A 128,282-nucleotide genomic window follows, 5' to 3' on the forward strand; every position below is an offset into this window, starting at 1 on the left:
GACTCAGTACTGGTACCCCTGCACATTGACGCAGTACTGGTACCCCTGCACATTGACGCAGTACTGGTACCCCTGCACATTGACTCAGTACTGGTACCCCTGCACATTGACTCAGTACTGGTACCCCTGCACATTGACTCAGTACTGGTACCCCTGCACATTGACTCAGTACTGGTACCCCTGCACATTGACTCAGTACTGGTACCCTGCACATTGACTCAGTACTGGTACCCCTGCACATTGACTCAGTACTGTTACCCCTGCACATTGACTCAGTACTGGGACCCCTGCACATTGACTCAGTACTGGGACCCCTGCACATTGACTCAGTACTGGTACCCCTGCACATTGACGCAGTACTGGTACCCCTGCACATTGATGCAGTACTGGTACCCCTGCACATTGACTCAGTACTGGTACCCCTGCACATTGACTCAGTACTGGTACCCCTGCATATTGACTCAGTACTGGTACCCCTGCACATTGACTCAGTACTGGTACCCCTGCACATTGACTCAGTACTGGTACCCCTGCACATTGACTCAGTACTGGTACCCCTGCACATTGACTCAGTCCTGGTACCCCTGCACATTGACTCAATACTGGTACCCCTGCACATTGACTCAGTACTGGTACCCCCTGCACATTGACTCAGTACTGGTACCCCTGCACATTGACTCAGTACTGGTACCCCTACACATTGACTCAGTACTGGTACCCCTGCACATTGACTCAGTACTGGTACCCCTGCACATTGACTCAGTACTGGTACCCCTGCACATTGACTCAGTACTGGTACCCCTGCACATTGACTCAGTACTGGTACCCCTACACATTGACTCAGTACTGGTACCCCCTGCACATTGACTCAGTACTGGTACCCCCTGCACATTGACTCAGTACTGGTACCCCCTGCACATTGACTCAGTACTGGTACCCCCTGCACATTGACTCAGTACTGGTACCCCTGCACATTGACTCAGTACTGATACCCCTGCACATTGACTCAGTACTGGGACCCCTGCACATTGACTCAGTAGTGGTACCCCTGCACATTGACTCAGTACTGGGACCCCTGCACATTGACTCAGTAGTGGTACCCCTGCACATTGACGCAGTACTGGTACCCCTGCACATTGACTCAGTACTGGTACCCCTGCACATTGACTCAGTACTGGTACCCCTGCACATTGACTCAGTACTGGTACCCCTGCACATTGACTCAGTACTGGTACCCCTGCACATTGACTCAGTACTGGGACCCCTGCACATTGACGCAGTAGTGGTACCCCTGCACATTGACGCAGTACTGGTACCCCTGCACATTGACGCAGTACTGGTACCCCTGCACATTGACTCAGTACTGGTACCCCTGCACATTGACTCAGTACTGGTACCCCTGCACATTGACTCAGTACTGGTACCCCTGCACATTGACTCAGTACTGGTACCCCTGCACATTGACTCAGTACTGGTACCCCTGCACATTGACTCAGTACTGGTACCCTGCACATTGACTCAGTACTGGTACCCCTGCACATTGACTCAGTACTGGTACCCCTGCACATTGACTCAGTACTGGTACCCCCTGCACATTGACTCAGTACTGGTACCCCCTGCACATTGACTCAGTACTGGTACCCCTGCACATTGACTCAGTACTGGTACCCCTGCACATTGACTCAGTACTGGTACCCCCTGCACATTGACTCAGTACTGGTACCCCTGCACATTGACTCAGTACTGGTACCCCTGCACATTGACTCAGTACTGGTACCCCTGCACATTGACTCAGTACTGGTACCCCTGCACATTGACTCAGTACTGGTACCCCTGCACATTGACTCAGTACTGGTACCCCTGCACATTGACTCAGTACTGGTACCCCTGCACATTGACTCAGTACTGGTACCCCTGCACATTGACTCAGTACTGGTACCCCTGCACATTGACTCAGTACTGGTACCCCTGCACATTGACTCAGTAGTGGTACCCCTGCACATTGACTCAGTAGTGGTACCCCTGCACATTGACTCAGTACTGGTACCCCTTGTATATTGCCTCATTACTACCTGGTACTCCTACACTTCTCACCACTTTCCTTCCATTGAAAATTAATAGGAAGCGGCGTTTCAAAGCGCTGTGCCCCCCCCCGCCCCCCAGTGTACATGGGTCGAACTCTTGTTCTCTGTGGCCGAAGGGAACAAGACGTTTAAATAGGTTATCCCTCGGAAGGCTGCTTGTCCAGACGGCATCGCTAGCCAAGTCCTCAGAGCAGCTGGCTGGAGTATGTACAAACATATTCAATCTCTCCCTATCCCAGTCTGCTGTCCCCACATGCTTCAAGATGACCACCATTGTTCCAGTTTCCAAGAAAGCTAAGGTGACTGAACTAAATGACTATCGCCCCGTAGCACTCACTTCTGTCATCATGAAGTGCTTTGAGAGGCTAGTTAAGGATCATATCACATCCGCCTTACCTGACACCCTCGACCCACTTCAGTTTGCTTACCGCCCCAACAGATCCAAGGATTACGTAATCGCACTGCGCACTGCCCTATCCCACCTGGACAAGAGGAATATCTATGTAAGAATGCTGTTCATCGACTACAGCTCAGCATTCAATACCATAGTGCCCTCCAAGCGCATCACTAAGATCGGGGCCCTGGGTCTGAACCGCGACCTTTGCAACTGGGTCCTGGACTTCCTGACGGGCCGCCCCCAGGTGGTGAAGGTAGACAACACCTCCACTACACTGATCCTCAACACAGGGGTCCCACAAGGGTGGGTGCTCAGTCCCCTCCTGTGCTCCCTGTTCACCCATGAATGGGTGGCCACGTACGTCTCCAACTCAATCATCAAGTTTGCAGACGATACAACAGTAGTAGGCTTGAATACCAGCAATGACGAGACAGCCTACAGGGAGGAGGTGAGGGCCGTGGAAGTGTGGTGCCAGGAAAACAACCTCTCCTTCAACGACAACAAAATGAAGGAGCTGATCGTGGACTTCAGGAGACAGCAGAGAGAGCACCACCCCATCCACATCGATGGTGCCGCAGTGGAGAAGGTGAAAAGCTCCTCAGTGTGCACATCACTGACAACCTGAATTGGTCCATCCACACAGACAGTGTGATGAAGAAGGACCAACAGCGTCTCTTCAACCTCAGGACGCTGAATAAATTTGGCTTGGCCCCTAATACCCTCACAAACTTCTACAGATGCACCATTGAGAGCATCCTGTCAAGACTGTTGGTGAAGCTGGTTGAGAGAATGCCAAGTGTGCAGAGCTGTCGTCAAGGCAAAGGGTGGCTACTTTGAAGAATCTCAAATAGAAAATATATTTGGATTTGTTTATCCCTTTTTGGGTTACTACATGATTCCATATGTGTTATTTCATAGTTTTGATGTCTTCACTATTATTCTACAATGTAGAAAATAGTAAAAATAAAAACCCTTGAATGAGTAGGTGTTCTCAAACCTTTGACCGGTAGTGTATATATACAGTAGTGTATACAGTAGTATATACATATACACTACCAGTCAATAGTTTGGACAAATAATAGCCATGCTGGTTAAGTGTGTTACTTCAGTCTTTTGCCCTGCCCATTCACCCTCTGAATGACATACATACATAATCCAAGTCTCAAGGCTTAAAAATCCTTCTTCAACCCGTCTCCTCCCCTTCATCTACACTGATTGAAGTGGTTTTAACAAGTGACATCAACAAGGGATCATATCTTTCACCTGGATTCACCTGGTCAGTCTGTCATGGAAAGAGCAGGTGTTCTTCATGTTTTGTCCACTCAGTGTATATACTGTATTCTAGCCAATGCTCATCCTATATACCTACTGTTGTACACCTTATTCTATTCATATACTGTCAATACTGTCTATACACATTATAATATACATACTATATATATTTATATTCCGGATTCTGACATTGCTCGTTCTGATATTTCTTAATACCTTTATTTTTTGGATGTGTGCGTATTGTGTTGTATTGTTAGGTATTACTGCATTGTTGGACATAGAAACATAAGCATTTCGCTGCACCTGCTAAATATGTGTTCGCGACCAATTTGATTTGATTTGCATTGTAATGGGGCTGTGCTAAGCAACATGTGGGATCAAACACTTTAAAAGTGTCCCGAAAATGTGGCGTATGCTGTGTTACGCATACCATTCAATCTCTCTAACTGATTGGAAAGTCTGCTATTCTTCCTTATTATAAAGAGAACTAACTGTGTACTGAGATTTCAAAAACTATCGGTCGTGTGACGTCATACGGGCTAGTAGACGTGGCACCGGGAACATCCGTAGCTACTCCTCAGCAGCACGCTCTTTACCGGCCAGCACCAAGCCGTTCGAGACGACTTTCTTCCCCTCAGGGCTGTACGATCGAGATAATGGCGTCAAATAACAGTCAGGTTGGAAAGTGGGAAGTCGTGAAAAAAAGCAAGAAACCGGGCACCGCCGGCAGCGGAGGGAAAAATCCCGGGGAGAAGAAAGCTGGAAGGAAAGCTCTGAGCGAATCCAACATGACGAGGATCGACCAGCTTCGTAAGTTTACATGGCTAGCTGCTAGAGAGGTTACGTTAGCCACCGCCAACTAGCTACCGACATACCCACCACTTATAACTGTCGCTAACGTTACAACTTAGCAGCTAGGTGCTGTTAAAGTAATAATGTGTGGTTTTGGGTCCAGTTTTGTCTGCCACGTTGGCTGGCTAACCTAGCGGATGTTCGCTAAACCACAAGTTAGCTAGCATCAGCGTATGGCTTAAACTAGCTAACGTAAGTTTGCTAATTAGCCAAACAGTAAGTTAGTTAAGTTGACTTGGCTAGCCAGCCCACTGGTTTGTCAGTTAGCCCCTCAAGCCCACTGGTTTGTCAGTTAGCCCCTCAAGCCCACTGGTTTGTCAGGTAGCCCCTCAAGCCTGCCGGGCTAGTTGGCTAGCAGGGTTGTTGGTTTTGGCAAAGTCAGTCAACTTGGCTGCGTAGCCTCGTTCTCGCTTGCCTTCTACGGGCCCCATATAGCCTTGAATGACAGTAGCTAGTAAACCGCTATGTTAGCTAGTAAACCGCTATGTTAGTTAGCCTGCTGCTAGACAGCAACGGCAATATCATGAAGAACGGTAGGTTCTCCGTTCTTGTCTATAAAATAGATTTCGCAGACCCATGGTGTCGCTAGCTAACGTTATTGTCGTTAGGGAAATCTAGCAGTTAACGTTACCACTAGCTTAGTTTGCTAGGAATGTCTCAACAAATGAAACGTCATCACTGAGCAGGGATAACTGTTTGTGATCCTTACTATACTACCCGTGGTCCTTGGAACTATACTACCCGTGGTCCTTGGAACTATACTACCCGTGGTCCTTGGAACTATACTACCCGCGGTCCTTGGAACTATACTACCCGCGGTCCTTGGAACTATACTACCCGTGGTCCTTGGAACTATACTACCCGCGGTCCTTGGAACTATACTACCCGCGGTCCTTGGAACTATACTACCCGCGGTCCTTGGAACTATACTACCCGCGGTCCTTGGAACTATACTACCCGTGGTCCTTGGAACTATACTACCTGTGGTCCTTGAAACTATACTACCCGTGGTCCTTGGAACTATACTACCAGTGGTCCTTGGAACTATACTACCCGTGGTCCTTGGAACTATACTACCTGTGGTCCTTGGAACTTCGCTACCCCATTGAAGTTTAAATGTTTATGGTAACCCAATATTATACTTAAGGAGCCTAACGTTACTAATTAATACAAGGACCTACATGTTCTGTTTTTAAAGGACGAATTGGCTCCGTAAGCCATAACAGCCAAATACTACATCTAAACATGAATCGATTCTCAATAGCGGTAACTTACGGTTCAAGAAACATAAATCCCTCTACTTTCATATCACGCGTCTATCTTCGGTTTACAAACGTGTTCGTTAACGCAGATGGCTAATTAGCACAGGTCGTCCACTGTCTTCCGTCTGTTTTCGTAAACGAGCGCAGTAATATGGCCTTGTGGGAACCCTATAAAGGTGTGTATCAATTTAACCTTTTTTTGTTAGATTTTTTTCCCTTCTAGCTGATATGAAGGATACGGTCCTTATTATTCCAAAACCACAAATGTGTGTGAATGTTCAGACTGAGCGTTGTGGTCTTCTGTGGTATATTGGCGATCGATCCGCCACCCACTGTGCGGGATGGAAACAGAATTCCCCCAAAAATGTAACAAAATACCCCCCCAAAAACAAAATCGAACAACTTTTCTGTTAAAAAATAAAACGCATCTGATCCTTACAGAGGCTCAAGGGGAACCTGGGAGAGCTGGTCTTCTGGCGCCAGTACCACTTGCAAGTCTTCAGATGTAAAATCATTAAGTCCCAAAAACTTTTCTGCTGCAGCCACAGTAATGTCCAGTTTATTATATATTTTTTGGACCGTTTATAACTGTGGCAATGAACGCCACAAAATCCACGTTTTTTCTTTTGACTGGCAGCAAACGTCCACTACCATATCTTCACTAGCGTCACTTGTTTTCTCAATTCTTTTAATCGTCTCTGCATAGGAGATTCGATTGACGGCTTTAACTTTTGCCACCTCAATCTCCTTCACCCTTACAGGGCACTGCAGGAACTCAGATCATGATCCCCACCTCAATTACACCGTCGTCCTTCTACTCACCGTTCTTCAATAAACACCGTCGTCCTTCTACTCACCGTTCTTCAATAAACACCGTCGTCCTTCTACTCACCGTTCTTCAATAAACACCGTCGTCCTTCTACTCACCGTTCTTCAATAAACACCGTCTGTCTGCACACACATGAAACATGGCCAGATCCTTTACAGTTCTCACCCTGCAGTGGTTTGGGAAGGAAAAGCTCTTACAGCGTATCTTACATAACCAAGCTTCACATGTGAAGGTATTTGCTCTTTAGCAAAAACCAACCGGACCGACACTCTTTTTCCTCCAGTCACCCAGCAGGTCAGACGCCTGGCACCAACCACACCGGGATTCAACCTGAACATCTGTCGTCGCCCCTGAGATGACTCCTTTGAGTCGGGTGCTTTACAACGATGTTCAAAACACACAACTTCTGTTGTCCGGATTCTTTTGAAGCTCACTGCAATCTTCCTCTGTTCTTCAGAAATACAATGTAATAAGACCCCACCTGGTCACTCTGACAGACTCCACTTCACCCAGTACATCCTTCACCATTTTCTACACCTCAAACATGTCTCCTACATATGCATCCTAACAACAAACGCATCACAACAAGAAGCGATTCATTATCATTCATACATGTATCCTCCACTCCAATTTCCTTTTTGTTCCAGTTTTCAATACTACTGTTGTCCATTCAGACCATTCGTCTTCATCAACTTTGCACAATGGATTATAGTTATTGTAGTTAATTATCACGGTTTCTGCACTAAACTATGTAGAACATTGGCCTGTTGGAAACTAAAACTCCCTACTACGTCGCACAGTTTGGGCATGATCGGATTTATCTCTAGAGAAACTGCAGTGCAATGTGCCATGGAGCTCACCAAGAAATATGAAAGAAATGGAATTCAAATAATTGAACCAATGTCTGTCAATTAGTTGTTTAAAAACTGAAAAATAACTAATTTTGGTTAGGCGCTCAGCACTAGTTGGTTTTTACATTGGAAGCAGCCTTCGGCATGTTACTAGCATAGCTGGGGCGGCAGGTAGCCTAGTGGTTAGAGCGTTGGACCAGTAACCGAAAGGTTGCAAGATTGAATCCCTGAGCTGACAAGGTAAAAATCTGTATAAATAAAGTTAAGATAAGAGCTGGGTGATATAAACACATCCATATCGTGATAAGTTGTTCCATGTTTTGCGTTAAAGATAAATTGCGATAAATACTTAATTGGGGAGGTGCTAGAGCTGGGTGATATGGACAAAAGTAATATTGTGATTCATGTAACTTTTCCTCGAACAATATACCAAAATGTAATAATGGAAAAGTTTATAATAGCGACAGGGCTCTAGGACAATTTTTTTCCAGTGCCAAGTAAGACAACTGAGGGTTTCAAGTTTTATTAGATGTATGTATGGGATACGCATGGTATACATCGTCCAACGATGTGCTTACTTGCTGATTGGTGGTAGTGAAGCTGATTGGTGGTAGTGAATTTTCCATCCTCATGATGCTATCTATTTTGTGAAGTGCACCAGTCCCTCCTGCAGCAAAGCACCCCCACAACATGATGCTGCCACCCCTGTGCTTCACGGTTGGGATGGTGTTCTTCGGCTTGCAAGCCTCCCCCTTTTTCCTCCAAACATAACGATGGTCATTATGGCCGAGCAGTTCTATTTTTGTTTCATCAGACCAGAGGACATTTCTCCAAAAAGTACGATCTATGTCCCCATGTGCAGTTGCAAACCGTAGTCTGGCTTTTTTATGGCGGTTTTGGAGCAGTGGCTTCTTCCTTGCTGAGCAGCCTTTCAGGTTATGTCGACATAGGACTCGTTTTACTGTGGCTATAGATACTTGTGTACCTGTTTCCTCCAGCGTCTTCACAAGGTCCTTTGCTGTTGTTCTGGGATTGATTTTCACTTTTCACACCAAAGTACGTTCATCTCTAGGAGACAGAATGTGTCTCCTTCCTGAGCGGTATGACGGCTGCGTGGTCCCATGGTGTTTATACTTGCATACTATTGTTTGTACAGATGAACGTGGTACCTTCAGGCGTTTGGAAATTGCTCCCAAGGATGAACCAGACTTGTGGTCTACATTTTTTTTTTTTCTGAGATTTTGGCAGATTTCTTTAGATTTTCCCATGATGTCAAGCAAAGAGGCACTGAGTTTGAAGGTAGACCTTGAAATACATCCACAGGTACACCTCCAATTGACTGAAATGATGTCAATTAGCCTATCAGAAGCTTCTAAAGCCATAACATAATTTTCTGGAATTTTCCAAGCTGTTTAAAGGCACAGTCAACTTAGTGTATGTAAACTTCTGACCTGCTGGAATTGTGATACAGTGAAATAATCTGTCTGTAAACAATTGTTGGAAAAATGACTTGTCATGCACAAAGTAGATGTCCTAAACGACTTGCCAAAACTATAGTTTGTTAACAAGAAATGTGTGGAGTGGTTGGAGTCAATTAAACTCGTTTATGTAAACTTCCAACTTCAACTGTTTGTGCAGAAGATGAATGTGCTAGTAGAGATACTAGGGAGCAAAACAAACAATATAGGGATGTGGTAGTTGGGTGGGCTATTTACAGATGGGCTATGTACAGGTGCAATGATCAGTAAGCTGCTCTGACAGCTGGTGCTTAAAGTTAGTGAGGGAGAAATGAGTCTCCAGCTTCAGTGACTTTTGCAATTTGTTCCAGTCATTGGCAGCAGAGAACTGGAAGGAAAGGTGGCCAAAGCAGGAGTTGGCTTTGGGGATGACCAGTGAAATATACCTGCTGGAGTGCGTGCTACGGGTGAGTGCTGCTATGGTGACCAGTGAGCTGAGATAAGGCAGGGCTTTACGTACCAAAGACTTATAGATGACCTGGAGCCAGTGGGTTTGGTGATGAATATGAAGCGAGGGCCATCCAACTAGAGCATACAGGTGGGTAGTATATGGGGCTTTGGTGACAAAACAGATGTCACTGTGATAGACTACATCCAATTTGCTGAGTAGAGTGTTGGAGGCTATTTTGTAAATTACATCGCCGAAGTCAAGGATTGGTAGAATAGTCAGTTTTAGTTTTTAGGAGAGTTTACAATCTAACCAGACACCTAGGTATTTGTAGTTGTCCACATATTCTAAGTCAGAACCGTCCAGAGTAGTGTTGCTAGACAGGTGGGCGGGTGCAGGCAGCGATCGGTTGAAGAGCTTGCATTTAGTTTAACTTGCATTAAGAGCAGTTGAAGGAAGGAGTGTTGTATGGCACTGGCCAGGTCAATGAAGACGGCTGCACAGTATTGTCTTTTATTGATGGCGGTTATGATATCGTTTAGGACCTTGACCAGCTTGACGATATCAAGCTGGTCATGGCTGAGGTGCACCCATGACCAGTTTGGAAACCAGATTGCATAGCGGAGGAGGTACGGTGGGATTCGAAATGGTCGGTGATCTGTTTGTTGGCTTTCAAAGACTTTAGAAAGGCAGGGTAGGATAGATATAGGTCTGTAACAGTTTGGGTCTAGAGTGTCTCGCCCTTTGAACAGGGGGATGACCGTGGCAGCGTTCCAATCTTTGGGGATCTCAGACAATATGAAAGAGAGGTTTAACAGGCTAGTAATGGGGGTTGCAACAATTGAGGCGGATCATTTTAGAGAGGTTCCAGATTGTCTAGCCCGGCTGATTTGTAGGGGTCCAGATTTTGCAGTTCTTTCAGAACATCAGCTATCTGGATTTGGGTGATTTGGGTGAAGGAGAAATGGGGGAGGCTTGTGCAAGTTGCTGTGGGGGGTGCAGAGCTGTTGACCGGGGTAGGGGTAGCCAGGTGGAAAAAGCCGTAGAAAAAGGAGGATGCAATTTTCTGTTTTAAAAGGCTAGCTTTTGCTTTCCTAACTGCCTGTGTATATTGGTTCTTAACTTCCCTGAACAGTTACATATCGCGGGGGCTATTCGATGCTAATGCAGTACGTATGTTTTTGTGCTGGTCAAGTCTGGAGTGAACCAAGGGCTATATCTGTTCTTAGTTCTATTTTTTTTTAATGGGGCATGCTTATTTAAGATGGTGAGGAAAGCACTTTTTAAAGAATAACCAGGCATCTTCTACTGACTGAATGAGGTCTATCCTTCCAGGATACCCGGGCCAGGTCGATTAGAAAGGCCTGCTCGCTGAAGTGTTTTAGGGAGCTTTTGACTGTGATGAGGGTTGGTCGTTGGACTGCGAACGCATGGCAATGAGGCAGTGATCGCTGAGATCCTGGTTGAAGACAGCAGAGGTGTATTTAGAGTGCAGGTTGGTCAGGATGATTTCTATGAGGTTGCCCGTGTTTACAGTGGGTTGTACCTGGTAGGTTCATTGATCATTTGTGAGATTGAGGGCATCTAGCTTAGATTGTAGGATGGATGTGTTATTAAGCATATCCCAGTTTAGGTCACCTAACAGTACAAACTCTGAAGATAAATGGGGGGCAATTAATTCACATATGGTGTCCAGGGCACAGCTGGGGGCTGAGGGGGTCTATAACAATTGGCATCAGTGAGAGACTTATTTCGGGAAAAGGTGGATTTTTAGAAGTAGAAGCTCGAACTGTTTGGGCATAGACCTGGATAGCATGACATAATCTCTGCAGCAGAATCCACCCCCTTTGGCAGTTCTATCTTGACGGAAAATGTAGTTGGGGATGGAAATCAACACTAAGCCAGGATTCAGACACGGCTAGGACATCAGGGTTGGCGGAGTGTGCTATAGCAGTGAATAAAACAAACTTAGGGAGGAGGCTTCTAATGTTAACATGCATGAAACCAAGGCTTTTACGGTTACAGAAGTCAACAAATGAGAGCACCTGGGGAATAGATGCTGAACTGGGGGCTACATGGCCTGGGTTAACCTCTACATCACCAGAGTAGGATAAGGGTACGGCTAAAGGCTAAAATAACTGGTCGTCTAGTGTGTTGGGGACAGAGAATAAAAGGAGCAGATTTCTGGGTGTGGTAGAATAGATTCAAGGCATAATGTACAGACAATTGTATGGCAAGATGTGAGTACAGTGGAGGTAACCCAGGCGTTGAGTGACGATGACAGGTTTCGTCTCTGAAGGCACCAGTTAAGCCAGGTGAGGTCTCCGCATGTGTGTGGGGTGGGACAAAGTAGGATCTGAGTACAGTGGAGGTAAGTGCTGGGCTTGTTGAATGTCCTTCCCTATAAGCATGCTAAAAGTCTGTCAAACTGTTTGGGCACAAACCTGGATAGCTTCTCTTGTGCTTCTCAGAATGTGCAGGGGTATCAGGTAGTAATCAAATTTTATTGGTCACATTCACATGGTTATCAGATGTTGTTGCCAGTATAGCAAAATGCTTGTGCTTCTAGTTCCAACAGTGCAGTAATAGCTAACAATTCCATAACTACCTAATACACACATCTAAGTAAAGGAATGGAATAACAATATATAAATATATGGATGAGTGATGACCGAGCAGCATAGGCAAGATGCAATAGATGGTATGAAATAGTGTATATACATATGAGATGAGTAGTGCAAGATGTGTAAACATTATTAAAGTGACTAGTGATCCCTTTGAAGTGGCCAATGATTTCAAGTCTGTATTTTGGCAGCAGCCTCTGTTAGTGATGGCTGTTTAACCTCTCTGGGATATGTGGGACACTTGTGGCCAACATCCAGTGAAAATGCAGCGCTTCAAATAAATTACTATAAAATTCAAACATTCATGAATCACACATGCAATACACCAAATTAAAGCTACGACGAAAGCACACCAAACGATTATGTTAGGTCAGTACATATTCACAGAAAAACACAGCCATTTTTCCAGCCAAAGAGAGGAGTCACAAAAAGCAGAAATAGAGAAAATTAAGCACTAACCTTTGATCTTCATCAGATGACACTCATAGGACTTCATGTTACACAATACATGTATGTTTTGTTTGATAAAGTTCATATTTATATCCCAAAATCTCAGTTTACATTGGCGCGTTACGTGCAGTAATGTTTTGCTTCCAAAACATCCTGTGATTTTGCAGAGAGCCACATCAATTTACAGAAATACTCATAAATGTTGATGAAAATACAAGTGTTATACATGGAATTATAGAACCACTTCTCCTTAATGCAACCGCTGTGTCAGACAATTGTATTGAGACACAAGGGGGGGGAGTAATTCTGCTTTAAAAGTTGATCAACTTGTAACCCCACATTTGAGAAAATGGCTCTTGAATGTTTTGCTATAGCTGCTATTGAGCTCTGATTTATCTACACCCATTCCGGATCGTTCACACTCTTTAGCCTCGACCCGTCTCTTTAAGGATTGACATGTGAGGCCATGTGCTAAACAGAGTGAGCACGGTAGTGTACTAAACAACCAAAGATTTCAAGACTAAAGGCTGGTTTATACTACGTCTATCGACATGTCTGTAGACAGTTGTCACAGTGACATCATGGACATTCTTTTGTCGTCCGACATTAACTTGTCGTTATGAAAAAGTATAAACACAAACTACAGGCTCCATGACATCAGCAACCTGGAGGTCCAAAATAGCATAACTGGTGTATTTTAACACCGATAAACCCATCTGTTTAAAAATGATTTCCATATGTCAATCAAGCAAACCAGGCAACTAAAAGCAACTTTCTAAACTATGTCTTGGTTCGTTTCTAGCTTGTTAGCTTGCTTAGGTTAGCTGGCTAGACAACTCAAATAATGACCACATCATATAGCTAACGTTAGGTTAGCTGGCTAGACAACTCAAATAATGACCATATCATATAGCTAACGTTAAGTTAGCTGGCTAGACAACTCAAATAATGACCATATCATATAGCTAACGTTAGGTTAGCTGGCTAGACAACTCAAATAATGACCATATCATATAGCTAACGTTAGGTTAGCTGGCTAGACAACTCAAATAATGACCACATCATAAAGCTAACGTTAAGTTAGTTGGCTAGACAACTCAAATAATGACCACATCATAAAGCTAACGTTAAGTTAGTTGGCTAGACAACTCAAATAATGACCATAGCTAAGGTTAAGTTAGCTGGCTAGCCAGTTCATCTAATGACAACATATAGCTAACGTTAAGTTAGCTGGTTAGACAACTCAAATAATAACCTTAGCTACATGATATGGTCATTATTTAAGTTAGCTGGCTAGCCAGTTCATCTAATGACATCATATAGCTAACGTTAAGTTAGCTCATTTGTCTTCATTATTACAGAAAAATAAACTCGCAACAAAATCATTATTTACAAGTTAATGGTGAGCTAATTACAAAAAATAGCTTACGGTTGTGAGTGACGAAGTAAAAGCGGGGCATTCTACTGGAGATTTTTAGAACTTGGACAAGGGCCAAAGAGAAAAACGTTTTATCCTATTTTGACTTTGGTGCAGGTCATGTTCTTCACATTTACCTTCTCTGGTAAACACACACTATATCAAATAAAATCAATGTTTCTTTGTCACATGCACAGGATGCAGAAGGTTTAAACGGTACAGTGAAATGGTTACTTGCATAGTAAACTAGCTAAACAATTAACCATAATCCCAACTCATGTTACTACCCTGCATGAGCCTGTAGCTAAAGCTAACCAACTAGGTTCAAGCTATAACTAGCGACCCCAATGGCTCTGAGACATGAATACTATTGCACAGATCATACACGTAACGTTAGCAGTACGCTTTAGCTTGCAATGGAAATTACTTTCTGAATAAATTAGAAACGTATAATATCTGAAAATGTAGCTAGCTAGACTCTCTTATCTGTATACATGGGTAAACGCTTGTCCCTCGTAACGGATGCCATGGTTACCCTTAGTTTGAAGATGTATAAAACGCCTATCTCCGGGTTACAACAGCTTTCTGTGTTCTCTTTTCGACTCTCTCCGCATATTTGCAATCAAACGGCAGAATTTTCTCCATCTCCTTAGTTATCCAACTCTGCTTCCACCAAGCATTCCACTCATTTCAAAACTCAGTCCTCCAGAAACTTTTCAGTTCTTTATTATATATTTTTAAAAAGCCACATTAGAAATAATTACCATATACATATTATGTAGAATTACATACTGAGCAGCTCATGTTATAGACAGACACGTGCTACATGGCAGACCAATCACAACTCATGTCCAGCCCATCCATTATCTCAGCCAATCATGGATAGCAGGAACCTTCCTGTCTTTCTCTGTGTCTAAATCAACTAGGCTCGTAATTTCACAACTTTATGTTGTATTTACAGATGGCATACAATTTATTAAGGCACATGAAAGTTCACATGTTCCCGACGGTATTTCTGCCTCTCCTGTGAAGTAGTGACGTACACCTAGTTTCCTGAAACCAGTCACATGCGTTCACCTTAATTGTGAATAGGCCTACAGTACATTTTGGATTATCAAGAGATTTACCATTCAAATAAATTCTTACCTTTTGTGTTATGTAGTAAAAACAGAGTCAAATTGTATTATTTTGTAATTGATGCATACATGACTGTTTCAGAAAAATTGACCTAAAACATTTCAAATGTATTGATCTTGAACTCAAAAGATGCCCAATGATTGAACAGAGCTGAGTTTTGCTCTAGTGACATCCAGACCTTTTTGTTGCCGTGGTATCGAGTGTCGTGACGGTATCGAGTGTCGTGACGGTATCGAGTGTCGTGACGGTATCGAGTGTCGTGACGGTATCGAGTGTCGTGACGGTATCGAGTGTCGTGACGGTATCGAGTGTCGTGACGGTATCGAGTGTCGTGACGGTATCGAGTGTCGTGACGGTATCGAGTGTCGTGATACTGAACCCGGTATCGAATTCAACGTTCTGGCAGGGCTCCACGCTGTTTAAATGTTTTTATGTACAAGGACCACGTGCTTTTAGTTGAGAAATTTAGGAGCACAGTCAAAGTATTTGTACTTTTATGATAAGAAACGACGAAGTTTGAGTAAACATTTGCGTTCCGTTCTCAATCAATTACAATGTACCCTTAAATATTTGAGCCATTTAGGTGAGATAATGTTCAGCGTATGAAGCTAATGTATATAGCCAAGGAACCTAAGGACAGTCTCACTTTTAGGAGACTTTCTGTCAAATTAGACCAACTTCTATGCATCTTTCAGCACAGCTCCCCATACACTGTTTCTTTGAAGGGTGGGAGATATGGGATTCGTTGTTCTTTAAGTGATTTGGCAGACGAGAAACCTAGGAAGAAACCTAGAGAGGAACCAGGCTATGAGGGGTGGCCAGTCCTCTTCTGGCTGTGCCGGGTGGAGATTATAACAGAACTATGCCAAGATGTTCAAAAATGTTCATAAGTGACAAGCATGGTCAAATAATAATCATGAATAATTTTCAGTTGGCTTTTCATAGCCGATCATTAAGAGTTGAAAACAGCAGGTCTGGGACAGGTGGCGGTTCTGTTTCTTTGAAAGGTGGGAGATATGGGATTCGTTGTTCTTTAAGTGATTAGGCAGAAGCACTGTAGAGCTCTGCCTTGTATCGTAAACACTAATCTATACATGGTCAAACTAAGCTTTACACTGACTGACTGGAGGGAGGCAGAGACAGCCCGAAGGAGTCTCTGCCTTGTATCGTAAACACTAATCTATACATGGTCAAACTAAGCTTTACACTGACTGACTGGAGGGAGGCAGAGACAGCCCGAAGGAGTCTCTGCCTTGTATCGTAAACACTAATCTATACATGGTCAAACTAAGCTTTACACTGACTGGAGGGAGGCAGAGACAGCCCGAAGGAGTCTCTGCCTTGTATCGTAAACACTAATCTATACATGGTCAAACTAAGCTTTACACTGACTGACTGGAGGGAGGCAGAGACAGCCCGAAGGAGTCTCTGCCTTGTATCGTAAACACTAATCTATACATGGTCAAACTAAGCTTTACACTGACTGACTGGAGGGAGGCAGAGACAGCCCGAAGGAGTCTCTGCCTTGTATCTTAAACACTAATCTATACATGGTCAAACTAAGCTTTACACTGACTGACTGGAGGGAGGCAGAGACAGCCCGAAGGAGTCTCTGCCTTGTATCTTAAACACTAATCTATACATGGTCAAACTAAGCTTTACACTGACTGACTGGAGGGAGGCAGAGACAGCCCGAAGGAGTCTCTGCCTTGTATCTTAAACACTAATCTATACATGGTCAAACTAAGCTTTACACTGACTGACTGGAGGGAGGCAGAGACAGCCCGAAGGAGTCTCTGCCTTGTATCTTAAACACTAATCTATACATGGTCAAACTAAGCTTTACACTGACTGACTGGAGGGAGGCAGAGACAGCCCGAAGGAGTCTCTGCCTTGTATCTTAAACACTAATCTATACATGGTCAAACTAAGCTTTACACTGACTGACTGGAGGGAGGCAGAGACAGCCCGAAGGAGTCTCTGCCTTGTATCTTAAACACTAATCTATACATGGTCAAACTAAGCTTTACACTGACTGACTGGAGGGAGGCAGAGACAGCCCGAAGGAGTCTCTGCCTTGTATCTTAAACACTAATCTATACATGGTCAAACTAAGCTTTACACTGACTGGAGGGAAGCAGAGACAGCCCGAAGGAGTCTCTGCCTTGTATCTTAAACACTAATCTATACATGGTCAAACTAAGCTTTACACTGACTGGAGGGAGGCAGAGACAGCCCGAAGGAGTCTCTGCCTCATTTTGCAACACAGCGCTGGAGGCCTGAGCTATAAACCTTCTCTCCGTCTGTCTCTCTTCTCTCCATGTCTGTCTCTGACCTGTTGTTGCAGCTCCCCTGGTGACATCGGGGACATTGTTTGAGGCTTTTGAGAAGATGGGGAAGAAGCATAACAAGGAGCAGGTTCCTCCAGCCGAGCCCAGCAACAAGAAGCCTTCAGCGGGCAAACAGAAGGCCAAGCTTCCCCCTGCCTCTACACAGACACACAGCACACACACGAAGCTGGAGGAAGCATTCAGAGCTGTAAGCCACACACACACACACACACACACACACACACACACACACACACAACTTACACACATGTCCGCAACACAAGGTACACACACACAAGCAACTTACACACATGTCCGCAACACAAGGTACACACACACACACACAACTTACACACATGTCCGCAACACAAGGTACACACACACACACACAACTTACACACATGTCCGCAACACAAGGTACACACACACACACACACACACACAACTTACACACATGTCCGCAACACAAGGTACACACACACACACAAGCAACTTACACACATGTCCGCAACACAAGGTACACACACACACACACACACACACAACTTACACACATGTCCGCAACACAAGGTACACACACACACACAAGCAACTTACACACATGTCCGCAACACAAGGTACACACACACAAGCAACTTACACACATGTCCGCAACACAAGGTACACACACACAAGCAACTTACACACATGTCCGCAACACAAGGTACACACACACACACACAACTTACACACATGTCCGCAACACAAGGTACACACACACACACACAACTTACACACATGTCCGCAACACAAGGTACACACACACACACACAACTTACACACATGTCCGCAACACAAGGTACACACACACAAGCAACTTACACACATGTCCGCAACACAAGGTACACACACACACACACACAACTTACACACATGTCCGCAACACAAGGTACACACACACACACAACTTACACACATGTCCGCAACACAAGGTACACACACACACACAACTTACACACATGTCCGCAACACAAGGTACACACACACACACAACTTACACACATGTCCGCAACACAAGGTACACACACACACACAACTTACACACATGTCCGCAACACAAGGTACACACACACACACAAGCAACTTACACACATGTCCGCAACACAAGGTACACACACACACACAAGCAACTTACACACATGTCCGCAACACAAGGTACACACACACACACAACTTACACACATGTCCGCAACACAAGGTACACACACACACACACACAACTTACACACATGTCCGCAACACAAGGTACACACACACACACAACTTACACACATGTCCGCAACACAAGGTACACACACACACACACAACTTACACACATGTCCGCAACACAAGGTACACACACACACACACAACTTACACACATGTCCGCAACACAAGGTACACACACACACACACAACTTACACACATGTCCGCAACACAAGGTACACACACACACACACACAACTTACACACATGTCCGCAACACAAGGTACACACACACACACACACACAACTTACACACATGTCCGCAACACAAGGTACACACACACACACACACAACTTACACACATGTCCGCAACACAAGGTACACACACACACACAACTTACACACATGTCCGCAACACAAGGTACACACACACACACAACTTACACACATGTCCGCAACACAAGGTACACACACACACACACAACTTACACACATGTCCGCAACACAAGGTACACACACACACACACAACTTACACACATGTCCGCAACACAAGGTACACACACACACACACAACTTACACACATGTCCGCAACACAAGGTACACACACACACACACAACTTACACACATGTCCGCAACACAAGGTACACACACACACACACAACTTACACACATGTCCGCAACACAAGGTACACACACACACACACAACTTACACACATGTCCGCAACACAAGGTACACACACACACACAACTTACACACATGTCCGCAACACAAGGTACACACACACACACACACAACTTACACACATGTCCGCAACACAAGGTACACACACACACACAACTTACACACATGTCCGCAACACAAGGTACACACACACACACACAACTTACACACATGTCCGCAACACAAGGTACACACACACGGAGGAGTGACTGTATTAGACTAATCTAGGGGCGAAAGTCACGCGAAATAATCTCACTGTTTTGCTCAACATCACAAGCTTGTTTCCGTACTGTTTTTCAGTGTCATAGTTCTCCAGTCCAGGACTCCGTCTCAGGTATAGGGTTGCTACTGGTAATTTACCAAAGTTACTGGAATCTTCAGGATAATTAACAGAAGCGATATGGCAATCTATCGTAACTTTGGTCATTTATACAAATGTATTGATATTAGAGACCCGGTGACCCGAGGGGGACCGGATCCACCTGTACCCGAGACCCGGTGACCCAGGGGGTCCGGATCCAGAATTCTAAATAATGTTCTGGGTTGGATCTGATTTTCACGGGTCTTGGGTATGTGTAATTTGAACTGACTTGTCTGGAAGGGCCTGTACAGATCCGAACACGACTGCTGCAGTAGACAGAGAGGGAGAGATTTGTATTTATGCTGCTGCTCTTGCTTTTCACCAGAGCGGAGCGTGTATCTTGTTGTTGGCCAGTCAGAAGTCAAGTGGTACCAGGCTACAGTCATAAAGCCTCGCTCCATGTGTGACAAAAGTTAGGAGATATCTGATCAATGGAAGATGGAATGAAAAGTTAAAGGAGAAGGATGGGCCACAACAACCAAGAGCCAACAGGTCGCCTGCTACTTGGTGTCCTGAATGGAGTTGTTGGAGTTAACTTCTTGCTGCACGGATCCCTTTTACGGGATCATTTTCGTAAAGAACCGCTGAATTGGCAGCGCGCCAAACTCAAAAATAATCCTAAAAATATTTATAATCATGGAATCACAAGTGATATATACCAAAACACAGCTTAGCTTGTTGTTAATCCACCTATCGTGTCAGATTTAGAAAATATGCTTTACAGGGAAAGCATATTGTGAGTATCAATCACTGCTAGAAAAGCTAGCCTTAAATTAGCTTGGTCACGAAATTCAGAAAAGCAATAAAATTAAATCGCTTACCTTTGATAATCTTCGGATGTTTGTACTCACGAGACTCCCAGTTACACAATAAATGTTCTTTTTGTTCGATAAAGATTAGTTTTATAACCAAAAATCGCCATTTGGTTTGCTCGTTATGTTCAGAAAACCACAGGCTCGTTACGGTCCTGAAGGGCAGACGAAAATTTCAAAAAGTATCCGTAATGTTCGTAGAAACATGTCAAAGGTTTTTTATAATCAATCATCAGGTTGTTTTTAACCTCTAACGAGTCACAAACCTGGATCCGGGGTCCCCCCCATCAAAAAAGCTGACTAGCATAGCCTAGCCTAAAGCCACAGGGATATAATAAAATGTTCATGAAATCACAAGTCCAAGACACCAAATGAAAGATACACATCTTGTGAATCCAGCCATCATTTCTGATTTTTAAAATGTTTTACAGGGAAGACACTATGTATTTCTATTAGCTAACCACCATAGCAAAAGACAACTTTTTTTCCCCACCATTTTTTTCCTGCATAGGTAGCTATCACAAATTCGACCAAATAAAGATATAAATAGTCACTAACCAAGAAACAACTTCATCAGATGACAGTCTGATAACATATTTATTGTATAGCATATGTTTTGTTAGAAAAATGTGCATATTTCAGGTATAAATCATAGTTTACCATTGCAGCCACCATCACAACTCTCACCAAAGCGACTAGAATAACTACAGAGAGCAACGTGAATTACCTAAATACTCATCATAAAACATTTATGAAAAATACACAGCGTACAGCAAATGAAAGACACAGATCTTGTGAATCCAGCCAATATTTCAGATTCTTTAAGTGTTTACAGTGAAAACACAATTTAGCATTATATTAGCTTACTACAATAGCCAACCACACAGCAGCATTGATTCATGCACGTTAGCGATAGCGAATAAACCAGCAAAAGATATTACATTTTTCACTAACCTTCTCAAAACTTCATCAGATGACAGTCCTATAACATCATATTACACAATACATATATTGTTTGCTCGAAAATGTGCATATTTAGCGGCACAAATTGTGGTTATACAATGAGAATAGTAGCCAAGCTGCCAACAAAATGTCGGGAGAGATCTTGGGAGAGGCACCTAATCTAATCAATAACTAATCATAAACTTGACAAAAAAATACAGGTTGGACAGCAAATGAAAGATACATTAGTTCTTAATGCAACCGCTGTGTTAGGTTTTTAAATTAACGTTACTACGACATACAGCGTGCGTTAAAGCGAGACCGCACCGAAATTAATGGCGGAATAGTACTGTAACATTTTTCAACAGAACAACGAATTAACATCATAAATACTTCTTACTTTTTGATGAGCTTCCATCAGAATCTTGTGCAAGTTGTCCTTTGGCCAGAATCATCGTTGCTCGGTTGTAGATTGTCGTCTTCAACTTAGCTAATGTTTGCTGCTAATTCCTATGTGGCCCAGACGTGTCCAACTCTTCATAACGCAGCACAAAGAAATATCCGAAAATCGCAATATACTGATATAAACTGATATAACTCGGTTTAAAATAACTACATTATGATGTCTTTAACACCTATATCGAATAAAATCAGAGCCGGATATATCTAAGGCCTATAACGAGAGCTTTTCAGAATGCCATCCTGAGGTCTGTCTTTCGCCATGACGAACGTTGAAAAGAGTGCACCCCACGTTCCAAGACCCTTTATATGGCCTCAGATCTGCCTAGCAACCCCATTCCAATTCTCACTGCTTACTGACATCTAAGGGAAATCGTATCCAGTGCATGTCGACTCATAGATTACATGCAAATTAATAAACTGACCCTGGAACAGAGTGCCCGATTTCAGATTTCTCACTTCCTGACAGGAAGTTAGCTGCAACTTGAGTTCTGTTTTACTCACAGATATAATTCAAACGGTTTTAGAAACTAGAGAGTGTTTTCTATCCAATAGTAATAATAATATGCATATTGTACGAGCAAGAATTGAGTACGAGGCAGTTTAATTTGGGAACGAATTTTTACAAAGTGAAAACAGCGCCCCCATATTGACAAGAAGTTAACATACATAATCGATCTTATTTTAACCGGACGGTAAACTGTTCAATACTACAGAGATAGAAAATGTCGAGCCAAATCTCTCCTGCGCAGGAACCAATCAAAGGACACCTGGTCATCCACTGACACGTTTTGATAATCTCGCTCATTTTTCAAAATAAAAGCCTGAAACTATGTCTAAAGCCTGGTCACAGCCTGAGGAAGCCATTGGAAAAGAAATCTGGTTGATACGCCTTTAAATGGAGGAGGGGCAAGCAATGGAACAAGGATACAAATTTTAAAAAGCACTTCCGGGTTGGAGTTCCTCAGGTTATCGCCTGGAAAATCAGTTCTGTTATACTCACAGACAATATTTTGACAGTTTTGGAAACTTTAGAGTGTTTTCTATCCTAATCTGTCAATTATATGCATATTCTATTATCTGAGCCTGAGAAATAGTCCGTTTACCTTGGGAACGTTTTTCCCCAAAATTCTGCCCCCTAGCTTCAAGAGGTTTTCACTGTAGGATGAGAAAGCACATGCAGCCTCAATTAGCCTATCTAACGTTAGCTGAACTAGTTTCTCCCAGGTTAATGCATTCAACACGGGTACTACGTAATCATATTTGATGATAAGTAACCTATTCGTCTACTATAGCGCGAGACTACTTGGTTGGTTGCTGTCTCTCGTGTCTCCCTCACCGTGTCAGTACGGCCCCTCCCCTGCCTTCTAGAGCCCCACCCCTCTCCCTCCTCACCGTTTCAGTACGGCCCCTCCCCCGCCTGCTAGAGCCCCACCCCTCTCCCTCCTCTCCGTGTCAGTACGGCCCCTCCCCTGCCTTCTAGAGCCCCACCCCTCTCCCTCCTCTCCGTGTCAGTACGGCCCCTCCCCTGCCTTCTAGAGCCCCACCCCTCTCCCCCCTCTCCGTGTCAGTACGGCCCCTCCCCTGCCTTCTAGAGCCCCACCCCTCTCCCTCCTCTCCGTGTCAGTACGGCCCCTCCCCTGCCTTCTAGAGCCCCACCCCTCTCCCTCCTCACCGTTTCAGTACGGCCCCTCCCCTGCCTTCTAGAGCCCCACCCCTCTCCCTCCTCTCCGTGTCAGTACGGCCCCTCCCCTGCCTTCTAGAGCCCCACCCCTCTCCCTCCTCTCCGTGTCAGTACGGCCCCTCCCCTGCCTTCTAGAGCCCCACCCCTCTCCCTCCTCTCCGTGTCAGTACGGCCCCTCCCCTGCCTTCTAGAGCCCCACCCCTCTCCCTCCTCTCGTGCTTTATCAGCTCTGGTTAATTAAGTAGCTTAAATTACTTTTCTGCTGCTTCCCTCACTCAGATCAGACCGGGTAAATACGGAACGGGTCTAGTTGTCTTCGGGTCTATTTGGAACGGGTTTCTATATTTAACCATTTTATTTATGATCTATCGGATATGGTTGGGAAAGCCCCATGTCCAACGTTCTGGACCCGTGAAGACCTCTTCATATTAGAGACCATGAACACTATGTCCATACGTTTCTAGTAGATGGACCATATGGTTTATAAGAAAAGTCTCATTCAAACATCATCTAATCAACAATGACATTATTTTCAATGTAATTATTCCAACTATTGACTTTTTTCACAACTGCCTCCAGTTTGATGCCAAAACATAAAATACATCTTGACAGGCAAATGTTTTTATATAAAGGATATTTCATGCTGAAACCCTCATTTTACACACTAATGGTATTCACTAAGTTGATGGTTGATATTTTAAGGTAATGTTTTCCAGCTTTGTCATTAATTTGTTACATTTTATAATCATCTTATTTAATTAATATTTTCCATGAGCTAAGGCCTCAGAGGGCTGGAGAATTAGACACCTGTGATATTCTGAAGTCCCAAAACGGAAACCAGATGTCTGGTAAAGATACCAATGTTCTGGTAGTTTATTGGTCAACTTTTCTAGTAATATTCCCTCCCTTTTCTAGTAATATTCCCTCCCTTTTCTAGTAATATTCCCTCCCTTTTCTAGTAATATTCCCTCCCTTTTCTAGTAATATTCCCTCCCTTTTCTAGTAATATTCCCTCCCTTTGCAAACCTACTCAAGTCTGGATTTTCACGAGTCGTGACTTGACTCGGACTCGATCAGTAGTGACTGTTGTCAGAAAGTCTCTCACTTGAATCCGTCAACATGCTAGATATAACAGCACATGTTACATGGCTATTGTGGTAGCAGTTAACCTTACTATTGTGGTAGCTGCTAACCTGCTAACCTTACTATTGTGGTAGCTGCTAACCTTACTATTGTGGTAGCTGCTAACCTTACTATTGTGGTAGCTGCTAACCTTACTATTGTGGTAGCTGCTAACCTTACTATTGTGGTAGCTGCTAACCTTACTATTGTGGTAGCTGCTAACCTTACTATTGTGGTAGCTGCTAACCTTACTATTGTGGTAGCTGCTAACCTTACTATTGTGGTAGCTGCTAACCTTACTATTGTGGTAGCTGCTAACCTTACTATTGTGGTAGCTGTTAACCTTACTATTGTGGTAGCTGCTAACCTGCTAACCTTACTATTGTGGTAGCTGCTAACCTTACTATTGTGGTAGCTGCTAACCTGCTAACCTTACTATTGTGGTAGCTGCTAACCTTACTATTGTGGTAGCTGCTAACCTGCTAACCTTACTATTGTGGTAGCTGCTAACCTTACTATTGTGGTAGCTGCTAACCTGCTAACCTTACTATTGTGGTAGCTGCTAACCTGCTAACCTTACTATTGTGGTAGCTGCTAACCTTACTATTGTGGTAGCTGTTAACCTTACTATTGTGGTAGCTGCTAACCTGCTAACCTTACTATTGTGGTAGCTGCTAACCTTACTATTGTGGTAGCTGCTAACCTGCTAACCTTACTATTGTGGTAGCTGTTAACCTTACTATTGTGGTAGCTGCTAACCTTACTATTGTGGTAGCTATTAACCTGCTAACCTTACTATTGTGGTAGCTGCTAACCTTACTATTGTGGTAGCTGCTAACCTTACTAGTGTGGTAGCTGTTAACCTGCTAACCTTACTATTGTGGTAGCTGCTAACCTTACTATTGTGGTAGCTGCTAACCTTACTATTGTGGTAGCTGCTAACCTTACTATTGTGGTAGCTGCTAACCTTACTATTGTGGTAGCTGCTAACCTTACTATTGTGGTAGCTGTTAACCTAACTATTGTGGTAGCTGTTAACCTTACTATTGTGGTAGCTGTTAACCTGCTAACCTTACTATTGTGGTAGCTGCTAACCTGCTAACCTTACTATTGTGGTAGCTGCTAACCTGTTAACCTTACTATTGTGGTAGCTGTTAACCTTACTATTGTGGTAGCTGCTAACCTGCTAACCTTACTATTGTGGTAGCTGCTAACCTTACTATTGTGGTAGCTGCTAACCTGCTAACCTTACTATTGTGGTAGCTGCTAACCTTACTATTGTGGTAGCTGCTAACCTTACTATTGTGGTAGCTGCTAACCTTACTATTGTGGTAGCTGTTAACCTGCTAACCTTACTATTGTGGTAGCTGCTAACCTGCTAACCTTACTATTGTGGTAGCTGCTAACCTTACTATTGTGGTAGCTGCTAACCTTACTATTGTGGTAGCTGCTAACCTGTTAACCTTACTATTGTGGTAGCTGCTAACCTTACTATTGTGGTAGCTGCTAACCTGCTAACCTTACTATTGTGGTAGCTGCTAACCTTACTATTGTGGTAGCTGCTAACCTTACTATTGTGGTAGCTGCTAACCTGCTAACCTTACTATTGTGGTAGCTGCTAACCTTACTATTGTGGTAGCTGCTAACCTTACTATTGTGGTAGCTGCTAACCTTACTATTGTGGTAGCTGCTAACCTTACTATTGTGGTAGCTGCTAACCTTACTATTGTGGTAGCTGCTAACCTGCTAACCTTACTATTGTGGTAGCTGTTAACCTTACTATTGTGGTAGCTGCTAACCTTACTATTGTGGTAGCTGTTAACCTTACTATTGTGGTAGCTGCTAACCTTACTATTGTGGTAGCTGTTAACCTTACTATTGTGGTAGCTGCTAACCTGCTAACCTTACTATTGTGGTAGCTGCTAACCTTACTATTGTGGTAGCTGTTAACCTTACTATTGTGGTAGCTGCTAACCTGCTAACCTTACTATTGTGGTAGCTGCTAACCTTACTATTGTGGTAGCTGCTAACCTGCTAACCTTACTATTGTGGTAGCTGTTAACCTTACTATTGTGGTAGCTGCTAACCTTACTATTGTGGTAGCTATTAACCTGCTAACCTTACTATTGTGGTAGCTGCTAACCTTACTATTGTGGTAGCTGCTAACCTTACTATTGTGGTAGCTGTTAACCTGCTAACCTTACTATTGTGGTAGCTGCTAACCTTACTATTGTGGTAGCTGCTAACCTTACTATTGTGGTAGCTGCTAACCTGCTAACCTTACTATTGTGGTAGCTGCTAACCTTACTATTGTGGTAGCTGCTAACCTGCTAACCTTACTATTGTGGTAGCTGTTAACCTTACTATTGTGGTAGCTGCTAACCTTACTATTGTGGTAGCTATTAACCTGCTAACCTTACTATTGTGGTAGCTGCTAACCTTACTATTGTGGTAGCTGCTAACCTTACTATTGTGGTAGCTGTTAACCTGCTAACCTTACTATTGTGGTAGCTGCTAACCTGTTAACCTTACTATTGTGGTAGCTGCTAACCTTAATATTGTGGTAGCTGCTAACCTTACTATTGTGGTAGCTGTTAACCTTACTATTGTGGTAGCTGCTAACCTTACTATTGTGGTAGCTGCTAACCTTACTATTGTGGTAGCTGCTAACCTGTTAACCTTACTATTGTGGTAGCTGCTAACCTTACTATTGTGGTAGCTGCTAACCTGCTAACCTTACTATTGTGGTAGCTGCTAACCTTACTATTGTGGTAGCTGCTAACCTTACTATTGTGGTAGCTGCTAACCTTACTATTGTGGTAGCTGCTAACCTTACTATTGTGGTAGCTGCTAACCTTACTATTGTGGTAGCTGCTAACCTGCTAACCTTACTATTGTGGTAGCTGCTAACCTTACTATTGTGGTAGCTGCTAACCTTACTATTGTGGTAGCTGTTAACCTTACTATTGTGGTAGCTGTTAACCTTACTATTGTGGTAGCTGCTAACCTTACTATTGTGGTAGCTGCTAACCTTACTATTGTGGTAGCTGTTAACCTTACTATTGTGGTAGCTGTTAACCTTACTATTGTGGTAGCTGTTAACCTTACTATTGTGGTAGCTGCTAACCTTACTATTGTGGTAGCTGCTAACCTTACTATTGTGGTAGCTGCTAACCTTACTATTGTGGTAGCTGCTAACCTGCTAACCTTACTATTGTGGTAGCTGTTAACCTTACTATTGTGGTAGCTGCTAACCTGCTAACCTTACTATTGTGGTAGCTGCTAACCTGCTAACCTTACTATTGTGGTAGCTGCTAACCTTACTATTGTGGTAGCTGCTAACCTTACTATTGTGGTAGCTGCTAACCTTACTATTGTGGTAGCTGCTAACCTTACTATTGTGGTAGCTGTTAACCTTACTATTGTGGTAGCTGCTAACCTGCTAACCTTACTATTGTGGTAGCTGTTAACCTGCTAACCTTACTATTGTGGTAGCTGTTAACCTTACTATTGTGGTAGCTGTTAACCTTACTATTGTGGTAGCTGCTAACCTTACTATTGTGGTAGCTGTTAACCTTACTATTGTGGTAGCTGTTAACCTTACTATTGTGGTAGCTGCTAACCTTACTATTGTGGTAGCTGTTAACCTTACTATTGTGGTAGCTGTTAACCTGCTAACCTTACTATTGTGGTAGCTGTTAACCTTACTATTGTGGTAGCTGTTAACCTTACTATTGTGGTAGCTGTTAACCTTACTATTGTGCATTACGAAATGTACTTTCAGAGAACGTTAGACCTCATTCAATTGACTGAGTATTTCTAAACTGTTCCAGCTGGATGTGGGTTAGGTTGTGGATGTATTATGTATGGTAATTCCTCTTCTCTTCCAGCTGGACGTGGGTTAGGTTGTAGATGTATTATGTATGGTAATTCCTCTTCTGTTCCAGCTGGACGTGGGTTAGGTTGTAGATGTATTATCTATGGTAATTCCTCTTCTGCTCCAGTTGGACGTGGGTTAGGTTGTGGATGTATTATCTATGGTAATTCCTCTTCTGCTCCAGTTGGACGTGGGTTAGGTTGTAGATGTATTATCTATGGTAATTCCTCTTCTGTTCCAGTTGGACGTGGGTTAGGTTGTAGATGTATTATCTATGGTAATTCCTCTTCTGCTCCAGCTGGACGTGGGTTAGGTTGTGGATGTATTATCTATGGTAATTCCTCTTCTGCTCCAGTTGGACGTGGGTTAGGTTGTAGATGTATTATGTATGGTAATTCCTCTTCTGCTCCAGCTGGACGTGGGTTAGGTTGTGGATGTATTATCTATGGTAATTCCTCTTCTGTTCCAGTTGGACGTGGGTTAGGTTGTAGATGTATTATCTATGGTAATTCCTCTTCTGTTCCAGTTGGACGTGGGTTAGGTTGTAGATGTATTATCTATGGTAATTCCTCTTCTGCTCCAGTTGGACGTGGGTTAGGTTGTGGATGTATTATCTATGGTAATTCCTCTTCTGTTCCAGTTGGACGTGGGGGAGCTGAAGCAGCAGTTGGACCGGAGCCAGACTCTGTTTCCTGACAACCCGTCAGTCTGGGTCAAAGACCTGGCAGGATACCTCAACCACGCCCTGGCTGCTCCAGAGACTGAACCCACCCTCAGCAGCTACACACACGGTCAGTAACATAACCACAACACAACCAAAACCAGGCCTCTAAAGTTGAAGAAATTCATTGGAGTACTAGTGCTCTGTTTAAAGTTAGGAGCACCACATGACATCTAGGAGCACCACATGACATCTAGGAGCACCACATGACATCTAGGAGCACCACCTGACATCTAGGAGCACCACCTGACACCTAGGAGCACCACCTGACACCTAGGAGCACCACCTGACACCTAGGAGCACCACCTGACACCTAGGAGCACCACCTGACACCTAGGAGCACCACCTGACACCTAGGAGCACCACCTGACACCTAGGAGCACCACCTGACACCTAGGAGCACCACCTGACACCTAGGAGCACCACCTGACACCTAGGAGCACCACCTGACACCTAGGAGCACCACCTGACACCTAGGAGCACCACCTGACACCTAGGAGCACCACCTGACACCTAGGAGCACCACCTGACACCTAGGAGCACCACCTGACACCTAGGAGCACCACCTGACACCTAGGAGCACCACCTGACATCTAGGAGCACCACATGACACCTTATATTGGACCTATATGAATTTTAGATACTTTTAATATATTTTTTAACCTTTATTCAACTACTCTGAGATGCAGAGTCTCAGACCTTATCAGACTTTATTTAACTAGGCAAGTCAGTTAAGGATAAATTCTTATTTACAATGACAGCCCTAATCCGGACGACGCTGGGCCAATTGTGCGCCGCCCTATGGGACTCCCGATCACGGCCGGTTGTGATACAGCCTGGAATCTAACCAGGGTCTGTAGCGACGCCTCTACCACTGAGATGCAGTGTCTCAGACCGCTGCGATACAGCCTGGAATCTAACCAGGGTCTGTAGTGACGCCTCTAGCACTGAGATGCAGAGTCTCAGACCACTGTGATACAGCCTGGAATCTAACCAGGGTCTGTAGTGACGCCTCTAGCACTGAGATGCAGAGTCTCAGACCACTGTGATACAGCCTGGAATCTAACCAGGGTCTGTAGTGACGCCTCTAGCACTGAGATGCAGAGTCTCAGACCACTGTGATACAGCCTGGAATCTAACCAGGGTCTGTAGTGATGCCTCTAGCACTGAGATGCAGAGTCTCAGACCACTGCGCCACTCGGGAGCTCTTGTGAAGCACATAATGGTCTTTAGACCCGGTTGGGCTAGAAGCTGTAGTAATGGTCTTTAGACCCGGTTGGGCTAGAAGCTGTAGTAATGGTCTTTAGACCCGGTTGGGCTAGAAGCTGTAGTATTGGTCTTTAGACCCGGTTGGGCTAGAAGCTGTAGTATTGGTCTTTAGACCCGGTTGGGCTAGAAGCTGTAGTCATGGTCTTTAAACCCGGTTGGGCTAGAAGCTGTAGTAATGGTCTTTAGACCCGGTTGGGCTAGAAGCTGTAGTAATGGTCTTTAGACCCGGTTGGGCTAGAAGCTGTAGTAATGGTCTTTAGACCCGGTTGGGCTAGAAGCTGTAGTAATGGTCTTTAGACCCGGTTGGGCTAGAAGCTGTAGTAATGGTCTTTAGACCCGGTTGGGCTAGAAGCTGTAGTAATGGTCTTTAGACCCGGTTGGGCTAGAAGCTGTAGTATTGGTCTTTAGACCCGGTTGGGCTAGAAGCTGTAGTATTGGTCTTTAGACCCGGTTGGGCTAGAAGCTGTAGTAATGGTCTTTAGACCCGGTTGGGCTAGAAGCTGTAGTAATGGTCTTTAGACCCGGTTGGGCTAGAAGCTGTAGTATTGGTCTTTAGACCCGGTTGGGCTAGAAGCTGTAGTATTGGTCTTTAGACCCGGTTGGGCTAGAAGCTGTAGTATTGGTCTTTAGACCCGGTTGGGCTAGAAGCTGTAGTAATGGTCTTTAGACCCGGTTGGGCTAGAAGCTGTAGTAATGGTCTTTAGACCCGGTTGGGCTAGAAGCTGTAGTATTGGTCTTTAGACCCGGTTGGGCTAGAAGCTGTAGTAATGGTCTTTAGACCCGGTTGGGCTAGAAGCTGTAGTATTGGTCTTTAGACCCGGTTGGGCTAGAAGCTGTAGTATTGGTCTTTAGACCCGGTTGGGCTAGAAGCTGTAGTAATGGTCTTTAGACCCGGTTGGGCTAGAAGCTGTAGTATTGGTCTTTAGACCCGGTTGGGCTAGAAGCTGTAGTAATGGTCCAACCCATGACGCTAGAAGCTGTAGTAATGGTCTTTAGACCCGGTTGGGCTAGAAGCTGTAGTAATGGTCCAACCCCATGACCCTAGAAGCTGTAGTAATGGTCTTTAGACCCGGTTGGGCTAGAAGCTGTAGTAATGGTCCAACCCATGACGCTAGAAGCTGTAGTAATGGTCCAACCCATGACGCTAGAAGCTGTAGTAATGGTCCAACCCATGACGCTAGAAGCTGTAGTAATGGTCCAACCCATGACGCTAGAAGCTGTAGTAATGGTCCAACCCATGACGCTAGAAGCTGTACTGACTTGTTTCTCAGTCTTATCATCACTACAATCTGGGAGGTTGTTTTTCCTAGTCGCACAGTTCTCCCAACATAAAATGTATGGTCGCACAGAAAAATATCTCGTTGGTCCTCGGCGTCCAAATATCTCGTTGGACGCCGCTCTGGTCTGGTGGAAGTTTCACCGCCGTGTCGGCTCTCCACAGGCGTCTGGCCGGTGCTCGGCAGGGTTCCGTCCCCGAAGGGGTCTCCTCCTTCACTGGAGAACGGAGCCGATCTCGACCCAACTGACCAGCCATGGAGGTACGTCACTTGCCGTGGAAGTCGAATAAGGTGTCCTCTGACAACGGGGGTCTCCATGGTTATGTTGAGCCCGGAACTGACGCCGAACAGAAACAGCCTGGATCCACAGTCGTCCTCGATTCTGTCTCCCTCTCTGGTGGCTTCTACCTCGGGTTCAGATCCTCAGAGCTCCCAGCCTCACCGGACCGTGAGGCTGCCTGAGAGACCGGCCCATTCAACATCACCAGCCGTCATTATAGGCAGCTCTATGGTAAGAAACATCTCGGTTCCCAATGCAAAAACCCTGTGATACTCAGGAGCACGAGTACAGGACATCACAAGGCTGCTTCTGACTGTTCTACCACAGATGCCGGGAGCTGACACTGTCGTAGTCCGGGTTAAACCACATCAGGACAGCTAGCTCGGAACATCTGAAAATGGATTTTAAAGAACTGATTTTAGCATTAAAAGACTCTAAAAAACGGGCAATAATTTCAGGTCCAGTACCATCGTTGGGCCGCGGGTGTGAAAGATTCAGCAGACTGCTGGCATTACACATCTGGCTAAAAGACTGTAGCTCTGCTCTGACTACTGTAGCTCTTCTTCTGGAAACAGAAGATACTCTACAGGAATTACAGAGTCCATCCAAATCATCTTGGTTCCTGGACTCTGTCCACGCATTTCAAGGCTGCGTTGAAACAATGACTGTTAAATGATCCAAGACCAGCTCAGTTAATCCCTACTATTGTGACAATGAGTCGTCAAAATGCTGCATCAAATGTACATAATTCTAGGGGTGCTGGCAAACACAATGTAAATAACTTAATTTATGTCCCCTTAATTGCCCTGAATACCTCTGTTGATCCTACAGCTATTGTAAGCAGTAATCATGAGCCTGTAAACCAGAGTTACACTGTTAGCACTGAGGCGGTGTGCAATAGTAGGAAGACCACTTTATGCAGCTCACCCTGCACTATCAGCCTATCTCTGTCTACTTCTGATACGCTTCCCAGTAAAGCATTAAAAACAATCAACAACCCAGAAAAGTGCTAGAAATGATCCATATTAACATATGTAGCCTAAGAAACCAGGTCCAATAACCTGCTTGTAACAGATGACATTCATATTCTGACAGATCTCTGAAACTCATTTAGATAATACCTTTGATGATACAGTGGTAGTAATACATGGTTATAACATCTACAGAAAAGACAGAAATGCCAATGGTGGAGGTGTTGCTGTTTATATTCAGAACCAGATTCCTGTAAAGCTTAGAGACGATCTAGTGTTAAATACTGTTGAAGTAATATGGCTACAGGTTCATCTGCCTCACCTGAAGCCCATTCTGGTGGGAAGCTGCTATAGACCACCAAGTGATAACAGTCACTATCTGGATAACATGTTAAATACTGTTGAAGTAATATGGCTACAGGTTCATCTGCCTCACCTGAAGCCCATTCTGGTGGGAAGCTGCTATAGACCACCAAGTGCTAACAGTCAGTATCTGGATAACATGTGTGAAATGCTTGATAATATATGTGATATCAACAGATAAGTATAAGTATTCTGGGTGATTTTAAATATTGACTGGCTCTCATCAAGCTGCCCACTCAAGAAACAGCTTCAAACTGTAACCAGTGCCTGCAACCTGTTTCAGGTTATCAGTCAACCTACCAGGGTAGTTACAAACAGCACAGGAATTAAATCATCAACATCTATTGATCACATCTTTACTAATGCTGCAGATATTTGCTTTAAAGCAGTATCCAGATCCATCGGATGTAGTGATCACAATATAGTAGCCATATCTAGGAAAACCAAAGTTCCAAAGGCTGGGCCTAATATAGTGTATAAGAGGTCATACAATAAGTTTTGTAGTGATTCCTATGTTGATGATGTGAAGAATATCTGTTGGTCTGTGGTGTGTAATGAGGAGCAACCAGACGCTGCATTTGACACATTTATGAAATTTGTTATTCCAGTTACTAATAAGCACGTACCCATTAAGAAAATGACTAAAAACTGTTAAATCCCCCTGGTTTGATGAGGAATTGAAAAATAGTTGATTGCGATGAAGCAAAGGAGATGGCAAATAGGCCTGGCTGTACAACTGAGGAATAAGGTATGGCAATCAAGTCTGGCAGCCCAACTGATTGGCAAGCGTACTGCAAATTGAGAAATCATGTGACTAAACTAAAGATAAATTATTTAAAGAATGATAGTTAAAAGCTTTGGGGCACCTTAAATTACATTTTTGGAAAAAAGCCAACTCGGCTTCTTCATTCATCACAAAACCCACTGTTATTGTGAACTACTTAGGGACGACATGCCAGCAACAAACGCTGACACCACATCCAAGTATATCGGACCAAATTATGAAAGACAAGAAATGTACTTTAGAATTCCATAAAGTCAGTGTGGAAGAGGAGAAAGAAGTATTGTTTATCAGCAATGACAAGTCACCGGGGTCTGACATCTTGGATGGAGAATGACTGAGGATAATAGCAGACAATATTGCCACTCCTATTTGCCACATCTTCCATTTAAGCCTACTAGAGAGCGTGTGTCCTCAGGCCTGGAGGGAAGCTAAAGTCATTCCATTCCCCAAGAATAGTAAAGCCCCATTTACTGGCTCAAATAGCTGACCATATCAGCCTGTTACCAACCCTTAGTAAACTTCTGGAAGAAATGTGTTTGACCAGATACAATGCTATTTTACACTAAACAAATTGACAACAGACTTTCAGCACGCTTATAGGGAAGGACACTCAACAAGCACAGAAATTACACAGATGACTGATGATTGGCTGAGAGAAATTGATGATAAAATGATTGTGGGGGCTGTTTTGTATGACTTCAGTGCAGCTTTTGAAATTATTCATCATAGTCTGCTGATGGAAAAACGTGTGTGTTATGGCTTTACACCCCCTGCTATATTGTGTTATGGCTTTACACCTCCTGCTATATTGTGTTATGGCGTTACACCCCCTGCTATATTGTGTTATGGCTTTACACCTCCTGCTATATTGTGTTATGGCTTTACACCCCCTGCTATATTGTGTTATGGCTTTACACCCCCTGCTATATTGTGTTATGGCTTTACACCCCCTGCTATATTGTGTTATGGCTTTACACCTCCTGCTATATTGTGTTATGGCTTTACACCCCCTGCTATTTTGTGTTATGGCTTTACACCCCCTGCTATATTGTGTTATGGCTTTACACCTCCTGCTATATTGTGGATAAAGAGTTACCTGTCTAACAGAACACAGAGGGTGTTCTTTAATGGAAGCCTCTCCAACATACTCCAGGTAGAATCAGGAATTCCCCAGGGCAGCTGTTAAGGCCCCTTGCTGTTTTCAATCTTTATTAACAAATTGCCACTGACTTTGAGTAAAGCCAGAGTGTCTGTTTGTGGATGACTCAACACTATATACATGTCAGCTACTACAGTGACTGAAATGACTGCAACACTTAACAAAGAGCTGCAGTTAGTTTCAGAATGGGTGGCAAGGAATAATTTGCACATGCTGATGGCTCATTTGCACATGCTATATATAGATTTTTCTACTGTATTATTGATTGTATGTTTGTTTATTCCATGTGTAACTCTGTGTTTGTGTTGAACTGCTTTGCTTTATCTTGGTCAGGTCGCAGTTGCAAATGAGAACTTGTTCTCAACTAGCTGGTTAAATAAAGGTGAAATAAAATACAAAATAAGTAAGTATTTCTAAAACTAAAAGCATTGTATTTGGAACAAAACACTCACTAAACACTAAACCTCAACTAAATCTTGTAATAAATAATGTGGAAATTGAGCAAGTTGAGATGACTAAACTGCTTGGAGTAACCCTGGATTGTAAACTGTCATGGTCAAAACATATTAATGCAGTAGTAGCTAAGATGGGGAGAAGTCTGTCTATAATAAAGCGATGCCCTGCCTTAACAGTATCAACAAGGCAGGTCCTACAGGCCCTAGTTTCTACCTTCTTAACAACACTATCAACAAGGCAGGTCCTACAGGCCCTAGTTTCTACCTTCTTAACAACACTATCAACAAGGCAGGTCCTACAGGCCCTAGTTTCTACCTTCTTAACAACACTATCAACAAGGCAGGTCCTACAGGCCCTAGTTTCTACCTTCTTAACAACACTATCAACAAGGCAGGTCCTACAGGCCCTAGTTTCTACCTTCTTAACAACACTATCAACAAGGCAGGTCCTACAGGCCCTAGTTTCTACCTTCTTAACAACACTATCAACAAGGCAGGTCCTACAGGCCCTAGTTTCTACCTTCTTAACAACACTATCAACAAGACAGGTCCGACAGGCCCTAGTTTCTACCTTCTTAACAACACTATCAACAAGGCAGGTCCTACAGGCCCTAGTTTCTACCTTCTTAACAACACTATCAACAAGGCAGGTCCTACAGGCCCTAGTTTCTACCTTCTTAACAACACTATCAACAAGGCAGGTCCTACAGGCCCTAGTTTCTACCTTCTTAACAGCACTATCAACAAGGCAGGTCATACAGGCCCTAGTTTCTGCCTTCTTAACAACACTATCAACAAGGCAGGTCCTACAGGCCCTAGTTTCTACCTTCTTAACAACACTATCAACAAGGCAGGTCCTACAGGCCCTAGTTTCTACCTTCTTAACAACACTATCAACAAGGCAGGTCCTACAGGCCCTAGTTTCTACCTTCTTAACAACACTATCAACAAGACAGGTCCGACAGGCCCTAGTTTCTACCTTCTTAACAACACTATCAACAAGGCAGGTCCTACAGGCCCTAGTTTCTACCTTCTTAACAACACTATCAACAAGGCAGGTCCTACAGGCCCTAGTTTCTACCTTCTTAACAACACTATCAACAAGGCAGGTCCTACAGGCCCTAGTTTCTACCTTCTTAACAGCACTATCAACAAGGCAGGTCATACAGGCCCTAGTTTCTGCCTTCTTAACAGCACTATCAACAAGGCAGGTCATACAGGCCCTAGTTTCTGCCTTCTTAACAACACTATCAACAAGGCAGGTCCTACAGGCTCTAGTTTCTACCTTCTTAACAACACTATCAACAAGGCAGGTCCTACAGGCCCTGGTTTTGTCACACCTAGACTACTGTTCAGTCGTGTGGTCAGGTGCCACAAAAAAGGACTTTACAACTGGTTCAGAACAGGGCAGCACGGCTGGCACTTGGATGGACACAGAGAGCTAATATTAATAATATGCATTTCAGTCTCTCATGGCTCAAAGTGGAGGAGAGATTGACTTCATCACTACTTGTATTTATGAGAGGTATTGACATGTTGAATGCACTGAGCTGTCTAAACTACTGGCACACAGCTCAGACACCCATGTATCCTCCACAAGACATGCCACCAGAGGTCTCTTCACAGTTCCCAAGTCCAGAACAGACTATGGGAGGTGCACAGTACTACATAGAGACATGACTACATGGAACTCTATTCCACAGTACTACATAGAGTCATGACTACATGGAACTCTATTCCACAGTACTACATAGAGCCATGACTACATGGAACTCTATTCCACAGTACTACATAGAGCCATGACTACATGGAACTCTATTCCACAGTACTACATAGAGCCATGACTACATGGCACTCTATTCCACAGTACTACATAGAGACATGACTACATGGAACTCTATTCCACAGTACGACATAGAGCCATGACTACATGGAACTCTATTCCACAGTACTACATAGAGCCATGACTACATGGAACTCTATTCCACAGTACTACATAGAGACATGACTACATGGAACTCTATTCCACAGTACTACATAGAGACATGACTACATGGAACTCTATTCCACAGTACTACATAGAGCCATGACTACATGGAACTCTATTCCACAGTACTACATAGAGACATGACTACATGGAACTCTATTCCACAGTACTACATAGAGCCATGACTACATGGAACTCTATTCCACAGTACTACATAGAGCCATGACTACATGGAACTCTATTCCACAGTACTACATAGAGCCATGACTACATGGAACTCTATTCCACAGTACTACATAGAGCCACGACTACATGGAACTCTATTCCACAGTACTACATAGAGCCATGACTACATGGAACTCTATTCCACAGTACTACATAGAGCCATGACTACATGGAACTCTATTCCACAGTACTACATAGAGCCATGACTACATGGAACTCTATTCCACAGTACTACATAGAGCCATGACTACATGGAACTCTATTCCACAGTACTACATAGAGCCATGACTACATGGCACTCTATTCCACAGTACTACATAGAGCCATGACTACATGGAACTCTATTCCACAGTACTACATAGAGCCATGACTACATGGGACTCTATTCCACAGTACTACATAGAGCCATGACTACATGGAACTCTATTCCACAGTACTACATAGAGCCATGACTACATGGAACTCTATTCCACAGTACTAGATAGAGCCATGACTACATGGCACTCTATTCCACAGTACTACATAGAGCCATGACTACATGGAACTCTATTCCACAGTACTACATAGAGCCATGACTACATGGCACTCTATTCCACAGTACTACATAGAGCCATGACTACATGGAACTCTATTCCACAGTACTACATAGAGCCATGACTACATGGAACTCTATTCCACAGTACTACATAGAGCCATGACTACATGGAACTCTATTCCACATCAGGTAACTGATGCAAACACATCTTATGGAACAGCAGGGACTGTGAAGACACACATTGGCACAGACACATGCATGCTCGCACACGATAACATACGCACATACACATGGATTTAGTACTGTCGATATGTGGTAGTGGTGGAGTAGGGGCCTGAGGGCACACAGTGTGTTGTGAGATCTGTGAATGTATTGTAATGTTTTTAAAATTGTATAAACTGCCTTCATTTTGCTGGACTCCAGGAAGAGTGGCTGCTGCCAAATAGGGATCTATAATAAATATAAATTGATCATATCAGGTACATGAGGGTAGCCTTTCCATTGGACGTGTAGCTAGCTAAGTAAACGTGTCATTTAGCGTCATCAGAGATCAGGCTTTTGTGAAGAGCTTGGCATCGGCAAGTCGTCGTCCTGGTGAAGTTGTCAGACTGTCACCACCACTATAGATGGAAAGCAAATCAAACAATATTCCATCTGGTTTGTCCCCTGAAAGTTAGCTTGTTAACAGATCACGTCAATATGGCTAGTTATTAGCTAGCCGATTTGACGTGGTACAACAATCAATGTAGCCCATCGTGTCTGTCAGCAGCACTCGTAAAAACAATGTCTTCAGAAGTCTGACATTAACAGCATTTAAACAGATTACTAGAAACTGGCTTAAACCGCTGGCATCACAAATAAGCAATGGGAAAGAAACAATCAATGTAAACGATATTATGGAAATGATATATCAAGAATAATTAACCAAATTACTTTATTTGAGATACGACGGGGGAAAAGTACAAAAAAAACTATGTATATGTTTAGGTTACAACAAAAAAATGGTTTGTGTTTTGATTCTGTTGTGATATACAACCACTAATAAATGTATAACAAAAAGGTTTTCAAAAAGGGAGTCATGTTCGCTAACTAGGTAGGCCTACGTTGGTTGGAGAAAAGGACTTTGACTTACCGCTATGTTTAGCCAACTGGGGAAAGTTTCTCCCGGTAGCTAGCAAGGTGAACATCGGCTAACAGTACATCGGCAAATACGCCCTTCTGCTGCTCGACAGGCAGAGCCCACAAAGGATGGGAAATTAACCTAATACTTCTCAGGTATAGTTCACTTTACAGTAGAGCACTCATATCCAATTAATGGTGGCTAATATTGAGGAATTATGAGGCTACCGTCACATATATATGAAATGACAGGATCATTGATATTTACTGATCATGGACAGCTTGCAGTTGCTTGCTGTATAACTCTGATAGAGCTGCAATTGTTTTGCTAGAAATCATGTGGAATGTGTAGTTCTGACTCTTGGAATATTACAGCCAAATAGTTCAATATTCCGGGTAGCTATTGGCTAACTGTTTTGACTCCTCACATACGCTGCTGTTACTGTTATCTATCCTGTTTTCATAGTCCCTTTATTCTAACCTATATATACATATCGACCTCATACCCCTGCACATTGACTCAGTACTGGGACCCCTGCACATTGACTCAGTAGTGGGACCCCTGCACATTGACTCAGTCCTGGTACCCCTGCACATTGACTCAGTACTAGTACCCCTGCACATTGACTCAGTACTGGTACCCCTGCACATTGACTCAGTACTGGGACCCCTGCACATTGACGCAGTACTGGGACCCCTGCACATTGACTCAGTACTGGGACCCCTGCACATTGACTCAGTACTGGGACCCCTGCACATTGACTCAGTACTGGGACCACTGCACATTGACTCAGTACTGGTACCCCCTGCACATTGACTCAGTACTGGTACCCCCTGCACATTGACTCAGTACTGGGACCCCTGCACATTGACTCAGTAATGGGACCCCTGCACATTGACTCAGTACTGGGACCCCTGCACATTGACTCAGTACTGGGACCCCTGCACATTGACTCAGTACTGGGACCCCTGCACATTGACTCAGTAGTGGGACCCCTGCACATTGACTCAGTAGTGGGACCCCTGCACATTGACTCAGTAGTGGGACCCCTGCACATTGACTCAGTAGTGGGACCCCTGCACATTGACTCAGTAGTGGGACCCCTGCACATTGACTCAGTAGTGGGACCCCTGCACATTGACTCAGTAGTGGGACCCCTGCACATTGACTCAGTAGTGGGACCCCTGCACATTGACTCAGTAGTGGGACCCCTGCACATTGACTCAGTAGTGGGACCCCTGCACATTGACTCAGTAGTGGGACCCCTGCACATTGACTCAGTAGTGGGACCCCTGCACATTGACTCAGTAGTGGGACCCCTGCACATTGACTCAGTAGTGGGACCCCTGCACATTGACTCAGTAGTGGGACCCCTGCACATTGACTCAGTAGTGGGACCCCTGCACATTGACTCAGTAGTGGGACCCCTGCACATTGACTCAGTAGTGGGACCCCTGCACATTGACTCAGTAGTGGGACCCCTGCACATTGACGCAGTAGTGGGACCCCTGCACATTGACGCAGTAGTGGGACCCCTGCACATTGACTCAGTACTGGTACCCCCTGCACATTGACTCAGTAGTGGTACCCCCTGCACATTGACTCAGTAGTGGTACCCCCTGCACATTGACGCAGTAGTGGTACCCCCTGCACATTGACGCAGTAGTGGTACCCCCTGCACATTGACTCAGTAGTGGTACCCCCTGCACATTGACTCAGTAGTGGTACCCCCTGCACATTGACTCAGTAGTGGTACCCCCTGCACATTGACGCAGTAGTGGTACCCCCTGCACATTGACTCAGTAGTGGTACCCCCTGCACATTGACGCAGTAGTGGTACCCCCTGCACATTGACGCAGTAGTGGTACCCCCTGCACATTGACGCAGTAGTGGTACCCCCTGCACATTGACTCAGTAGTGGTACCCCCTGCACATTGACTCAGTAGTGGTACCCCCTGCACATTGACTCAGTAGTGGTACCCCCTGCACATTGACTCAGTAGTGGGACCCCTACACATTGACTCAGTAGTGGGACCCCCTGCACATTGACTCAGTAGTGGGACCCCCTGCACATTGACTCAGTAGTGGGACCCCTACACACTGACTCAGTACTGGTACCCCCTGTGTATATAGCCGTGTTATTACCCAGGTACCCCCTGTGTGTGTGTGTGTAGCTGTGTTATTACCCAGTACCCTTTTTCTCTGCATTTATGGGAAGGGCCTGTAAGTAAGCATTTCACCTGTTGTTGACGAGGCATGTGACATACAATTTTCTTTTGATTTTACAACACCTATACAACAACCATAATACAACCACAACTCAACCTCTAAGTGGTCGACAGTCCCGTTCTAACCATTTAGTACCATTCTAACCCTTCTCACTCCTTTCTGTCTTAGATTACCCATACTGCCTTGCGGGGAAGGAGCTGAGGGGCGTGGTCAAAGCTTTGATTGGTCGCTGCAACGAGAGTCTACAGGACTTCTACGACCACTGTGTTTACACCATGCTGAGAGAACTGGACAAACAGACAGGTGAGAGAACTGGACAAACAGACAGGTGAGAGAACTGGACAAACAGACAGGTGAGAGAACTGGACAAACGGACAGGTGAGAGAACTGGACAAACAGACAGGTGAGAGAACTGGACAAACGGACAGGTGAGAGAACTGGACAAACGGACAGGTGAGAGAACTGGACAAACGGACAGGTGAGAGAACTGGACAAACGGACAGGTGAGAGAACTGGACAAACGGACAGGTGAGAGAACTGGACAAACGGACAGGTGAGAGAACTGGACAAACGGACAGGTGAGAGAACTGGACAAACGGACAGGTGAGAGAACTGGACAAACGGACAGGTGAGAGAACTGGACAAACGGACAGGTGAGAGAACTGGACAAACGGACAGGTGAGAGAACTGGACAAACGGACAGGTGAGAGAACTGGACAAACGGACAGGTGAGAGAACTGGACAAACGGACAGGTGAGAGAACTGGACAAACGGACAGGTGAGAGAACTGGACAAACGGACAGGTGAGAGAACTGGACAAACGGGCAGGTGAGAGAACTGGACAAACGGGCAGGTGAGAGAACTGGACAAATGGGCAGGTGCACCACACACGGAAATGGGGTTCCTGCATACTTGCATTAAGTTTATTGCTAGACCCTTTTTGCTACGTAACACCACTTTGTGTAGCTATATTTAGTTGTAGTGTTGCGTACTGGGTAGAGTATTACAGTCAACTTAAAGCTGACTCTCCTGTCTCTCTGTAGGAGAGCCTCTCCATGGTTACCGGGTGTGTATCCAGGCCATCCTACAAGACAAGCCCAGAATGGCAACACAGAACCTTCCTGACGTGAGTGTCCGTCCATCCCAGTGCCCAGTGTCTGATGTTAAGGAAATATTACATTTTGTGTGTCTGATGTTAAGGAAATATTACATTTTGTGTGTCTGATGTCTGAAATATTACATTTTGTGCGTCTGATGTTAAGGAAATATTACATTTTGTGCGTCTGATGTTAAGGAAATATTACATTTTGTGCGTCTGATGTTAAGGAAATATTACATTTTGTGCGTCTGATGTTAAGGAAATATTACATTTTGTGTGTCTGATGTTAAGGAAATATTACATTTTGTGTGTCTGATATTAAGGAAATATTACATTTTGTGTGTCTGATGTTAAGGAAATATTACATTTTGTGTGTCTGATATTAAGGAAATAATACATTTTGTGTGTCTGATGTTAAGGAAATATTACATTTTGTGTGTCTGATGTTAAGGAAATATTACATTTTGTGTGTCTGATATTAAGGAAATATTACATTTTGTGTGTCTGATGTTAAGGAAATATTACATTTTGTGTGTCTGATTTAGTTTCATAGTGACCAAATGCTCACTCCCCCCGCTCAATTCAGATTGCTTTATTGGCATGAAATACAATTAGTAGATATTACCATAGTGGTACAGCATTTCAGTAAATCCAGTTTAATGAAATCCAGGTAATTTCAGTGGTAGTAATATTAGTACACATAATCATGTATAGAGGTACAACACTACTACTGCTGTATTGGGTTACCATGGATACAGGTACAACACTACTACTACTGCTGTTGTATTGGGTTACCATGGATACAGGCACAGTACTGCTACTGCTGTTGTATTGGGTTACCATGGATACAGGTACAACACTACTACTGCTGTTGTATTGGGTTACCATGGGTACAGGTACAACACTACTACTGCTGTTGTATTGGGTTACCATGGATACAGGTACAACACTACTACTGCTGTTGTATTGGGTTACCATGGATACAGGTACAACACTACTACTACTGCTGTTGTATTGGGTTACCATGGATACAGGTACAACACTACTACTACTGCTGTTGTATTGGGTTACCATGGATACAGGTACAACACTACTACTACTGCTGTTGTATTGGGTTACCATGGATACAGGTACAACACTACTACTACTGCTGTTGTATTGGGTTACCATGGATACAGGTACAACACTACTACTACTACTGCTGTATTGGGTTACCATGGATACAGGTACAACACTACTACTACTGCTGTTGTATTGGGTTACCATGGATACAGGTACAACACTACTACTACTGCTGTTGTATTGGGTTACCATGGATACAGGTACAACACTACTACTACTGCTGTTGTATTGGGTTACCATGGATACAGGTACAACACTACTACTACTGCTGTTGTATTGGGTTACCATGGATACAGGTACAACACTACTACTGCTGTTGTATTGGGTTACCATGGATACAGGTACAACACTACTACTGCTGTTGTATTGGGTTACCATGGATACAGGTACAACACTACTACTGCTGTTGTATTGGGTTACCATGGGTACAGGTACAACACTACTACTGCTGTTGTATTGGGTTACCATGGATACAGGTACAACACTACTACTGCTGTTGTATTGGGTTACCATGGATACAGGTACAACACTACTACTGCTGTTGTATTGGGTTACCATGGATACAGGCACAGTACTGCTACTGCTGTTGTATTGGGTTACCATGGATACAGGCACAGTACTGCTACTGCTGTTGTATTGGGTTACCATGGATACAGGTACAACACTACTACTGCTGTTGTATTGGGTTACCATGGATACAGGTACAACACTACTACTGCTGTTGTATTGGGTTACCATGGAATCTTCAGTCAATATATTTAATTAAATACGATTAATTAAAGGATGGCTAAACGTACATGGATGATGGTTACACTAAGTTATATACAATGTCTCTTTCCCCCCCTCGCTCTTTCCCCCCTCGCTTTCCCCCCCTCGCTCTTTCCCCCCTCGCTCTCTCCCCCTCTTTCCCCCCTCGCTCTTTCCCCCCTCGCTCTTTCCCCCCTCGCTCTTTCCCCCCTCGCTCTTTCCCCCCTCGCTCTTTCCCCCCTCGCTCTTCCCCTCCTCTCCCCTCTCTCCCCCCTCGCTCTCTCCCCCCTCGCTCTCTCCCCCTCTTTCCCCCCCTCGCTCTTTCCCCCCCTCGCTCTTTCCCCCCTCGCTCTTTCCCCCCTCGCTCTTTCCCCCCTCGCTCTTTCCCCCCTCGCTCTTTCCCCCCTCGCTCTTTCCCCCCTCGCTCTTTCCCCCCTCGCTCTTTCCCCCCTCGCTCTTTCCCCCCTCGCTCTTTCCCCCCTCGCTCTTTCTCTCGCTCTCTCTCGCTCTCTCTCTCGCTCTCTCTCGCTCTCTCTCTCGCTCTCTCTCTCGCTCTCTCTCGCTCTCTCTCTCGCTCTCTCTCTCGCTCTCTCTCGCCCCCTCTCTCTCTCGCTCTCTCTCGCCCCCTCTCTCTCTCGCTCTCTCTCGCCCCCCTCTCTCTCTCGCCCCCCTCTCTCTCTCGCCCCCTCTCTCTCTCGCCCCCGCTCTCTCTCGCCCCCTCTCTCTCTCGCCCCCTCTCTCTCTCGCCCCCTCTCTCTCTCGCCCCCTCTCGCTCTCGCCCCCTCTCTCTCTCGCCCCCTCTCGCTCTCGCCCCCTCTCGCTCTCGCCCCCTCTCGCTCTCGCCCCCTCTCGCTCTCGCCCCCTCTCGCTCTCGCCCCCTCTCGCTCTCGCCCCCTCTCGCTCTCGCCCCCTCTCGCTCTCGCCCCCTCTCGCTCTCGCCCCCTCTCGCTCTCGCCCCCTCTCGCTCTCGCCCCCTCTCGCTCTCGCCCCCTCTCGCTCTCGCCCCCTCTCGCTCTCGCCCCCTCTCGCTCTCGCCCCCTCTCGCTCTCGCCCCCTCTCGCTCTCGCCCCCTCTCGCTCTCGCCCCCTCTCGCTCTCTCCCCCTCTCGCTCTCTCTCGCTCTCTCCCCCTCTCGCTCTCTCTCGCTCTCTCCCCCCTCTCGCTCTCTCTCGCTCTCTCCCCCCTCTCGCTCTCTCTCGCTCTCTCCCCCCTCTCGCTCTCTCTCGCTCTCTCCCCCCTCTCGCTCTCTCTCGCTCTCTCCCCCCTCTCGCTCTCTCTCGCTCTCTCCCCCCTCTCGCTCTCTCTCGCTCTCTCCCCCCTCTCGCTCTCTCTCGCTCTCTCCCCCCTCTCGCTCTCTCTCGCTCTCTCCCCCCTCTCGCTCTCTCTCGCTCTCTCCCCCCTCTCGCTCTCTCTCGCTCTCTCCCCCCTCTCGCTCTCTCTCGCTCTCTCCCCCCTCTCGCTCTCTCTCGCTCTCTCCCCCCTCTCGCTCTCTCTCGCTCTCTCCCCCCTCTCTCTCGCTCCCCCCTCTCGCTCCCTCTCTCCCCCTCTCTCTCGCTCTCTCGCTCTCTCTCTCGCTCTCTCGCTCTCTCGCTCTCTCTCTCGCTCTCTCGCTCTCTCTCTCGCTCTCTCGCTCTCTCTCTCGCTCTCTCTCGCTCTCTCTCTCGCTCTCTCTCTCGCTCTCTCTCTCGCTCTCTCTCTCGCTCTCTCTCGCTCTCTCTCGCTCTCTCTCGCTCTCTCTCGCTCTCTCTCGCTCTCTCTCGCTCTCTCTCGCTCTCTCTCGCTCTCTCTCGCTCTCTCTCGCTCTCTCTCTCCCCCTCCCCCCTCTCGCTCTCTCTCTCCCCCCTCTCGCTCTCTCTCTCCCCCCTCTCGCTCTCTCTCTCCCCCCTCTCGCTCTCTCTCTCCCCCCTCTCGCTCTCTCTCGCTCTCTCTCGCTCCCCCTCGCTCCCCCTCTCTCGCTCTCTCTCGCTCCCCCTCGCTCCCCCTCTCTCGCTCCCCCTCGCTCCCCCTCGCTCCCCCTCGCTCCCCCTCTCTCCCCCTCTCTCCCGCTCTCTCCCCCTCTCTCCCCCTCTCTCTCGCTCTCTCTCTCGCTCTCTCTCTCGCTCTCTCTCTCGCTCTCTCTCTCGCTCTCTCTCTCGCTCTCTCTCTCGCTCTCTCTCTCGCTCTCTCTCTCGCTCTCTCTCTCGCTCTCTCTCTCGCTCCCTCTCTCTCGCTCTCTCTCTCGCTCTCTCTCTCGCTCTCTCCCCTCTATCTAGTATCTGGAGTTGTTGCGGTCAGTTCAGAACCGTCCGGTCAAGTGTCTGACAATCATGTGGTCTCTGGGACAAGCTGGCTACTACGACCTCAGCCAGGGGCTACGAGGTAACACGCACACTGCACATGTACACACCCAGGCCAGGATTCAATCTAAGGTGTCTCATATCAAATGTTATTTGTCACATGCAGCGAATACAACCGGTGGAGACCTTACCTACAAGATGATGATAATGGTGCCGGAGGGGGTGGCTGCCGTTTTACCAACTGTGCTATTTTGCTTGTTTTTTTCACGTTATTTTTAACTCATTTTGTACATAATGTTGCTTCTACTGTCTCTTATGACAGAAAAGAGCTTCTGGATTACTCACGTCAAACTGGACTTGAGATTTTTTCTTTAATGAGTCCGAAACGAAGGATATACTGCTTTGTCAAGAGAAGGCCCAAATCAGCGTAAAGGGGGATGAGGGCGCGGTGCCTTGTAAGAATTAGCCGACGAGTAGCTAAACCACCACTACCCTCTGTATTGTTGGAAAACAAACGGGATGATCTACGATTTAAGACTTCCCTACCAACGGGACATTAAACTGTAATATATGTTTCACCGAGACGTGGCTGAACGACGACACGGATAATCTAGACCTGGCTGGCTTCTCCGTGTGTCGGCAGGACAGAGCAGCTACGTCTGGTAAGACGAGGGGCGGGGTGTATCCATTTGTCAATAACTGCTGGTGCGCGATGTCTAATATTAAAGAAGTCTCGAGGTATTGCTCGCCTGAAGTAGAGCACCTCATGATAAGCTGTAGACCACACAATCTACCAAGAGAGTTCTCATCTGGATTATTCATAGCTGTCTATTTACCAACACAAACCGATGCTGGCACTAAGACCACACTCAACCAGCTGTATAAGGACATAAGCAAACAAGAAAATGCTCTTCCAGAAGCCAGACTTTAATGCAGGCAAACTTAAATCCGTTTTACCTCATTTCTACCAACATGTCACATGTGCAAACAGGAGAAAAAACTCTAGACCACCTTTACTCCGCAAACAGAGACGCGTATAAAGTACGCCTTCCATTTGGCGAATCTGACGGTAATTCTATCCTCCTGATTACAAGCAAAAACTAAAGCAGGACGTACCAGTGGCGCGCTCAATACGGAACTGGTCAGATGACGCGGATGCTACGCTACAGGACTGTTTTGCTAGCACAGACTAGAATATGTTCCGGTATTCATCCAATGGCGTTGAGTATACCACCTCAGTCACCGGTTTCATCAATAAGTGTATCGATGACGTTGTCCCCACAGTGACAGTACGTACATTTCCCAACCAGAAGCCATGGATTACAGACAACATCTGCACCGAGCAAAAGGCTAGAGCTGCCGCTTTCACAGAGCGGGACACTAATCTGAACGCTTATAAGAAATCCCGCTATGCCCTCCGATGAACCATCAAACAGGCAAAGCGGCTCTGACGCTCGTCAGATGTGGCAGGGCTTGAAAAATATTACGGACTACAAAGGGAAACCCAGCCGTGAGCTGCCCAGTGATGCGAGCCTACCAGATGAGCTCAATGTCTTCGAGGCAAGCAACACTGAAGCATGCATGAGAGCACCAGCTGTTCCGGACGACTGTGATCACGCTCTCCATAGCTGGTGTGAGCAAGACCTTTTTTAAACAGGTCAACATTCACAAAGCCGCATGGCCCTACGGATTACCAGGATGTGTACTCAAAGCATGCGAGGACCAACTGGCAAGTGTCTACAATGACATTTTCAACCTGTCCCTGACCGAGTGTAATATCTACACGTTTCAAACAGACCACTATAGTCCCTGTGACCAAGAAAGTGAAGGTAACCTGCCTAAATGACTACAGACCCATAGCGCTCACATTGGTAGCAATGAAGTGCTTTGAAAGGCTGGTCATGGCTCACATCAACACCATCATGCCGGAAACCCAAGAACCACTCCAATTTGCATACCACCCCAACAGATCCACAGATGACGCAATGTCAATCGCATTTCACACTGCCCTTTCCCACCTGGACAAAAGGAACACCTATGTGAGAATGCTATTCATTTGACATCCCCCCCACAATTTTTGGGGCCTTCCTCTGAAACCGCCTAGTATATTGGGCCTGGATGTCAGGAAGTTTGGCCCCAGTGATGTACTGGGTTGTACGCAGTACCCTCTGCAGGTAGCCTAGTGGTTAGAGCGTTGGGCCAGTAACCGTGAAAGGTTGCTGGATCAAATCCCAGAGCTGACCAGATTAAAATCTGTCATTCTGCCCCTGAGCAAGACAGTTAACTCACTGTTCCCCGGGTGCCGAAGACATGAGAGTCGATTTAAGGCAGCCCCCCGCAACTCTGATTCAGAGGGGATGGATTAAATGCGGAAGACACATAGCCCTCAACTGAATTCAGTTGTACAACTGACTAGGTATCCCCCCCGTTCCCCTTACCCTTACTTTCAGATGCCGAAGAGTTGCCATACCTGGCAGTGATGGGGATCCCGAGTGGCGCTGCAACTCAATGCTAGAGGCGTCACTACAGACCTTGGTTCGATTCTAGGGTGTATCACAACCGGCTGTGATTGGGAGTCCCATAGAGCGGCGCACAATTGGCCCAGCGTCGTTAGGGTTTTGGCTGGGGTAGGCAGTCATTGTAAATAAGAATTTGTTCTTAACTGACTTGCATAGTTAAATACAATAAATGATGCAACTGGTCAGGATGCTCTCAATGGTGCAGCTGTATAACTGAGTATCTGGGGACCCATGCCAAATCTTTTCAGTCTCCTGAGGGGGAAAAGGTGTTGTCGTGCCCTCTTCACGACTGTCTTGGTGTGTTTGGACTATGATAGTTTGTTGGTGATGTGGACACCAAGGAACTTGAAACTCTCGACCCGCTCCACTACAGCCCCGTCAATGAGAATGGGGGCCTGTTAGGCCATCCTTTTCCTTTAGTCCACAATCATATAGTCCCTCCTTTGTCTTGCTCACATTGAGGGAGAGGTTGTTGTCCTGGCACCACACGGCCAGGTCTCTGACCTCCTCCCTATAGGCTGTCTCATCGTTGTCGGTGATCAGGCCTACCACTGTTGTATCATCTGCAAACTTAATGTTGGTGTTGGAGTCGTGTCTGGCCATGCAGTCATGAGTGAACAGGGAGTACATGAGGGACTGAGCACGCACCCCTGAGGGGCCCCCGTGTTGAGCGTGGCAGATGTGTTTTTGCCTACCCTCACCACCTGGGGGCAGCCCATCAGGAAGTCCAGGATCCAGTTGCAGAGGGAGGTGTTTAGTCCCAGAGTCCTTAGCTTAGAGGGCACTATGGTGTTTGAGCTGTAGTCAACAGCATTCAATCTTCTCACCCTAAGGATTAACTGTGTGTGTTGCAGTATGGCTGGGTATCATGCTGCCAGTCCTGGGGGTGAAGGCCCTGTCCTCCTACGCCATCGCATACTTGGAGAGACTACTGCTGTAAGTACCTGACCTCTAACCCCTACCCTACCTGGGGAGACTGCTGCTGTAAGTACCTGACCTCTAACCCCTACCCTACCCGGAGAGACTGCTGCTGTAAGTACCTGACCTCTAACCCCTACCCTACCAGGAGAGACTGCTGCTGTAAGTACCTGACCTCTAACCCCTACCCTACCTGGAGAGACTACTGCTGTAAGTACCTGACCTCTAACCCCTACCAGGAGAGACTGCTGCTGTAAGTACCTGACCTCTAACCCCTACCCTACCAGGAGAGACTGCTGCTGTAAGTACCTGACCTCTAACCCCTACCCTACCCGGAGAGACTGCTGCTGTAAGTACCTGACCTCTAACCCCTACCTGGAGAGACTGCTGCTGTAAGTACCTGACCTCTAACCCCTACCCTACCTGGGGAGACTACTGCTGTAAGTACCTGACCTCTAACCCCTACCCGGAGAGACTGCTGCTGTAAGTACCTGACCTCTAACCCCTACCCTACCAGGAGAGACTGCTGCTGTAGTATAAACAAGGGCCCAATCCCCAATGGACCCCTAGACCCTACACCCGTGTGGAGATCTGAGAGGATTTGATTGGTATAGGCAATAATGGTTAAACTTCCATCTACCTAGCCTATCAGAGGGCAGAGTGGAGCTATTACCATATTGATAATCTGAGCTCAACAAATGTTTAGGGATCATAGTGGTAAGGGGTCGATTTGGGACAGTTGGAGGCGTGGCTGGGTTGAACTTCAATATTACACTGTACTTTGTTTTTGTAAAATGTCGTTTGTGTGTGTTCTCCAGGCTCCACGTTAACCTGACTAAAGGTTTTGGGGTCATGGGACCTAAAGACTTCTTCCCTCTGCTGGACTTCGCCTACATGCCGAAGAATGCCCTGTCACCAAGGTAACGCACACAAGACGCCTGACTGTCTGAATGCCCTGTCACCCAGGTAACACACACACAGCCTGACTGTCTGAAAGTGGGAGTGCAAAAACGATGGATTTTTAAAACCATTTCCTTAATTCTACACTGTTCTTTAACAGGGGAATCCATATTTATGAACAGAACACAACTCTCTTTGTGCTCCTGGAGTAGCTGTTCCAGATTTTCTGCAACCCGATTGGCTGTGCTATTAATACAGAGATTTCTGCTCACGTGTGGGACTTTTTAACTGAGGCAGCAGCTATGTAGTGTGTCTAACGTCATGTTGTGCGTGAAAGACGGCCCACGTGTTCCAGCTACTGCATTCCATGCTGTAAGCACGATCTGTCTCTTTAGGATTGGAGTTCGGATACAGCCAGCTATTTGCATATTGTGCACAAAAGACATGATCGACATATTCCTACAAACTTTGTTGTCTGTTGTAACTAGATTGCACACTAAACATAAGCATGACACGAAGGCAGGCAACAGATTTTATGTACTTCTTAGATACTGAGTTACATGCAGCTATTTAGGGCAGCAGATCAAACACAAGACTGACAAGCAGTCAAAATAGCAATTCAATGTTATTTTTTTTCAGCAACTCTCACTACGATTTGGCAGCATAACTATGTAGATTATCACCACCAATAGGAGACCGTCTAAAGCAGAATAACTATGTAGATTATCACCACCAATAGGAGACCGTCTAAAGCAGAATAACTATGTAGATTATCACCACCAATAGGAGACCGTCTAAAGCAGAATAACTATGTAGATTATCACCACCAATAGGAGACCGTCTAAAGCAGAATAACTATGTAGATTATCACCACCAATAGGAGACCGTCTAAAGCAGAATAACTATGTAGATTATCACCACCAATAGGAGACCGTCTAAAGCAGAATAACTATGTAGATTATCACCACCAATAGGAGACCGTCTAAAGCAGAATAACTATGTAGATTATCACCACCAATAGGAGACCGTCTAAAGCAGAATAACTATGTAGATTATCACCACCAATAGGAGACAGTAACTATGTAGATTATCACCACCAATAGGAGACCGTCTAAAGCAGAATAACTATGTAGATTATCACCACCAATAGGAGACAGTAACTATGTAGATTATCACCACCAATAGGAGACCGTCTAAAGCAGAATAACTATGTAGATTATCACCACCAATAGGAGACCGTCTAAAGCAGAATAACTATGTAGATTATCACCACCAATAGGAGACCGTCTAAAGCAGAATAACTATGTAGATTATCACCACCAATAGGAGACAGTAACTATGTAGATTATCACCACCAATAGGAGACCGTCTAAAGCAGAATAACTATGTAGATTATCACCACCAATAGGAGACAGTAACTATGTAGATTATCACCACCAATAGGAGACCGTCTAAAGCAGAATAACTATGTAGATTATCACCACCAATAGGAGACAGTAACTATGTAGATTATCACCACCAATAGGAGACCGTCTAAAGCAGCAGTGTAACTATGTAGATTATCACCACCAATAGGAGACAGTAACTATGTAGATTATCACCAGAGAGGGCTAGGCTCCGTCGCCGTGGTTCAGGAGAGGGCTAGGCTCCGTCGCCGTGGTTCAGGAGAGGGCTAGGCTCCGTCGCCGTGGTTCAGGAGAGGGCTCGGCTCCGTCGCCGTGGTTCAGGAGAGGGCTCGGCTCCGTCGCCGTGGTTCAGGAGAGGGCTCGGCTCCGTCGCCGTGGTTCAGGAGAGGGCTCGGCTCCGTCGCCGTGGTTCAGGAGAGGGCTCGGCTCCGTCGCCGTGGTTCAGGAGAGGGCTCGGCTCCGTCGCCGTGGTTCAGGAGAGGGCTCGGCTCCGTCGCCGTGGTTCAGGAGAGGGCTCGGCTCCGTCGCCGTGGTTCAGGAGAGGGCTCGGCTCCGTCGCCGTGGTTCAGGAGAGGGCTAGGCTCCGTCGCCGTGGTTCCGGAGAGGGCTAGGCTCCGTCGCCGTGGTTCCGGAGAGGGCTAGGCTCCGTCGCCGTGGTTCCGGAGAGGGCTAGGCTCCGTCGCCGTGGTTCCGGAAAAGTAAACACATTTTTTTGTTTTGGTGAGCAGCTGCTATGTTTGCTTCGTTACTCAGGCGCCTATGCTCACACCTGTCTCCATGGCAACGCCATACAAAGTCGATCTACCTCGCTTCTTATTTCACTGAAATAAAAACAATTCAAATGTTTAGTGATAGTTGGGGCTCGGGAAAATAAATGTTTTATTCTGCGTGTGACTGTGTGTGACTGACTGTGTGTCTGCCTGTGTGTGACTGACTGTGTGTGACTGTGTGTCTGCCTGCGTAGCCTCCAGGAGCAGCTGTGTCGTCTGTACCCTCGTCTGAAGGTGTTGGCTTTTGGGGCGAAGCCCGAGATGACCCTCCACACCTACCTGCCCTCCTTCCTGTCCCGGGCCACGCCCCACTGCCCTGATGATATGAAGAGAGAGGTAATACACAAAGCATCCGGGAGGTATTCTGACCCCTTTACTTTATCCACAAAGTTACAGCCTCATTCTAAAATGGATTAAAAAAAAAAAATCCCTCATCAATCTACAAACAATACCCCATAATGACATCACAATACCCCATAATGACATCACAATACCCCATAATGACATCACAATACCCCATAATGACATCACAATACCCCATAATGACAAAGCAAAAACAGGTTTTTATACATTTTTGCAAATGTATTCAAAATAAAAACATACCTTATTTATGTAAGTAGTCTCTTTGCTTTGAGACTCAATTGAGTTCAGGTGCATCCTGTTTCCATTGATCATCCTTGAGATGCTTCTACAACTTGATTGGAGTCCATCTGTGGTAAATTCAATTGATTGTACATGATTTGGAAAAGCACACACCTGTCTATATAAGGTCCGACAGTTGACAGTGCATGTCAGAGTGAAAACCAAGACATTTTGGGGCGGCAGGTAGCCAAGTGGTTTTGGGTCAGTAACCGAAAGGTTGCTAGATCGAATCCCAGAGTTGACAAGGTTTGCACATTTGTGGCCTGCTGGAGGTAATTTTGCAGGGCTCTGGCAGTGCTCCTCCTAATCCTCCTTGCACAAAGGCGGAGGTAGCGGTCCTGCTGCTGGGTTGTTGCCCTCCTACGGCCTCCTCCACGTCTCCTGATGTACTGGCCTGTCTCCTGGTAGCGCCTCCATGCTCTGGACACTACGCTGACAGACACAGCAAACCTTCTTGCCACAGCTCGCATTGATGTGCCATCCTGGATGAACTGCACTACCTGAGCCACTTGTGTGGGTTGTAGACTCCGTCTCATGCTACCACTAGAGTGAGAGCACCGCCAGCATTCAAAAGTGACCAAAACATCAGCCAGGAAGCATAGGAACTGAGAAGTGGTCTGTGGTCACCACCTGCAGAACCACTCCTTTATTGGGGGTGTCTTGCTAATTGCCTATAATTTCCACCTTTTGTCTATTCCATTTGCACAACAGCATGTGAAATTTATTGTCAATCAGTGTTGCTTCCTAAGTGGACAGTTTGATTTCACAGAAGTGTGATTGACTTGGAGTTACATTGTGTTGTTTAAGTGTTCCCTTTATTTTTTTGAGCAGTGTATATAAAGTTATAAAGTTATATATAAAGTTTAAATAGTGTTATATAGAGTTATATAAAGTTATATAGTGTTATAGTATATACACAGTTTTTTTTTTTCTGATAAGAATTAGAAAAGTGTCTAACAAATAACATCAACCAAATGTTTTAAAATAATAATTAAAAGTATTTGTATGGTTAATGGATAGAGTATTGTCATGTCCAATACGTTACCTCTCTCTAGTTGCTCAGCTCTATGACGGAGTGTCTATCTGTGGACCATCAGAGTCTGGGGGTCTGGAGACAGCTCTACACCAAACACTTACCACAGTCCAGGTACAACACACACACACACACCGCTCAGAGTCTAGGGGTGTGGAGACACCTGTCCAGGTGCATACATGTTTTAAGCAACCAATCTGAAGAAGTGTGCTATAATAAATCTGTCTCTTGTCTCTCTCTGTCTCTAGTCTGCTGTTAAACCAATCTGAAGAAGTGTGCTATAATAAATCTGTCTCTTGTCTCTCTCTGTCTCTAGTCTGCTGCTAAACCAATCTGAAGAAGTGTGCTATAATAAATCTGTCTCTTGTCTCTCTCTGTCTCTAGTCTGCTGCTAAACCAATCTGAAGAAGTGTGCTATAATAAATCTGTCTCTTGTCTCTCTCTGTCTCTAGTCTGCTGCTAAACCAATCTGAAGAAGTGTGCTATAATAAATCTGTCTCTTGTCTCTCTCTGGTTTAACAGCAGACTAGAGACAATCTGAAGAAGTGTGCTATAATAAATCTGTCTCTTGTCTCTCTCTGTCTCTAGTCTGCTGCTAAACCAATCTGAAGAAGTGTGCTATAATAAATCTGTCTCTTGTCTCTCTCTGTCTCTAGTCTGCTGCTAAACCAATCTGAAGAAGTGTGCTATAATAAATCTGTCTCTTGTCTCTCTCTGTCTCTAGTCTGCTGTTAAACCAATCTGAAGAAGTGTGCTATAATAAATCTGTCTCTTGTCTCTCTCTGTCTCTAGTCTGCTGCTAAACCAATCTGAAGAAGTGTGCTATAATAAATCTGTCTCTTGTCTCTCTCTGTCTCTAGTCTGCTGCTAAACCAATCTGAAGAAGTGTGCTATAATAAATCTGTCTCTTGTCTCTCTCTGTCTCTAGTCTGCTGTTAAACCATCTACTGAAGTCCTGGAACACTCTGCCACCCAAGGTACAATATAACCATGGTTACTGCCTCTGTCCCATCTCAGTGATGTGTACTGGCTCAGGATTGGCTGGGAGGAAATGAAGTTCATTCTAGGGAAACAATGGCTACATTCAGTTTAGTCTCCATCGTCATATCCAGTCACTTGTAGTCCTTTACATCAGGTCAGTTTAGTCTCCATCATCATATCCAGTCACTTGTAGTCCTTTACATCAGTTTAGTCTCCATCATCATATCCAGTCACTTGTAGTCCTTTACATCAGGTCAGTTTAGTCTCCATCATATCCAGTCACTTGTAGTCCTTTACATCAGGTCAGTTTAGTCTCCGTCATCATATCCAGTCACTTGTAGTCCTTTACATCAGGTCAGTTTAGTCTCCATCATCATATCCAGTCACTTGTAGTCCTTTACATCAGGTCAGTTTAGTCTCCGTCATCATATCCAGTCACTTGTAGTCCTTTACATCAGGTCAGTTTAGTCTCCATCGTCATATCCAGTCACTTGTAGTCCTTTACATCAGGTCAGTTTAGTCTCCATCATATCCAGTCACTTGTAGTCCTTTACATCAGGTCAGTTCAGTCTCCATCATCATATCCAGTCACTTGTAGTCCTTTACATCAGGTCAGTTTAGTCTCCATCATCATATCCAGTCACTTGTAGTCCTTTACATCAGGTCAGTTTAGTCTCCATCATCATATCCAGTCACTTGTAGTCCTTTACATCAGGTCAGTTTAGTCTCCATCATCATATCCAGTCACTTGTAGTCCTTTACATCAGGTCAGTTTAGTCTCCATCATCATATCCAGTCACTTGTAGTCCTTTACATCAGGTCAGTTTAGTCTCCATCATCATATCCAGTCACTTGTAGTCCTTTACATCAGTTTAGTCTCCATCATCATATCCAGTCACTTGTAGTCCTTTACATCAGGTCAGTCTCCATCATCATATCCAGTCACTTGTAGTCCTTTACATCAGGTCAGTTTAGTCTCCGTCATCATATCCAGTCACTTGTAGTCCTTTACATCAGGTCAGTTTAGTCTCCATCATATCCAGTCACTTGTAGTCCTTTACATCAGGTCAGTTTAGTCTCCGTCATCATATCCAGTCACTTGTAGTCCTTTACATCAGGTCAGTTTAGTCTCCGTCATCATATCCAGTCACTTGTAGTCCTTTACATCAGGTCAGTTTAGTCTCCGTCATCATATCCAGTCACTTGTAGTCCTTTACATCAGGTCAGTTTAGTCTCCATCGTCATATCCAGTCACTTGTAGTCCTTTACATCAGGTCAGTTTAGTCTCGTCATCATATCCAGTCACTTGTAGTCCTTTACATCAGGTCAGTTTAGTCTCCATCATCATATCCAGTCACTTGTAGTCCTTTACATCAGTTTAGTCTCCATCGTCATATCCAGTCACTTGTAGTCCTTTACATCAGGTCAGTTTAGTCTCCATCATCATATCCAGTCACTTGTAGTCCTTTACATCAGGTCAGTTTAGTCTCCATCATAGCCAGTCACTTGTAGTCCTTTACATCAGGTCAGTTTAGTCTCGTCATCATATCCAGTCACTTGTAGTCCTTTACATCAGTTTAGTCTCCGTCATCATATCCAGTCACTTGTAGTCCTTTACATCAGGTCAGTTTAGTCTCCATCATCATATCCAGTCACTTGTAGTCCTTTACATCAGGTCAGTTTAGTCTCCATCATCATATCCAGTCACTTGTAGTCCTTTACATCAGGTCAGTTTAGTCTCCGTCATCATATCCAGTCACTTGTAGTCCTTTACATCAGGTCAGTTCAGTCTCCATCATCATATCCAGTCACTTGTAGTCCTTTACATCAGGTCAGTTTAGTCTCCATCATCATATCCAGTCACTTGTAGTCCTTTACATCAGGTCAGTTTAGTCTCCATCATATCCAGTCACTTGTAGTCCTTTACATCAGGTCAGTTTAGTCTCGTCATCATATCCAGTCACTTGTAGTCCTTTACATCAGGTCAGTTTAGTCTCCATCGTCATATCCAGTCACTTGTAGTCCTTTACATCAGGTCAGTTTAGTCTCCATCGTCATATCCAGTCACTTGTAGTCCTTTACATCAGGTCAGTTTAGTCTCCATCATCATATCCAGTCACTTGTAGTCCTTTACATCAGGTCAGTTTAGTCTCCATCGTCATATCCAGTCACTTGTAGTCCTTTACATCAGGTCAGTTTAGTCTCCATCATCATATCCAGTCACTTGTAGTCCTTTACATCAGGTCAGTTTAGTCTCCATCATCATATCCAGTCACTTGTAGTCCTTTACATCAGTTTAGTCTCCATCATCATATCCAGTCACTTGTAGTCCTTTACATCAGTTTAGTCTCCATCATCATATCCAGTCACTTGTAGTCCTTTACATCAGGTCAGTTTAGTCTCCATCATCATATCCAGTCACTTGTAGTCCTTTACATCAGGTCAGTTTAGTCTCCATCATCATATCCAGTCACTTGTAGTCCTTTACATCAGTTTAGTCTCCGTCATCATATCCAGTCACTTGTAGTCCTTTACATCAGGTCAGTTTAGTCTCCATCATATCCAGTCACTTGTAGTCCTTTACATCAGGTCAGTTTAGTCTCCATCATCATATCCAGTCACTTGTAGTCCTTTACATCAGGTCAGTTTAGTCTCCATCATCATATCCAGTCACTTGTAGTCCTTTACATCAGGTCAGTTTAGTCTCATCATCATATCCAGTCACTTGTAGTCCTTTACATCAGGTCAGTTTAGTCTCCATCATATCCAGTCACTTGTAGTCCTTTACATCAGGTCAGTTTAGTCTCCGTCATCATATCCAGTCACTTGTAGTCCTTTACATCAGGTCAGTTTAGTCTCCATCATATCCAGTCACTTGTAGTCCTTTAGATCAGTTTAGTCTCCATCATCATATCCAGTCACTTGTAGTCCTTTACATCAGGTCAGTTTAGTCTCCATCATCATATCCAGTCACTTGTAGTCCTTTAGATCAGTTTAGTCTCCATCATCATATCCAGTCACTTGTAGTCCTTTACATCAGTTTAGTCTCCATCATCATATCCAGTCACTTGTAGTCCTTTACATCAGGTCAGTTTAGTCTCCATCATCATATCCAGTCACTTGTAGTCCTTTACATCAGGTCAGTTTAGTCTCCATCATCATATCCAGTCACTTGTAGTCCTTTACATCAGGTCAGTTTAGTCTCCATCATATCCAGTCACTTGTAGTCCTTTACATCAGGTCAGTTTAGTCTCCATCATCATATCCAGTCACTTGTAGTCCTTTACATCAGGTCAGTTTAGTCTCGTCATCATATCCAGTCACTTGTAGTCCTTTACATCAGGTCAGTTTAGTCTCCATCATATCCAGTCACTTGTAGTCCTTTACATCAGGTCAGTTTAGTCTCCATCATCATATCCAGTCACTTGTAGTCCTTTACATCAGGTCAGTTTAGTCTCGTCATCATATCCAGTCACTTGTAGTCCTTTACATCAGTTTAGTCTCCATCATCATATCCAGTCACTTGTAGTCCTTTACATCAGGTCAGTTTAGTCTCCATCATCATATCCAGTCACTTGTAGTCCTTTACATCAGGTCAGTTTAGTCTCCATCATATCCAGTCACTTGTAGTCCTTTACATCAGGTCAGTTTAGTCTCCATCATATCCAGTCACTTGTAGTCCTTTACATCAGGTCAGTTTAGTCTCCATCATCATATCCAGTCACTTGTAGTCCTTTACATCAGGTCAGTTTAGTCTCCATCATCATATCCAGTCACTTGTAGTCCTTTACATCAGGTCAGTTTAGTCTCCATCATCATATCCAGTCACTTGTAGTCCTTTACATCAGTTTAGTCTCCATCATCATATCCAGTCACTTGTAGTCCTTTACATCAGGTCAGTTTAGTCTCCGTCATCATATCCAGTCACTTGTAGTCCTTTACATCAGGTCAGTTTAGTCTCCATCATCATATCCAGTCACTTGTAGTCCTTTACATCAGGTCAGTGACTACTACTACAGACATGGTATTGGTGTCTACATCAGGTCAGTGACTACTACTACAGACATGGTATTGGTGTCTACATCAGGTCAGTGACTACTACTACAGACATGGTATTGGTGTCTACATCAGGTCAGTGACTACTACTACTTATATAGGAAGGGAGGAGCAAAATGGAGTCGTGATCAGATTTACCACAGGGAGGACCTTGAAAAGTTGAGTAGCAGTGGTCCAATGTTTTACCAGAGTGTACTACAGTCGATGTGTTGGTAGAACTTCGGTAGCATTTCCTCAAATTTGCCTTGTTAAAATCCCCAGCTATAATAAATGCGGCCTCAGGATATGTGGTTTACATAATGTCCAGTGAAGTTCTTTGAGGGCCGTCGTGGTATCAGTTTAAAGGGGAATATACACGGCTGTGACTGTAACCAAATACTTTTCTCTTGGGCGTTAATACTGTCAGCATTTGATTTTGAGATATTCTAGGTCGGGTGAACCAAAAATACTTGTTTCGGTACGTTTTCACAATCACACCATGAGTAGTTTATCATGAAACATACACCCCTGCTTTCTTCCTGGAGAGTTCTTTATTCTTGTCGGCGCAATGTACTGAGAACCCAGCTGGCTGTATGGACGGGGACAGTACATCCAGAGAGCCATATTTTCATGAATCAGAGTATGTTAGTCCCTGATGTCTCTCTGGAAGGAGATCCTCGCCCTGAGCTCATCTAATTTATTATCTAGTATCTGAACATAAACTTTACCATAAACCAAAATAAATATAATTTTTCATGACGTCAAAAACACGTCATGAAGAATACTTCTTAATCTGGTTGTGATCTGGTTATATGACGTCCCGACCAGATTTCAACCAGTAAAAGACGTCTTTATCACATCGTATTCCCACTGGGACTAGTTTCATCTGGACAAATAAACGGTTGCTTAGCAACCGGACAACAATGTGATCTGTGGAGAGAAAAATAGTTCCAGTATTTGGAGGATAGCTGTGAGGGTTTATCGAATCAGGACCAAATCCTCAGATCTAAGTCATTAATAACAGAATGGTCTTTTTTTCAATCTTCAAATGTAAAACAGTCTCTTTGGCAAATGACACAGTAGGACCTTAGTCCAGGACTAAGACGGGGCCTGAAGTAGGACCTTAGTCCAGGACTAAGACGGGGCCTGAAGTAGGACCTTAGTCCAGGACTAAGACGGGGCCTGAAGTAGGACCTTAGTCCAGGGCTAAGACGAGGCCTGAAGTAGGACCTTAGTCCAGGGCTAAGACGGGGCCTGAAGTAAGACCTTAGTCCAGGGCTAAGACGGGGCCTGTAGTAGGACCTTAGTCCAGGACTAAGACGGGGCCTGTAGTAGGACCTTAGTCCAGGACTAAGACGAGGCCTGTAGTAGGCCCTTAGTCCAGGGCTAAGACGAGGCCTGTAGTAGGACCTTAGTCCAGGACTAAGGCGAGGCCTGAAGTAGGACCTTAGTCCAGGGCTAAGACGAGGCCTGTAGTAGGACCTTAGTCCAGGACTAAGACGGGGCCTGAAGTAGGACCTTAGTCCAGGACTAAGACGGGGCCTGAAGTAGGACCTTAGTCCAGGACTAAGACGGGGCCTGAAGTAGGACCTTAGTCCAGGACTAAGACGGGGCCTGAAGTAGGACCTTAGTCCAGGACTAAGACGGGGCCTGAAGTAGGACCTTAGTCCAGGACTAAGACGGGGCCTGAAGTAGGACCTTAGTCCAGGACTAAGACGGGGCCTGAAGTAGGACCTTAGTCCAGGACTAAGACGGGGCCTGTAGTAGGACCTTAGTCCAGGACTAAGACGGGGCCTGTAGTAGGACCTTAGTCCAGGACTAAGACGGGGCCTGTAGTAGGACCTTAGTCCAGGACTAAGACGGGGCCTGTAGTAGGACCTTAGTCCAGGACTAAGACGGGGCCTGTAGTAGGACCTTAGTCCAGGACTAAGACGGGGCCTGTAGTAGGACCTTAGTCCAGGACTAAGACGGGGCCTGTAGTAGGACCTTAGTCCAGGGCTAAGACGGGGCCTGTAGTAGGACCTTAGTCCAGGGCTAAGACGAGGCCTGTAGTAGGCCCTTAGTCCAGGGCTAAGACGAGGCCTGTAGTAGGCCCTTAGTCCAGGGCTAAGACGAGGCCTGTAGTAGGCCCTTAGTCCAGGGCTAAGGCGAGGCCTGTAGTAGGCCCTTAGTCCAGGGCTAAGGCGAGGCCTGAAGTAGGACCTTAGTCCAGGGCTAAGACGGGGCCTGTAGTAGGACCTTAGTCCAGGACTAAGACGGGGCCTGTAGTAGGACCTTAGTCCAGGACTAAGACGGGGCCTGAAGTAGGACCTTAGTCCAGGACTAAGACGGGGCCTGAAGTAGGACCTTAGTCCAGGACTAAGACGGGGCCTGAAGTAGGACCTTAGTCCAGGACTAAGACGGGGCCTGAAGTAGGACCTTAGTCCAGGACTAAGACGGGGCCTGAAGTAGGACCTTAGTCCAGGACTAAGACGGGGCCTGAAGTAGGACCTTAGTCCAGGACTAAGACGGGGCCTGTAGTAGGACCTTAGTCCAGGACTAAGACGGGGCCTGTAGTAGGACCTTAGTCCAGGACTAAGACGGGGCCTGTAGTAGGACCTTAGTCCAGGACTAAGACGGGGCCTGTAGTAGGACCTTAGTCCAGGACTAAGACGGGGCCTGTAGTAGGACCTTAGTCCAGGACTAAGACGGGGCCTGTAGTAGGACCTTAGTCCAGGACTAAGACGGGGCCTGTAGTAGGACCTTAGTCCAGGACTAAGACGGGGCCTGTAGTAGGACCTTAGTCCAGGACTAAGACGGGGCCTGTAGTAGGACCTTAGTCCAGGGCTAAGACGGGGCCTGTAGTAGGCCCTTAGTCCAGGGCTAAGACGGGGCCTGTAGTAGGCCCTTAGTCCAGGGCTAAGACGAGGCCTGTAGTAGGCCCTTAGTCCAGGGCTAAGACGAGGCCTGTAGTAGGCCCTTAGTCCAGGGCTAAGGCGAGGCCTGAAGTAGGCCCTTAGTCCAGGGCTAAGACGGGGCCTGAAGTAGGACCTTAGTCCAGGACTAAGACGGGGCCTGAAGTAGGACCTTAGTCCAGGACTAAGACGGGGCCTGAAGTAGGACCTTAGTCCAGGACTAAGACGGGGCCTGAAGTAGGACCTTAGTCCAGGACTAAGACGGGGCCTGAAGTAGGACCTTAGTCCAGGACTAAGACGGGGCCTGAAGTAGGACCTTAGTCCAGGACTAAGACGGGGCCTGAAGTAGGACCTTAGTCCAGGACTAAGACGGGGCCTGAAGTAGGACCTTAGTCCAGGACTAAGACGGGGCCTGAAGTAGGACCTTAGTCCAGGACTAAGACGGGGCCTGTAGTAGGACCTTAGTCCAGGACTAAGACGGGGCCTGTAGTAGGACCTTAGTCCAGGACTAAGACGGGGCCTGTAGTAGGACCTTAGTCCAGGACTAAGACGGGGCCTGAATTAGGACCTTAGTCCAGGACTAAGACGGGGCCTGTAGTAGGACCTTAGTCCAGGACTAAGACGGGGCCTGTAGTAGGACCTTAGTCCAGGACTAAGACGGGGCCTGTAGTAGGCCCTTAGTCCAGGGCTAAGACGAGGCCTGTAGTAGGCCCTTAGTCCAGGGCTAAGACGGGGCCTGAAGTAGGACCTTAGTCCAGGGCTAAGACGGGGCCTGAAGTAGGACCTTAGTCCAGGACTAAGACGGGGCCTGAAGTAGGCTACAAGGAGTGGAACGTTAGCTAAACAGACTGGTACGCAGACTAGGTTAGGGCTGCTGGTCCGCCACTGCTGGAAGTGGAGCGATAAGACTTGGTTTTTATTGAAATTGTGTTGTATTATAGTTTGTTAATAAAGCTTTATTGTGTTTTATTATAGTTTGTTAATAAAGCTTTATTGTGTTGTATTATAGTTTGTTAATAAAGCTTTATTGTGTTGTATTATAGTTTGTTAATAAAGCTTTATTGTGTTGTATTATAGTTTGTTAATAAAGCTTTATTGTGTTGTATTATAGTTTGTTAATAAAGCTTTATTGTGTTGTATTATAGTTTGTTAATAAAGCTTTATTGTGTTGTATTATAGTTTGTTAATAAAGCTTTATTGTGTTGTATTATAGTTTGTTAATAAAGCTTTATTGTGTTTCTGGTAGCTGCGCGGTTCGCTGCAGGAGACGGTCCAGTCATTCAGAGTGACCAATGAGGAGCTGAGAGACACGGCTAACTCTACTGACCTACAGGACTGTAACAAGCTCTGTCACGTGAGATACAACACTTCATTTACAAACAGAAATCACAAAGCAGAAACCTTCCAAATGCCTTTAAAAAGGTCTAAAAGCTTTTAGGAAACATTTAAATAAGACTAGCACTCCCCTTCTAATTCTACTGCCCCTGCTCGCTTCCCCTCTACCTCCTCTACCTGTCCTCTCTCCTACCTGTCCACCTCCTCTCTCCACCACCTCTCCTCTCTCTTCTGTCCGTAGTGTCTCCAGTTGAAGATGTTAGGACGAGGGTTCCCCTGGTCCAGACTCTTCATGGCTTTACTGGTGTTTGCTGCCGGGTTCATAACACACGACATCCGATCACGTGGCTCCTTCACAGGTACACACACACTCACACTCACATGTACCAACACACACACACACACAGTTCCTATGCAACTGTAAACCAATCTGACTGTGTGTGTGTGTGTGTAGACTCCACCACAGCAAGCTATCTCCACAGTTCAGGGGTGATGGGCGTGTCTCAACAGGCCTGGAGCAAAGTCACTCTCTACTCACAACAGGGCTTCAGGTAACCTTTGACCCCTGACTAACCCAGAGCTGGGAAATCATGTTTGCTCATCAGCATATCTCTGAGGACGGGCCGTATTTAGAAATGACTTCAAAATGTATTTGTCGGTCAGTTATTTAAAAATATACGTCCATTATCATTTGTGCTCTTTCAGGTTTTAGACATTCTGTGTGGAGACTGAAGTCATTTTTTGTATCCAAAATAACAATGACCTTGGAATAATTTTGTCCCGTGTGTGTAGCTGGCTGGACACCAACACTCCCTACTACTACTCGGAGTGTGTTCGTGTGTTGAGTCCGGTACTGGAGCAGAACTGGGAGAGAACTAAAGCTGCTGCCATCTACATCTCACGACTCACAACACAACTCATTGACTGGATCTATCACAGCACACCCCTACTATTACAATGGGTAAGACACATTGTTGTATTGTTTGGTGGTGGTGAATGTGGTGATACCGTTTGGTGTTGATACCGTTTGGTGGTGGTGATACCGTTTGGTGGTGGTGATACCGTTTGGTGGTGTTGATACCGTTTGGTGGTGGTGATACCGTTTGGTGGTGGTGATACCGTTTGGTGGTGGTGATACCGTTTGGTGGTGGTGATACCGTTTGGTGGTGGTGATACCGTTTGGTGGTGGTGATACCGTTTGGTGGTGGTGATACCGTTTGGTGGTGGTGATACCGTTTGGTGGTGGTGATACCGTTTGGTGGTGGTGATACCGTTTGGTGGTAAATGTTAAAGGGATACTTCAGGATTTTGGCGATGAAGCTCTCCATATATTTCCCCAGTCTGATTTCATGGAGACCAATTAGAATGTCTCAGCATCCAGTATGAAGGACATTGGAGGTAGTTTTGCGAGGTAATGTTAACTAGTGTTAGCCAAATGACTGGAAGTCTACCAGAACATTCCATACACTTCCAGTCATTGCACTGACCTGTTCAACTCTGACCCCCACTGGTGGCAATTTCTAAACGACACAGAATATTGTGTACTACCCTCACATTACACAGAATATTGTGTACTATTCTCACATGACACAGAATATTGTGTACTACCCTCACATGACACAGAATATTGTGTACTACCCTCACATGACACAGAATATTGTATACTATTCTCACATGACACAGAATATTGTATACTATTCTCACATGACACAGAATATTGTATATTTGTATACTAAGTACATTTCTGTTTAAAAACGTCCTACCAACACATGCTGTGGGATTCTGAAACAATGTGACTAATACTGTTCCAAAAGTTGTTTTTTTTTTAAATTAAATTAAATAATCTCTGGGGACCTAGATAACAATGGTATGAAGGAGGACATCTGACTCTGGGGACCTAGATAACAATGGTATGAAGGAGGACATCTGACTGGGGACCTAGATAACAATGGTATGAAGGAGGACATCTGACTCTGGGGACCTAGATAACAATGGTATGAAGGAGGACATCTGACTCTGGGGACATAGATAACAATGGTATGAAGGAGGACATCTGACTCTGGGGACCTAGATAACAATGGTATGAAGGAGGACATCTGACTGGGGACCTAGATAACAATGGTATGAAGGAGGACATCTGACTGGGGACCTAGATAACAATGGTATGAAGGAGGACATCTGACTGGGGACCTAGATAACAATGGTATGAAGGAGGACATCTGACTCTGGGGACCTAGATAACAATGGTATGAAGGAGGACATCTGACTCTGGGGACCTAGATAACAATGGTATGAAGGAGGACATCTGACTCTGGGGACCTAGATAACAATGGTATGAAGGAGGACATCTGACTCTGGGGACCTAGATAACAATGGTATGAAGGAGGACATCTGACTCTGGGGACCTAGATAACAATGGTATGAAGGAGGACATCTGACTGGGGACCTAGATAACAATGGTATGAAGGAGGACATCTGACTGGGGACCTAGATAACAATGGTATGAAGGAGGACATCTGACTCTGGGGACCTAGATAACAATGGTATGAAGGAGGACATCTGACTCTGGGGACCTAGATAACAATGGTATGAAGGAGGACATCTGACTCTGGGGACCTAGATAACAATGGTATGAAGGAGGATATCTGACTGGGGACCTAGATAACAATGGTATGAAGGAGGACATCTGACTCTGGGGACCTAGATAACAATGGTATGAAGGAGGACATCTGACTCTGGGGACCTAGATAACAATGGTATGAAGGAGGACATCTGACTGGGGACCTAGATAACAATGGTATGAAGGAGGACATCTGACTGGGGACCTAGATAACAATGGTATGAAGGAGGACATCTGACTGGGGACCTAGATAACAATGGTATGAAGGAGGACATCTGACTGGGGACCTAGATAACAATGGTATGAAGGAGGACATCTGACTCTGGGGACCTAGATAACAATGGTATGAAGGAGGACATCTGACTCTGGGGACCTAGATAACAATGGTATGAAGGAGGACATCTGACTCTGGGGACCTAGATAACAATGGTATGAAGGAGGACATCTGACTGGGGACCTAGATAACAATGGTATGAAGGAGGACATCTGACTGGAGACCTAGATAACAATGGTATGAAGGAGGACATCTGACTCTGGGGACCTAGATAACAATGGTATGAAGGAGGACATCTGACTGGGGACCTAGATAACAATGGTATGAAGGAGGACATCTGACTGGGGACCTAGATAACAATGGTATGAAGGAGGACATCTGACTGGGGACCTAGATAACAATGGTATGAAGGAGGACATCTGACTGGGGACCTAGATAACAATGGTATGAAGGAGGACATCTGACTGGGGACCTAGATAACAATGGTATGAAGGAGGACATCTGACTCTGGGGACCTAGATAACAATGGTATGAAGGAGGACATCTGACTCTGGGGACCTAGATAACAATGGTATGAAGGAGGACATCTGACTCTGGGGACCTAGATAACAATGGTATGAAGGAGGACATCTGACTCTGGGGACCTAGATAACAATGGTATGAAGGAGGACATCTGACTCTGGGGACCTAGATAACAATGGTATGAAGGAGGACATCTGACTCTGGGGACCTAGATAACAATGGTATGAAGGAGGACATCTGACTCTGGGGACCTAGATAACAATGGTATGAAGGAGGACATCTGACTGGGGACCTAGATAACAATGGTATGAAGGAGGACATCTGACTGGGGACCTAGATAACAATGGTATGAAGGAGGACATCTGACTGGGGACCTAGATAACAATGGTATGAAGGAGGACATCTGACTCTGGGGACCTAGATAACAATGGTATGAAGGAGGACATCTGACTCTGGGGACCTAGATAACAATGGTATGAAGGAGGACATCTGACTCTGGGGACCTAGATAACAATGGTATGAAGGAGGACATCTGACTCTGGGGACCTAGATAACAATGGTATGAAGGAGGACATCTGACTGGGGACCTAGATAACAATGGTATGAAGGAGGACATCTGACTGGAGACCTAGATAACAATGGTATGAAGGAGGACATCTGACTCTGGGGACATAGATAACAATGGTATGAAGGAGGACATCTGACTGGGGACCTAGATAACAATGGTATGAAGGAGGACATCTGACTCTGGGGACCTAGATAACAATGGTATGAAGGAGGACATCTGACTCTGGGGACCTAGATAACAATGGTATGAAGGAGGACATCTGACTGGGGACCTAGATAACAATGGTATGAAGGAGGACATCTGACTCTGGGGACCTAGATAACAATGGTATGAAGGAGGACATCTGACTCTGGGGACCTAGATAACAATGGTATGAAGGAGGACATCTGACTGGGGACCTAGATAACAATGGTATGAAGGAGGACATCTGACTCTGGGGACCTAGATAACAATGGTATGAAGGAGGACATCTGACTCTGGGGACCTAGATAACAATGGTATGAAGGAGGACATCTGACTCTGGGGACCTAGATAACAATGGTATGAAGGAGGACATCTGACTGGGGACCTAGATAACAATGGTATGAAGGAGGACATCTGACTGGAGACCTAGATAACAATGGTATGAAGGAGGACATCTGACTCTGGGGACCTAGATAACAATGGTATGAAGGAGGACATCTGACTGGGGACCTAGATAACAATGGTATGAAGGAGGACATCTGACTGGGGACCTAGATAACAATGGTATGAAGGAGGACATCTGACTGGGGACCTAGATAACAATGGTATGAAGGAGGACATCTGACTGGGGACCTAGATAACAATGGTATGAAGGAGGACATCTGACTGGGGACCTAGATAACAATGGTATGAAGGAGGACATCTGACTCTGGGGACCTAGATAACAATGGTATGAAGGAGGACATCTGACTCTGGGGACCTAGATAACAATGGTATGAAGGAGGACATCTGACTCTGGGGACCTAGATAACAATGGTATGAAGGAGGACATCTGACTCTGGGGACCTAGATAACAATGGTATGAAGGAGGACATCTGACTCTGGGGACCTAGATAACAATGGTATGAAGGAGGACATCTGACTCTGGGGACCTAGATAACAATGGTATGAAGGAGGACATCTGACTGGGGACCTAGATAACAATGGTATGAAGGAGGACATCTGACTCTGGGGACCTAGATAACAATGGTATGAAGGAGGACATCTGACTCTGGGGACCTAGATAACAATGGTATGAAGGAGGACATCTGACTCTGGGGACCTAGATAACAATGGTATGAAGGAGGACATCTGACTCTGGGGACCTAGATAACAATGGTATGAAGGAGGACATCTGACTGGGGACCTAGATAACAATGGTATGAAGGAGGACATCTGACTGGGGACCTAGATAACAATGGTATGAAGGAGGACATCTGACTGGGGACCTAGATAACAATGGTATGAAGGAGGACATCTGACTCTGGGGACCTAGATAACAATGGTATGAAGGAGGACATCTGACTCTGGGGACCTAGATAACAATGGTATGAAGGAGGACATCTGACTGGGGACCTAGATAACAATGGTATGAAGGAGGACATCTGACTCTGGGGACCTAGATAACAATGGTATGAAGGAGGACATCTGACTCTGGGGACCTAGATAACAATGGTATGAAGGAGGACATCTGACTCTGGGGACCTAGATAACAATGGTATGAAGGAGGACATCTGACTCTGGGGACCTAGATAACAATGGTATGAAGGAGGACATCTGACTGGGGACCTAGATAACAATGGTATGAAGGAGGACATCTGACTGGAGACCTAGATAACAATGGTATGAAGGAGGACATCTGACTCTGGGGACATAGATAACAATGGTATGAAGGAGGACATCTGACTGGGGACCTAGATAACAATGGTATGAAGGAGGACATCTGACTCTGGGGACCTAGATAACAATGGTATGAAGGAGGACATCTGACTCTGGGGACCTAGATAACAATGGTATGAAGGAGGACATCTGACTGGGGACCTAGATAACAATGGTATGAAGGAGGACATCTGACTCTGGGGACCTAGATAACAATGGTATGAAGGAGGACATCTGACTCTGGGGACCTAGATAACAATGGTATGAAGGAGGACATCTGACTGGGGACCTAGATAACAATGGTATGAAGGAGGACATCTGACTGGGGACCTAGATAACAATGGTATGAAGGAGGACATCTGACTCTGGGGACCTAGATAACAATGGTATGAAGGAGGACATCTGACTCTGGGGACCTAGATAACAATGGTATGAAGGAGGACATCTGACTCTGGGGACCTAGATAACAATGGTATGAAGGAGGACATCTGACTGGGGACCTAGATAACAATGGTATGAAGGAGGACATCTGACTCTGGGGACCTAGATAACAATGGTATGAAGGAGGACATCTGACTCTGGGGACCTAGATAACAATGGTATGAAGGAGGACATCTGACTGGTTTTAAACAAGGCTCCATACATGTGCAGCCTGGCTGTATGGAGATGGGGGGTGGAATGGGGCTGTATGGGGGGGGGGGGGGGGGGGGGGGGTGGAATGGGGCTGTATGGAGATGGGGGGGTGGAATGGGGCTGTATGGAGATGGGGGGTGGAATGGGGCTGTATGGAGATGGGGGGGGTGGAATGGGGCTGTATGGAGATGGGGGGGGTGGAATGGGGCTGTATGGAGATGGGGGGTGGAATGGGACTGTATGGAGATGGGGGGGTGGAATGGGGTTGTATGGAGATGGGGGGGGTGGAATGGGGTTGTATGGAGATGGGGGGGGTGGAATGGGGCTGTATGGAGATGGGGGGGTGGAATGGGGCTGTATGGAGATGGGGGGGTGGAATGGGGCTGTATGGAGATGGGGGGGTGGAATGGGGCTGTATGGAGATGGGGGGGTGGAATGGGGCTGTATGGAGATGGGGGGTGGAATGGGGCTGTATGGAGATGGGGGGTGGAATGGGGCTGTATGGAGATGGGGGGTGGAATGGGGCTATATGGAGATGGGGGGGGTGGAATGGGGCTATATGGAGATGGGGGGGGTGGAATGGGGCTATATGGAGATGGGGGGGGGTGGAATGGGGCTGTATGGAGATGGGGGGGGGGTGGAATGGGGCTGTATGGAGATGGGGGGGTGGAATGGGGCTGTATGGAGATGGGGGTGGAATGGGGCTGTATGGAGATGGGGGTGGAATGGGGCTGTATGGAGATGGGGGGGTGGAATGGGGCTGTATGGAGATGGGGGGGTGGAATGGGGCTGTATGGAGATGGGGGGGGGGTGGAATGGGGCTATATGGAGATGGGGGGGGGTGGAATGGGGCTGTATGGAGATGGGGGGGGGGATGGAATGGGGCTGTATGGAGATGGGGGGATGGAATGGGGCTGTAACGTGATGGGGGGGTGGAATGTTTAATTGTGTTGTCTGTTCTCCAGCTGAGTTCCAGCACTCCGGACAGTGTGTTCCTGCTGATTGACTACCTGAAGCAGCTGTTACTGTTCCTCCATACCAACTACCTGCTGCCAGCTCTCTCACACACCTCCCATCTAATAGTACAGGCCTGGACGGCACTGCACGACTCCTGCAGGTAGGTACCCCTCCCATCTAACAGTACAGGATCTATACTCGGTCTGATCTGAGTGAGGGAAGCAGCAGAAAAGTAATTTAAGCTACTTAATTAACCGGAGCTGATAAAGCACGAGAGGAGGGAGAGGGGTGGGGCTCTAGCAGGCGGGGGAGGGGCCGTACTGACCCGGTGAGGGAGACACGAGAGACAGCAACCAACCAAGTAGTCTCGCGCTATAGTAGACGAATAGGTTACTTATCAAATATGATTACGTAGTACCCGTGTTGAATGCATTAACCTGGGAGAAACTAGTTCAGCTAACGTTAGATAGGCTAATTGAGGCTGCATGTGCTTTCTCATCCTACAGTTAAAACCTCTTGAAGCTAGGGGGCAGAATTTTTATATTTGGGAAAAAACGTTCCCAAGGTAAACGGACTATTTCTCAGGCTCAGATATTAGAATATGCATACAATTGACAGATTAGGATAGAAAACACTCTAAAGTTTCCAAAACTGTCAAAATATTGTCTGTGAGTATAACAGAACTGATTTTCCAGGCGATAACCTGAGGAACTCCAACCCGGAAGTGCTTTTTAAAATTTGTATCCTTGTTCCATTGCTTGCCCCTCCTCCATTTAAAGGCGTATCAACCAGATTTCTTTTCCAATGGCTTCCTCAGGCTGTGACCAGGCTTTAGACATAGTTTCAGGCTTTTATTTTGAAAAATGAGCGAGATTATCAAAACGTGTCAGTGGATGACCAGGTGTCCTTTTATTGTTTCCTGCGCAGGAGAGATTTGGCTCGACATTTTCTTTCTCTGTAGTATTGAACAGTTTACCGTCCGGTTAAAATAAGATCGATTATGTATGTTAAAAACAACCTGAGGATTGATTATAAAAAACCTTTGACATGTTTCTACGAACATTACGGATACTTTTGGGAATTTTCGTCTGCCCTTCAGGACCGTAACGAGCTTGTGGTTTTCTGAACATAACGCGCAAACCAAATGGCGATTTTTGGTTATAAAACTAATCTTTATCGAACAAAAATAACATTTATTGTGTAACTGGGAGTCTCGTGAGTACAAACATCCGAAGATTATCAAAGGTAAGCGATTAATCTTATTGCTTTTCTAACTTTCGTGACCAAGCTAATTTAAGGCTAGCTTTTCTAGCAGTGATTGATACTCACAATATGCTTTCCCTGTAAAGCATATTTTCAAAATCTGACACGATAGGTGGATTAACAACAAGCTAAGCTGTGTTTTGGTATATTTCACTTGTGATTCCATGATTATAAATATTTTTAGGATTATTTTTGAGTTTGGCGCGCTGCCAATTCATCGGTTGTTTACAAAAATGATCCCGTAAAAGGGATCCGTGCAGCAAGAAGTTAACAATTCCAACAACTCCATTCAGAACACCAAGTAGCAGGCGACCTGTTGGCTCTTGGTCGTTGTGGCCCATCCTTCTCCTTCTCCTTTAACTTTTCATTCCATCTTCCATTGATCAGATATCTCCTAACTTTTGTCACACATGGAGCGAGGCTTTATGACTGTAGTCTGGTACCACTTGACTTCTGACTGGCCAACAAGATACACGCTCCGCTCTGGTGAAAAGCAAGAGCAGCAGCATAAATACAAATCTCTCCCTCTCTGTCTACTGCAGCAGTCGTGTTCGGATCTGTACAGGCCCTTCCAGACAAGTCAGTTCAAATTACACATACCCAAGACCCGTGAAAATCAGATCCAACCCAGAACATTATTTAGAATTCTGGATCCGGACCCCCTGGGTCACCGGGTCTCGGGTACAGGTGGATCCGGACCCCCTGGGTCACCGGGTCTCAGGTACAGGTGGATCCGGACCCCCTGGGTCACCGGGTCTCGGGTACAGGTGGATCCAGACCCCCTCTGGTCACCGGGTCTCGGGTACAGGTGGATCCGGACCCCCTCGGGTCACCGGGTCTCGGGTACAGGTGGATCCGGACCCCCTCGGGTCACCGGGTCTCGGGTACAGGTGGATCCGGACCCCCTCTGGTCACCGGGTCTCGGGTACAGGTGGATCCGGACCCCCTGGGTCACCGGGTCTCGGGTACAGGTGGATCCGGACCCCCTCTGGTCACCGGGTCTCGGGTACAGGTGGATCCGGACTCCCTGGGTCACCGGGTCTCGGGTACAGGTGGATCCGGACCCCCTGGGTCACCGGGTGTCGGGTACAGGTGGATCCGGACCCCCTGGGTCACCGGGTGTCGGGTACAGGTGGATCCGGACCCCCTCTGGTCACCGGGTGTCGGGTACAGGTGGATCCGGACCCCCTCTGGTCACCGGGTGTCGGGTACAGGTGGATCCGGACCCCCTCTGGTCACCGGGTCTCGGGTACAGGTGGATCCGGACCCCCTCGGGTCACCGGGTCTCGGGTACAGGTGGATCCGGACCCCTCGGGTCACCGGGTCTCGGGTACAGGTGGATCCATGAAGACCTTTAATATCAATACATTTGTATAAATTACCAAAGTTAACCTGTCTGGCACCGGGGTTCCGCTAGCGGAACTCCTCCCACATTCCACTGAAAAGGCAAAGCGCGAAATTCAAAAAATATTTTTGAGAAATATTTAACTTTCACACATTAACAAGTCCAATACAGCAAATGAAAGGTACACATCTTGTGAATCCAGCCAACATGTCCGATTTTTAAAATGTTTTACAGCGAAAACAGCACGTATATTTATGTTAGCTCACCACCAAATACAAAAAAGCACTAACATTTTTCACAGCACAGGTAGCATGCACAAAACCAACCAAACTAACCAACAAACAACTTCATCAGATGACAGTCTTATAACATGTTATTCAATAAATCTATGTTTTGTTCGAAAAATGTGCATATTTCAGGTATAAATCATAGTTTACATTGCAGCTACAATCAGAAATTGCACCGAAAGCAGCCAGAATAATTAGACACCAACGTCAAATACCTAAATACTCATCATAAAACATTTCTGAAAAATACATAGTGTACAGCAAATGAAAGACAAGCATCTTGTGAATCCAGCCAATATTTCCGATTTATTAAGTGTTTTACAGCGAAAACACAATATAGCGTTATATTAGCTTACCACAATAGCCAGAAACACAAGCCATTTACCCGCAGCAAAAGTTAGCGATCGAAACAAACCAGCAAAAGATATATCATTTGACTAACCTTGATAAGCTTCATCAGATGACAGTCCTATAACATCAGGTTATACAATACACTTCTTTTTTGTTCGAAAATGTGCATATTTAGAGCTGAAATCAGTGGTTATACATTGTGCTAACGTAGCATCTTTTTCCTAGAATGTCCGGATATTTTTATGACACTCACCTATTCTGACCAAATAACTATTCATATACTTTACTAAAAAATACATGTTGTATAGGAAATGATAGATACACTAGTTCTTAATGAAATCGCCGTGTTAGAATTCTAAAAATAACTTCATTACGACATGCAGTTTACGTTATAACGAGAGAGAGCCCAAATCTGGGCGCAAAATAATTGTCAACATATTCCGACAGATATATGAAATATCATCATAAAATGGGTCCTACTTTTGATGATCTTCCATCAGAATGTTGTACAAGGGTGTCCTTTGTCCAGAACAATCGTTGTTTGGTTTTAGAACGGCCTTCTTCCCTCTCGAATTAGCAAGCTAACTAGCCAAGTGGCGCGTAGCTCTCCATCTTCACCATACCCAGAGAACGCAAGACGCCTAAACTCCCGAAAATATTTCAATAATCTGATGAAACTATATTGAAAAAACATACTTTACGATGATATGATCACATTTATCAAATAAAATCAAAGCCGGAGATATAACACGTCTATAACGATTGCTTTTCAGAAGCCATTACCGGTGACCTCTATGCGCTTCCTGGACAGAGGAATTCTGGGGTCATGTCATTCCAAGAGCTCTCTTTTCACCATAGAAACACCTAGAAACCCCATTTCACCTCTCACAGCCTATGGGACATCTAGTGGAAGGCGTATGAAGTGCATGTATACTCATACATATCAAGCACATTTATAGGCAGATCCTAGAACAGAGCATCGATTTCAGATTTTTCACTTTCTGACAGGAAGTTTGCTGCAAAAGGAGTTCTGTTTTACTCACAGATATAATTCAAACGGTTTTAGAAACTAGAGAGTGTTTTCTATCCAATAATAATATGCATATTGTACGAGCAAGAATTGAGTACGAGGCCGTTTTAAATTGGGCACGATTTTCCCCCAAAGTGAAAACAGCGCCCTCTGTCCTCATCAGGTTAAAAGAGATTGCCATATCGCTTCTGTTAATTATCCAGTAAATGTGTTTAATAGTGGTGTGATTGTTCCTGGGTATCTCTCTGTGGTACTAGAACACAGTAAATGTGGTGTGATTGTTCCTGGGTATTTGTGTATTAATTCTGTATTTTTCCGTCTGTGTGTTCCAGTGGGGAGGTGTCTGTATCATGTCTCCAGACCTACGCCCTTTCTCTGACCAACTCTACCTGGCTCCTGCTACAAGACACCACCAACGCCATCAAGACCTGGATACAAGACCGGCTCCAGACCTGATACGCACACATATACTGATACACACACACACACACACACACACACACACACATATATACTGATACACACACAGATACACACATATACTTTATGCACATACACGCTTTAAACACACAGTCTGAGACTCTTTGCTTGCATTGCTTTGGCCTCCTCCCTCCTCCCTTAGCCATCTCTCTCTGACTCTCTCATGGGCTTTATTGGCATGGGAAATGTGTTTACATTACCAAGTGAAATAACCAACAGTCTGTCGCTAGCTAGGTTAAATAACCAACAGTCTGTCACTAGCTAGGTTAAATAACCAACAGTCTGTCACTAGCTAGGTTAAATAACCAACAGTCTGTCACTAGCTAGGTGAAATAACCAACAGTCTGTCGCTAGCGAGGTGAAATAACCAACAGTCTGTCGCTAGCTAGGTGAAATAACCAACAGTCTGTCGCTAGCGAGGTGAAATAACCAACAGTCTGTCGCTAGCGAGGTGAAATAACCAACAGTCTGTCGCTAGCTAGGTGAAATAACCAACAGTCTGTCACTAGCTAGGTGAAATAACCAACAGTCTGTCACTAGCTAGGTGAAATAACCAACAGTCTGTCACTAGCTAGGTGAAATAACCAACAGTCTGTCACTAGCTAGGTGAAATAACCAACAGTCTGTCACTAGCTAGGTGAAATAACCAACAGTCTGTCACTAGCTAGGTGAAATAACCAACAGTCTGTCGCTAGCTAGGTGAAATAACCTACAGTCTGTCGCTAGCGAGGTGAAATAACCTACAGTCTGTCGCTAGCGAGGTGAAATAACCAACAGTCTGTCGCTAGCGAGGTGAAATAACCAACAGTCTGTCGCTAGCGAGGTGAAATAACCAACAGTCTGTCGCTAGCGAGGTGAAATAACCAACAGTCTGTCGCTAGCGAGGTGAAATAACCAACAGTCTGTCGCTAGCGAGGTGAAATAACCTACAGTCTGTCGCTAGCGAGGTGAAATAACCTACAGTCTGTCGCTAGCGAGGTGAAATAACCTACAGTCTGTCGCTAGCGAGGTGAAATAACCAACAGTCTGTCGCTAGCGAGGTGAAATAACCAACAGTCTGTCGCTAGCGAGGTGAAATAACCAACAGTCTGTCGCTAGCGAGGTGAAATAACCAACAGTCTGTCGCTAGCGAGGTGAAATAACCAACAGTCTGTCGCTAGCGAGGTGAAATAACCAACAGTCTGTCGCTAGCGAGGTGAAATAACCAACAGTCTGTCGCTAGCGAGGTGAAATAACCAACAGTCTGTCGCTAGCGAGGTGAAATAACCAACAGTCTGTCGCTAGCGAGGTGAAATAACCAACAGTCTGTCGCTAGCGAGGTGAAATAACCAACAGTCTGTCGCTAGCGAGGTGAAATAACCAACAGTCTGTCGCTAGCGAGGTGAAATAACCAACAGTCTGTCGCTAGCGAGGTGAAATAACCAACAGTCTGTCGCTAGCGAGGTGAAATAACCAACAGTCTGTCGCTAGCGAGGTGAAATAACCAACAGTCTGTCGCTAGCGAGGTGAAATAACCAACAGTCTGTCGCTAGCGAGGTGAAATAACCAACAGTCTGTCGCTAGCTAGGTGAAATAACCAACAGTCTGTCACTAGCTAGGTGAAATAACCAACAGTCTGTCGCTAGCGAGGTGAAATAACCAACAGTCTGTCGCTAGCGAGGTGAAATAACCAACAGTCTCTCGCTAGCGAGGTGAAATAACCAACAGTCTGTCGCTAGCGAGGTGAAATAACCAACAGTCTGTCGCTAGCGAGGGGAAATAACCAACAGTCTGTCGCTAGCGAGGTGAAATAACCAACATATGTGTTTACTCTGGTCTTGGCATGCGCGCTCTAGCCAACAGCTGGCAGATGGTGCTGGTAGGCTAGTCTACATGGGGACATTATTATGGATCAGAGAGGATGCCGGTAGGCTAGTCTACATGGGGACATTATTATGGATCAGAGAGGATGCCGGTAGGCCAGTCTACATGGGGACATTATTATGGATCAGAGAGGATGCCGGTAGGCCAGTCTACATGGGGACATTATTATGGATCAGAGAGGATGCCGGTAGGCTAGTCTACATGGGGACATTATTATGGATCAGAGAGGATGCCGGTAGGCTAGTCTACATGGGGACATTATTATGGATCAGAGAGGATGCCGGTAGGCTAGTCTACATGGGGACATTATTATGGATCAGAGAGGATGCCGGTAGGCTAGTCTACATGGGGACATTATTATGGATCAGAGAGGATGCCGGTAGGCTAGTCTACATGGGGACATTATTATGGATCAGAGAGGATGCCGGTAGGCTAGTCTACATGGGGACATTATTATGGATCAGAGAGGATGCCGGTAGGCTAGTCTACATGGGGACATTATTATGGATCAGAGAGGATGCCGGTAGGCTAGTCTACATGGGGACATTATTATGGATCAGAGAGGATGCCGGTAGGCTAGTCTACATGGGGACATTATTATGGATCAGAGAGGATGCCGGTAGGCTAGTCTACATGGGGACATTATTATGGATCAGAGAGGATGCCGGTAGGCTAGTCTACATGGGGACATTATTATGGATCAGAGAGGATGCCGGTAGGCTAGTCTACATGGGGACATTATTATGGATCAGAGAGGATGCCGGTAGGCTAGTCTACATGGGGACATTATTATGGATCAGAGAGGATGCCGGTAGGCTAGTCTACATGGGGACATTATTATGGATCAGAGAGGATGCCGGTAGGCTAGTCTACATGGGGACATTATTATGGATCAGAGAGGATGCCGGTAGGCTAGTCTACATGGGGACATTATTATGGATCAGAGAGGATGCCGGTAGGCTAGTCTACATGGGGACATTATTATGGATCAGAGAGGATGCCGGTAGGCTAGTCTACATGGGGACATTATTATGGATCAGAGAGGATGCCGGTAGGCTAGTCTACATGGGGACATTATTATGGATCAGAGAGGATGCCGGTAGGCTAGTCTACATGGGGACATTATTATGGATCAGAGAGGATGCCGGTAGGCTAGTCTACATGGGGACATTATTATGGATCAGAGAGGATGCCGGTAGGCTAGTCTACATGGGGACATTATTATGGATCAGAGAGGATGCCGGTAGGCTAGTCTACATGGGGACATTATTATGGATCAGAGAGGATGCCGGTAGGCTAGTCTACATGGGGACATTATTATGGATCAGAGAGGATGCCGGTAGGCTAGTCTACATGGGGACATTATTATGGATCAGAGAGGATGCCGGTAGGCTAGTCTACATGGGGACATTATTATGGATCAGAGAGGATGCCGGTAGGCTAGTCTACATGGGGACATTATTATGGATCAGAGAGGATGCCGGTAGGCTAGTCTACATGGGGACATTATTATGGATCAGAGGGGATGCCGGTAGGCTAGTCTACATGGGGACATTATTATGGATCAGAGAGGATGCCGGTAGGCTAGTCTACATGGGGACATTATTATGGATCAGAGAGGATGCCGGTAGGCTAGTCTACATGGGGACATTATTATGGATCAGAGAGGATGCCGGTAGGCTAGTCTACATGGGGACATTATTATGGATCAGAGAGGATGCCGGTAGGCTAGTCTACATGAGGACATTATTATGGATCAGAGAGGATGCCGGTAGGCTAGTCTACATGGGGACATTATTATGGATCAGAGAGGATGCCGGTAGGCTAGTCTACATGGGGACATTATTATGGATCAGAGAGGATGCCGGTAGGCTAGTCTACATGGGGACATTATTATGGATCAGAGAGGATGCCGGTAGGCTAGTCTACATGGGGACATTATTATGGATCAGAGAGGATGCCGGTAGGCTAGTCTACATGGGGACATTATTATGGATCAGAGAGGATGCCGGTAGGCTAGTCTACATGGGGACATTATTATGGATCAGAGAGGATGCCGGTAGGCTAGTCTACATGGGGACATTATTATGGATCAGAGAGGATGCCGGTAGGCTAGTCTACATGGGGACATTATTATGGATCAGAGAGGATGCCGGTAGGCTAGTCTACATGGGGACATTATTATGGATCAGAGAGGATGCCGGTAGGCTAGTCTACATGGGGACATTATTATGGATCAGAGAGGATGCCGGTAGGCTAGTCTACATGGGGACATTATTATGGATCAGAGAGGATGCCGGTAGGCTAGTCTACATGGGGACATTATTATGGATCAGAGAGGATGCCGGTAGGCTAGTCTACATGGGGACATTATTATGGATCAGAGAGGATGCCGGTAGGCTAGTCTACATGGGGACATTATTATGGATCAGAGAGGATGCCGGTAGGCTAGTCTACATGGGGACATTATTATGGATCAGAGAGGATGCCGGTAGGCTAGTCTACATGGGGACATTATTATGGATCAGAGAGGATGCCGGTAGGCTAGTCTACATGGGGACATTATTATGGATCAGAGAGGATGCCGGTAGGCTAGTCTACATGGGGACATTATTATGGATCAGAGAGGATGCCGGTAGGCTAGTCTACATGGGGACATTATTATGGATCAGAGAGGATGCCGGTAGACTAGTCTACATGGGGACATTATTATGGATCAGAGAGGATGCCGGTAGGCTAGTCTACATGGGGACATTATTATGGATCAGAGAGGATGCCGGTAGGCTAGTCTACATGGGGACATTATTATGGATCAGAGAGGATGCCGGTAGGCTAGTCTACATGGGGACATTATTATGGATCAGAGAGGATGCCGGTAGGCTAGTCTACATGGGGACATTATTATGGATCAGAGAGGATGCCGGTAGGCTAGTCTACATGAGGACATTATTATGGATCAGAGAGGATGCCGGTAGGCTAGTCTACATGGGGACATTATTATGGATCAGAGAGGATGCCGGTAGGCTAGTCTACATGGGGACATTATTATGGATCAGAGAGGATGCCGGTAGGCTAGTCTACATGGGGACATTATTATGGATCAGAGAGGATGCCGGTAGGCTAGTCTACATGGGGACATTATTATGGATCAGAGGGGATGCCGGTAGGCTAGTCTACATGGGGACATTATTATGGATCAGAGGGGATGCCGGTAGGCTAGTCTACATGGGGACATTATTATGGATCAGAGAGGATGCCGGTAGGCTAGTCTACATGGGGACATTATTATGGATCAGAGAGGATGCCGGTAGGCTAGTCTACATGGGGACATTATTATGGATCAGAGAGGATGCCGGTAGGCTAGTCTACATGGGGACATTATTATGGATCAGAGAGGATGCCGGTAGGCTAGTCTACATGGGGACATTATTATGGATCAGAGGGGATGCCGGTAGGCTAGTCTACATGGGGACATTATTATGGATCAGAGAGGATGCCGGTAGGCTAGTCTACATGGGGACATTATTATGGATCAGAGAGGATGCCGGTAGGCTAGTCTACATGGGGACATTATTATGGATCAGAGAGGATGCCGGTAGGCTAGTCTACATGGGGACATTATTATGGATCAGAGAGGATGCCGGTAGGCTAGTCTACATGGGGACATTATTATGGATCAGAGAGATATTTGTCAAATGTCAGTGAAGCATCGATCATCATGTCACCAGGATAAGACCCTGGATATTTATTGTAAAGCAGCATCAAGCTCATCACCGTGCTCTTTCACCCCCCTGGGAAGTTCTTCATAACTTATTTCATGTGTAGCCTAATAAACTGCATGGTTTCCTGAGTCGTAGTGGGAGGATCACACAACATGTCACGCAACTCCAACTTTACTTATGATGGTTATTATATCAGTATTTGCATAGTAAGTCATTTCCACCGCCTTGTCTTGCATAATACATTTTACAGACACAAACAGATCTATCTCTCTCTCTCAGATCCTCTCCCTCTATCTCCACCTCCTCTTTCTGGGATCCCCTCCCTCTCTTTTCTATAAAGACTGATTTATAAACGTGTTGTTTATTAGAGGGAGGGTTATAAGCGCTGTATTCAGGGTCATAAACTGGTTATTCATGTTTATAAATATAGGAGCTTTGTTAAGGGGGAGGGGGCGTCTTGCTCCTGAAATCAAACCCTCTCTCTTCGTCTCCTCCTGTCTCTCCGTTCTCCTCGTCTCTCTCTCTCCTCTCTCTCTCCTGTCTCTCCTCCCCTGACAGTGCTAACCCACTGAGCTAATAAACACTGAGACTGGACTAGTGCTGCTTCGCTCTGTTTACTTGAAGGCTGATGTTCTGTGTGTGTGTGTGTTGGGGTGATGATGGACCTCCGTCCTAGTCCCCCCTCCCCTTTCTCCCTGTTACGACTGATTTATGTAGGGTTTCTGTTGTTAATTTGTTACTTTATACATATGTAAATGATTTCTAATAAAGACTCCAGCCCCATTCTGTGTCAGTGTGTGAGAGATAAAGAACGATAGTGTATAATTATCCTTGTGAAAGTGCTCATATAAGATGAGGACAATTTGTAGTGGTCTTTATGTTTCGACATGCTTGGTTATGATTGGCTGGCTACCCAGACTCATTGCTCCAGCCAAACTCTACGCAACGCCCACAGACGTTAGTTTATTCTCTGCAATGAGTCTGGGGTTTCGTTCAGTTCTCTTGAACGTTGGGTACTTTGCAGAACGGCTTGTACTGAATGACACATTAACCACAAAACGTTCTTGAACAGACTGAGGTACGTTTGGTGGGTGTAGTATTTATTATGGATCCCCATGAGTTCCTGCCAAGGCAGCAGATGCTCTTCCTGGGGTTTATTGTGGATCCCCATTAGTTCCTGCCAAGGCAGCAGCTACTCTTCCTGGGGTTTATTATGGATCCCCATTAGTTCCTGCCAAGGCAGCAGCTTGTCTTCCTGGGGTTTATTATGGATCCCCATTAGTTCCTGCCAAGGCAGCAGCTACTCTTGTTGTGGGTTATTATGGATCCCCATTAGTTCCTGCCAAGGCAGCAGCTACTCTTCCTGGGGTTTATTATGGATCCCCATTAGTTCCTGCCAAGGCAGCAGCTACTCTTCCTGGGGTTTATTATGGATCCCCATTAGTTCCTGTCAAGGCAGCAGCTACTCTTCCTGGGGTTTATTATGGATCCCCATTAGTTCCTGCCAAGGCAGCAGCTCCTCTTCCTGGGGTTTATTATGGATCCCCATTAGTTCCTGTTGCCAAGGCAGCAGCTACTCTTCCTGGGGTTTATTATGGATCCCCATTAGTTCCTGCCAAGGCAGCAGCTACTCTTCCTGGGGTTTATTATGGATCCCCATTAGTTCCTGTCAAGGCAGCAGCTACTCTTCCTGGGGTTTATTATGGATCCCCATTAGTTCCTGCCAAGGCAGCAGCTACTCTTCCTGGGGTTTATTATGGATCCCCATTAGTTCCTGCCAAGGCAGCAGCTACTCTTCCTGGGGTTTATTATGGATCCCCATTAGTTCCTGCCAAGGCAGCAGCTACTCTTCCTGGGGTTTATTATGGATCCCCATTAGTTCCTGCCAAGGCAGCAGCTACTCTTCCTGGGGTTTATTATGGATCCTCATTAGTTCCTGCCAAGGCAGCAGCTACTCTTCCTGGGGTTTATTATGGATCCCCAGTAGTTCCTGTTGCCAAGGTAGCAGCTACTCTTCCTGGGGTTTATTATGGATCCCCATTAGTTCCTGCCAAGGCAGCAGCTACTCTTCCTGGGGTTTATTATGGATCCCCATTAGTTCCTGCCAAGGCAGCAGCTACTCTTCCTGGGGTTTATTATGGATCCTCATTAGTTCCTGCCAAGGCAGCAGCTACTCTTCCTGGGGTTTATTATGGATCCCCATTAGTTCCTGCCAAGGTAGCAGCTACTCTTCCTGGGGTTTATTATGGATCCCCATTAGTTCCTGCCAAGGCAGCAGCTACTCTTCCTGGGGTTTATTATGGATCCCCATTAGTTCCTGCCAAGGCAGCAGCTACTCTTCCTGGGGTTTATTATGGATCCCCATTAGTTCCTGCCAAGGCAGCAGCTACTCTTCCTGGGGTTTATTATGGATCCCCATTAGTTCCTGCCAAGACAGCAGCTACTCTTCCTGGGGTTTATTATGGATCCCCATTTAGTTCCTGCCAAGGCAGCAGCTACTCTTCCTGGGGTTTATTATGGACCCCCATTAGTTCCTGCCAAGGCAGCAGCTACTCTTCCTGGGGTTTATTATGGATCCCCATTAGTTCCTGTCAAGGCAGCAGCTACTCTTCCTGGGGTTTATTATGGATCCCCATTAGTTCCTGTCAAGGCAGCAGCTACTCTTCCTGGGGTTTATTATGGATCCCCATTAGTTCCTGCCAAGGCAGCAGCTACTCTTCCTGGGGTTTATTATGGATCCTCATTAGTTCCTGCCAAGGTAGCAGCTACTCTTCCTGGGGTTTATTATGGATCCCCATTAGTTCCTGCCAAGGCAGCAGCTACTCTTCCTGGGGTTTATTATGGATCCTCATTAGTTCCTGCCAAGGCAGCAGCTACTCTTCCTGGGGTTTATTATGGATCCCCATTAGTTCCTGCCAAGGCAGCAGCTACTCTTCCTGGGGTTTATTATGGATCCCCATTAGTTCCTGCCAAGGCAGCAGCTACTCTTCCTGGGGTTTATTATGGATCCCCATTAGTTCCTGTCAAGGCAGCAGCTACTCTTCCTGGGGTTTATTATGGATCCCCATTAGTTCCTGCCAAGGCAGCAGCTCCTCTTCCTGGGGTTTATTATGGATCCCCATTAGTTCCTGTTGCCAAGGCAGCAGCTACTCTTCCTGGGGTTTATTATGGATCCCCATTAGTTCCTGCCAAGGCAGCAGCTACTCTTCCTGGGGTTTATTATGGATCCCCATTAGTTCCTGTCAAGGCAGCAGCTACTCTTCCTGGGGTTTATTATGGATCCCCATTAGTTCCTGCCAAGGCAGCAGCTACTCTTCCTGGGGTTTATTATGGATCCCCATTAGTTCCTGCCAAGGCAGCAGCTACTCTTCCTGGGGTTTATTATGGATCCCCATTAGTTCCTGCCAAGGCAGCAGCTACTCTTCCTGGGGTTTATTATGGATCCCCATTAGTTCCTGCCAAGGTAGCAGCTACTCTTCCTGGGGTCAAGCAACATTAAGGCAGTTATATACAATAAAAATTACTTTACATTAAATAACACTTTCCCCAGGCCACTACTCCACTATCACATATTTACAATACAACGTACATGTGTGTAGAGTGCTTGTCTTATCATGTGTATGTGTGTCTTTGCCTGTGTGTTTGACTCTTCACAGTCCCCGCTGTTCCATTTCATGTTTTATAAATCTGATTCTACTGCTGCATCAGTTACTTGATGTGGAATAGAGTTCCATGTAGTCATGGCTCTATGTAGTAATGTGTGCCTCCCATAGTCTGTTCTGGACTTGGGGACTGTGAAGACACCTCTGGTGGCATGTCTTGTGTGGTACGCATTTGTGTCCGAGCTGTGTGCCAGTAGTTCAAACAGACAGCTCGGTGCATTCAACATGTCAATACCTCTCACAAGTAACAAGTAGTGATGAAGTCAATCTCTCCTCCACTTTGAGCCATGAGAGATTGGCATATTGTTAGCTCTCTGTACATCCAAGGGAAGGGCTGCCAACTTTCTCACTACCAAATAAGGGCCAGAAGGTGGTGCCAGTGCACGGTGCTGTGGGTACGGTGTGGTGGTATGGGAATGAATATACAGTGTATATTCTTATTCAATTGGAAAGGAAAAACATTTGTATATTCCATTTAGTCTATGGCTTTACTAAAACTGTATCATTATGTAATCTTGTGTGAATAAACCTCAAAATAAATGATAAAATAAATCACAATTTGGGCCTTTACAGAAATAAAACAAAACATTTAAAATGGAAAAGAGGGGCATGAGTCACCAAGTCTACTTGTTGTTGCTGTTCTTGACTGATTCAAGCAGTCCTTTGTCCTCTTGCAAAGCCAGAGAGAAGTCCTTACATGACAAGTCACAGTTCCCAGATATTTGAAGTTCATTTTTGATCAGCTCTGTGCTGCATCTGTTTCTTGATTCTGACCATTTAATGGTAATCAGGGAGAAAATCCTCTCTACAAAGGCATTTGAGCCTGGCACACTGAGGACAAATGAGACAATCCTGAACATGTTGATCAAGTTGGCTTTTTCTAGGTTTTGGTAAACTGCCACCCACTTCTCACTGGTGGATTTTGTGGTATCCTGTCTGGCTTTCTGTATTTCCTCCCAGCACAAAACTCTCCATAGAGTTGGTCCAGACTGTCTCTGTCATTGAGGGCAACCACCACCAAGGAGAGCTCCTCATAGAGGCCCATCAGTTTCACCATTACATGTTCTGGGGAGAAATCAAACCACCTGTCAATGTATGTAATGTGTCATATAGCTTCCTGTTGCTGCTTGGTCCTTTGTGCTGACAGTGGTTTGTCCATCAGCTGCTTGGTCCTTTGTGCTGACAGTGGTTTGTCCATCAGCTGCTTGGTCCTTTGTGCTGACAGTGGTTTGTCCATCAGCTGCTTGGTCCTTTGTGCTGACAGTGGTTTGTCCATCAGCTGCTTGGTCCTTTGTGCTGACAGTGGTTGTCAGCTGGTCTGGTAAACCTTAAGATGTTTCCGCTGAAGCATCTTCATGTTGAACTTCCTCGTAAACATCTGTGATGCAGAGCGTTGTTTTCGCCAGCTTTTTTACGAGTTGGTCAAATACACACCCCACGTTGTGGAAAAAGCAGAGATAAATCTCAGCAGCTTCCGTTACTTTTCTTCATACTCAACAAAACTCTTCAGAGGCACAGGACAGGTCTCCTCAAGGGAGTATGATGTAGAGCCAGCAGGAGACCATCGACAGCTGGATGAAGAGAGCCATCGTGTGCAAACATGTCGCAGAATTTCACAACACGCAATGTCAACAAAGGCAAATAAATGTACGCAGTTCCTCTCTTCGGGAAGCAGATACTGAGAAGTGGCTGTAGATCTTTAAAACAATTGTCTCCATATCCACTGACCGCTGATCGCAGGCGTTATGAGCTATGTGAGCTGGGCAATTAGCTTTCAGAATGGGATTGTTGGCACTGCTCAATGACTGGTGAACGGAGTGGTGTTTTCCAATTGTCCGTTTCCGCAGTAGACGTCATGAAGAATGCACCGATATTGCTAGCACCTTTAGCTAGCGTGGCCTTCTTGTGCATTTCTGTGGATGCATGCTGAGTTAGGTCATTCTCCCCTCCATGGCCCCTCCCGACAGCTTAAAGTACAGAAAGCTTTCGTCGAGTCACCACTGACGGGCTTAACACACGTCTGTTTTGCTCCCTGTTTGTTGTAGCTGTACAGTCTTATTTTTTTTGCAGGTTTATCCATATTTCGTTAATCTGCCGAACCGACCGAACAACAGAAATGACTTTGCAGGAATTGGCGCGTTTACGCTATACTGTGATTGGATGATTATACAGGACAAGGGAGGTCCCGTATGGGACAAACTCATTTAGCTCAATATAAGGGACATCTAATACGGGACAGTTGGCAACACTATCCAAGTGCCAGCCATGCTGCCCTGTTCTGAGCCAATTGCAATTTTCCTAATTCCCTTTTTGTGGCACCTGACTGAACAGTAGTCCAGGTGAGACAAAACTAGTGAGGTGTGGCTAGAAGCAATGAGTGACATATTTAAAGGACAGTGGCCATGCTGACAGTGTTCCCCAACCCCTCTCTGTTTAAAGGGCAGCGCTCCCCAACCCCTCTCTGTTTAAAGGGCAGCGCTCCTCAACCCATCTCTGTTTAAAGGACAGCCCTCCCCAACCCCTCTCTGTTTAAAGGACAACCCTCCTCAACCCATCTCTGTTTAAAGGGCAGTGGCCATGCTGACAGCCCTCCTCAACCCCTCTCTGTTTAAAGGGCAGCGCTCCTCAACCCATCTCTGTTTAAAGGACAGCCCTCCCCAACCCCTCCCCAACCCCTCTCTGTTTAAAGGACAGCCCTCCTCAACCCATCTCTGTTTAAAGGACAGCCCTCCCCAACCCCTCCCCAACCCCTCTCTGTTTAAAGGACAACCCTCCTCAACCCATCTCTGTTTAAAGGACAGCCCTCCCCAACCTCTCCCCAACCCCTCTCTGTTTAAAGGACAGCCCTCCTCAACCCATCTCTGTTTAAAGGACAGCCCTCCCCAACCCCTCCCCAACCCCTCTCTGTTTAAAGGACAACCCTCCTCAACCCATCTCTGTTTAAAGGGCAGTGGCCATGCTGACAGCCCTCCCCAACCCCTCTCTGTTTAAAGGGCAGTGGCCATGCTGACAGCCCTCCTCAACCCCCCTCTGTTTAAAGGGCAGTGGCCATGCTGACAGCCCTCCCCAACCCCTCTCTGTTTAAAGGGCAGTGGCCATGCTGACAGCCCTCCCCAACCCATCTCTGTTTAAAGGGCAGTGGCCATGCTGACAGCCCTCCTCAACCCCCCTCTGTTTAAAGGACAACCCTCCTCAACCCATCTCTGTTTAAAGGACAGTGGCCATGCTGACAACCCTCCTCAACCCCTCTCTGTTTAAAGGGCAGTGGCCATGCTGACAACCCTCCTCAACCCCTCTCTGTTTAAAGGGCAGTGGCCATGCTGACAGCGCTCCCCAACCCCTCTCTGTTTAAAGGGCAGTGGCCATGCTGACAGTGTTCCCCAACCCCTCTCTGTTTAAAGGGCAGTGGCCATGCTGACAACCCTCCTCAACCCCTCTCTGTTTAAAGGGCAGTGGCCATGCTGACAGTGTTCCCCAACCCCTCTCTGTTTAAAGGGCAGTGGCCATGCTGACAACCCTCCTCAACCCCTCTCTGTTTAAAGGACAACCCTCCTCAACCCCTCTCTGTTTAAAGGACAACCCTCCTCAACCCCTCTCTGTTTAAAGGACAACCCTCCTCAACCCCTCTCTGTTTAAAGGACAACCCTCCTCAACCCATCTCTGTTTAAAGGGCAGTGGCCATGCTGACAGCCCTCCTCAACCCCTCTCTGTTTAAAGGGCAGTGGCCATGCTGACAACCCTCCTCAACCCCTCTCTGTTTAAAGGGCAGTGGCCATGCTGACAGCCCTCCTCAACCCCTCTCTGTTTAAAGGGCAGCGCTCCTCAACCCATCTCTGTTTAAAGGACAGCCCTCCCCAACCCCTCTCTGTTTAAAGGGCAGTGGCCATGCTGACAGCCCTCCTCAACCCCTCTCTGTTTAAAGGGCAGTGGCCATGCTGACAGCCCTCCTCAACCCCTATCTGTTTAAAGGGCAGTGGCCATGCTGACAGTGTTCCCCAACCCCTCTCTGTTTAAAGGACAGTGGCCATGCTGACAGTGTTCCCCAACCCCTCTCTGTTTAAAGGGCAGTGGCCATGCTGACAGCCCTCCCCAACCCCTCTCTGTTTAAAGGGCAGTGGCCATGCTGACAGCGCTCCCCAACCCCTCTCTGTTTAAAGGGCAGTGGCCATGCTGACAGTGTTCCCCAACCCCTCTCTGTTTAAAGGGCAGTGGCCATGCTGACAACCCTCCTCAACCCCTCTCTGTTTAAAGGGCAGTGGCCATGCTGACAGTGTTCCCCAACCCCTCTCTGTTTAAAGGGCAGTGGCCATGCTGACAACCCTCCTCAACCCCTCTCTGTTTAAAGGGCAGTGGCCATGCTGACAGCGCTCCCCAACCCCTCTCTGTTTAAAGGGCAGTGGCCATGCTGACAGTGTTCCCCAACCCCTCTCTGTTTAAAGGGCAGTGGCCATGCTGACAGCCCTCCTCAACCCCTCTCTGTTTAAAGGCCAGTGGCCATGCTGACAGCCCTCCTCAACCCCTCTCTGTTTAAAGGGCAGTGGCCATGCTGACAGCCCTCCTCAACCCCTCTCTGTTTAAAGGGCAGTGGCCATGCTGACAGCGCTCCCCAACCCCTCTCTGTTTAAAGGGCAGTGGCCATGCTGACAGTGTTCCCCAACCCATCTCTGTTTAAAGGACAGCCCTCCTCAACCCCTCTCTGTTTAAAGGGCAGTGGCCATGCTGACAGCCCTCCTCAACCCCTCTCTGTTTAAAGGGCAGTGGCCATGCTGACAGCCCTCCTCAACCCCTCTCTGTTTAAAGGGCAGTGGCCATGCTGACAACCCTCCTCAACCCCTCTCTGTTTAAAGGACAACCCTCCTCAACCCCTCTCTGTTTAAAGGACAACCCTCCTCAACCCCTCTCTGTTTAAAGGACAACCCTCCTCAACCCCTCTCTGTTTAAAGGACAACCCTCCTCAACCCATCTCTGTTTAAAGGGCAGTGGCCATGCTGACAGCCCTCCTCAACCCCTCTCTGTTTAAAGGGCAGTGGCCATGCTGACAACCCTCCTCAACCCCTCTCTGTTTAAAGGGCAGTGGCCATGCTGACAGCCCTCCTCAACCCCTCTCTGTTTAAAGGGCAGCGCTCCTCAACCCATCTCTGTTTAAAGGACAGCCCTCCCCAACCCCTCTCTGTTTAAAGGGCAGTGGCCATGCTGACAGCCCTCCTCAACCCCTCTCTGTTTAAAGGGCAGTGGCCATGCTGACAGCCCTCCTCAACCCCTATCTGTTTAAAGGGCAGTGGCCATGCTGACAGTGTTCCCCAACCCCTCTCTGTTTAAAGGACAGTGGCCATGCTGACAGTGTTCCCCAACCCCTCTCTGTTTAAAGGGCAGTGGCCATGCTGACAGCCCTCCCCAACCCCTCTCTGTTTAAAGGGCAGTGGCCATGCTGACAGCCCTCCTCAACCCCCCTCTGTTTAAAGGACAACCCTCCTCAACCCATCTCTGTTTAAAGGGCAGTGGCCATGCTGACAGCGCTCCCCAACCCCTCTCTGTTTAAAGGGCAGCGCTCCTCAACCCATCTCTGTTTAAAGGACAGCCCTCCCCAACCCCTCTCTGTTTAAAGGACAGCCCTCCTCAACCCATCTCTGTTTAAAGGGCAGTGGCCGTGCTGACAGCCCTCCTCAACCCCTCTGTTTAAAGGACAGTGGCCATGCTGACAGCCCTCCTCAACCCCTCTCTGTTTAAAGGGCAGTGGCCATGCTGACAGCCCTCCTCAACCCCTCTCTGTTTAAAGGGCAGTGGCCATGCTGACAGCCCTCCCCAACCCCTCTCTGTTTAAAGGACAGTGGCCATGCTGACAGTGTTCCCCAACCCCTCTCTGTTTAAAGGGCAGTGGCCATGCTGACAGTGTTCCCCAACCCCTCTCTGTTTAAAGGACAGTGGCCATGCTGACAGCCCTCCTCAACCCCTCTCTGTTTAAAGGGCAGTGGCCATGCTGACAGCGCTCCTCAACCCCTCTCTGTTTAAAGGGCAGCGCTCCCCAACCCCTCTCTGTTTAAAGGGCAGTGGCCATGCTGACAGCCCTCCTCAACCCCTCTCTGTTTAAAGGGCAGTGGCCATGCTGACAGCGCTCCTCAACCCCTCTCTGTTTAAAGGGCAGCGCTCCCCAACCCCTCTCTGTTTAAAGGGCAGTGGCCATGCTGACAGCCCTCCTCAACCCCTCTCTGTTTAAAGGGCAGCGCTCCCCAACCCCTCTCTGTTTAAAGGGCAGCGCTCCCCAACCCCTCTCTGTTTAAAGGGCAGCGCTCCCCAACCCCTCTCTGTTTAAAGGGCAGCGCTCCCCAACCCCTCTCTGTTTAAAGGGCAGCGCTCCCCAACCCCTCTCTGTTTAAAGGGCAGCGCTCCCCAACCCCTCTCTGTTTAAAGGGCAGCGCTCCCCAACCCCTCTCTGTTTAAAGGGCAGCGCTCCCCAACCCCTCTCTGTTTAAAGGGCAGCGCTCCCCAACCCCTCTCTGTTTAAAGGGCAGCGCTCCCCAACCCCTCTCTGTTTAAAGGACAGTGGCCATGCTGACAGCCCTCCCCAACCCCTCTCTGTTTAAAGGGCAGCGCTCCCCAACCCCTCTCTGTTTAAAGGGCAGTGGCCATGCTGACAGCCCTCCTCAACCCCTCTCTGTTTAAAGGGCAGCGCTCCCCAACCCCTCTCTGTTTAAAGGGCAGCGCTCCCCAACCCCTCTCTGTTTAAAGGGCAGCGCTCCCCAACCCCTCTCTGTTTAAAGGGCAGCGCTCCCCAACCCCTCTCTGTTTAAAGGGCAGTGGCCATGCTGACAGCCCTCCTCAACCCCTCTCTGTTTAAAGGGCAGCGCTCCCCAACCCCTCTCTGTTTAAAGGGCAGCGCTCCCCAACCCCTCTCTGTTTAAAGGGCAGCGCTCCCCAACCCCTCTCTGTTTAAAGGGCAGCGCTCCCCAACCCCTCTCTGTTTAAAGGGCAGCGCTCCCCAACCCCTCTCTGTTTAAAGGGCAGCGCTCCCCAACCCCTCTCTGTTTAAAGGGCAGCGCTCCCCAACCCCTCTCTGTTTAAAGGGCAGTGGCCGTGCTGACAGCCCTCCTCAACCCCTCTCTGGACTGAACACAGATCTGAGCACCTCCCCAAACACCTTCGGGGACCGAGGGGTTGGGCCAGAACTGTGTGTGTGTGTGTGTGTGTGTGTGTGTGTGTGTGTGTGTGTCGACCAGTCGCGTTCCTTCTGGTTTTGAGCCCACTGTTTATTCAGCCTCCGTAATAAAACTCCAACAGTCACAGGGCTGCCATGACAACCGGGGGCTGACAGCTGTCAGTCACTTAAGCCCCGCCCCCAACAAGAAGAAACTCCAAATCAAAAACAGCTGCTAAAAAAAACACTTCAAATCAATTCATTAATAATCAATACTCAATATTCACCCATTAGTATATACAGTGTAGTAGTGTTTGTTCATATACATTTTATTAAACTTTCTCAGGGTAATAGATTCACATTAACCTGTTAGCCACTCCAAGCTAATGTTAAATTAGTAACGTTAAATAACTCATTTAAATGAAAAATAGAACCAGGGGTAATTTTAAAACCTGCAGAATGTTAAGTTCAGTGTTTTTGACACTCTGCTGTTGTCCCAAACGTCAACATGTTTAAATGAAGGGTTTAGTTAGTTAACCACCCCCATCTACCACCCTTGTCCTCAATGCCATGGTAAAACCCAAGTCTACTGGAGGGTCATAACGCTCGCTGTTGCCCCAGTGGCCGGTTCTGAAGGCATTTCCCGACGTCCAATTCCGAAGTGATTCTTCAACGATCTCCCGGATCATATGTACATGGTACTGGACCCTAATGCTGAACTGGACCAGCGAGTCTGTGGAGGGAGTTTAGTCTCCCCTCATCCGAGACAATCATGACAGATTTTTATGGGTTCAGAGATTAGTGAGTTTGTTGTTACCTGTCTCTACAGATAGAGGGCGCTATAGATCTGTGCTACTCTGTCATCTAATTTACATTAGCCATTAGCATCCTGCTAACACCAACCATACAGATTAAGTGTACAGCGTTAGCCTGACATGTTGGAGGGGAGGAGGGAGGGGGAACAAGGGAAAATGAGGGACGGGAGGAAGAGGGAGGAGGCTGAGAAGGAGAGTAATAAAATAGGAGTAGGAGATGAGAATCTTGAAGCGCTGATCCTGGGAGAGAGCGGAGGAATGTTCCACGTGGCGCCTCCTCATCCGCTGCCGCCACAAAGCCATCCTAAAACACAGGTCAGACAGCGGTCAGGGGATAGCTGGGGGGATAGCTGGGGGTGTGTGTGAAGTTGTGTTAATGGTGTGTGTAGTTGTTCATTCTATTCACCTTTATTGATCAGGTAAGTTGGCTGAGAAGGTCAACCTCGCCCTGGGGAAGAGGGAGAGGAGGGGGAGAGGAAGAGGAGAGGTGGAAAGTGAGCCATGGTTAGGGCTGTTACGGTGACAGTATTACCGCCACACCGGCGAACAGTCAAATTCCACAAGATCGTTTAGTCACAGTAATTAGGCTTCTCCAAGCTCTGATGGTCATTAGCAGCCTACCAAACTTGCTAACTGCCTGGTACTCAGCACTCTATTGTCCTTCAAATCACTCTGACATCAAAATCTAATCAAACACTTCATGAGAGCTCATGTTGCACAAAATGTCTATATGCAACTGTGTGAGAAAACAGTGTTGATGGCCTCTATTAAAAAGAGGAGGATCTCATCAGCTTTCTATAGGCTAGGCTTACTATATCTATTTCACAACCGTCCTAATATTAAGCACATTGTTTCTCTTTACAACAGAAGTATAGCCTACCTGGCTGGCATGAAAATGAACCCTGGGAAAAGTGTCCTCTATTTGCTATTTAAGTGCATAGATGACATGTATTTTTTCCCTGTTTCAAGACAGGTGCATGATAATGGTGCATTCTAAATCAAAACTAATATCACATTATTTAGTATATGTAAAGATAAGATTAAATCAAGAATATTCTAATGGGTGATATTAGCCTATCACTTGTAAAATATATATATATATATATATATACAAAAGTATGTGGACACCACTTCAAATTAGTGGTTTTGGCTTTCAGTCACACCCGTTGCTGACAGGTGTATAAAATTGAGCACACCTCCATGCAATCTCCATAGACAAACATTGGCAGTAGAATGGCCTTACTGAAGAGCTCAGTGACTTTCAACGTGGCACCGTCATAGGACGCCACCTTTGCAACAAGTCAGTTTGTCAAATTTCAGCCCTGCTAGAGCTGCCCCGGTCAACTGTAAGTGCTGTTATTGTGAAGTGGAAACGTCTAGGAGCAACAACGGCTCAGCCACGAAGTGGTAGGACACACAAACTCACAGAACGAGACCACAGAGTGCTGAAGCGCGTAGCACTCGGTTGCAACACAACAGAATTCCAAACTGCCTCTGGAAGCAACGTCAGCACAATAACTGTTCGTCGGGAGCTTCATGAAATGGGTTTCCATGGCCGAGCAGTCGCACACAAGCCTAAGAACACCATGCATAATGCCAAGCCTCGGCTGGAGTGGTGTAAAGCTCGCCGCCATTGGACTCTGGAGCAGTTGAAACGCGTTCTCTGGAGTGATGAATCACGCTTCACCATCTGGCAGTCCAATGGACGAATCTGGGTTTTGGCGGATGCCAGGAGAAAGCTACCTGCCCCAATGGAGAGCGCCAACTGTAAAGTTTGGTGAAGGAGGAATAATGGTCTGGGGCTGTTTTTCATGGTTCGGGCCCCTTAGTTCCAGTGAAGGGACATCTTAATGCTACAACATACAATGACAGACGATTCTGTGCTTCCAACTTTGTGGAAGGCCCTTTCCTGTTTCAGCATGAAATGCCCCCGTGCACAAAGCGAGGTCCAACAGAAATAGTTTGTTGAAATCGGTGTGGAAGAACTTGACTGGCTTGCACAGAGCCCTGACCTCAACCCCACTGAACACCTTTGGGAAGAATTGGAATGCCAACTGCGAGTCAGGCCTAATCACCCAACATCAGTGCCCATTTTAGTCATTTAGCAGACGCTCTTATCCAGAAGGTGGGAAGAAGAGAGTTAAGTGCCTTACTCGACCTCACTTATGCTCTTGTGGCTGAATGAAAGCAAGTCCCAGCAGCAATGTTCCAACATCTAGTGGAAATCCTTCTCAGAAGAGTGGGGGCTGTTATAGCAGCAAAGGGGGGACCAACTCCATATTAATGACTTCCCTGAAGAGTGGAGGCTGTTATAGCAGCAAAGGGGGGACCAACTCCATATTAATGACTTCCCTGAAGAGTGGAGGCTGTTATAGCAGCAAAGGGGGGTCCAACTCCATATTAATGACTTCCCAGAAGAGTGGAGGCTGTTATAGCAGCAAAGGGGGGACCAACTCCATATTAATGACTTCCCAGAAGAGTGGAGGCTGTTAGAGCAGCAAAGGGGGGACCAACTCCATATTAATGACTTCCCAGAAGAGTGGAGGCTGTTATAGCAGCAAAGGGGGGTCCAACTCCATATTAATGACTTCCCAGAAGAGTGGAGGCTGTTAGAGCAGCAAAGGGGGGACCAACTCCATATTAATGACTTCCCAGAAGAGTGGAGGCTGTTATAGCAGCAAAGGGGGGACCAACTCCATGTTAATGACTTCACAGAAGAGTGGAGGCTGTTATAGCAGCAAAGGGGGGACCAACTCCATTTTAATGACTTCCCAGAAGAGTGGAGGCTGTTAGAGCAGCAAAGGGGGACCAACTCCATATTAATGACTTCCCAGAAGAGTGGAGGCTGTTATAGCAGCAAAGGGGGGACCAACTCCATATTAATGACTTCCCTGAAGAGTGGAGGCTGTTATAGCCGCAAAGGGGGGACCAACTCCATATTAATGACTTCCCAGAAGAGTGGAGGCTGTTATAGCCGCAAAGGGGGGACCAACTCCATATTAATGACTTCCCAGAAGAGTGGAGGCTGTTATAGCAGCAAAGGGGGACCAACTCCATATTAATGACTTCCCTGAAGAGTGGAGGCTGTTATAGCAGCAAAGGGGGGACCAACTCCATATTAATGACTTCCCTGAAGAGTGGAGGCTGTTAGAGCAGCAAAGGGGGACCAACTCCATATTAATGACTTCCCAGAAGAGTGGAGGCTGTTATAGCAGCAAAGGGGGGACCAACTCCATATTAATGACTTCCCTGAAGAGTGGAGGCTGTTATAGCAGCAAAGGGGGGACCAACTCCATATTAATGACTTCCCAGAAGAGTGGAGGCTGTTAGAGCAGCAAAGGGGGGACCAACTCCATATTAATGACTTCCCAGAAGAGTGGAGGCTGTTATAGCAGCAAAGGGGGGTCCAACTCCATATTAATGACTTCCCAGAAGAGTGGAGGCTGTTAGAGCAGCAAAGGGGGGACCAACTCCATATTAATGACTTCCCAGAAGAGTGGAGGCTGTTATAGCAGCAAAGGGGGGACCAACTCCATATTAATGACTTCCCAGAAGAGTGGAGGCTGTTATAGCAGCAAAGGGGGGACCAACTCCATTTTAATGACTTCCCAGAAGAGTGGAGGCTGTTAGAGCAGCAAAGGGGGACCAACTCCATATTAATGACTTCCCTGAAGAGTGGAGGCTGTTATAGCCGCAAAGGGGGGACCAACTCCATATTAATGACTTCTCAGAAGAGTGGAGGCTGTTATAGCAGCAAAGGGGGACCAACTCCATATTAATGACTTCCCTGAAGAGTGGAGGCTGTTATAGCAGCAAAGGGGGACCAACTCCATATTAATGACTTCCCTGAAGAGTGGAGGCTGTTATAGCCGCAAAGGGGGGACCAACTCCATATTAATGACTTCCCTGAAGAGTGGAGGCTGTTATAGCAGCAAAGGGGGGTCCAACTCCATATTAATGACTTCCCTGAAGAGTGGAGGCTGTTATAGCCGCAAAGGGGGGACCAACTCCATATTAATGACTTCTCAGAAGAGTGGAGGCTGTTATAGCAGCAAAGGGGGACCAACTCCATATTAAAGCCTTCCCAGAAGAGTGGAGGCTGTTATAGCAGCAAAGGGGGACCAACTCCATATTAATGACTTCCCTGAAGAGTGGAGGCTGTTATAGCAGCAAAGGGGGACCAACTCCATATTAATGACTTCCCTGAAGAGTGGAGGCTGTTATAGCCGCAAAGGGGGGACCAACTCCATATTAATGACTTCCCTGAAGAGTGGAGGCTGTTATAGCAGCAAAGGGGGGTCCAACTCCATATTAATGACTTCCCTGAAGAGTGGAGGCTGTTATAGCCGCAAAGGGGGGACCAACTCCATATTAATGACTTCTCAGAAGAGTGGAGGCTGTTATAGCAGCAAAGGGGGACCAACTCCATATTAAAGCCTTCCCAGAAGAGTGGAGGCTGTTATAGCAGCAAAGGGGGACCAACTCCATATTAATGACTTCCCTGAAGAGTGGAGGCTGTTATAGCAGCAAAGGGGGACCAACTCCATATTAATGACTTCTCAGAAGAGTGGAGGCTGTTATAGCAGCAAAGGGGGACCAACTCCATATTAAAGCCTTCCCAGAAGAGTGGAGGCTGTTATAGCAGCAAAGGGGGGACCAACTCCATATTAATGACTTCCCTGAAGAGTGGAGGCTGTTATAGCAGCAAAGGGGGACCAACTCCATATTAATGACCATGATGTTGGATTGAGATGTTCCACGAGCAGGTGTCCACATACTTTTGGTCATGTTGTGTACATTATCACGTGTGAATGATCTCCAGCTTGTGTGCAGTAAGGCAAGAAACAACTCATGCCTTTTTTCCCTCCTACTTTTTAAAATCATAGTCGCACACACCTCATGTAGCCTGGCCTATATGTTTTAATAAGGTTTGTATCACAACTAAAGTGGCCAAATAACTTCATAACCTGACATATCTATATATGTATATCTATATATCTATCTATATATATCTATCTGACATACTTAGACGGCACTTGAGTTTCAAGTTTGGGGAAGATCATTTTCACCATAAAAATGACCCTTTTATAATAAAAGTATTACATGCATGATCACATTTGCGTTCACTTTTTAAGAATGGTGTTTTTCCCACTTATTTATTGCATTTTGGTATATTCGCGCTTATCGCCTACTGCGCATTGCTGCGCTTATGTGAAGAAATAGCGTAATAGTTTAGGGGAAGTTCACTATTTTACAACTTGATGTTAGATGGTTCCTCTACTGAACTTCCCCTTTAACAAACAATTGCTATTAGAGTTAATACATTATGATTAATTCTACTTCTACTGATTAGAAGATTAATATTAGTTGTGTGATGGAACAGGACAGACTGCCCTCTACTGGCCCTCCAATGCCACCAGTCTGTGTGTGTTTATATAGTCTGTATGCGTCTGTGTGTCCTACCTCAGTAGCGTACAGTATATCCATGATCTTGGAGAGTGTTGGGCTGGTGTTGGTCTCATTCTCCTGACAGATCAGCTCGATGTCTCTCAGTTTACTGAAGTAGAAATCTCTCTCCTTCTCAAGACCATCCACTGTCAACTTCAGGTCCAACATCTACACACACAGACACACATATGATGAGGGAGAGGAGAGACAGGGAGAGGTGGAGGAGGAGAGTAAATATCACATTTACATAAGTATTCAGACTCAGTACTTTGTTGAAGCCCCTTAAGCAGCGATTACAGCATCAAGTCTTCTTAGGTAGGACCCTACAAGCTTGGCACACCTGTATTTGGGGACTTTCTCCCATTCTTCTCTGCAGATGGTCTCAAGCTCTGTCAGGTTGGATGGGGAGTGTCGCTTCACAGCTATTTTCAGGTCTCTCCAGAGATGTTCGATCGGGTTCAACTCCGGGCTCTGGCTGGGACACTCAAGGACATTCAGACTCCTGCATTGTCTTGGCTGTGTGCTTAGGGTCGTTGTCCTGTTGGAAGATGAACCTTCGCCCCAGTCTGAGGTCCTGAGTGCTCTGGAGCGGTTTTTCATCAAGGATCTCTGTACTTTGCTCTGTTCATCTTTCCCTCGATCCTGATTAGTCTCCCAGTCCCTGGCGCTGAAAAACATCCCCACAGCATGATGCTGCCACCACCATGCTTCACCATAAGGATGGTGCCAGGTTCCCTCCAGATGTGACGCTTGGCATTCAGGACAAAGAGTTCAATCTTGGTTTCATCAGACCAGAGAATCTTGTTTCTGAGTCGTTAAGGTGCCATTTGACAAACTCCAAGCAGGCTGTCATGTGCCTTTTACTGAGGAGCGGCTTTCGTCTGGCCTCTCTACCATAAAGGCCTGATTGGTGGAGTGCTGCAGAGATGTTCTTGGTCACCTTCCTGACCAAGGCCCTTCTCCCCCGATTGGTCAGTTTGGCCGGGCGGCTCTAGGAAGAGTCTTGGTGCTTCCAAACCTCTTCCATTTAAGACAGGTGTGTGCTTTTCCAAATCATGTCCAATCAATTGAATTTACCACAGATGGACTCCAATCAAGTTGTAGAAACATCTCAAGGATGATCAATGGAAACAGGATGTACTGGAGCTCGAGTCTCATAGCAAAGGGTCTGAATACTTATGTAAATAAGGTATTTCTGTTTTGTATTTTTAATACATTTTCTAAAAACCTGTTTTCGCTTTGTCATTATGGGGTATTGTGTGTGAGGATATTTATTTTTTTAAATCAATTTTAGAATGAGGCTGTAACATAAATGTGAAACGTCAAGGGGTCTGAATACTTTCCCGAAGGCACTGTATATCAAACATTTAGAAATAAAAATATATACAGAATAAATTAGGTACTTGTTTGATAAGAATTCTTATTTTCATGTTTGTATTTCAGTATTACTATGTGGTGTGTGTGTGTGTGTGTGTGTGTGTACCTACCTGCTGGTTCAGTTCTAGTATCTCAGCGTCTGATGCTCTGGTGGGCGTCGCCCTGCGGATGGGGGCGGACTGTATCTGCCTCGGGGGGGCGTGGAATGTCTTGGTCGCCGTGGGAGACGTCCTCTGGGGGCCTGGACACACAACCAATCTTAACAAGACTCTCACTAGCACCCAATCAACAGCTACCTACATCACAGTTCTACTATAATAACCTGAAAAAAGACTTGCCAACAGGTCACCCCCAAACAACAGAGGGAAACAAAGCCCCTGATTTACACCGTAGAGGGAGAGAACAAAGTCAAAACCCTTTAGAGCAGCACATGAACATACGGGCAGCATGGATCACTTTTACCTGGTGTGGAAGAGGATCATTTGGGTTTGTGGGAAATGAGATGATTTGGTGAGGAGCGGTGAGGACATGGTGATGCAGCAGAGGGGTGAGTGTACCTGGGTTGGGTGAGGGGGTGCCCTCCTGGCGTGTGGTCACAGGGTCATACTCCTTCCCGTCGTAGTTGGCATCAAAAAACTTCTTAAACCACTGGATGAACTCAAAGTTATCCTGGAACCTCCCCTTCACCAGCCTCTCTACTGGGATGATCTGAGACAGAGAGGTACTTTATTAACCCTTCACCAGCCTCTCTACTGGGATGATCTGAGACAGAGAGGTACTTTATTAACCCTTCACCAGCCTCTCTACTGGGATGATCTGAGACAGAGAGGTACTTTATTCACCCTTCACCAGCCTCTCTACTGGGAGAGAGGGGTAGGATATCTTGGATTCAAACAAAAACGAAGTAAAACAAGCGTATGTGTATACCTACAAATCTAGCCTCGTACAAACCATCCTGATCTTGTGAGCTTACAGTGCACTCAAAGTATTCAGACCCTTTGACTTTTTCCACATTTTGTTACGTTACAGCCTTATTCTAAAATTGATTACATTGTTTTTACCCCTCCTCAATCTACACACAATACCCCATAATGACATCACAACACCCCATAATGACATCACAATACCCCATAATGACAAAGCAAAAACGGGTTTTTAGAATTTTTTACTAACGAAAAAAATAAAAATGTATACACTATATTCAGACCCTTTACTCAGTACTTTGTTGAAGCACCTTTGGCAGCGATTACAGCCTCGAGTTTTCTTGGGTATGACGCTAGAAGCTTGGCACACCTGTATTTGTGGAGTTTCTCCCATTCTTCTCTGCAGATCCTCTCAAGCTCTCAGGTTGGACGGGGAGCATCGCTGCACAGATATTTTCAGGTCTCTCCAGACATGTTCGATCAAGTTCAAGTCCGGACATTCAGAGACTTGTCCCGAAGCGACTCCTGCGTTGTCTTGGCTGTATGCTTAGGGTCGTTGTCCTGTTGGAAGGTGAACCTTCGCCCCAGTCTGAGGTCCTGAGCACTCTGGAGAAGGTTTTCATCAAGGATCTCTCTGAACTTTACTCTCCCAGTCCCTGCCGCTGAACAACATCCACACAGCATGATGCTGCCACCACCATGATTCACTGTAGGGATGGTGCCAGGTTTCCTCCAGACATGACGCTTGACATTCAGGCCAAAGAGTTCAAACTTGGTTTGATCACATCAGAGAATCTTGTTTCTCATGGTCAGAGAGTCGTTAAGGTGCCTTTAGGTAAACTCCAAGCAGGCTGTCATGTGCCTTTAGGTAAACTCCAAGCAGGCTGTCATGTGCCTCTTTACTGAGGAGTGGCTTCCATCTGGCCACTCTACCATAAAGGCCTGATTGGTGGAGTGCTGCAGAGATGGGAGAACCTTCCAGAAGGGCAAACATCTCCACAGAGAAACTTTAAGACTCTGTCAGTGTCCATCGGGTTCTTGGTCAGGGAGGTCCCCAGGCCCTTGTGCCCGATTGGTCAGTTTGGCCGGGCAGCCAGCTCTAGGAAGAGTCTTGGTGGTTCCAAACTTCTTCCATTTAAGAATGATGGAGGCCACTGTGTTCTTGAGGACCTTCAACGCTGCAGAAATTTTTCATTACCATTCTCCAGATCTGTGCCTCAACACAATCCTGTCTCGGAGCTCTACGGACAATTCCTTCGACCTCATGGCTTGGTTTTTGCTCTGACATGTACTGTCAACTGTGAGACCTAATATAGACAGGTGTGTGCATTTCCAAATCATGTCCAATCAATTGATTGTAGAAACATCAAGGATGATCAATGGAAACAGGATGCACCTGAGCTCAATTTCAAGTCTCGTGACAAAGGGTCTGAATACTTATGTATTTAAGGTATCTGTTTTTATTTTTTGCTTTGTCATTATGGGGTATTGTGTGTAGATTGATGAGGGAAAAAAATATTTTATAAATTTTAGAAAAAGGTTGTAACGTAACAGAATGTGGAAAACGGACAGGGGTCTGAAAACATTCCAAATGCACTGTACATTGTTGTTTGGCTACACGGATACAGTCTGGCCACGACCAGACTCAAACTGTTTAAGCCCCTCCCTCTCCTTCCACCGTATGGCCGCACCAAGCAGCATCCTCTCATAATCTGTGGGGGTAGTTTAGTTGATGACGACAACGAGAAGCGCCTATACTTGGCGCTCAAGTTAAATCATAACAATGGCTGCTCTTGAGGAGGTTGGCAGGGCAGCTCAAGGCATGGGTCAGAGGCTGTGGGTTCATTGGCAGTAAGATGGTAGAAAAGGAGGAAATTATGAATAAATATGGAGTGGGGGATTGCACAAGCCTTCTGGAAGATCTGACGAAGGGGAAGAAAAAAAGGAGAAAAGCAGAATATGTTTTGAGTGAATATGGAATAGAGGATAACGCAGAACTTCTGGAAGAGCTAGAGAAGGAAATTGAATGTGACGAGAGTGACGTTGAATTAACAGCAGTGATGATCGCTGAGGGAAACGGTGAGGAAGGGTGGCGTCAGAAAGAGGGACACGTGCTCCAATAGTTCAGAGATGGAACCTGACGAGAGAGTAGGGGTGCCCGTGTTGCCGGGGATCGGAAGTGTCAGGTGGAACCTGACGAGAGAGTAGGGGTGCCCCTGTTGCCGGGGATCGGAAGTGTCAGGTGGAACCTGACGAGAGAGTAGGGGTGCCCGTGTTGCCGGGGATCGGAAGTGTCAGGTGGAACCTGACGAGAGAGTAGGGGTGCCCGTGTTGCCGGGGATCGGAAGTGTCAGGTGGAACCTGACGAGAGAGTAGGGGTGCCCGTGTTGCCGGGGATCGGAAGTGTCAGGTGGAACCTGACGAGAGAGTAGGGGTGCCCGTGTTGCCGGGGATCGGAAGTGTCAGGTGGAACCTGACGAGAGAGCAGGGGTGCCCGTGTTGCCGGGGATCGGAAGTGTCAGGTGGAACCTGACGAGAGAGCAGGGGTGCCCGTGTTGCCGGGGATCGGAAGTGTCAGGTGGAACCTGACGAGAGAGTAGGGGTGCCCGTGTTGCCGGGGATCGGAAGTGTCAGGTGGAACCTGACGAGAGAGTAGGGGTGCCCGTGTGGCCGGGGATCGGAAGTGTCAGGTGGAACCTGACGAGAGAGCAGGGGTTGCCGGGGATCGGAAGTGTCAGGTGGAACCTGACGAGAGAGTAGGGGTGCCCGTGTTGCCGGGGATCGGAAGTGTCAGGTGGAACCTGACGAGAGAGTAGGGGTGCCCGTGTTGCCGGGGATCGGAAGTGTCAGGTAGAACCTGACGAGAGAGCAGGGGTGCCCATGTTGCCGGGGATCGGAAGTGTCAGGTGGAACCTGACGAGAGAGTAGGGGTGCCCATGTTGCCGGGGATCGGAAGTGTCAGGTGGAACCTGACGAGAGAGCAGGGGTACCGTGTTGCCGGGGATCCGAAGTGTCAGGTGGAACCTGACGACAGAGTAGGGGTACCGTGTTGCCGGGGATCGGAAGTGTCAGGTGGAACCTGACGAGAGAGAAGGGGTACCGTGTTGCCGGGGATCGGAAGTGTCAGGTGGAACCTGACGAGAGAGTAGGGGTACCGTGTTGCCGGGGATCGGAAGTGTCAGGTGCGAGGAAAAGCAGGTTGAAGTGGCTTCACACTCCAGTACAGTAGGTGGCGGTGTATGGAAAAGGAAGACCTATGTGAGAATGCTATTCAATGCCCTCAAAGCTCATCACTAAGCTAAGGACCCTGGGACTAAACACCTCCCTCTGCAACTGGATCCTGGACTTCCTGACGGGTGGTAAGGGTAGGTATCAACACATCTGCCACTCTGATCCTCAACACGGGGGCCCCTCAGGGGTGCGTGCTCAGTACCCACCTGTACTCCCTGATCACTCATGACTGCATGGCCAGACACGACTCCAACACCAACATTAAGTTTTCCGATGATACAACAGTGGTAGGCCTGATCAACAACGAGACCGCCTATAGGGAGGTCAGAGACCTGGCCGTGTGGTGCCAGGACAACAACCTCTCCCTCAACGAGACCGCCTGTAGGGAGGAGGTCAGAGACCTGGCCGTGTGGTGCCAGGACAACAACCTCTCCCTCAACGTGATCAAGACAAAGGAGATGATTGTGGACTACAGGAAAAGGAGGACCGAGCACGCCCCCATTCTCAGGGCTTCAAGTTCCTTGGTGTCCACATCACCAACAAACTAACATGGTCCAAGCACACCAAGACAGTCGTGAAGAGGGCACGACAAAGCCTATTCCCCTCAGGAAACTAAAAAGATTTGGCATGGGTCCTCAGATCCTCAAAATGTTCTACAGCTGCACCATCGAGAGCATTGTCGTGGCAGAATCAGATTTAGCTAGGTAACATAGATAGATAAGATGTTCTTTTCATCATATGCTTGTGAGATACTGTGGGCAGTTGCATTTTCCCTTCTGAGATAGGGCTTAGTCACTTGGGGCCCAGAGAGGGGAGAGGTCAGGCTTGTCTTCATATGTCAATGTATCTGTTAAACCATGTGGTGCTATGTAGAATATCAGAAGGGGAGGAGGACAGAATGGAACATTGTTTTCTTATGTGAATGTGTCTGTAACTATTCCTAAACCATTTGAAGGGATCTCGTTATTAATGGGGAACCAGTTATCTCATACAATGTCTGTACGCCAGTCACTCCCTACTTTTCTCATGGGGGGAAGGAGTAAGGCAGTGTAGAGGATACAGTCTGCAGTAGAGGATACGGTCTGCAGTAGAGGATACAGTCTGCAGTAGAGGATATAGTCTGCATTAGAGGATACAGTCTGCAGTAGAGGATACAGTCTGCAGTAGAGGATACAGTCTGCAGTAGAGGATACGGTCTGCAGTAGAGGATACAGTCTGCAGTAGAGGATATAGTCTGCATTAGAGGATACAGTCTGCAGTAGAGGATACAGTCTGCAGTAGAGGATACAGTCTGCAGTAGAGGATACAGTCTGCATTAGAGGATACAGTCTGCATTAGAGGATACAGTCTGCATTAGAGGATACAGTCTATACAGTCTGCAGTAGAGGATACAGTCTGCAGTAGAGGATACAGTCTACAGTAGAGGATACAGTCTACAGTAGAGGATACAGTCTGCAGTAGAGGATACAGTCTGCAGTAGAGGATACAGTCTGCATTAGAGGATACAGTCTACATTAGAGGATACAGTCTATACAGTCTGCAGTAGAGGATACAGTCTGCAGTAGAGGATACAGTCTGCATTAGAGGATACAGTCTGCATTAGAGGATACAGTCTATACAGTCTGCAGTAGAGGATACAGTCTACATTAGAGGATACAGTCTATACAGTCTGCAGTAGAGGATACAGTCTGCATTAGAGGATACAGTCTATACAGTCTGCAGTAGAGGATACAGTCTATACAGTCTGCAGTAGAGGATACAGTCTGCAGTAGAGGATACAGTCTACAGTAGAGGATACAGTCTATACAGTCTGCAGTAGAGGAAACAGTCTGCAGTAGAGGATACAGTCTACATTAGAGGATACAGTCTGCATTAGAGGATACAGTCTGCAGTAGAGGATACAGTCTGCAGTAGAGGAAACAGTCTGCAGTAGAGGATACAGTCTGCAGTAGAGGATACAGTCTATACAGTCTGCAGTAGAGGATACAGTCTATACAGTCTGCAGTAGAGGATACAGTCTGCAGTAGAGGATACAGTCTGCAGTAGAGGATACAGTCTGCAGTAGAGGAAACAGTCTGCAGTAGAGGATACAGTCTGCAGTAGAGGATACAGTCTGCAGTAGAGGATACAGTCTATACAGTCTGCAGTAGAGGATACAGTCTATACAATCTGCAGTAGAGGATACAGTCTATACAGTCTGCAGTAGAGGATACAGTCTGCAGTAGAGGATACAGTCTGCAGTAGAGGATACAGTCTACATTAGAGGATACAGTCTGCATTAGAGGATACAGTCTGCATTAGAGGATACAGTCTGCAGTAGAGGATACAGTCTGCAGTAGAGGATACAGTCTGCAGTAGAGGATACAGTCTGCAGTAGAGGATACAGTCTACAGTAGAGGATACAGTCTATACAGTCTGCAGTAGAGGATACAGTCTACAGTAGAGGATACAGTCTGCATTAGAGGATACAGTCTGCATTAGAGGATACAGTCTGCAGTAGAGGATACAGTCTGCAGTAGAGGAAACAGTCTGCAGTACAGGAAACAGTCTGCAGTAGAGGATACAGTCTGCAGTAGAGGATACAGTCTGCAGTAGAGGATACAGTCTATACAGTCTGCAGTAGAGGATACAGTCTATACAGTCTGCAGTAGAGGATACAGTCTACATTAGAGGATACAGTCTGCATTAGAGGATACAGTCTGCAGTAGAGGATACAGTCTGCATTAGAGGATACAGTCTGCATTAGAGGATACAGTCTGCATTAGAGGATACAGTCTGCATTAGAGGATACAGTCTGCAGTAGAGGATACAGTCTGCAGTAAAGGATACAGTCTACATTAGAGGATACAGTCTGCAGTAGAGGATACAGTCTACATTAGAGGATACAGTCTATACAGTCTGCAGTAGAGGATACAGTCTGCATTAGAGGATACAGTCTGCAGTAGAGGATACAGGCTGCATTAGAGGATACAGTCTACATTAGAGGATACAGTCTGCATTAGAGGATACAGTCTATACAGTCTGCAGTAGAGGATACAGTCTGCAGTAGAGGAAACAGTCTGCATTAGAGGATACAGTCTACATTAGAGGATACAGTCTGCATTAGAGGATACAGTCTGCAGTAGAGGATACAGTCTGCAGTAGAGGATACAGTCTGCAGTAGAGGATACAGTCTATACAGTCTGCAGTAGAGGATACAGTCTGCATTAGAGGATACAGTCTACAGTAGAGGATACAGTCTATACAGTCTGCAGTAGAGGATACAGTCTATACAGTCTGCATTAGAGGATACAGTCTACATTAGAGGATACAGTCTATACAGTCTGCAGTAAAGGATACAGTCTACATTAGAGGATACAGTCTGCAGTAGAGGATACAGTCTGCAGTAGAGGATACAGTCTATACAGTCTGCAGTAGAGGAAACAGTCTATACAGTCTGCAGTAGAGGATACAGTCTGCAGTAGAGGATACAGTCTGCAGTAAAGGATACAGTCTACATTAGAGGATACAGTCTGCATTAGAGGATACAGTCTGCAGTAGAGGATACAGGCTGCATTAGAGGATACAGTCTATACAGTCTGCAGTAGAGGATACAGTCTGCAGTAGAGGATACAGTCTGCATTAGAGGATACAGTCTGCAGTAGAGGATACAGTCTACATTAGAGGATACAGTCTGCATTAGAGGATACAGTCTGCAGTAGAGGATACAGTCTGCAGTAGAGGATACAGTCTGCATTAGAGGATACAGTCTGCAGTAGAGGATACAGTCTATACAGTCTGCAGTAGAGGATACAGGCTGCATTAGAGGATACAGTCTACATTAGAGGATACAGTCTGCATTAGAGGATACAGTCTATACAGTCTGCATTAGAGGATACAGTCTGCAGTAGAGGATACAGTCTATACAGTCTGCAGTAGAGGAAACAGTCTATACAGTCTGCAGTAGAGGATACAGTCTGCAGTAGAGGATACAGTCTGCAGTAAAGGATACAGTCTACATTAGAGGATACAGTCTGCATTAGAGGATACAGTCTGCAGTAGAGGATACAGGCTGCATTAGAGGATACAGTCTATACAGTCTGCAGTAGAGGATACAGTCTGCAGTAGAGGATACAGTCTGCATTAGAGGATACAGTCTGCAGTAGAGGATACAGTCTACATTAGAGGATACAGTCTGCATTAGAGGATACAGTCTGCAGTAGAGGATACAGTCTGCAGTAGAGGATACAGTCTGCATTAGAGGATACAGTCTGCAGTAGAGGATACAGTCTATACAGTCTGCAGTAGAGGATACAGGCTGCATTAGAGCATACAGTCTACATTAGAGGATACAGTCTGCATTAGAGGATACAGTCTATACAGTCTGCATTAGAGGATACAGTCTGCAGTAGAGGATACAGTCTGCATTAGAGGATACAGTCTGCAGTAGAGGATACAGTCTGCATTAGAGGATACAGTCTGCAGTAGAGGATACAGTCTATACAGTCTACATTAGAGGATACAGTCTGCATTAGAGGATACAGTCTACATTAGAGGATACAGTCTGCATTAGAGGATACAGTCTGCAGTAGAGGATACAGGCTCGTGGTGACTGTAGACTGTGATTGTAGACTGTGATTGGCTGGAGTAGAATGGAGGAGGACAGACTCGTGGTGATTGGCTGGGGTAGAATGGAGGAGGACAGGCTCGTGGTGATTGGCTGGAGTAGAATGGAGGAGGACAGACTCGTGGTGATTGGCTGGGGTAGAATGGAGGAGGACAGACTCGTGGTGATTGGCTGGGGTAGAATGGAGGAGGACAGACTCGTGGTGATTGGCTGGGGTAGAATGGAGGAGGACAGACTCGTGGTGATTGGCTGGGGTAGAATGGAGGAGGACAGACTCGTGGTGATTGGCTGGGGTAGAATGGAGGAGGACAGACTCGTGGTGATTGGCTGGGGTAGAATGGAGGAGGACAGACTCGTGGTGATTGGCTGGGGTAGAATGGAGGAGGACAGACTCGTGGTGATTGGCTGGGGTAGAATGGAGGAGGACAGGCTCGTGGTGATTGGCTGGGGTAGAATGGAGGAGGACAGGCTCGTGGTGATTGGCTGGGGTAGAATGGAGGAGGACAGGTTCGTGGTGATTGGCTGGGGTAGAATGGAGGAGGACAGACTCGTGGTGATTGGCTGGGGTAGAATGGAGGAGGACAGGCTCGTGGTGATTGGCTGGGGTAGAATGGAGGAGGACAGGCTCGTGGTGATTGGCTGGGGTAGAATGGAGGAGGACAGACTCGTGGTGATTGGCTGGGGTAGAATGGAGGAGGACAGACTCGTGGTGATTGGCTGGGGTAGAATGGAGGAGGACAGACTCGTGGTGATTGGCTGGGGTAGAATGGAGGAGGACAGACTCGTGGTGATTGGCTGGGGTAGAATGGAGGAGGACAGGCTCGTGGTGATTGGCTGGGGTAGAATGGAGGAGGACAGACTCGTGGTGATTGGCTGGGGTAGAATGGAGGAGGACAGGCTCGTGGTGATTGGCTGGGGTAGAATGGAGGAGGACAGACTCGTGGTGATTGGCTGGGGTAGAATGGAGGAGGACAGACTCGTGGTGATTGGCTGGGGTAGAATGGAGGAGGACAGGCTCGTGGTGATTGGCTGGGGTAGAATGGAGGAGGACAGACTCGTGGTGATTGGCTGGGGTAGAATGGAGGAGGACAGGCTCGTGGTGATTGGCTGGGGTAGAATGGAGGAGGACAGACTCGTGGTGATTGGCTGGGGTAGAATGGTTTCAAACACATGAGTTCCATTCTATTCGCTCCTATCCAGAGATTATTATGAGCTGTCCTCCCCTTTAGCAGCACCCTGTGTGTGTGTGTGTGTGTGTGTGTGTGTGTGTGTGTGTGTGTGTGTGTGTGTGTGTGTGTGTGTGTGTGTGTGTGTGTGTGTGTGTGTGTACCTTGTCTACGCCCATTCTCTTGAAGGAGGCCTGTAGGACCTTGAAGTTTTTGATGAACTCATGTTCCAGCCGGGCTGCGAACTTCACCTTCTTCAGCAGGACACAGCCAGGGAACAGCATGTCCATGAACTGACAATACACTGCACCTACACACAGCCAGGGAACAGCATGTCCATGAACTGACAATACACTGCACCTACACACAGCCAGGGAACAGCATGTCCATGAACTGACAATACACTGCACCTACACACAGCCAGGGAACAGCATGTCCATGAACTGACAATACACTGCACCTACACACAGCCAGGGATCAGCATGTCCATGAACTGACAATACACTGCACCTACACACACAGCATGTATTAACAATACACTGCACCTACACACACAGCTATAAACAATACACTGCACCTACACACACAGCATGTATTAACAATACACTGCACCTACACACACAGCATGTATTAACAATACACTGCACCTACACACACAGCATGTATTAACAATACACTGCACCTACACACACACACAGTTATTAACAATACACTGCACCTACACACACAGCATGTATTAACAATACACTACACACACACACACACAGTTATAAACAATACACTACACACACACACACACAGTTATTAACAATACACTGCACCTACACACACACACACACACACACAGTTATAAACAATACACTGCACCTACACACACAGCTATAAACAATACACTGCACCTACACACACACACACACACAGTTATAAACAATACACTGCACCTACACACACACCCACACACACATTTTCAACATAAACAAAGGACTAGGTTGTGATACACTTGTATCAACATGAGGCATTTATAAGTTAGCATATATTGTTTATGAATATATGTAATGAAATCAAATGAATTGTAATGATTGAAATGTTACCGGAACACAGTTGTTCTATCTTGGTGTAGGTGAGCCGTAGAGAGTCGTTGACCCAGGACAGCATCTCATGACGACTCAGGTTCTCCAGAGCCGAAGAGATGGAGAATACATTCACCGCCATCATTCTGCAACACACAGAGTTTTACATGATATAGTTGCAACCTCTACGCCTCCAGTCAGTCTATAGAGAGGTAGATCAGTGATACCTCCAGTCAGTCTATAGAGAGGTAGATCAGTGATACCTCCAGTCAGTCTATAGAGAGGTAGATCAGTGATACCTCCAGTCAGTCTATAGAGAGGTAGATCAGTGATACCTCCAGTCAGTCTATAGAGAGGTAGATCAGTGATACCTCCAGTCAGTCTATAGAGAGGTAGATCAGTGATACCTCCAGTCAGTCTATAGAGAGGTAGATCAGTGATACCTCCAGTCAGTCTATAGAGAGGTAGATCAGTGATACCTCCAGTCAGTCTATAGAGAGGTAGATCAGTGATACCTCCAGTCAGTCTATAGAGAGGTAGATCAGTGATACCTCCAGTCAGTCTATAGAGAGGTAGATCAGTGATACCTCCAGTCAGTCTATAGAGAGGTAGATCAGTGATACCTCCAGTCAGTCTATAGAGAGGTAGATCAGTGATACCTCCAGTCAGTCTATAGAGAGGTAGATCAGTGATACCTCCAGTCAGTCTATAGAGAGGTAGATCAGTGATACCTCCAGTCAGTCTATAGAGAGGTAGATCAGTGATACCTCCAGTCAGTCTATAGAGAGGTAGATCAGTGATACCTCCAGTCAGTCTATAGAGAGGTAGATCAGTGATACCTCCAGTCAGTCTATAGAGAGGTAGATCAGTGATACCTCCAGTCAGTCTATAGAGAGGTAGATCAGTGATACCTCCAGTCAGTCTATAGAGAGGTAGATCAGTGATACCTCCAGTCAGTCTATAGAGAGGTAGATCAGTGATACCTCCAGTCAGTCTATAGAGAGGTAGATCAGTGATACCTCCAGTCAGTCTATAGAGAGGTAGATCAGTGATACCTCCAGTCAGTCTATAGAGAGGTAGATCAGTGATACCTCCAGTCAGTCTATAGGTCAGTCTATAGAGAGGTAGATCAGTGATACCTCCAGTCAGTCTATAGAGAGGTAGATCAGTGATACCTCCAGTCAGTCTATATAGAGATAGATCAGTGATACCTCCAGTCAGTCTATAGAGAGGTAGATCAGTGATACCTCCAGTCAGTCTATAGAGAGATAGATCAGTGATACCTCCAGTCAGTCTATAGAGAGGTAGATCAGTGATACCTCCAGTCAGTCTATAGAGAGGTAGATCAGTGATACCTCCAGTCAGTCTATAGAGAGGTAGATCAGTGATACCTCCAGTCAGTCTATAGAGAGATAGATCAGTGATACCTCCAGTCAGTCTATAGAGAGGTAGATCAGTGATACCTCCAGTCAGTCTATAGAGAGGTAGATCAGTGATACCTCCAGTCAGTCTATAGAGAGGTAGATCAGTGATACCTCCAGTCAGTCTATATAGAGGTAGATCAGTGATACCTCCAGTCAGTCTATAGAGAGGTAGATCAGTGATACCTCCAGTCAGTCTATAGAGAGGTAGATCAGTGATACCTCCAGTCAGTCTATAGAGAGGTAGATCAGTGATACCTCCAGTCAGTCTATAGAGAGGTAGATCAGTGATACCTCCAGTCAGTCTATAGAGAGGTAGATCAGTGATACCTCCAGTCAGTCTATAGGTCAGTCTATAGAGAGGTAGATCAGTGATACCTCCAGTCAGTCTATAGAGAGGTAGATCAGTGATACCTCCAGTCAGTCTATAGAGAGGTAGATCAGTGATACCTCCAGTCAGTCTATATAGAGATAGATCAGTGATACCTCCAGTCAGTCTATAGAGAGGTAGATCAGTGATACCTCCAGTCAGTCTATAGAGAGGTAGATCAGTGATACCTCCAGTCAGTCTATAGAGAGGTAGATCAGTGATACCTCCAGTCAGTCTATAGAGAGGTAGATCAGTGATACCTCCAGTCAGTCTATAGAGAGGTAGATCAGTGATACCTCCAGTCAGTCTATAGAGAGGTAGATCAGTGATACCTCCAGTCAGTCTATAGGTCAGTCTATAGAGAGGTAGATCAGTGATACCTCCAGTCAGTCTATAGAGAGGTAGATCAGTGATACCTCCAGTCAGTCTATAGAGAGATAGATCAGTGATACCTCCAGTCAGTCTATAGAGAGGTAGATCAGTGATACCTCCAGTCAGTCTATAGAGAGATAGATCAGTGATACCTCCAGTCAGTCTATAGAGAGGTAGATCAGTGATACCTCCAGTCAGTCTATAGAGAGGTAGATCAGTGATACCTCCAGTCAGTCTATAGAGAGGTAGATCAGTGATACCTCCAGTCAGTCTATAGAGAGGTAGATCAGTGATACCTCCAGTCAGTCTATAGAGAGGTAGATCAGTGATACCTCCAGTCAGTCTATAGAGAGGTAGATCAGTGATACCTCCAGTCAGTCTATAGAGAGGTAGATCAGTGATACCTCCAGTCAGAATGTTAGGGTTGCACTTCTCAGTCTAAATAGGTGACCCAGCTAAATGCCTTCTATGCTTCGAGGCAAGCAAAAAATGAACCATGCATTAGAGCACCAGCTGTTACGGACGACTGTGTGATCCGCAGCCAATGTGAGTAAGCCCTTTAAACAGGTTAACATTTACAGGACGCATATTCATGCGCTGACCAGCTGGCAGGTGTCTTCACTGACATTTTCAATCTCTCTCGGACCCAGTCTGTAATACCAACATGTTTCAAGCAGACCACCATAGTCCCTGTGCCCAAGGACACAAAGGTAACCTGCCTAAATGACTACAGACCCGTAGCACTCACGTCTGTAGCCATGAAGTGCTTTGAAAGACTGGTTATGGCTCACATCATCCCAGACACCCTGGACCCACTACAATTCGCATACCGTCCCAACAGATCCACAGATCAATCTCTATTGCACTCCACACTGCCCCTTCCCACCTGGACAAAAGGAACACCATGTGAGAATGCTATTCAGTGACAACAGCTCAGCGTTCAACACCATAGTACCCTCCAAGCTCATCACTAAGCTAAGAACCCTGGGACTAAACACCTCCCTCTGCAACTGGATCCTGGACATCCTGACGGGGGCTCCTCAACACGGGGGCTCCTAAGGGGTGCATGCTTGGTCCCCTCCTGTACTCCCTGTTCACCCATGATTGTGTGGCCAGGCACGACTCCAACACCATCAAGTTTGCTGACGACAGGATGGTGGTAGACCTGATCACCGGCAACAATGAGACTAGATGGAGGAGGACAGTGTCCTGGCAGTGTGGGGCCGGAACAACAACTTCTTATTCAATTAAATACAAGGAGCTGATCATGGACTACAGGAAATGGGGGGGAGGGTTGAGAGCTTCAAGTTCCTCTGTGTCCAAATCACTAAGAACTTTAAATGGTCCACACATGCGCACAGTCGTGAAGAGCTTGAAAAGGTTTGGCATGGGCCCTAGAATCCTGAAAAGGTTCTACATCTGTACCACTGAGAGCACCTGGCTGCATCACGTGCTTCTACATCTGTATTGCTTGCTATTTGGGATTTTAGGCTGGGTATGACGCTACAAGCTTGGCACGCCTGTATTTGTGGAGTTTCTCCCATTCTTCTCTGCAGATCCTCTGAAGCTCCGTCAGGTTGGATGGGGAGCGTCGCTGCACAGATATTTTCATGTTTCTCCAGAGAAGTTCGATCGGGTTCGGGCTCTGGCTGGGCTACTCAAGGACATTTAAAGACTTGTCTCGAAGCCACTCTTGTGTTGTCTTGGCTGTGTGCTTAGGATCATTGTCCTGTTGGAAGGTGAAACGTCGCCCCAGTCTGAGGTCCTGAGCACTCTGGAGCAGGTTTTCATCAAGGATCTCTGTACTTTGCTCCGTTCATCTTTCCCTCAATCCTGATTAGTCTCCCAGTCCCTGCTGATGAAAAACATCCCACAGCATGATGCTGCCATCACCATGCTTCACCGTAGGCATGGTGGCAGATTTCCTCCAGATGTGACGCTTGGCATTCAGGCCAAATAGTTCAATCTTGGTTTCATCAGACCAGAGAATCTTGTTTCTCATGGTCAGAGTCCTTTAGGTGCCTTTTGGCAAACTCCAAGCAGGCTGTCATGTGCATTTTTACCATATAGGCCTGATTGGTGGAGTACTGCAGAGATGGTTGTCCTTCTGGAAGGTTCTCCCATCTCCAGAGGAACTCTGGAGCTCTGTCAGAGTGACCATCGGTTCTTGGTCACCTCCCTGACCAAGGCCCTTCTCCCCCGATTGGTCAGTTTGGCCGGGCGGCCAGCTCTAAGAACAGTCTTGGTGGCTCCAAACTTCTTCCATTTAAGAATGATGGAGGCCACTGTGTTCTTGGGGACCTTCAATGCTGCAAACATTTATTGTTACCCTTCCCCAGATCTGTGCCTGGACACAATACAGTCTTGGAGCTCTACGGACAATTCCTTCGACCTCATGGCTTGGTTTTCACTCTGACATGCACTGTCAACTGTGGGACCTTATGAAGACAGGTGTGTGCTTTTCCAAATCATGTCCAATCAATTGAATTTACCACAGGTGGAGTCCAATCAAGTTGTAGAAACATCTCAAGGATGATCAATGGAAACAGGATGCACCTGAGCTCAATTTCGAGCGTCATAGCAAAGGGTCTGAATACTTATGTAAATAAGGTATTTCTGTTTTGCATTTTTTATAAATTAGCAAAAATTTCTACAAATCTGTGTGCACTTCGTCATTATGGGGTATTTTGTGTACAGTGCATTCGGTAAGTATTCAGACCCCTTGACTTTTTCCACATTTTGTTACGTTACAGCCTTAATCTAAAATGGATTAAATTGGAAATGTTCCTCATCAATCTACACACAATACCCCACAATGACATCACAATACCCCATAATGACATCACAATACCCCATAATGACATCACAATACCCCATAATGACATCACAATACCCCATAATGACATCACAATACCCCATAATGACATCACAATACCCCATAATGACATCACAATACCCCATAATGACGAGGCAAAACAGGTTTTTAGAAAGGTTTGCAATCTGGGGAAGGGCACCAAAACATTTCTGCAGCACTGAAGTTCCCCAAGAACACAGTGGCCTCCATCATTCTTAAAAACCAAGAGTCTTCCTAGAGATAGCTGCCCGGCCAAACTGACCAATCGGGGGAGAAGAGTCTTATCCATTTTAAAATAAGGTTGTAATGTAACAAAATGTGAAAAATGTCAAGGGGTCTGAAAACTTTCTGAATGCACTGCATCTATTCTAACTCACACAAACACTCACTCCATCATTTGCTCACTCACACATGAAATGCATATACATTTATACTGACTCTACACCCCCCCACATCCACTCACATACAAACTGCTGCTACTCTGTCTATCTTATATCCTGTTGCCTAGTCACCTTCCCCCTATACATATCTACCTCCATCACCCAGTATCCCTGTCCCCTTCCCCCTATACATATCTACCTCCATCACTCCAGTATCCCTGTACATTGTTAATATGGTACTGACCCTGTATATAGTCACCTTACCCCTATACATATCTACCTCCATCACTCCAGTATCCCTGTACATTGTTAATATGGTACTGACCCTGTATATAGTCACATTACCCCTATACATATCTACCTCCATCACTCCAGTATCCCTGTACATTGTCAATATGGTACTGACCCTGTATATAGTCACATTACCCCTATACATATCTACCTCCATCACTCCAGTATCCCTGTACAGTGTTAATATGGTACTGACCCTGTATATAGTCACCTTACCCCTATACATATCTACCTCCATCACTCCAGTATCCCTGTACATTGTTAATATGGTACTGACCCTGTATATAGTCACCTTACCCCTATACATATCTACCTCCATCACTCCAGTATCCCTGCACATTGTTAATATGGTACTGACCCTGTATATAGTCACCTTACCCCTATACATATCTACCTCCATCACTCCAGTATCCCTGTACATTGTTAATATGGTACTGACCCTGTATATAGTCACCTTCCCCCTATACATATCTACCTCCATCACTCCAGTATCCCTGTACATTGCTAATATGGTACTGACCCTGTATATAGTCACCTTCCCCCTATACATATCTACCTCCATCCCTCCAGTATCCCTGTACATTGCTAATATGGTACTGACCCTGTATATAGTCACCTTACCCCTATACATATCTACCTCCATCCCTCCAGTATCCCTGTACATTGCTAATATGGTACTGACCCTGTATATAGTCACATTACCCCTATACATATCTACCTCCATCACTCCAGTATCCCTGTACATTGCTAATATGGTACTGACCCTGTATATAGTCACCTTCCCCCTATACATATCTACCTCCATCCCTCCAGTATCCCTGTACATTGCTAATATGGTACTGACCCTGTATATAGTCACCTTCCCCCTATACATATCTACCTCCATCCCTCCAGTATCCCTGTACATTGTTAATATGGTACTGACCCTGTATATAGTCACCTTACCCCTATACATATCTACCTCCATCACTCCAGTATCCCTGTACATTGTTAATATGGTACTGACCCTGTATATAGTCACCTTACCCCTATACATATCTACCTCCATCACTCCAGTATCCCTGTACATTGTTAATATGGTACTGACCCTGTATATAGTCACCTTACTCCTATACATATCTACCTCCATCACTCCAGTATCCCTGTACATTGTCAATATGGTACTGACCCTGTATATAGTCACCTTACCCCTATACATATCTACCTCCATCACTCCAGTATCCCTGTACATTGTTAATATGGTACTGACCCTGTATATAGTCACCTTCCCCCTATACATATCTACCTCCATCACTCCAGTATCCCTGTACATTGTTAATATGGTACTGACCCTGTATATAGTCACCTTACCCCTATACATATCTACCTCCATCACTCCAGTATCCCTGTACATTGTTAATATGGTACTGACCCTGTATATAGTCACCTTCCCCCTATACATATCTACCTCCATCACTCCAGTATCCCTGTACATTGTTAATATGGTACTGACCCTGTATATAGTCACCTTACCCCTATACATATCTACCTCCATCACTCCAGTATCCCTGTACATTGTTAATATGGTACTGACCCTGTATATAGTCACCTTACCCCTATACATATCTACCTCCATCACTCCAGTATCCCTGTACATTGTTAATATGGTACTGACCCTGTATATAGTCACCTTCCCCCTATACATATCTACCTCCATCACTCCAGTATCCCTGTACATTGCTAATATGGTACTGACCCTGTATATAGTATGATTACTTAATGTTCTTATCTACCTTGTTTTATCTAGAATTACGTTGTTAGTGATTACTGCATTGTTGGGGTCGCAATATATGGATATATATACAGTGAGGGAAAAAAGTATTTGATCCCCTGCTGATTTCGTATGTTTGCCCAGTGACAAAGAAATTATCAGTCTATAATTTTAATGGTAGGTTTATTTGTATATGGATATATATATATATAGCTGGCCCAAAAAATCTAATTTGATCGTGATAGAAAATAATGTTTCAAATAAATTATTAATGTATGTGAACATAATCAATGACCACATTTAAATGCAAAACTCCAGCTTGCATTTTCAAGTTGACAGTTCTTGTTCACTGGCCTTCCAGAGAACACTGCCATATTAAGAAATACAATTGTTAAAAGATTAAATCAAAGTTAACATTTGTATTTGTACTACATTATTGTGATCACATTATTTGTGACAAAAATATGAAAATGTAATGTGCAACTTAAAAAAAAAAATCTTAATCTACCAAGTATAAAATTGAAATCTTTATTGGCTAAAACAATATTAATCCTCAATTTGTTTTATTTAATTTCCTCATTATCATGCGGCAGGTAGCCTAGTGGTTAGAGCGTTGGACTTGTAACCGAAAGGTTGCAAGATCGAATCCCCGAGCTGACATGGTAAACATCTGTCATTCTGCCCCTGAACAAGGCAGTTAACCCACTGTTCCTCCGGCAGGCCGTCATTGAAAAATAAGAATTTGTTCTTTAACTGACTTGCCTAGTTAAATAAAGGTTATATAAATAAAATAGAAATCCTCGATCACTGTGAGTCAATCAATCACTGTGGGAGGGATTATCAGGGAAGGGGGCGGGATGTTTGTGAGACTCACAGAGTTGGTAGGGTTTCTAACCTGTCAATTCATTATTGGGGGATGTATTTTCAGGGATTAGTGATCTAGTCATTAAAACAGTTATATAATTTATTGTGGCAAAACCGAAGAAAAATAGGTGTGTTCTGTTCAGAAAACTCCATTCTGTTAAGAAACGCCTCGTCAGAAGCCCCTAGGACGGATAATGTGTAGGCATGTCACTCATGACAGATGGTGATATGTGTGTTACTGATCAACGCCTCGTCAGAAGCTCCTAGGACGGATAATGTGTAGGCATGTCACTCATGACAGATGGTGATATGTGTGTTACTGATCAACGCCTCGTCAGAAGCCCCTAGGACGGATAATGTGTAGGCATGTCACTCATGACAGATGGTGATATGTGTGTTACTGATCAACGCCTCGTCAGAAGCTCCTAGGACGGATAATGTGTAGGCATGTCACTCATGACAGACCGCTACTGCGTGCTTGTTGTTGACGGGGGAAAGTTGGTTTCACTGCGACACGATAGCTATGTGAAAACTATCAGTTAACTACTTGATAATAACATCGTAACGTCTAAATCGATAAAGGACTTGTTCATCATCCGAGGACAACAGTCAAACACTATCTAGTTACAACGATAACAATGTGACTACCTAGTAGTCAGTGGCTCTTTTAGCACAAATGAGAGTTGCTGCGTAGGGCTTGATTTAAGCTGCAGAGCCAATGAGCTGAGCTAACTGAGCTAGCTCAACTGCTAGCCTACACTACGTAGACGCAAGCCTAGTGATACAGCTAACGTTAGCTATACATAACGGTCGGTCTAGCCCGGTCTGGCCAACCGGACCAGCACAATTCAACTATACTGTTATTTTCTGATGCAGTTTATATCCAACCCCTTCTGGAGGCCTCCAGTCATTTCTCTCTCACACACACCCACACGGAGCTGCGCCGAATGGGACACGAATGTGGTTGATGTGGTGGCATTCGGGAATGTCTACCTGACTACCTAACTATAAAAACTACATTTACGTTAGTTGTCATAAAGTCCGCTTTTAAATAGTATACATCGTAGTGATAATAGTTAGTGACAGTTACTCACTCTCTAGGTTTGAAGAATCGTGCTGTTCTGAGCCTGTCCGGTCGATACTACTGCGTTGCTACAGCGTTGCTACAGCTTGTTCGTAACGACGAGCTGCTGCCCGAACCAACCAACCACAGCTCAGCCGTCCGCCCCGGCGCGTCCCCCAGCGGCAGCTTTTGACCTGCGTCATAACGCAACTGCATCACCTCGGATCCCCGGGACGCCATGATGGATCTACATCACCTGGCTCGCCTGTTTGGCTGCCTGTCGACATACGGATAATTGTAATGGGGTTTATTCTGCTTAATACATTAAGGGGATAGACAGGCACAGTGAGAGGTTAATGGGGCAATCAGCAGTTTTATTTATCCATTATTTTACCAGGTAAATTGACTGAGGGGGGTGAATGAGCCAATCGTAAACTGGGGATTATTAGGTGACCATGATGGTTTGAGGGCCAGATTGGGAATTTAGCCAGGACACCGGGGTTAACACCACTACTCTTACGATAAGTGCCATGGGATCTTTAATGACCTCAGAGAGTCAGGACACCTGTTTAACGTCCCATTCAAAAGACAGCACCCTACACAGGGCAGTGTCCCCAATCACTGCCCTGGGGCATTGAGATATTTTTTAGACCAGAGGAAAGAGTGCCTCCTACTGGCCCTCCAACACCACTTCCAGCAGCATATGGTCTCCCATCCAGGGACTGACCAGGACCAACCCTGCTTAGCTTCAGAAACAAGCCAGCAGTGATATGCAGGGTGGTATGCTGCTGGCTGAAACAATAACAAAGTGGCCTTTGCCTATGTTTTGGTAAAAAGCTAAAAAGCCTGGAGAAATGTAACCACTCTCAAATTCATAACAGTGCTATGGATACAAGGACTAACCATCCATGATATCAAAATGATAGTTTGAACAAATGTTTTGAGGCCATATAGTGATTGTTTACATTTACAATGTTTAAAAACGGAGTAAAACAAAGCTTATATTTTGGGTTCTGATGGGGTACAACAGTTGAACTAGTTATATTCTTCAAGAATCAATGGTTACATATCAATTTATAAGTAAAAAACATTATATAGAAAAAGCAGATTTCCCCTTTAAAGGTTAAATGATGTGGAATCATTTGTGTATAAGTATTTTACCTTTATTTAACTAGGTCAACCTAGCCCTGCCCCTCTTCTCCTATTGGCTACAGAGAAGGGATCCCTGACCTGTGACCTCTGTTTTCCAGTGTGTCCTCTGCTCCTGCTGGATGCACAGATTTCTCTCAATGGAGATGCTGGAAAACCCCTGTTGTACAGAACAGTCTTCAATCCTCTTTCAGTATTTCACAGTCCTTGGGGTCTCAGGCCGCTGTGACTCCAACTCTGTCAGCAATTGTGAAAATGTCTCTACCGGGTCAGAAGACACCTTCTGCTCTTCCTTGTAGCCTTGGAAGCTGTAACTGTGATGGCCAATACTGGACCTGGTAGGAGAGACCCCAGCTCACCAACCATTCCACACCACTTTAATACAGGGACTGGACCTGGTAGGAGTGACCCCAGCTCACCAACCATTCCACACCACTTTAATACAGGAACTGGACCTGGTAGGAGTGACCCCAGCTCACCAACCATTCCACACCACTTTAATACAGGGAACTGGTAGGAGTGACCCCAGCTCACCAACCATTCCACACCACTTTAATACAGGGAACTGGTAGGAGTGACCCCAGCTCACCAACCATTCCACACCACTTTAATACAGGGAACTGGTAGGAGTGACCCCAGCTCACCAACCATTCCACACCACTTTAATACAGGAACTGGACCTGGTAGGAGAGACCCCAGCTCACCAACCATTCCACACCACTTTAATACAGGGACTGGACCTGGTAGGAGTGACCCCAGCTCACCAACCATTCCACACCACTTTAATACAGGAACTGGACCTGGTAGGAGTGACCCCAGCTCACCAACCATTCCACACCACTTTAATACAGGAACTGGACCTGGTAGGAGTGACCCCAGCTCACCAACCATTCCACACCACTTTAATACAGGAACTGGACCTGGTAGGAGTGACCCCAGCTCACCAACCATTCCACACCACTTTAATACAGGGACTGGACCTGGTAGGAGTGACCCCAGCTCACCAACCATTCCACACCACTTTAATACAGGAACTGGTAGGAGTGACCCCAGCTCACCAACCATTCCACACCACTTTAATACAGGAACTGGTAGGAGTGACCCCAGCTCACCAACCATTCCACACCACTTTAATACAGGAACTGGACCTAGTAGGAGTGACCCCAGCTCACCAACCATTCCACACCACTTTAATACAGGGACTGGACCTGGTAGGAGTGACCCCAGCTCACCAACCATTCGACACCACTTTAATACAGGGACTGGACCTGGTAGGAGTGACCCCAGCTCACCAACCCCATTCCACACCACTTTAATACAGGGACTGGACCTGGTAGGAGTGACCCCAGCTCACCAACCATTCCACACCACTTTAATACAGGGATTGGACCTGGTAGGAGTGACCCCAGCTCACCAACCATTCCACACCACTTTAATACAGGGACTGGACCTGGTAGGAGTGACCCCAGCTCACCAACCATTCCACACCACTTTAATACAGGGACTGGACCTGGTAGGAGTGACCCCAGCTCACCAACCATTCCACACCACTTTAATACAGGGACTGGACCTGGTAGGAGTGACCCCAGCTCACCAACCATTCCACACCACTTTAATACAGGGACTGGTAGGAGTGACCCCAGCTCACCAACCATTCCACACCACTTTAATACAGGGACTGGACCTGGTAGGAGTGACCCCAGCTCACCAACCATTCCACACCACTTTAATACAGGGACTGGACCTGGTAGGAGTGACCCCAGCTCACCAACCATTCCACACCACTTTAATACAGGAACTGGACCTAGTAGGAGTGACCCCAGCTCACCAACCATTCCACACCACTTTAATACAGGAACTGGACCTGGTAGGAGTGACCCCAGCTCACCAACCATTCCACACCACTTTAATACAGGGACTGGACCTGGTAGGAGAGACCCCAGCTCACCAACCATTCCACACCACTTTAATACAGGAACTGGACCTAGTAGGAGTGACCCCAGCTCACCAACCATTCCACACCACTTTAATACAGGGACTGGACCTGGTAGGAGTGACCCCAGCTCACCAACCATTCCACACCACTTTAATACAGGAACTGGACCTGGTAGGAGTGACCCCAGCTCACCAACCATTCCACACCACTTTAATACAGGAACTGGTAGGAGTGACCCCAGCTCACCAACCATTCCACACCACTTTAATACTGGACCTGGTAGGAGTGACCCCAGCTCACCAACCATTCCACACCACTTTAATACAGGGACTGGACCTAGTAGGAGTGACCCCAGCTCACCAACCATTCCACACCACTTTAATACAGGGAACTGGTAGGAGTGACCCCAGCTCACCAACCATTCCACACCACTTTAATACAGGAACTGGACCTGGTAGGAGAGACCCCAGCTCACCAACCATTCCACACCACTTTAATACAGGGACTGGACCTGGTAGGAGTGACCCCAGCTCACCAACCATTCCACACCACTTTAATACAGGAACTGGACCTGGTAGGAGTGACCCCAGCTCACCAACCATTCCACACCACTTTAATACAGGAACTGGACCTGGTAGGAGTGACCCCAGCTCACCAACCATTCCACACCACTTTAATACAGGAACTGGACCTGGTAGGAGTGACCCCAGCTCACCAACCATTCCACACCACTTTAATACAGGGACTGGACCTGGTAGGAGTGACCCCAGCTCACCAACCATTCCACACCACTTTAATACAGGAACTGGTAGGAGTGACCCCAGCTCACCAACCATTCCACACCACTTTAATACAGGAACTGGTAGGAGTGACCCCAGCTCACCAACCATTCCACACCACTTTAATACAGGAACTGGACCTAGTAGGAGTGACCCCAGCTCACCAACCATTCCACACCACTTTAATACAGGGACTGGACCTGGTAGGAGTGACCCCAGCTCACCAACCATTCGACACCACTTTAATACAGGGACTGGACCTGGTAGGAGTGACCCCAGCTCACCAACCCCATTCCACACCACTTTAATACAGGGACTGGACCTGGTAGGAGTGACCCCAGCTCACCAACCATTCCACACCACTTTAATACAGGGATTGGACCTGGTAGGAGTGACCCCAGCTCACCAACCATTCCACACCACTTTAATACAGGGACTGGACCTGGTAGGAGTGACCCCAGCTCACCAACCATTCCACACCACTTTAATACAGGGACTGGACCTGGTAGGAGTGACCCCAGCTCACCAACCATTCCACACCACTTTAATTACAGGGACTGGACCTGGTAGGAGTGACCCCAGCTCACCAACCATTCCACACCACTTTAATACAGGGACTGGTAGGAGTGACCCCAGCTCACCAACCATTCCACACCACTTTAATACAGGGACTGGACCTGGTAGGAGTGACCCCAGCTCACCAACCATTCCACACCACTTTAATACAGGGACTGGACCTGGTAGGAGTGACCCCAGCTCACCAACCATTCCACACCACTTTAATACAGGAACTGGACCTAGTAGGAGTGACCCCAGCTCACCAACCATTCCACACCACTTTAATACAGGAACTGGACCTGGTAGGAGTGACCCCAGCTCACCAACCATTCCACACCACTTTAATACAGGGACTGGACCTGGTAGGAGAGACCCCAGCTCACCAACCATTCCACACCACTTTAATACAGGAACTGGACCTAGTAGGAGTGACCCCAGCTCACCAACCATTCCACACCACTTTAATACAGGGACTGGACCTGGTAGGAGTGACCCCAGCTCACCAACCATTCCACACCACTTTAATACAGGAACTGGACCTGGTAGGAGTGACCCCAGCTCACCAACCATTCCACACCACTTTAATACAGGAACTGGTAGGAGTGACCCCAGCTCACCAACCATTCCACACCACTTTAATACTGGACCTGGTAGGAGTGACCCCAGCTCACCAACCATTCCACACCACTTTAATACAGGGACTGGACCTAGTAGGAGTGACCCCAGCTCACCAACCATTCCACACCACTTTAATACAGGGAACTGGTAGGAGTGACCCCAGCTCACCAACCATTCCACACCACTTTAATACAGGGACTGGACCTGGTAGGAGTGACCCCAGCTCACCAACCATTCCACACCACTTTAATACAGGGACTGGACCTGGTAGGAGTGACCCCAGCTCACCAACCATTCCACACCACTTTAATACAGCGACTGGACCTGGTAGGAGTGACCCCAGCTCACCAACCATTCCACACCACTTTAATACAGGGACTGGACCTGGTAGGAGTGACCCCAGCTCACCAACCATTCCACACCACTTTAATACAGCGACTGGACCTGGTAGGAGTGACCCCAGCTCACCAACCATTCCACACCACTTTAATACTGGACCTGGTAGGAGTGACCCCAGCTCACCAACCATTCCACACCACTTTAATACAGGGACTGGACCTGGTAGGAGTGACCCCAGCTCACCAACCATTCCACACCACTTTAATACAGGGACTGGACCTGGTAGGAGTGACCCCAGCTCACCAACCATTCCACACCACTTTAATACAGGGACTGGACCTGGTAGGAGAGACCCCAGCTCACCAACCATTCCACACCACTTTAATACAGGAACTGGACCTAGTAGGAGTGACCCCAGCTCACCAACCATTCCACACCACTTTAATACAGGGACTGGACCTGGTAGGAGTGACCCCAGCTCACCAACCATTCCACACCACTTTAATACAGGACTGGACCTGGTAGGAGTGACCCCAGCTCACCAACCATTCCACACCACTTTAATACAGGAACTGGTAGGAGTGACCCCAGCTCACCAACCATTCCACACCACTTTAATACAGGGACCTGGTAGGAGTGACCCCAGCTCACCAACCATTCCACACCACTTTAATACAGGGACTGGACCTAGGTAGGAGTGACCCCAGCTCACCAACCATTCCACACCACTTTAATACAGGGATTGACCTGGTAGGAGTGACCCCAGCTCACCAACCATTCCACACCACTTTAATACAGGGACCTGGTAGGAGTGACCCCAGCTCACCAACCATTCCACACCACTTTAATACAGGGACTGGACCTGGTAGGAGTGACCCCAGCTCACCAACCATTCCACACCACTTTAATACAGGGACTGGACCTGGTAGGAGTGACCCCAGCTCACCAACCATTCCACACCACTTTAATACAGGAACTGGACCTGGTAGGAGTGACCCCAGCTCACCAACCATTCCACACCACTTTAATACAGGAACTGGACCTGGTAGGAGTGACCCAAGCTCACCAACCATTCCACACCACTTTAATACAGGGACTGGACCTGGTAGGAGTGACCCCAGCTCACCAACCATTCCACACCACTTTAATACAGGGAGGACTGGTAGGAGTGACCCCAGCTCACCAACCATTCCACACCACTTTAATACAGGAACTGGTAGGAGTGACCCCCAGCTCACCAAACCATTCCACACCACTTTAATACAGGACTGGACCTGGTAGGAGTGAACCCAGCTCACCAACCATTCCACACCACTTTAATACAGGGAACTGGACCTAGTAGGAGTGACCCCAGCTCACCAACCATTCCACACCACTTTAATACAGGGAACTGGACCTGGTAGGAGTGACCCCAGCTCACCAACCATTCCACACCACTTTAATACAGGGACTGGACCTGGTAGGAGTGACCCCAGCTCACCAACCATTCCACACCACTTTAATACAGGGACTGAACGAGTAGGAGTGACCCCAGCTCACCAACATTCCACACCACTTGAATCACAAGGAACTGGTAGGAGTGACCCCAGCTCACCAACAAATTATCCATACACCACTTTAATACTGGACCTGGTAGGAGTGA

The 128,282-nt window shown here is 46.3% G+C and overlaps 2 protein-coding genes across 5 annotated transcripts; one reads left to right on the plus strand and one right to left on the minus strand.

The window, feature by feature from the left end:
- Positions 1-4,314: 4,314 nt before the first annotated feature.
- On the plus strand, positions 4,315-79,000 carry tmem214 (transmembrane protein 214). 4 transcript variants are annotated; one of them, XR_005475961.1, is made up of 18 exons: positions 4,315-4,563; positions 17,428-17,618; positions 29,260-29,410; positions 42,163-42,297; positions 43,038-43,120; positions 47,214-47,319; positions 50,611-50,692; positions 51,493-51,594; positions 53,945-54,086; positions 55,448-55,539; positions 56,354-56,402; positions 64,582-64,689; positions 64,912-65,029; positions 65,125-65,221; positions 65,463-65,631; positions 72,134-72,285; positions 76,734-78,603; positions 78,635-79,000. XR_005475961.1 is itself a non-coding variant. In XM_038986723.1 (17 exons), exons 1-17 carry the CDS (start codon positions 4,410-4,412, stop codon positions 76,855-76,857), a joined length of 2,055 nt encoding a protein of 684 aa, XP_038842651.1. In that variant the 5' UTR covers positions 4,315-4,409; the 3' UTR covers positions 76,858-79,000. The 4 variants fall into 4 exon arrangements, 1 of the variants encoding a protein (XP_038842651.1); XR_005475962.1 differs by having other exon boundaries at positions 76,734-78,541; XR_005475960.1 differs by having other exon boundaries at positions 76,734-77,115; positions 77,147-79,000.
- Positions 79,001-93,568: 14,568 nt separating this feature from the next.
- Positions 93,569-121,416, minus strand: mapre3b (microtubule-associated protein, RP/EB family, member 3b). The gene is made up of 8 exons (XM_038986725.1): positions 121,293-121,416; positions 111,918-112,042; positions 110,991-111,136; positions 101,458-101,608; positions 101,011-101,141; positions 99,539-99,691; positions 94,482-94,523; positions 93,569-94,379 (listed from the first exon to the last, which is right to left on the minus strand). The coding sequence occupies exons 2-7, from the start codon at positions 112,039-112,041 to the stop codon at positions 94,491-94,493; spliced, it is 738 nt and encodes a 245-aa protein (XP_038842653.1). The 5' UTR covers position 112,042; positions 121,293-121,416; the 3' UTR covers positions 93,569-94,379; positions 94,482-94,490.
- Positions 121,417-128,282: the final 6,866 nt, after the last annotated feature.

This window comes from Salvelinus namaycush, unplaced genomic scaffold, assembly GCF_016432855.1.
Source record: "Salvelinus namaycush isolate Seneca unplaced genomic scaffold, SaNama_1.0 Scaffold564, whole genome shotgun sequence".
Taxonomy (NCBI): domain Eukaryota; kingdom Metazoa; phylum Chordata; class Actinopteri; order Salmoniformes; family Salmonidae; genus Salvelinus; species Salvelinus namaycush.

What these genes read in the sequence shown, in the direction of transcription:
- mapre3b (XM_038986725.1), bottom strand. Translation starts at nt 112,041, where the DNA reads ATGATGGCGGTGAATGTATTCTCCATCTCTTCGGCTCTGGAGAACCTG. An exon ending in GATAGAACAACTGTGTTCCG is followed by an intron (nt 111,137 to 111,917) that starts GTAACATTTCAA and finishes GGCTGTGTGTAG; the next exon opens with GTGCAGTGTATTGTCAGTTC. An exon ending in CACCCCCTCACCCAACCCAG is followed by an intron (nt 101,142 to 101,457) that starts GTACACTCACCC and finishes TTGTGTGTCCAG; the next exon opens with GCCCCCAGAGGACGTCTCCC.
- tmem214 (XM_038986723.1), top strand. Translation starts at nt 4,410, where the DNA reads ATGGCGTCAAATAACAGTCAGGTTGGAAAGTGGGAAGTCGTGAAAAAA. An exon ending in TGGAGGAAGCATTCAGAGCT is followed by an intron (nt 17,619 to 29,259) that starts GTAAGCCACACA and finishes CTTCTGTTCCAG; the next exon opens with TTGGACGTGGGGGAGCTGAA. An exon ending in ACTGTAACAAGCTCTGTCAC is followed by an intron (nt 64,690 to 64,911) that starts GTGAGATACAAC and finishes TTCTGTCCGTAG; the next exon opens with TGTCTCCAGTTGAAGATGTT.